Source organism: Lepisosteus platostomus, chromosome 3 (assembly GCF_059453375.1).
Source record: "Lepisosteus platostomus isolate fLepPlt1 chromosome 3, fLepPlt1.hap1, whole genome shotgun sequence".
NCBI lineage: Eukaryota > Metazoa > Chordata > Actinopteri > Semionotiformes > Lepisosteidae > Lepisosteus > Lepisosteus platostomus.
In genome coordinates, this window is record NC_142613.1 from 331,334 (window position 1) to 467,621 (window position 136,288).

At 51.1% G+C, this 136,288-nt stretch overlaps 9 protein-coding genes and 2 long non-coding RNA genes across 17 annotated transcripts in view; 6 read left to right on the forward strand and 5 right to left on the reverse strand.

Annotated features, from left to right (window-relative positions):
• Positions 1-1,865: 1,865 nt before the first annotated feature.
• On the forward strand, positions 1,866-7,225 carry LOC148673894 (butyrophilin subfamily 3 member A2-like). Its single transcript, XM_088627168.1, has 7 exons — positions 1,866-2,605; positions 3,125-3,230; positions 3,413-3,751; positions 4,504-4,785; positions 5,517-5,615; positions 6,196-6,222; positions 7,218-7,225. Exons 2-7 carry the CDS (start codon positions 3,161-3,163, stop codon positions 7,223-7,225), a joined length of 825 nt encoding a protein of 274 aa, XP_088483294.1. The 5' UTR covers positions 1,866-2,605; positions 3,125-3,160.
• A 15-nt stretch (positions 7,226-7,240) lies between these two features.
• On the forward strand, positions 7,241-9,479 carry LOC148673895 (uncharacterized). The gene is made up of 2 exons (XR_015932761.1): positions 7,241-8,284; positions 8,370-9,479. It is a non-coding gene; the product is annotated as an uncharacterized LOC148673895 (long non-coding RNA).
• A 1,321-nt stretch (positions 9,480-10,800) lies between these two features.
• Positions 10,801-12,486, forward strand: ndufb11 (NADH:ubiquinone oxidoreductase subunit B11). The gene is made up of 3 exons (XM_088623565.1): positions 10,801-11,030; positions 11,904-12,034; positions 12,247-12,486. The coding sequence occupies exons 1-3, from the start codon at positions 10,848-10,850 to the stop codon at positions 12,377-12,379; spliced, it is 447 nt and encodes a 148-aa protein (XP_088479691.1). The 5' UTR covers positions 10,801-10,847; the 3' UTR covers positions 12,380-12,486.
• A 3,076-nt stretch (positions 12,487-15,562) lies between these two features.
• rhoaa (ras homolog gene family, member Aa) lies at positions 15,563-27,426 on the forward strand. 2 transcript variants are annotated; one of them, XM_088623572.1, is made up of 5 exons: positions 15,563-15,682; positions 21,993-22,148; positions 22,795-22,915; positions 23,711-23,841; positions 24,426-27,426. In XM_088623572.1, exons 2-5 carry the CDS (start codon positions 21,993-21,995, stop codon positions 24,597-24,599), a joined length of 582 nt encoding a protein of 193 aa, XP_088479698.1. In that variant the 5' UTR covers positions 15,563-15,682; the 3' UTR covers positions 24,600-27,426. The 2 variants fall into 2 exon arrangements, with proteins under 2 accessions (XP_088479698.1, XP_088479699.1); XM_088623573.1 differs by lacking the exon at positions 15,563-15,682 and adding an exon at positions 18,833-18,857.
• On the reverse strand, positions 21,091-30,100 carry LOC148673898 (uncharacterized). 2 transcript variants are annotated; one of them, XR_015932881.1, is made up of 3 exons: positions 29,745-30,100; positions 22,224-22,623; positions 21,091-22,190 (listed from the first exon to the last, which is right to left on the reverse strand). It is a non-coding gene; the product is annotated as an uncharacterized LOC148673898 (long non-coding RNA). The 2 variants fall into 2 exon arrangements; XR_015932876.1 differs by having other exon boundaries at positions 21,091-22,623.
• rbm10 (RNA binding motif protein 10) lies at positions 29,253-48,453 on the forward strand. Of its 2 annotated transcripts, XM_088623566.1 has the most exons (23): positions 29,253-29,379; positions 30,101-30,174; positions 30,607-31,048; positions 31,233-31,436; positions 31,781-31,850; positions 34,046-34,119; positions 39,143-39,229; positions 39,788-39,848; positions 39,986-40,147; positions 40,509-40,669; positions 42,077-42,174; positions 42,315-42,402; positions 42,779-42,956; positions 43,542-43,657; positions 44,151-44,268; positions 44,625-44,716; positions 45,190-45,384; positions 46,104-46,253; positions 46,429-46,491; positions 46,782-46,973; positions 47,137-47,199; positions 47,534-47,622; positions 47,967-48,453. In XM_088623566.1, the coding sequence occupies exons 2-23, from the start codon at positions 30,158-30,160 to the stop codon at positions 48,055-48,057; spliced, it is 2,811 nt and encodes a 936-aa protein (XP_088479692.1). In that variant the 5' UTR covers positions 29,253-29,379; positions 30,101-30,157; the 3' UTR covers positions 48,058-48,453. The 2 variants fall into 2 exon arrangements, with proteins under 2 accessions (XP_088479692.1, XP_088479693.1); XM_088623567.1 differs by lacking the exon at positions 29,253-29,379 and having other exon boundaries at positions 30,440-31,048.
• Positions 48,454-48,802: 349 nt separating this feature from the next.
• tpk2 (thiamin pyrophosphokinase 2) lies at positions 48,803-54,149 on the reverse strand. The gene is made up of 8 exons (XM_088623571.1): positions 53,836-54,149; positions 52,788-53,026; positions 52,292-52,355; positions 51,786-51,916; positions 50,967-51,085; positions 50,225-50,357; positions 49,458-49,554; positions 48,803-49,075 (listed from the first exon to the last, which is right to left on the reverse strand). Exons 1-8 carry the CDS (start codon positions 53,909-53,911, stop codon positions 49,023-49,025), a joined length of 912 nt encoding a protein of 303 aa, XP_088479697.1. The 5' UTR covers positions 53,912-54,149; the 3' UTR covers positions 48,803-49,022.
• A 1,543-nt stretch (positions 54,150-55,692) lies between these two features.
• On the forward strand, positions 55,693-61,627 carry LOC148673901 (properdin-like). The gene is made up of 10 exons (XM_088623570.1): positions 55,693-55,852; positions 56,590-56,737; positions 56,822-56,988; positions 57,727-57,897; positions 58,142-58,339; positions 58,689-58,862; positions 59,216-59,407; positions 60,158-60,275; positions 60,692-60,837; positions 61,108-61,627. Exons 1-9 carry the CDS (start codon positions 55,804-55,806, stop codon positions 60,822-60,824), a joined length of 1,350 nt encoding a protein of 449 aa, XP_088479696.1. The 5' UTR covers positions 55,693-55,803; the 3' UTR covers positions 60,825-60,837; positions 61,108-61,627.
• Positions 61,400-77,317, reverse strand: arhgef3l (Rho guanine nucleotide exchange factor (GEF) 3, like). Of its 2 annotated transcripts, XM_088623568.1 has the most exons (13): positions 76,992-77,310; positions 75,513-75,570; positions 74,303-74,365; positions 70,249-70,296; positions 69,862-69,969; positions 69,225-69,389; positions 68,502-68,564; positions 67,091-67,187; positions 66,785-66,861; positions 66,343-66,600; positions 65,129-65,299; positions 64,436-64,625; positions 61,400-63,302 (listed from the first exon to the last, which is right to left on the reverse strand). In XM_088623568.1, the coding sequence occupies exons 1-13, from the start codon at positions 77,033-77,035 to the stop codon at positions 63,064-63,066; spliced, it is 1,581 nt and encodes a 526-aa protein (XP_088479694.1). In that variant the 5' UTR covers positions 77,036-77,310; the 3' UTR covers positions 61,400-63,063. The 2 variants fall into 2 exon arrangements, with proteins under 2 accessions (XP_088479694.1, XP_088479695.1); XM_088623569.1 differs by lacking the exon at positions 74,303-74,365 and having other exon boundaries at positions 76,992-77,317.
• A 1,010-nt stretch (positions 77,318-78,327) lies between these two features.
• Positions 78,328-99,828, reverse strand: uba1 (ubiquitin-like modifier activating enzyme 1). Of its 2 annotated transcripts, none has more exons than XM_088623576.1 (26): positions 99,664-99,828; positions 93,869-93,985; positions 93,463-93,521; positions 91,946-92,114; positions 91,458-91,592; positions 90,992-91,098; positions 90,382-90,472; positions 89,288-89,420; positions 88,887-88,984; positions 88,152-88,298; positions 87,195-87,371; positions 86,862-86,969; positions 86,479-86,559; positions 85,556-85,711; positions 85,205-85,370; positions 84,491-84,687; positions 84,207-84,271; positions 83,764-83,959; positions 83,089-83,163; positions 82,510-82,699; positions 82,220-82,308; positions 81,838-81,930; positions 81,231-81,422; positions 80,581-80,682; positions 80,223-80,323; positions 78,328-79,863 (listed from the first exon to the last, which is right to left on the reverse strand). In XM_088623576.1, exons 2-26 carry the CDS (start codon positions 93,983-93,985, stop codon positions 79,728-79,730), a joined length of 3,180 nt encoding a protein of 1,059 aa, XP_088479702.1. In that variant the 5' UTR covers positions 99,664-99,828; the 3' UTR covers positions 78,328-79,727. The 2 variants fall into 2 exon arrangements, with proteins under 2 accessions (XP_088479702.1, XP_088479700.1); XM_088623574.1 differs by lacking the exon at positions 99,664-99,828 and adding an exon at positions 95,352-95,581.
• Positions 99,829-101,697: 1,869 nt separating this feature from the next.
• LOC148673904 (caM kinase-like vesicle-associated protein) overlaps positions 101,698-136,288 on the reverse strand; it is a 39,737-nt gene continuing 5,146 nt past the window's right edge. For both annotated transcript variants that reach the window (XM_088623578.1, XM_088623577.1), the window contains exons 2-11: positions 114,876-114,982; positions 113,357-113,488; positions 112,746-112,820; positions 111,536-111,674; positions 110,311-110,431; positions 109,881-109,956; positions 108,982-109,118; positions 108,029-108,107; positions 107,180-107,267; positions 101,698-103,026 (exon numbers count right to left, since the gene is read on the reverse strand). In XM_088623578.1, coding sequence (XP_088479704.1) covers positions 101,950-103,026; positions 107,180-107,267; positions 108,029-108,107; positions 108,982-109,118; positions 109,881-109,956; positions 110,311-110,431; positions 111,536-111,674; positions 112,746-112,820; positions 113,357-113,488; positions 114,876-114,970 — 2,019 coding nt within the window. In that variant the 5' untranslated portion in view covers positions 114,971-114,982 and the 3' untranslated portion in view covers positions 101,698-101,949. The remainder of the gene's footprint in view (positions 103,027-107,179; positions 107,268-108,028; positions 108,108-108,981; positions 109,119-109,880; positions 109,957-110,310; positions 110,432-111,535; positions 111,675-112,745; positions 112,821-113,356; positions 113,489-114,875; positions 114,983-136,288) is intronic.

A 136,288-nucleotide genomic window follows, 5' to 3' on the forward strand; every position in this document is an offset into this window, starting at 1 on the left:
AGAGCTGGGGCCTGGTCAGGTCCCTGCTGCAGTGCTGACAGTCCCTGGGCCCAGCACCTCCTGCAGAGGAGAGGTGGCAGGGATCCATAATGACATCTAGAGAAAGACACAGACCGATAATAAAACAGTTGCCTGGATGTTCAAGTCTGAATGTTCTGAAACTGAGGTTATTTTCACTTAACACCCAAAGGACTCTAAATTCAGGGGTTTAATATGTAATTCAGAAGTGACTGTAATGGTCAGTTTGCTGCATGGTATTGGTCTTTAATATACAGCACACATGCAGCCCAGATGCAGGCAGATAAGTCTGGGAGAACAGAAGGTGGTTTGCATCAAACAGGGACAGGCAGCGAGCACCTGCTAGCGAAGTGCAGGCCGACACAGTCCAGAGTGATCCACAGTCCAGGGGTCAGAGCCTGTAAACACAGAAGAGCCACAAAGGGAAATCCACCCTAGAGCTGAGGGGAGAAAGTAGAGTCCATAAACAAAAAGACACATTGGAAGGCACAGGGGGAATATCACCCTGCAGCTCACAGCTGGCAGCTGGCAGCCCACTGGAGCCCAGCAGGTGTGAGCCTGGTCAGTACCTGGATAATAATAATAATAATAATAATAATAATAATAATAAACTTTATTTTATATAGCGCCTTTAAAGGTGGCTTCTCAAAGCGCTTTACAGGATGACAATAACAATAAATAAGAAGACTACAACAGTAAATAAGAAAATTTCACAAGACAGGACACAATTATAATTACAACAATACAACAATAACAATAGAGGAGACCGTGGAGGATGGTATTAATAAGAGCAGAGGGGTGAAGAATGGAACCAGTTAAGTAAAGGCTTTTCTGAAGAAGAAGGTTTTGAGTCTGGATTTGAAGGAGTTTAGAGAAGGTGACTCTCTAATATCCTTGGGCAAAGAGTTCCAGAGCTTGGGGGCATAGCAGGAGAAGGCCCTGTCGCCCATACAATGTAGATGGGATGGGAGACCTCCTGGGAAAAACTAAGGTTGCTGCTGGAAGAGGTGTTAGTGGGGCCAGCAGGGGGCGCTCACGCTGTGGTCAGTGTGGGCCCTAATGCCCCAGTATAGTGATGGGGACACTATACTGTAAAAAAGCGCCGTCCTTGGGATAAGACGTAAAACCGAGGTCCTGACTCTCTGTGGTCATTAAAAATCCCAGGGCATTTCTTGAAAGCAGTAGCATCCTGGCTAAATTTCCCCCTGGCTTTTACCCATCCTGGCCTCCTAATAATCCCTGTCTCTGAACTGGCTTCATCACTCTTCTCTTCCCCACTGAGAGCTGGTGTGTGGGGAGCGGACTGGCGCATCATCCAGGTGGGGCTTGGATGATGACTTGTAAAGCGCTTTGAATGGAGTGTCTAGAAAAGAGCTATATAAGTATAAGGAATTATTATTATTATTATTATTATTATTATTATTATTATTATTATTATTATTATTATTAATATGAGAAATGAAGTCAGGGAAGCATGGTCTAGAATACAGGAAGCAAACCCAGCAAGAACACAAAACAAAGCTGGAGGAGCTTCAAACTCTTTGGCAGAGTCCCCAGCACTGTCAGGTCATGGCTGAATTACTCTTGAACCACCTAAGGTGGGTGTGAAGGATAACAGGCTCCAGGCGGGTCAGGTCTCCTATCGAATTAATCACTACAGATACTCAGACTGCTGCTCATCCGTGGCAACAAGCATGACAGGACACCAGAGTAAATCTGCACCAGATATTTTGTTGTTTTATTATTAAGTTCCATTAAATGATGTCCCATTATGTGCACTATTTAAAAAACAAAGATGATGATGATGATGATGATGATGATTATTATTGTTGTTGTTGTTGTTGTTGTTGTTGTTGTTGTTACGCATACTGGTGGTTTACATTGGTCCAATTGAATATTCAGTGTGAAAGTTTAACCCCTTCCTGAGTCCTGAGGTTCTGTGCTGAGCCAGTCCGAAGAAGTCCGCCCCACTGAGACGGGCACTGTCTTGCAGTGTAGTGGGAGCCTAGCGATGGCTGTGAGAAAACATAAATCTGGGTCTGTCCTGTTCTAAAGCCCTGCAGTTCCCTCTGGCTCATGTTACATGTGTCTTAAAGGACTGTGACAGTCTTCTGCACTCCCTGGCTACTCTGACTGGTGAACACAGAAAAATACATCAATACAAATTAATTGTTAATCCATGTCAACAGAAAGCTCACATTCCCCATTTTTCTTTATGGTGTCAATCTGTTTTACTCAAAAAACATTATTTGAAGTTCTCTTCCAGCCCTCTCACATCCTGATCCTGACAAGCTGATCATGCTCCATCTACTTTAGGTCAAAGTCTGAGTCTGTGTGGTTTCATTTTCTTAGCATGGTATAAAAAAATTGTAAGACACCACAGTTCATGTGTTAACACTGATCATAAAGCCCAGAGGAGCTGAAGATAACAGGGGACAAAGTCCTGTTTACAAGGAGCAAGTGAAAGAACAGAGATTTGACATTGAGACAGGGGTGTATCCTGATGCAGCTGGGGACCTGGTTGTGTTTCGACCACCTGGAGGGATAAGACTGGAGAGGGGCATCTCTCGGGAGGCAGAGGATCTTTGTGAGTATCTGTTACGGATTGGCTCAGCAATCCGGCTCGGGTGTTATGTTAGACCCTGTGCGAAGCGGTAAGAGCTGGATGAAATGGAAGACATAGTTCGGGGAAAACACACAGGGGTTTCATAGTGCATCTCAATAACAGTGACAGGGCGAGTGCCGGTGAACAGGGGAACAAAGAGAGGCGTCCCAATCCGCACGGGTCCAGAGGAGGGTCAGGGCACAGTCCTTGAGTCCGATAGCGTGAGATCCATTCTGAAACGACTCAAGGTTAAAATCCCCGGGAAGGGGAAACAGGAACACGGGCAGTCCTGGGATCATGGGGCGAGGTCCCCCAGGCCCCGGGCTCAGGTCAGGCGATGTCAGGGAGGAGGCTGTGCCCTCAGGGCACTGGGAATAAATAGAGGATCACCAGCAATCACACAGAACTAATGACAGGAGTAGTGGAGTGCCCTCTAGGGGATGTACGGCGACCGTGGCAGTATCTCTCTGGAGGTGATCCAGTTTGTGTTCCACTCTGCAGACGAGCAGCCACGGATCTGCGCTGACCGGCACAGACATGCTGTGCACCCTGGGGAGAAGCCTCTCTGTGATTGTGGCTCTCCTGCAGGTGCGGGGGGCCAGCCCAGGTGAGAGGACAGGCTCGGAAAGAGCTTGCGCTTTTCTATCTTCCTTCTCTTTTTTTACTTTCCTCCTCCCCCTCTCTGCCATCCTCCAGCCCCCACTATCTCTTCTGGTAAAAATTTAAAACTGTCTCAGTTTGGTTGCATGACCATGGACGTCCAACTGTTCTGCTGTCTCCTGTCTCCAGGGTCCTTCACTGTCCAGGTTCCTGACAAGCCCCTGGTTGCCCAGCTGGGGTCTGACCTCATGCTGCCCTGCCACCTCTCTCCGGCCCGCAGCGCAGAGCCCCTGGAGGTGCGATGGGCGCGGAAGGAGAGGAACGAGGAGGTCCACCTGTACAGACACCGTACAGAGAGGCAGGGCAGGGCGTTCGAGGGCCGCGTGAGGCTGTTCAAAGACAGTCTGAAGCAAGGCAACGTCTCTCTGCTGATCAGGGACCTGCAAGTGTCTGACGAGGGACTGTACACCTGCTTTGTGGATTCAGGGTCTTACTACGACAGAGGAGAAGTGGAGGTGAAGATTTCCAGTGAGTATTCTCTCTGTCTCTGCAGTCCCTTCACCCAGTGCTATATTAAACACATCAAGCCACTCATGTTACAGAGCGCAGGCAGTCATCCTGTCCTCATGAAAGTTTCCATTGACAATTAGCATAATAATCCTGCTTTCCCACCCCTATAGTATACAGCAGTCCCTTCCGTTCCCATAGTTCCACTGTATTGTGCTTTTGTATCACAGGGAGGTTTGATTAGGGTTGTACAGGAAAGCTAGGAAAGCTTTTTATAATTCCTGCCCTTAATAATTTAAATGTTGATTGTATCATGGTGTTATTTGATAAAATGGTTTATTGTATTTCTGCTCTCCCAAAACCAAACCTAATGTCAAAAATTATAGTGCAGAATAAATCAAAGCTTAAATCCCCACCTGATTGCAAACTCCACTCCAGAGCCAACTGACGCCTGCTTTCCTCTGTTCTCACTGAGGCGCCTCCAGGCCCGGGCCTGGCGGGAGGCTGATTTACTCCAGATGCAAGGAGCTGTTTCTGTAGGTTTCCCCCAGATATTGCACAATCACAAACAGACCTGTGCCAATAACAGAAATAACGTGTTGGCCGAGGCTTGTCCACGGCTCTGGAAGACGCTCTGCAGTTCTCAGGCGTTGCCAAAAGCAGGTCCTGTCGCAGCAGACCAGCACAGACAGCAGAGCCTCCTGCAGAGCCTTGGCGTTTTGCTCTAGGGTGCCTTGACCCCCGTAATCTTGTGTTCTCTCTGGTCCCCTCAGTGACTGGCAGTGCCCCCCTGGTCTCTCTGGAAGGGCACGAGGGCGGGGGCATCAGGCTGTCCTGTCATTCTGAGGGGTGGTACCCCGCTCCAGAGGTGCTGTGGGCAGACGAGACAGGTGCCCCTGTGCCGAAGACCAGGGGCATCTTCACCCAGAGCAGGGAGGGGCTGTACTCTGTCAGCACACACCTGCTGCTGTCGGGGCAGGGGCAGGCCGAGGTCTCCTGTGTTCTGGAGTTTGGGGGCGACGGGAGGCAGATCCAGTCCAGGATCCACGTCAGCGGTCAGTTCCCACAGCGCCAGTTTCCCGCTGTCTCACCCAGCTGCCTGTCCAGGGCGAGTGGCGAGTGAGGATCTCAGTGCTCCAGCAGGGAGATCACACACGTTATTCTCCTCCTCAGTATCACACAGGGGATTCTTCTTCCCATACTTAACTTTCCAAACTCACCATGAACAAAGTCTGGTGCTCCTTTTAAAAGAAATCTTCCCTTAGCCTCTGTGTCTGTGGCACAGTCACTGTGTCCGCTGCTGTGCCAACTGAGCCCTTCCACAGAAACAGGAAGCAGCTTTGGTCGTTATTGCTATGTGTTTCATCAGAAATGATGAAAAAGAACTCCAAACAGTACATGTAAGGAAATGTATTTTTCAATATTTCTCTTTAAGGGCAGCTCATCTGCATTGACTTTTAGCTTGTTAGTGCCAGTGCTGTTCATCGTGTGACTTATTACTATTATTTATTTTGAAAAGTCAACACAGGGATCGCTGTGTGTTACAAGACAGTGAAGCTGGTACCAGTAGTGACGACAGCACAGTAACCTCAGCATGTTCCTCGTTACACTCGGTGCTAATTGCACAGCTGATCACGTTTCTCCAGGAACACTGTTTATGTCACAATATCAAAAGCGTTTCTATAGAGAAGAGCTGCGTCTTCGGGCATGGATTTGTCCACCTCTGTGGAACGAATTTGTCAGTTTGTAACCAGAGTTTAAACTATTTGAAATGTCTTGTTTCCAGGTGTTTTTTTCACACCAGCACAGCCCTGGTTCATATCTGCTGTAGTCCTCGTTGTCATCTTTCTCATTAGTTTCATATGCGTCATCATCCTGAAAAAAGGTAATTCCCCAAATAAAACACACAGGAGTTTTTAATTTGCTTCCACTCCATACTTCCCAGAGATGAATGTTTGTTTCTAATCTTCCAGCTCTAGCTGTCTGTGTGAAGGGGTGTTCTGCACAGGCTCTCATAGTCAGAGGGCTCCCCTGTTTTCTCAGTTTTTATTCCACCAAATACGCTCATAATTATTTTAATTACTCAGGTTTAGCAAGTCTTTAAATAAATGACTTTTTTAAACAAATGATTACTTTCTGAAAACAACTAGCGAACAAGTGACAACAGATACACAAACCATACACTGGGACCAGTGTCTGTCCAGGTGAGAGACTGAGTGCAGTACACTGTAGATCCAGCTGTCTCACGCTGTCAGTTCTGCTCTGAATCCAGCAAGAAAAGACCAAGATGGATCTCCATAAATCAAAACATCCTCCAGGTTTTCTGTAAGTTAACTTTTAAGGTACAAATTTCATATAGTGAATAGATTTTGTAATGTTATGTTTTTTGTTATGTGGAGTAGGAGAAAGACATGTTACCAGTGCTCTGACTACTTAACTCACAATAAAATGTTTCTTTTTTTCAGAGAACCTCAAGCTAGGAGAAGTCTTGGGTAAGTTGTCATTTCGCAAATTTCAAAAATCATTTTGGGGAAAATATCCATTGAACTGTAAGAAGAGGAAGAGATACTGCACCAAGGCAGGGAGACAGCAAGCATTAATAACAACATCCATAATAATAATAATAATAATAATAATAATAATAATAATAATAATAATAATAATAATAAAGGTGGGTAGCTGCGTCAGCATGTGTAGGCTGCAAAGGAACAAGTAAAAGGTTTATTCCATGCTGAAAAAAAGCAGGGGACAGAAAGAGAGGCCAATCAAGAGGTGTGAAGTCAGAATGGGTGCAGAGAGGTGTGAAATGAACCTTCCAATGAATGGAGAAAATTTAAAAGAACAGTAATCTGTCCTTAAGGGAAGGGAGAATAATTTTGGTTTCGGTGGTCTTTCTGATGTATGAGTTCGGAAAACCGTCTTTGAGAACACAGACGGAGAGATTAGAGTGGTCGTGGCCGTCAGAGGTGAAATGAGAAACAATGGGCTTGGAGAGATCTTTAATCTTCACAGCCCTGACGTGTTCTCTGAAGCGGTCTCCGAGTCTCCTTCCTGTTTCCCCAATGTAGATGGCTGGGCATTTACTGCAAGAGATACAGTAAATAAGGTTGCTGGAGGTACAAGATGCTGTCTGGGTGATCCGGAATTGTCCTGAGGGGCCTTGAATGAGTGTGGTGGTGGCTGTGTACTTGCAGGTGATACAGCGAGCTCTGTTGCAAGGGAAAGTGCCTGGTGTGGATGGTTGCTGAGGGCGGTCAAGGGAGCTGTGAACAAGGAGGTTACGCAGTTTAGGTGGTCGGCGATATGAGATGATAGGGCCATCAGAAAAGAGGGCCCCAATGGAGGGATCATCCTGTAGGATGGAAAAGTTCTGGTTAATGGTCCTGGGGATAGGAAGTGTGTTCTTATAATAATAATAATAATTATAATAATAATAATAATAATAATAATAATAATAATAATAATAATAATAATAATGAGGACACAGACACTTGACAAACACTGTTTCTGTTTGTGTTCCTGTACAGGTGCAGACGAAGGTCAGTGGTTTCAGTCTGGACAGGAGACACACTGCCTGGTGTCCATACATGGTCAAACTCAAGTACATTTCTGTGCCTTTCACAGCTACACAACAGCATGTGTAGAAATTAAAGAAGGTGGCTTTCAGGCATGCTGTCTTTGAGGGACGCTGTTGCGGTCAGGCTAATATTTTAAAATGAAACAGTAAAACAGTATTGCGCTTCTGTGTTTCACACTAATATTGTATTACATATGTCTCCATTTTACTGCCCTTGTCATGTGAAATAGATTAATTGAAACAGACTACCCTCATCCAGTGACATTAAAGAGACAGCCATCACCATGATACACAGTGGCAGATACACAGACAGCTCTTGTCAATGCAGACAATAACACAACAATAGATATTAGCCCAGGAAGTGAGGCGTCTGTATGTCACTCTGACAGAAAGCCCATTTGTGTTCTTGTCCACTGTGCAGCATTTATATCCAATATATACTGTTCATTCACTTCCCTTTGTTTTGATATTTTAATTCATGTATTAGAAGGAAAACAAAAAATCCCTCAAACAGCTGAGAATATGGTGAGAGTCTGGTGTAGGACTATATGTTAATATACGCCGGCACTGTCCTATATACTGCCTCACCAGAGCTTCCCGTTGCAGTGATACGATGCCTCAGTCCAGTGAAGAGGCTCCCAGCAGATTCCAGGAGATTCCAGGAGTGCCTCAGTATAATCACAGCAGACACTCTTTAAGTGCTTTATCAGCTCTTAACTCGTGGATTTAGAGAACGATCGGTCTCAAAATCTCCATCATCAGGTTGTTTTGTATCCCAATGGTGTGAATTAAAATGTCAAAACAGCTGGAATGATTCTGGCCATGATAACTCAGGAGAGCATGAGCTACAGCCAGCAGTCATTGACAACAGCAGTCAGAGTCACAGGCCGCTCTGCTAAACTCAACACATCCAGATTCCAACACCCCTGTCTCTGTCTGTGTTTCTACAGTCATAAAGAGTGCTCGACAGCATGGAGGTGAGTAACAACACAACATCTCTGAGCGCAGACCAGCACCATGTGTGTTGGATTGAAATTCATTATCTCTCTTTTCTCCTGAAAGCCGACATAATAATGGATAAGGAAACTAGTCACCCAAAGCTGCGAGTCTCTGAAGATGGAAAAAGAGTGCAGTACGATGAATCTCTGAACGACGTTCCCAACAATGAAAGAAGGTATAAATACTGGTCAGGGGTGCTGGGAACACAGGGATTTTCCAATGGGAAGCACTACTGGGAAGTCAATGTGGGCGAACTGGATCACTGGGATCTTGGGGTGGCCTATGAGACTGTGCGAAAGGATCTGATCGGAGACATTCAGCCCAACCATGGCTACATGAGCATCTGGTTTGTCTACAATGAGTACAGGGCTCTCGACACAACCAGGCCCCGAATCCAGACCAAGGGAACAGTTCACACAGTGGGCGTGTTCCTGGACTATAAGGGTGGAAAGGTCTCGTTCTATGACGTGGAAAACAAGCTTCACTTGTACACATTCAGTAAGAATTTCGAAGGGACACTGTACCCCTTCTTCAACCCTTGGGGGAACACTAAGCCTCTGACTATAACCAAGACAAGTGAACAAGCCCCAGAGCCCAACACCGGGCCTCCAGCCCCGGACGACAAACTAGAGGAAAATGCTTTATGACTGCTTGCAAACGATTTTAGTTTTTCTCAAACTCTTTGATGTTTTTTTTTTTATTAATGCAAGATAAAACATGGAAAATAAGATCTTTAAGCAGATTAATTCGTAACATACAAACATGCCAACAGACAAAAGTCTAATTGTAAAATGGAGGAAAGAAGACAAGGAAAAGGCAAACAGAGGTTTTATTTGTAGTGAAAAGAGGAAAGCAATGAGTTAATTAATAAAACTGTTGTTAATTGTACTTGTGTACTGTTTAACAGCAGACAGAGGTTTGGACAACGCCTCAGAGCCTCACGTCTGTGTTACTGTAAATCCAAATCACACAACAGAGCAGGAGTTAACCTCTCACCTCTGTAAACTAACCTGCTTACCCCTCTTGCAGGATGAGTCTGTGTCCAGATTCCTCTTAACCTTGAGTATTAATTAGCACAGCACACCTTCATCCTCTGAATGTACAGTGTTCATGAAGAGTTATGTTTTGTCCTAGTATTATCTTAAAATAAAACATGCATGTAAAGGAAAATAATGTTTATATCTCAATGAGAGTCTCTTTTGGCTGTGGAAATACAGTGCTGTGTCGTGTAGTGCTCATTTGCAATGTATGTGCCTGTTTTAACACTGAACTGCGGAACAAAACCAATTGCGTTGGCCTCTTTACACAACCAGGAAGCTCAGAAGCAACCCCTCCTGCCTGATTGGTAGTTAGCGCTTCACTGATCTGAGGATCTTATCCTGCTGTTATAAAGAATGGTGGGCATCAGCTTCAACCACATGGCCAGGCAGCTTGTTCCACACTCTTACAACCCTTTGTGTAAGGTGACACTCTTCCATGCAGTTTCCACCTGTGTCCTCTGGTTAATGTTACTCTGAGTTTCCATTCCTCTCTCTGTCTCATTCTCTCTTTCACCCTCTTCCCCCGTCTTTCACCCTCCGCCTCTCTCCTTCTCCCCCTCTCTCCCCTCTCACTCCTCCTCTCCCCCTTTCTTACTCCATCTCTGCAGTTCAGTTCTTTGCTTTCTGTGTAGACGTTCCACTGGGGTGCAGGCAAGGACAAATTAAATAGTAGCAGGAGTTGTTATGATGTTATAATTGCTGTTAAAATGTAATTGGGATTAATCATCTCTTTGAGTTCGTCTCTTTGTTGCTTTTCACCTTGAAGTGTGTTTCCCTCTGGTATCTTCTCTCTCTCTTTAATGTTATGATTGGTTTAGGTCCTAGTTTAGATCTCATTAGAATTATTTCAGGGCCATACACTATATGCTCCTCAGAAACAACAAACACTGCAGACTTATACAGCTCCACTAATTAGTCCACTCAGCATGTCCACTCCGGGGCCACCCTGGGTGCTCCTTTGCAAAACAGAGATTCTATCGTAGTAATTAACATCTTCATTATATCTAGTGCCTTTCATGACGGTGATAAATAGTTTATTTTAGATAGTTCATGCCAGATGATCTTGATACCCAAATCATATCTACTATTTATCGTAAAATAGTCGGTTGGCTGTTCGGCTTCAACCCCTATCAGTTCAAGAAACACAGAAAACTAAAATAATCAAAGAAAATCCAAGTTTAAAATGCTCTCAGTTAATCGGTGATACCGACTACCGGCTATACATGAACTCGTGATTACGAAGCAATGGTTTTATTTTTAAGAGCATTTAAATCTTGAATTTCCTTTTATTATTTATTTTCAATTTTTTTTTATTTTATAACATAGAGCGGCATCGTTCGTACACCAGTGCGACGCATTTCTCAGTATAATATGTTATCATTAACACATCGCATGCAGTCCCACTCCTCCCCTTTAATCCGCCGCTTTGCTGCCCTCCGACAGTAAACGCCATCGCTAGTTTCCGCTTCCAGGGCGAAGGGGTCGTGCGCTGAAGGGGAACATGGCCGCTCGGTTTCTGCGGATTTGGCCGACTTGGTCCCGGGTTCGGCTCGGCCCGGTGTCCGGGGCTCGCCTGGTGTCTCAGACTCGCTCCCCTGCCGCGGCCGAGTCCGCCACAGTGTCGGACCTGAAGCCGGCGGAGCACAAGGCTGTCAAATCCGCACCGGTCAGCATGTACGATAAGGTGAGTGTCGGACCCGGAGCAGCAGAACCGGGACAGACAGCGCAACACCAGCTGTAATCTGGTGAAGGTGCTCAGGCGCACTTATCAAGTGCAATATTTTCAGTGTTGTTTTAGTAAAGTGAACCATACACTTAAATATGTACGTTATTTTTCTCAAAAATGTAATGCTGTCATGTTGCAAGAAAAACAACACTTGTAAAGGTAATAGAAGTATAGTGTGCCGGAGGAGAGACGACGTTTAGATGACCCGAAGGCTTTAATGTTGTGCGTGTGTTCGCCGCGAGGTGCAGTGGGCTTCTCTGAAAGTCTTCTGAAGTCTCACGGTCTTAAAAATTATACTTCTGTGTTAATGTTGTAAACAAACAGCGGGAAGCTAATCAATCAAATATGGATCACAATCTTTTATTTCCTAACCTGTCATTGTCTTGTTGATTATAATGGTATTAAGAATTATCACCCCGATAATAAGATGGTCAGGCTGGGCTTCTAAAGTCACCTGTAGATTTGCCGAGTTGCATGACTCTAGATTTATCTTAATGTTGTTAATTTGTATTGTGCTACTGGAGAGGTCGGCGCTCTGGTTCCTGTGTGCTACACAGGCTCTGGTGCTGGTGCTGGGGTTCGAGTGTCCGGGAGTTCAGGGTGTCAGCAGACAGGGTTCTCTCCTGAGCCTGTGTGTCTGAACCCAGCACCCAGCACCCACCTGCCGACAGCAGGATCGCTCTGAAAGCCAGACATCGGTCAGCTGTAGTGATGAAGCTTGTGTTGAGCACTAGTGAAGTGTTCAGCGGCTGGTTGCTCGGACCGCTGTGGCGCGCCAGAGGTTCAGGAATGCTCACTCATGCTCCACCACCCTCTTCCTCCTCCGGACAGAACAAGGACTACCATGGCTTTCACAGCGACCCGCACGTCGACAAGTGGAACATGAGGGCCGCCTTCTTCTTCGGCATCTCCGTGGCCATCGTCATCGGCAGCGCCTTCATACACTACCTGCCCGATCACGGGTGAGATCTGCACGCAGGGGCTGTGGAGGCGGACGTGTGCTGTGTGTAGCCCTGCGGTGAGGGACTGTGTGTGGGGACGCTGCGGCTGTGCTTGGTGACTGGTGCTGTGTGTGTCTGGACTCCAACTGGGGACTGCGGAGACCCCACCTCGCTGCGGGGGGCCTAGTGCCCTGACTTAAACTGCTGACCTCTGACTCTCTCTCCTTGCTCAGGATGAGGCTGTGGGCTCGGCGGGAGGCGGAACGGGTGATCAAGCAGAGGGAGGCACAGGGGCTCCCCGTTATGGATGAGTACTACTATGACCCCAGCAAGATTGTACTGCCCCCAGTGGAGGAGGAGGATTAACTGCAGCCCTGGAGGTTGGCACTGAAGCTTCATGGGACATTTGGATGTTAAGAGTATGTTTAATGATTCTCTTGGATTCCTGTATAATAATAAAAAAATTAAACATCCCCACTTTTCATGTCTTGAATAATAAAGAGTGCTGTAAAGCAACATGTTGGCTTTTTGTTCCTATAAGAACTCAAGCCAAACCAACTCCTGCTGTAGTTTTCATTCCGTTTCATCCAACAAGGAGAGCATTAGAATTGCAAAGGAACAAGTAAAAGGTTTATTCCAGAGGCACAAGCAATAGGTTTATTCCATGCTGAAAAGAGTAGAAAGAAAACAATGTTTTGGCTGTGGAGCCTTCTTTGGGTGTGAGCTGAAGCATTTACTTCTCTTTTCAGCAGGGAATAAACCTTTTACTTGTTCCTTCTCAGCCTGCGCATACTGACGCAGCTCCCCACCTGAGCATTAGAGCTGCTTTCCTGCCTCCAGGGTCAAGCAGAGTGAGGAGGTCAGACCCCTATAAGCAACATGATTCCTCTAAAAGATTTGTCATTTCACTCAGTAGGCCTCTGCATCAACACAGAAAAGCTGCAAATTCTTGAAATGTTTATTTGAAGGTCATGTATTTAATAATAACAGCTGAAGTAAAACAGATATGAAGTGAGCTGAGCCTCCTGTTTCCCTGTTCCTGTGATCCTGGCGGAGTCCTGGGACCTGCGGGGTCCTCTTGGCTTCAGTGCTGTGGAGTGAAACCCGTCATTCAGTTCAACTCTAATTGAACAGCTTAGCATAAACATATTTATCCCAACTCCTACAAAAATGCAGATTTGTTTATTGTGTGTGTGAGGGGTGAAGGGAAATCCCAGGAAAGGAAGGGATCAGGATTAAATCCATGCACAACGAAGTCAGTTTCCATCAGTCACTACAAGTGAACTTCTGAAGCAACTAACTTTTGTCCAGACCTTTTCATTTGAACCTCTCCATCAGTTGGTCTGTTGTACACTATAATTAACTTCTCTTCTGCATGTCTGCATCACATTCTCTCACAAACTTTGAATCAACACTAGAGTGATACACAACACTGATTGATCGTGGTCAGTTATAAATGAGATCAATAATAATAAAGTCATGGAACACATGTGTAAACAGAGTGAAAGAGCTCTTTTGACCCTCAGTACGTACCTATCTGGCACCATACAGCTGGCAGGTAGGATCAGTGTAGGACAGTGCGGTGTATTAGAAGAGCCCCATGTTCAGCAGCCTGGCACCAGAGAGACGAGAAACAGTCCTGATTCCACCACTGCCCTGGACACACCTCCAGTCTCCCCCTGGGACAGTCCCTGGACACACCTATGGTCTCTCCCTGCCCTCGGACAGTCCCTTGACACACCCCTGGTCACACCCTGGGACAGTCCCCCTGGACACACCTCCAGTCTCTCCCTGGGACAGTCCCCCTGGACACACCTCTGGTCACACCCTGGGACAGTCCCACTGGACAGACCTCCAGTCTCTCCCTGGGACAGCCCCCCTGGACACACCTTTGGTCTCTCCCTGGGACAGTCCCCCTGGACACACCTCTGGTCTCTCCCTAGGACAGTCCCTCTTGACACACCTCTGGTCACACCCTGGGACAGCCCCCCTGGACACACCTTTGGTCTCTCCCTGGGACAGTCCCTCTGGACACACCTCTGGTCTCTCCCCCCAGACAGTCCCCTGGACACACCTCCGGTCACACCCTGGGACAGTCCCCTTGGACACACCTCTGGTCACTCCCCCCAGACAGTCCTTACTTGCAACCTTGGTGTCTCCTGGTTTTCATCTTTACTGAAACACGCTTTTCCTCAAATAATTTTCAGAGCTAAAAAGCTGCAGATTTCAAGTTAGGTTTTGTTTTGTTTCTTTCCTGCTTAACATGGGAGGACAGGAGCTCAGTGATAATTGAAATTGACTGTGACCCAAGTTTGTATAGGAAATAACTAATTTGGATACAATTTTCTCAAATAGTTAAGAAACTGAAGAGTAATTAGAGTCTGTATTAAAATTAATTTAATTTTAATATTTGCTAATTCTAAGTGCAAAACAAGAGAACAGAATAATTATGAATGAGAGGAGTTATTCTGCCCATCTAGTCTCTTGGCTATCTAGGCTGTTTGTAGTCAATAGATCCCAGGATCTCATCCAGCTGTGTCTTTAGATCAGATCAGATCACTTTATTAGACATATACAATTTCTTGTATTAGGAATTTGAATTTGATCCAGCTGATGGAGTAAGCATTCTAATACACTTGTTGTATATGGAAAATAAAGAAATCTTGAATTTGTCTTTTCACAAAGCCCAACTTGCTCTCCATGAGACACAGAGACAGGGAGAAAAGCTTGGGGTCAGAGCACAGGGTCAGCCATTTATACAGGACCCCTGGAGCAATTGGGGTTCAGGGCCTTGCTCAGGGAGTAGGATTCCTCTGCCGGCCACGCGATTTGAACCGTCACCCTTATAGCACAGGCGCAGATCCTTAGCCAATGAGCCACCACTCAGCCCAAAAACTGCTCATCCGATTTAGCTGCAGTTCAGATTCCACCAAGGTTTGAACTTGGATTGCTGGATTCAGAGTCTAGAGTGCTATTCATTACACCACAGAACCGATGGGTTAGCAGGTTACCAGGGTATTGGCTCCAACAACATGTCTGGGCAGCTTGTTTCACACCCTCACCACCCTTTGTGTACAGATCACCTAGTGGCCATTTCCCAAGTTGTTTTTTTATCAGGACTTGGTAATGGTGTCATGGTATTGTTTTTTAACTGAAAGTATATCAGACTCAGTCATGTCTATATTTGACATGACAAATCGAAGAAGCTTTGTGGATAATTGAAAATATGATTTTCCTGTTGTAGAATTAGGAAAAGTGCCACTGAAATGCCGTATAAACATGGTTTAATATCGCTGCCAGCAGCACGCAATGACAGCCGGCTCACCGTCTCCCTTATCTCTCGCCGAGACTCGCTGGATTCGGGTTCCGCCTTTTTCGCCCTCTTCCATTGGCCGCAAGAACTGCCAATATAGTCAACATTCGTCCCTGATTGGATCGTCGGATCGCTTTGCCGTCACACCTTTCGTCACTACAAAAAAGCAGAAAGGTGACCAAACACGCTTTGTGATTGGCTGATTGGGCGCAAATCCAGAAACCTGCGTGTGCGATTGGTGGAGCGCGGCGCCGGTAGGCGGGTAGCTCGGCGTGGCAGGGACGAAGGGGGCGGAGCGTGAGAGTCGGACAGGAAAAGAAAAAGGAAAGAGGAGAGTCAGAGACCGACAACAAACGGTAAAGTCTTTTTATTTTAACATGTTTAACTTGTTCAGAAGGGCGCACGCCGGGTCAGGGTGGTGTCTAGTATCGATGTGCGTCCGATTTTGAAAGAATATATAAGTAGGGGTTATCCAGTTCCTTGAGAAGCCCACAACAACAATAAAGACTCCGAGTTCGAGGAAAAAGAAAGTTGAATCGCGGAATGCGTGCTCCCTGGCCGGCTGTGCGGGCTCCTGCTCTCCGCGGGCCGTGAGCTGGCGGCCAGTAACCCAGCGCAGTCTGCGGGAAGGGCGGGCTGGCTGTGCGCTGCCGGGCGGGGGCCCAGCCGCGGGCCGGGCTGCGGGGCGCTGGGCCGGGGGAGGGCTCCGCTCTGGGGCTGCGCCGCGAACACAGATGCCGAGTCGCGGCTCGGTCCGCGGGGGGGGAGACTGTACCTCAGCCCGCAGCCGCCCTGAAGGGTCTCCGTCGAACCAGCGTCTCTGCCGGCGGAGGCGGTTTGGGCGGGGCGGCGCGTGCTCGGCGCTCGCGGGACCCCGGGCTCAGATCGCCCCGGGGGGGGGGGACAGGGGGGCGGGCGGCGGGGGGGCGTTAATACAGGACACGGAGCAGCTCTCGGGCTTAATACGATTACGCGATCGAGGGAGTTTTTTTTTCTCTGTAAGCTGGGAAGGATTCACCTTCCGGTCAGGCCCCACTTCCGCATCTGCACTTCCGGCTCCAGCCGGCCGGGTGTCTGCGCTCAAGAGCTCCGCCAGCTCCTGCCTCCGTGTGTGACACACACACACACACTCTACCCTGGTATTGTTGCGTGAAGGTGACCAGCACGCTGTTCCAACACAAGACCTTCGTCACGCGTATTCCCTTCCCTCTGATCCTTTAAGATCGTGTGTACTTTAATAACAGCTGATGCAGTTCTCAATTATTTTCAGTGTCCATAAAGAATAGCTACAGTTATTGATTTTAGACAGTTTGGTCTTTCAAATCACAACTGTGTGTATTGTGTGCTTCCATTCTCCAGTTCAGGAGAAGTTCAGATGTTTTAACCTGTCCCTGTACTGATCTTGCAGTATTTAACACTGCTGACCTTTAACCCTAATAATTGTCACTCCAAACTTTTTTTCTGAGGACAAAAGAGGAGCAGGAAGCTCAGAACAGGCCAGTTTTGATAAGAAACTCAGAAAAGATCTCATCCACAATAGGAACAAATTTAACAATGGGCGTGTTGTTTCACATGTTTATACGTTACCTGCTCAAAGCATAAGGAATAAAATGTAAGACCTCAAGTTTAATAGGGAACTATGGCTTTCTGAAAGTAACTGAAACTAAGGGAATGATAGTAATAATAATAATTGTTACACTTATATAGCGCTTTTCTGGACAATCCACTCAAAGCGCTTTACAGTTAATGGGGATCCCCTCCACCACCACCAGTGTGCAGCCCCACCTGGATGATGCGACGGCAGCCATAGTGCGCCAGAACCCTCACCCTCCTCTCAGTGGGGAGGAGAGCAGAGTAATGAAGCCAATTCGTAGAGGGGGATTATTAGGAGGCCATGATTGGTAAGGGCCGATGGGAAATTTGTCCAGGACACCGGGGTTACACCCCTACTCTTTTCGAGAAACGCCCTGATCAATGAGAGTCAGGACCTTGTTTTTTTACGTCTCATCCGAAGGACGGCGCCTGTTTACGGTATAGTGTCACTATACTGGGGCATTAGGACCCACGTGGACCGCAGGGTGAGCGCCCCCTGCTGGCCCCACTAACAGCTCTTCCAACAGCAACCTTTCCCAGGAGGTCTCCCATCCAGGTACTGACCAGGCTCACACCTGCTTAGCTTCAGTGGGTTGCCAGTTGTGAGTTGCAGGGTGATATGGCTGCTGGCAAAGGAAGATGATCACGGCAAATATAAAATTAAAGGATACCTTTGTTTAGAAAGGTGGGTTATAGTCTCGCCCTCTACACCTTCAGTATGAAAAATCTCAGGCTACAGAACAGATACGAGAGGGAACAGGGAGGGTGGGCTAAACGGGGAATTAGAAACGCTAGGGGCTAAACAACAGGCATGGACCATAGAGCGCTGTTTTCTACTCGTGGGTCAGGACAGGTCCGCAGTGTTGTGAGTTACCCCCTTCTCATGCAGAGAGCTGATGGGTTTCTGCCAGTGCAGAGGGAGCTGTTCTTGTGCGATTGCTGTCTGTTGGCATTAAAGGTGTAACGTTCTGACAGCGGAACTGCGTCCGGAGCAGCGTGAGGGGTGGGACTGTGCCGTGTGTTTCCCGGTGTGAGAGTGTGGTGCTGTGTCAGGCACGGGGGCGACTGCAGTCAGCCCCTGCTGTGCAACGCACGAGCAAGTCCAGTCAACGGTGGGGCAGGCGGGCGATGGCGAGAGTAAGAGGAACAAGTGCACAGCTCATGAATGTGAGGTCAAGCGAAGAGGAGAGGCTGGGCCAGCCCATGTTGCAGCGATGAATGAATTGGACGTCTTGCAGAGTAAAGGCCTGTTTTCCTGCTGTTTGTGTTGTAAATTCTGGTAACTGTATCGGCTGACATCAGTAGAAATGTTTTTCATCTTCGAGCCCTCCTAGTGTATTATGGAGCATGTCTTATTCTGTTCTTTTTAACTGAGATACAGCAGATGATTATTACAACTACATCATGGTGAACCTGTCATTCCAATTCTCATAGAAGTATTTGTGTTAATTTCTCAGTAAAGTGTGCCTTTGTAACTTTTGTCCTTTTCTCAGGATCCCTTACTAACATCTAAGAATGTTAAGATTGTTTTGAAAATCCTAATCACCATATTTATTGTAACATCCACAGCAATTCATTGTGTTGGCGGTTAAACACTGATATTACCAGGGGAAGCTGCTTGTAATCAGGAAATGTAGAAAAGGTGACCGTGTACTGGGAGAATTGTTTCATTATTTTCTCCTCAGCCCGGTTTGTAAAGGCCAGCATACTTGGGAAGATGCTCTTATTGATCTACTCTTTAGAGACAGCCAAAGCACTATTAAGGGAATAAACCTGATGGAACCATTGGGAGCTGAGACCACAACATAGAACATTTTCCTTTATTCTTTAATAAAGGTCAGGAACACGCCAGGTATTTCTACAGTAACAGGTCAGGAAAACGCCAGGTATTTCTACAGGAACAGGTCAGGAACACGCCAGGTATTCCTACACGAACAGGTCTGTAAAGCCCTTTTTGTTGCTGATGGAGCTCCATCAGTATTTGGTCATTGCTGCAGGTAGTTACATCGCTGTGCTCATTTGACACAGAGGCACCCCAGGGGCTAAGTGGCTCACAGCAAATCACTGAAGCCAAATGACTTTTTCCAGGTCGGTTTTAAGGAAAAGTGTTTTTCAATAATTAATCAAAAAAAGGACAATGTGGAATCCAGGAAATTATAGGCCAAGCATTCATACTTCTGTTAACAGGAGAGTCCTAGGAACGACAGTCAAATTAGAAGAGTGCTCAGTAAGAAGTGGCACTTGAAGAGGCGGCCGTTGTGGATTTAGAAGGTGAAGGCCTTAACATACTAAAGTTCTTTGAATAAATAGACAGATAATAACCATAAAACATCAAATATCCTGTCTTTGAGTTTCAATCTAAAAGTTGTAGGCGTCAAAGGTAAAGTTAGCACATGGATCAGAATGTGGTTAACAGGAAACAGCACATCATCTCCAGGGCGTACAATCTGGAGGGGTGTAGATATGGTCAGCTCAGCAGTCCCACTTGTAAACTACAGAGGAATTCGTTTAGGACCAAGGGCGTGAACTGTTTCTTTACACAGAGAGAACTGAGGATCTAGGATCGTCTTTTCAGTCAGATGTTTCGGGCCCAAACTCTGAATACTCTTTAGAATCAGCTTGATGAAATGTTAGTTTCACTCAGCTATTAAACACCCAAATGTGCAGGATGTGATAACTGTTCTTGTTCTGTTTGCAATTTTTCTTACACTCTAAATATGTCTGTATGACCACATTTCATATGCCTGAGTCAGCATTTTTGAAGAAAGCCTCTCTTTGTGAATTATATTCCTTGTCCCTTGAAGTAGAAGCTACTTCTTGGAGTCTCTGCTCCAAGTAAGACAACAGCTACTGTGTCTGACCTCTGCTGTACTTCGGTAAATCTGGAAGCTGTGTGAGTCTTTACATATACATTTCAGTTGCTGTGCTTGTCCAGTTTGCCATAAAAAATGCAGAGTAAAGTTTTCAGTCAAACCATTGACTACATAGTTACATAATCCATATTTCTTACCTTGATCTTGTAAAATTAAATTAAATAATGGAATGAAATAATTGGGGTTGTTTGGCTGCATTATATCGAGCTGTATTGAGAAGCCCAGCTGGTACAAGTTTAGCTAGTGATGTAATCTTGAACAGTGGATCCAGTGACAGGAAGTTACAAAGCACTTTTCTATGAACAAAACTGTTTATAATTGAATGTCTCAGTTGCTCTAAAGGAAAGACCCTCACTCAAACCTACATCAGGGAGGAAGCAGAGGAGATGATAGATAAATATGGGTTTTTGGAGACTGTTCTAGATTGCAGGTTAAGTTTGGGGCAAATATTCTGTTTTCCAAAAATGGCAAGAGGGTCTGTTTCTTAAGCAAAAATATTTTAAGGTGGATAATTCATTGCTGATCATGTTTCATCAGTCTTTTGTTGACTATGCTTCAACGTTTACCCTCATCTGCTGGTTTTTGAATTTGAATCTGGGGAGTAAGAACAAGCTGGGGAGTCTTGTCAAACTGTGTCAGAAAGTCACTGGTGCTGATCTAGACCCTGTCCCAGGTCTACCAGTTAGCAGTTGTGTGTAAAACATCTCCCATCCTAGAGGCCTTCACACATTTTGTTAATGAATTCCAATTACCCCCATCAGAACACCGATTTCCCCATTTAAAACCTGAGAGGTATAATTTTGCATTTATACCTCTGGCAATAAACATGCTTAACAAATGATTCGCTTGATCGTGGATATGTGTATTTTTATCTTTATGTTGTCTGCTGCTGTAAGACAAATTGCCCCTTGGGGATATTAAAGACTCTCTTTGTAATTTGTTAAGTTGTAAATTGTTTCTCAAAGTGAAAGTTCCATTGGCTTCCTTTTTGCATTGTACAAACACACTCAGTTCTCTTGCAGTATGCCTGCGAGTACGTTTGCTTGAGAAACGTTCTCCAGCTAGGAGGCTGTTTGCATTGCATTGTGCTTTATTCTGTTTGCGTCACATAACCACAGAAAACACTGAACAAGCCAGAAGGGCGCTGGCCTTCAGTGGCAACCTGTCACTGCAGAGGAGACGCTCAGTGACAGCTGGGGCACAATAACTGCACCCAAGCAGTAATACCAGACAAATGTCATGGTGCAAGTGTGTTGTCACTGAATCATTTGTAGGAAAACTAAACACTGAAATATCCTAGGGCTTTACTGAACATTTATTGGTAAGGCAAGCATGTTTTTATTAGATATTACAGTGAAAAAAATTTACAGTTACTGAACTAATTCATTTTAGTTTCACAATTACTCAAAAAATGTAAGACATCAAAAATGTTTTTAATCATCTAGGAAATGCTGCCTGCAAATGTCTCTCCTGTTAACATCTGTATAATGCGAACAGAATTCTTCACATTTTTTTGCGGAGGTTCATCTGAAGTCAGATGGTATTTAGATGCCTTGATCAACAACTGTTCAACATCACTTACCGGTGATTCTGGAAATGTTCTACATTTTGCTCCTTAAAACTAAATTGTTATTATTCATCATTTCTTGTTGCTAATGTTAGCTCAAATTATATTGTGCTTTAAAAATAATGCAGTGTGAGTGGTGTGGCACTGGGCAGCCCCAGCTTCTGTCCATTAATAAGTTAGCCCACGATTTATTTTTGATGTAGTGCTGTGTGCGTGGCATTACAGTGTGAATGTTTATCTGGCTGTGAGTGTATTGAGCTTGCTGGGCGTGTTTTTGTATGTTCATACAGATTTTATCAGAGTCTAAAACTCAACTGCTTGAGTGGAAAACTGAAAGATGAGGAAAGTGTTTGTGGTGTCACTTTCATGGTTTGACATTGGTTGCTGATCATTAACAAGCAAGAGGGAGTGCGTTTGCTAGTGAAGGTGGTCTGAGTTTGTTTGGTTGGAGCTAGATGCTGGTGCAGTAGCATTAGCATCAGAGGTTTCGTGTTATCGAACAGAACTGCACTTCAGTGTGCTGCAGATGTTTAAACCAGCCTTTTTGATGTTTCTGGGGTTCTGTGTGACTGTTTTCCTCTGAGGTTAGCAGTGCCCTTGCCAGTGTCCTGAACCCCTGCTTCTTTTTTGAAGATGGCTGCAATACGTAAGAAGTTGGTGATCGTGGGGGATGGAGCCTGTGGCAAGACCTGTCTTCTCATCGTCTTCAGTAAGGACCAGTTCCCTGAGGTCTACGTGCCTACTGTCTTTGAGAACTACGTAGCCGATATCGAGGTGGATGGCAAGCAGGTGAGTAACGGGTACCACCAGGCCCAGACCTCTGAACCGGGCCTCCTGCCTGCCAGCCGGAGCTCTGAACCGGGCCTCCTGACCGCCAGCCGGAGCTCTGAACTGGACCTCTGAACTGGACCTCCTGCTTGCGGGCGGGAGCTCTGAACTGGGCCGCCAGGCCGCCAGCCGGAGCTCTGAACCGGGCCTCCTGACCGCTAGCCGGAGCTCTGAACCGGGCCTCCTGCCTGCCGGCGGGAGCTCTGAACCGGGCCTCCTGCCTGCCGGCGGGAGCTCTGAACCGGGCCTCCTGCCTGCCGGCGGGAGCTCTGAACCGGGCCTCCTGCCTGCCGGCAGGAGCTCTGAACCGGGCCTCCTGGCCGCCGGCAGGAGCTCTGAACCGGGTCTCCTGGCCTCCTGTCTGCCAGGGGGAGCTCTGAACTGGACCTCCTTGGCCACCAGCGGGAGCTCTGAACCAGCCATCCACAACAGACCCCTAGAAACACAAAACATTATGATGTTCTTGAGATGCAGAAACGTAATTTAAGATTATGTTCCATAAGTTCCATGTTTCTAAAAGTGAGATAAAGAATTTTTCTCCACTACAACCAAGCGGTGTGTGTAGAAAGAGGGGGTTTTCAGTTGAATGGTGTTGCTGTTCTCACAGGTGGAGCTGGCACTGTGGGACACAGCTGGGCAAGAAGATTATGATCGTCTCAGGCCCCTGTCCTACCCTGACACTGATGTCATCCTCATGTGCTTTTCCATCGACAGCCCTGACAGCCTGGGTAAGTGAGGCCCTCCGTCTGCCTCAGAGCAGCAAGACGTCGCTCTCCCACTGCTGACCTGACGGAGCGTACAGAGAGCGGGGCTGTTAGCTCTGTCTCTGACATCTGAGATACAGAGCCAGTGTTAATATTCACTCTTGCTCATCAGTTTGAGTGGTTTCCACCCATCAGCTGACTGCCACTCGCAGAGCCTTTCTGACTAGATGGTCTCTGCAGGCTGGAGGTGATCGCTGCAGGGCCGTGCCCTGGCTGGACACTAGACCCTCGCAGGGCACGCTGGCGCGCAGTGTCAATCTAGAGACACCAGCCACCCTACCCAGCATGCCTTAGGGAGGTGGAAACAAACTGGGGCACCTGGAGAAATCCCTTACAGGCCTGGGGAACATGGGAACTCCACACAGAAGCTCCAGTCCACAACCCCGATCCAAGCTGTGAGGCAGCAAGGCTGGGATTTCACAATAATATAATTTACTTAGCAGAACAGACAGTGTGCGGTCTCCTGCAGCTCTCTCCAGGATGAGTAGTTTACTGTTGAAAAATGGATTGAAGTACGTTGCATTTAAATACAAAACCATTAAATTAACAAAAAGTCAGGTACTTAACTGAACAGAACTGAGCACATTGCAGATTAAGTGAAATGCTATTTAGGTGTTTGAAGAATGTGAAAGCCCTAGATGGCGATTCCTTAAGGTGTTTTGGAATTACGGCCTGTGTTCTTTTTTAAACTTCTTCACATTGTGTCTGCCATAGTTTAGCATTGTAGGCTCCTGTCTAACCGACTATGCTGTCTGACAGAAAATATACCTGAGAAGTGGACTCCCGAGGTGAAGCACTTCTGCCCCAACGTGCCCATCATCCTCGTGGGCAACAAGAAGGACTTGCGCAACGACGAGCACACGCGCCGCGAGCTGGCCAAGATGAAGCAGGTACGCTGTGCGCCATAGCTGTCAGTGCGCAGGGCCTGTGAGGGGCAGAGCACCTGCTTTCTGACATAGGAGGAGAAGCCATGCTTCCCAGCTGCAGCTAAGCTGAAGAATGCTCCACAGCCGAAACGCTGTGTCTCTTTTCTTGTCCTTTCAGCGTGGAATAAACCTTTACCTGTTCCTCTACAACTAATATCTGTCACAATCAGACTGGCTTTCCCACACTCGCCTTACTCTTCAGACTACACTGTAGCAATGACATGCAGGGAGAAATAGCAGCACAGGAAACCTGTTCATGATAGCGTACAAAGTCCAAGTCCAAAGGTGAAATAACAGCAAACAAAATTAAAATCTGCAGGTGGTACCGCTGACTGAAGTTCCTCAGAGTCGGTGCCGTTTCATGTTATGTTACCAGTGTGTTTTGTATTTGCTGTCAGTGTTCAGAATTCAGAATCACTAGTGTTTGTCTGAATGTCAGCTCTAAGAAAGGAAATGACTGGTGAAAACCGAACGTTGAACTTGACGGTGAGCGGGAGAAGTCGCGCAGACAGGGGTGCTGATCAGTCTCTTCCCTTTACCACCTCCAGGAGCCAGTGAAGCCAGAGGAGGGCAGAGACATGGCGAACCGCATCAACGCGTTCGGCTATCTGGAGTGCTCAGCCAAGACGAAGGACGGGGTGCGGGAGGTGTTCGAGATGGCCACCAGGGCGGCGCTGCAGGCCAAGAAGCGCGGGAAGAAGAACGCCTGCCTTTTATTATAGAGGAGAGGAAAAAGTGAAGAGGGAGAAAGAAAACCAGGCCAAGGAAAATGTACCAGCAAGAACCCCCTTCTGCCCCCCAGCTTCCTCCTCCATCGCTGTCCTGCCCCACTCCAGGTATGAGCTCATGCCTCCGCATCCGATCCTGCTCTAGCGCCAAACCAGAGGATCGTCTCTCCAGGAACAGCCTCCCTCTCCCAGATGGACAGTTGCCTTGGCTGATGAGAGGGGCTCCCTCACAGGCAGGCTGGACACAGAAGCAGTGGCTTGGTTTTCTTCAAAGGCTCGCCCTTAGTTTTAAACACTTGGCTTCAAAACAATTACATCTGCAGTGTTGTGTCATCGACAGAGAAAAGGTCCCCTGGAAACAAATGTCTATATAATGTTTTAAGTTTTGTTCCTCATGTCATCGTTTGTAGCCAAAATATTTTTGTGGCACTCATGGAAGTTGCTTACTGGGCTTTTCCTCAAAGCTGGCGACATGTCAGCTGCGCTCCAAGATACAGTGTTCCTGTTGCTAACGCAGCTGTTACTCTGGATAGGTATGGGGAAGAGGGCATTGTTTGAATGCTGTCTCTAGCGGCGGACTGGGTGACGAATGTTGTGCGAAACTGACAGGTGACGTCCCTTGGCAGTGTTAGTGGCAGAGGATGCTGTATCTTGAGTTGTGGATAAGTGTTTAAATTAACATTTCGCCATAAGTCCTCAGTCTTTTTTTCATCTGCAGTGTGGGACTAGTATTGTTTCGGTCATTACTGCCAGGGGCCCGCAGTGTAGACTGGTGGATCTGCATGTGCTCCTTGTTTCTGCCCCACTGTGTCTGTAGCACTGAAGCTCCTTCCTCATGGCATCTGCCTGCTCCTGTCGGGTTCAATTCCACAAATCTGTCTCATAGAAGCAGAGATACTGTTTTAAGAGCTTCAGCCACATGTAAAAATGACGACTATAAAGGATTTTGAACATTAACAGATGGGTTGTTAATAAGACTGAGTTTGTGTTGTTTAAAACTGGGGGTAACCCCCCTCTCCTCTTACCCACTGCTTCCCCTCCAAGCTGGGCAGGGCCTGCAACCAGTGCAACATCCTGGCATGAGGTGCCTGTCTGGCAGCCTGGTGTGAAGAAGCATAGCAGCGTATTTTAAAAGGACTCTTCGCAAACATTCCTGCCACCTCTGTCCTCCTTCACCACCTGTAGACCACTGCAGCAAGTTGTGACCTGCCGCTCTGTCAGGCTCCCTGTAGTCTGTAGCTTGTGAGCAGGCCCCACCCCTGGGTCTCGCCGTACACCGCGGCCCCTCGCTGGAGCGCGCCGAGCTGGTGTGTCAGCGGTTTCCGGAGGATCCTTCCTCACCATCTGTTCCATTGAATCGCCCCTCGGAGTCGTTCAAGTCAGTCTGAGCCACTGTCCCTGTAACCCCGGTGGGTTTGTGTTCTCGCTAATCCTTTGAAAGGGTCCCAGGATTGCATCTGGGATTTGAAAAGAGGGTTGAAAAAGGAAATAAGCTGGCGATTTTAATTCACGATTTAAACCCTGCCACAAAAAGATAAATGACACTGGACTCAGTCTGTAGCCCTGGGGTCACCCTCATTTCCTCCCAGAATATTGACAGTGATAGCTCTGTGTGAAAGGGCTGGGGGAGAGGGTTAATTGTTTGAGAATAGCAAATGATATGGGAATCTTGATAAAATCAGCCATGTGAACAGCGAAGGCAATAGGATCCCACTTGATAAACAGTAAAGGGGGCTGCATTGTCAGACTACAGAGGGTCATCCTGATGGAGATTCCAGTCTGGACAGTCTGGAGAGCTGGAAGACTGTGTCACACATTTGAGTTAAGTGTTGTGACTTGAATGACCTGTTTTACACATATTGTAAGACTTCTACCTAATGGGTGACTAGATATCCCTGCAGCAGTGGGTGAAAAACTGCGTACAGGTCCACAGTGCACAATGCATGAGCTTTTCAGCATGAAAGGAGGTGAGAGGGTTTTTCAACTGCCCATATCTATCTATATATATATGCATACAATATTACATATATATGTAATATTCTAGATTTTGGCTTTTTCCTTTTGGGACTGGATAAGATGTATTCACACCTGGTTTTGTTTTGCTTAGCCTACTTTCCTTTAAGGCCTTTGTGCTGACTGATGACGAGTTTCTGAGTACTGGTGAAAGCCAACACAGAACTTGGCAAATGTGCAGTTCAAACCCATCAGGATTGCAGTCGGCCTTTGTTAAGGAGTCTTTAAGGATTTCCAAAGAGGGGGGTTGACCTGCACATTTGCTCAGCGTCCTCCATTCGAAAATAAATGTCCTGTGTCCAAGTGATGGAGTCCACAGGGATGGAAGGTTAACTGAAAAATGCGGTGCTGAAACTTCTCACTGCGTTTCTTTGGGAATATGAAAACCTACCTAATTTATAAAGTCTGAAGTAAGTCAAGGTTTTTTAAACCGGTCCTGGTCACATTTTCCTGTCTGTGCTGGCCCAGGGGACGTGAAGGGGGCAAGTGTTCAGCTTCCTCTAGCTCTCACACGTACAAACCCTGCGCCTCCTTCCTTTTTTTCTGCTCTTGTACTGTATATTTAACCCTGTGTGGAATTCTACTGGCTTGTACTGTATCAGTAATACCCTCTTGCAATTCTAGAATCTTACCTTAAAAATGTAAAAAAGGAAAAACTAAATATTATATTAAAAGTACTTCTTTTTAAAATAAAGTCACGAGAGAAAAAGAATCTGCCGCATATAACTTTACCTTTTGTACAAATGCATCTTGGAATTTCCTCAGTCTGCTTTTAAAACTACTTTAAATAAAAATTGTTTTTAGGGTACTGAGTTTGTGCAGTGTCCTCTTTGATGCGCACTTGGACAGGGGCAGAAGACTGATCACAGTTATGGTCATGTCCTCCAGCAGCTCAAACACAGTTGCTCATGCTTGCACACACAGAGCTGAGATACACACTTGTTCAGTGACGCACGCCATGTGCATAAAGCTCAGATACACGCTTGTTCAGGGATGCACACTGCGTGTACAGAGCCGAGATACACGCTTGTTCAGGGATGCACACTACGTATACAGAGCCGAGATACACGCTTGTTCAGGGATGCACACTGCGTGTACAGAGCTCAGATACACGCTTGTACAGGGCGGCTGTTCCTTCACAGGCAATCACGCATCTGCGCAAATCATCCAAAGGTGTTTTTGCTTTAAAAAAATTTAAGCAAACAGTATGTCCAATTAAAATCAAGAGAACTGTCAACATTGTTTTTTTTCTAATTATCCAAAAGATCTGCTTTATTAATTAACAAATTTGTGTATTTTGTCTTTAATAGAAGGAAAACGTCAGCCAATGACTCTGCACAGAGAACAAAGTCTTGCAATTTCTATACGTTGCCAAACCAAACTGGTATAGAATTCCCTCAGTAATAACTCCATAACCCTGAATGAGAATGGGCCAGGAAACATTGAGACATTTTTCAGTTGACACAGGAAATACAATCTCTGGTGCACTTCCATTGTGATGCTCAAAACATATGTATCCCATTTGAGGATGTTAGCAATAGTACTGCTAGAATATTGAAAGACACCACACGTTGAAGACATTCAATCATTGCAGTGATTTCTAATTCCCTCACTGCTGGTGCAGAACAGCTGCTGGGTTTCGCCAAGGTGGGGATTCACTTGAGTGGCGAGTTAAGTGAGTCCACTAAATATGTGTAAAAATTAAATCTTCTGGGGGTTTGGGTTCCAGGAACAGGTTTTAGTTATTTTCAGTATGGAAACCACATCAAACATAAAAACAACGAAGTGCCATTCGGGGATCTATAACAAAGTTCTCCTTTAATTCACAGTCTACTATCACTCGAACAAGATGTAATCCTGTAGAACTCCACTCTTCAAACAAAACAGCTCCCTACACACACCACGAACCCTTGTGCTTCGCATATCCCCCCTCTTAAGAACCGCCCCTGCTGCTGCATTAAATACCAAACCTTAATTAAATAACTTGCTTCTTAAATGAACACTACAAATCCCAGTCCTACACTTGTAAAGTGCTTTGAGACACTGTGGGATGAAAATGCATTACAGATTTACATTGAACATGAGATGAATAATGGTATTAAGATCCCAACTCTAAAAGGTCACATCCGTTCAGGAGCCTGAAATTTACAGGAAGGACCGTGAACAGTGCAGAGTAGTGACTGCTGTCTTCGTCAACAGGTTTAACTAGCTCTACATTCTCTGCGTGCACTTTGTTCACTTCCAGGTTACTGCAGTACAAGCACTGGGTGCGCTTTATTTTTTTAGCCTGCCAGGCCAACTTTCCTCAGTCATACAGACCCGCATCAAGCCCTGCGCGCTGCGACATTGGCCTTCCTGTACAAGAAGACGGCTTCATCTCTAACCAATCAGAGGGCTCGAAAAAGCTGTCACGTAGAAGCAGAGCCAATCAATAACGAGAGGCGGACTTTCCTTTTCTTGGCCTATGGTGTCCGCGGAACTCTTAAAGGGAAATGTCAGATCCAATAGGAAAGCGGCGCTGTGGACGCCCCGCCTGAGAAAAATGTTGATTGATAAGGCTCTTACCCAATCATATGTTTTATAGGAATGGACCCAAAGTTTTTGGACCAATCAGCTGCAGCAGTCTGCCTATCAAGCTCCGCCCCGGTAGATGGCCATTTTGTTTTGGACGTAGAGCGAGACGGTTTTTCCAACATTTCTAAAAACATGTTTGTTTATTCATAACTTTAACCCTTGGCGTTTCGGAACAATCTTTCAGAAGGTATGATTTCTGTTCCTTTGACGAGATTTTTCATTCTAATCGGCTCTCCTTTTCGAGCAGCGAGTTAAAATAACGCTGTGTCTGGAGACCCCGGAGGTGCTGTTTACGCAGGTAGACGTTGGGCTCGTTTATAACTGACAAATCCCGTTAAAATGTTTTTTTTTAAACCGAAACCGCCGTATTCCTCATATCAACAAGCGCGACAGAATTGGTTAACGCTGTATTTCTGAATCGCAGCGAAAGAAATGATTCTAATGTCGGTAGTTCAGTGTTGTTCAGCGGTGTCAGTGTGTTGCAGCGCCATTGAAAGCGCCGATACTGTGGTCAGCACCTGTGTGCCGGGGCTCTGGACGCGTACACTTCACCTCGGGGGATCGATGGGATGTAGCTTCACCGACCGATTGACCGACTGTTTCTTCAGTAGCGTCTCTGCTTCTCATGGGCTGCCGGTTAGCTGCTGGGACCCAGGCGGCCCGGAGAGCTGCGCGGCCTCGGTTGTCCCCTCCTGTCGGTTACATGTCGTATAAACGAGCACGGCGTGGTCACGCCTCTTGAGCTCGGATCTGAAAGACTTGGCGGCGGGGGTGAGCTGGGTTGATTAGCCTGCAGGAGACGCGTGTGACCCGAGCCTCTAGCTCCCGGTGACAGAGGCAGACTCGTGTGTCCGGGTCTTCTGCAGGGCGTGGTGCTGGTCCAAATGACTCCTCTCTCTCCCCCTCAGGACAGCGAACCTGGTGCGGGGTGCCGAGCTGTCTGTGTGCCAGGTGGCCGGAGCGGGATGGACTACGAGAGGCGGTAAGATGATGAGGGTAACAGCTGCAAACACACCTGGAGGGACGCAGCGCAGGATTGGAAGGAAGTTCTGCCTGCACAGCCAGGGGCCCGGCTGTCTGCTCGTGTTATTAATGCCAGTGAGCAGTTAGAGAACTAACTGTGCTTCTTACTAGATTAGGCTTCGCCAAGGTCCTTAAGCAGAAGACTGATTGCATTATACAGCGCATAGAAGCCTGGGCTGGTGGTTAAAATAAAGAGTTTGCTCTCGTTATCGTCACGTCTGTAGCCAGGTCACTGTGATATCGCGTGCTGAGCTGGTGTCTGTGCGAAGAAGTCTTCTCTTCTGACTTGGAGACCAGCTGAACTGAAACCCGCCGGAGCGGCTCCCGTGGGCTCGGACCGGTCTCCGCCGCGCGGCCGCGCTCTCACCTGCTGCCTCTCCTGTGCCCGCAGGGGCGGGCGGGGGGACCGCCTGGGCCGCTACGGCAGCGACCTCCAGGACCACGACTACCGGGACATGGACTACCGGGCCTACGGGCGGGACGAGCCCACGGGCCTGGGCTTCGAGCCACTGGAGCAGGAGGAGCACCCCTTCCCCCGTGAGGACAGGGGGTTCCGCCGGGCCGAGGACTTCCAGCGCTTCCGCAGGGAGGAGCGCGCCCACGAGTGCGAGCTGCTCGGCAGCGAGTACGAGCCCTTCGAGCCCCAGGAGCGGCCCAGGGAGTACGAGCCTCGCAGGAGGGGCTTCCGGCCCTACGGCCGGCCGGGGGGCTCCGCGGCGGAGTACGGCACCTCGGAGCTGGAGGAGGAGAGCTACAGCGGCCCCCCTGCGCAGGAGGAGTATGACGAACTGCACCCCGAGGACCCGGAGTTTCAGGGCCCGGACGACCAGCAGGTGAGGTCTAGGTCCAGCGTTAACGCGGCACGGGCAGGTGACCAGGTCACCCTAGACGTTCAGCTCTTTCGCAGACTGCTGCAGCTGTTCTCGACGTGCGGCACGGGCTTCAAATGTAAGCTTAGCGACTGAAGTGCGAATGAATTAATTGTGAGCTTGTCGTGTGTAAATCTGTACCTGGCAGGAGTTCCCAGAGGCTGCCGTCTCCGGCCTGGCAGGGGGCCGGGGATCCGAGGGGTACCACGCCCGTGATGCTCTGGAGGAGTCGGCGGGCTTCCCTCCTGACCCGGACTTCCGGGACCAGGACTACCGCGCCGACTCGGGCGAGCAGAAAGCCAGCAACATCATCATGCTGAGGATGCTGCCTCCTGTCGCCACTGTCAACGAGGTAAGCAGCCCCGCGCTGTAGGACGTCTCTCCCCAGCAGCGCCGTCAGCAGGCAGTGTCTGGGGATGCAGATGTTGATTAAGTACCACAGAGGATCTGATTCTCCCTTTTTTCTTTTTCTTGTCTCTTGTTCTTTTCTCGTTCGTTTTTGAATTAGACACTGTAGTGTCCACCGCGAGGTGTATGTGATCTCTTTTTGGTCTCCGATTTGTTTCCATCTCCTCCCCTCTGGGGCTGGGATTTAAATACGAGGATTTAATTCTTTACAGTTTGATGTTAATAATGCTGTCCGTGTCTGGGGTCAGGATCTGCCTTCATCCCTCTGCCTCCCCTCTGTTGTTGCAGATCCGCTCCCAGCTGCAGGAGCAGGGCATCCAGCCCAGGGAGGTCCGGCTCATGAGGAACAAGGCATCAGGTGAGCCTGCACTCCACAGGGTCTCCCCTCCTCCCCCCGCCCTCTGCTTCCCCTCCTCCATTCTTTGTGCTGCTTTCCCCGGGAGGCTGGGCTGCCTCTGTCTGTACACCAAGCCACACGGGATCCGTCCCCAAGACGGGCCTGGTACACACCTCCCCACACACCCTCAGACAGCAGAGCACACAATCGCCCCCCAGCAAGGGCATAGGAGCTCTCCTCCCAGCAGGAGAGACCCCATCGTAAGTATGCCCGAGCACCTCGGTGTCTGTGTGGTCGCGGTGTTGCTGCAGTGTGTATCTCGCCCTGGTCTACAGAAGAAAGACCTTCCTCTCCACCGTCTCTGGGGGAGCCTGAGAAGTCAGTGATAGTTTCTATTGCATGTAGGTACAGAAGGCGGGGACTAAAAGAAGGACCAATTTCTTTAAACCATTCCGTTGAGATGCTTTAGCATTAGGAAACTCATCAGAATCAGCATAGTTTCGAAGCCTGATCTGCTCGTATCTTAAGTGGCTTTGCACGACTGTGTCTGGTCTGTTCTGAGACTGCATCTGTAGAAAATAATTTCTTGAACTGGCAGGTATTTCTGTTCCTACTGGTCACAGATTTCCAGTGGTGATCAAGGCAATGTGCTATAGAAAATGTATTTTTTTCCAGTTCTATTTGAAATACAAATCACAGAACTACAGCAAAACTCCAGTTCAGGATTCTCCCTCTGGCCGGCTTGTGTTGGTGCCTCCGGCTTGCAGGCTGTACAGTGACCTGTGCAGAATGGGCTGCGGGCACAGCGTGGTTATCTCCACATTAAAATCTTTCAGGATAAAAAGAAATCTGTCAATTTGAAAGTAAAACTTGGGATTTTTCATTGCTTTTATTTTGACATAACGAGGGAGAACTTGGAATTCGGACTGACGGTGGATTTTCCCTGTGATGGATTAAACTCAAGTCGGCTGTACTTCCTCTGTCTGTGACTGAGGCTGTGACTGTGTCAGACAAGCAGAGCTGTGGGTTAACAACGCAACATGAGGGATGCACACCTAGGCTTAGAGTAAGCTTATAACATGTCTACAACGCAAGGAGCAGGGAGAAGTTAAGTGTAAAAGAGGTTCCAGATGTGGAGTCTGTTTCACGTTTGTGTCCTCACATTAACCTCTTCCTGTTCCCATTCAACTCACACACTGGTGCAGCTCCTCTCTAACCTTGATGAAATAAGTTGCCCCCCCATGAATCCAACAGTCTCAAAGAGGAAATTGGTCCAGTTTAATGTCAAATCTCAGGCCAGTTTAGTCCCTTTCTTCTGGTTCTCAGACATCCTGACCAAAGCACTGATTCTGCAGAATCCGTGTCCACGAGCGCTGTGTGCAGAAGATTGGGCAGAAGTGTGCAAGAATGTAGAGTGTGGGTTTGCCTTTCTGTCTGTGTGTGCGAGTGAGTGGATTAAAGGAGAGGAATGAATTTATAAGGAAATGCATGTATGAGAAAGGAAAATTTAATTCACATTCTATTCCATCACAACAGAAGTCTTATTATCAGAGCTCAGAATGCAGATGGGGGTTTATTGAAAGCCTACATTGAAAACTCTGAGTTAGTTTAGAATTTACAGTAACCCAGTCTAGTTAATATCTGGGACAACAGGCAGTAGTGTTTGTGGAGGTTTAGAATGTAGAAACTAAAGTTGTTTTTTTTTACATTTGAGGCTTAGGGTGGTGAGGCCTGGTAGGAGATCCAGCCAGTTAACTGGTTCTGCCAACAAAAACTTTACCCTGAAAGGCTTCTAAAGCTAAACATGAGTGAGGAGATAACTGCAGCACAGCGCTGTGCTGATCAGAGCGAAATTGTCTGCCAAAGAAGGCATGTGGTAGCGCAGATAACGAAGAAGAATAACATACAGCAGAAGAAGTGAGAAAGTGAAATAATATAGTACACACAGACTCAGGTGCCCATCTCAGTTTCCGAAGAGAGCTTCCAGATTTAGCGGCCCAAGCTGTGTTGTTTTAAGTGCCATTCTGCCTGTAGTTGTTCCCTGGGTGCCCTGTGGCAGGTGGGGAGGGCAGCTTCTCCTGTGGATGCCTGTGCCCGTGTGTGTTCTGCGTGCCTGTCTGCCTGGGCTAGGGCGAGAGTGAGTGCGGACAGGGCAGGGCAGCATTGGCTCTGACACTAACACACTGCGTATCTGTATCTGAATGCTGTATCTCCAGGTCAGAGCCGAGGATTCGCCTTCGTCGAGTTTAATCACTTGCAGGACGCTGCGCGATGGATGGAGACCAATCAGGTCGCTTCTCACTGCTCACTACAAGTACCCCTCCTGCTCACGCTGAGCCCAGACAACATAACAGACCTGGGGGGGGTGCCGCTGGGCAGGGCAATGCCTGGGCCACACGGGGGGGCAGGGGGCGAGGTTCTGGGCGCTGCTGTCCAGCTGTCACACCTCATGCACAGCTACACTCCAGCACCACACCTCCGCTGCGCTGTGTGTGAACCCCAGGGTCCGGGGGCTGCTCTGTACTTAGAGGTATCAGTAATGGAGAAAAAGGTTTTGCGTCCTTGGAAATGTCTTGGAACAGTTATTACTGGGTTGGAGAGAAGAGGAGGCCATTAGATTGTCTTTGCACCTTAGGATTCCTCATATGTTTTTGATCTGTTGACTTCTTCAGGGATCACTGAAACCTCGGACGCTGATTATGTAGTTTGTTTAAACATCCAAAACTATTCTGAAGCAAAGCACTTTCAGAAAAAATTTATTTCTTTCCATTGTAAAACATTGGCACTTAATCCTCCTGCGTCTAGTTTCCTTGATGTTCTTGAGTAAGTCATTTGGGTGAACTTGATTCCTGTACGGAAGGCCCTGCTGGGGTCGAGATGCACTGTAGTACAGGTGATTTTTGGCTTCTTCCATGCCAGAATGGGAAGCACACTTGACTGCTGTGAGTGTAGAAACAGGTGTGCAGAGTCTCGCTGTAGCTGGTGCGTGCACGCTGTATGAGTGCCTTTTAGAGAACCTTACAGTCGTACTTATGTTTCTCCAGGTTATTTAAACTTTTTGGGGTCTTCATGCTGTTGTTGACTCCGGCCTGTTGCTGACACTCACTGGAGCTGCTGCATCACAGGTTGCTCTGTTTGCTGTCAGTCGTCAAAACAGAACACAGCTCTCCAGCCTGCGGGCAGATACAGTATACAGGTCCAGGGCAGCACTGCTCCATAGCTTGTGCAGAAAGGGAAAGCAGTGGTGTGGATCAGGCATTGTCCTCTTTGAACTAACCGGCAGGTGCACCCTTTCTCTAAACTATTTTAACTTAAACTGAAAAATCAAATAAATGTAAAAAACAGTTTTCATTTGATCACTGATCACATTTATCATTACCGCTCTTATGATGATGATGATGGGGAAAGAAAGGAACGTTCCCATTGAATGCCACAGAAATGAGTGTTTAAGGATAAGCCTGGTCCCTGCCTGCCCGTGTTCATGTTCATGTTTTTAGCCGATGGGGATATTTTCCAGATCCTTAGAATTTAGTAATCTGTTGTGCGACCTCTTTTACCCCAACCACCTTTCTCTTTTCCCGGGAGTCAAGCTCCTCGGACATGCAGGGTCAGATTTGTTGGTAGATGGAGCTGGTTCTGGGACAGCAAAGTAGTGACTATCCTGTGGCATCCTGCAGCATTAGAATAGGATGGTTATTTGGGGCGTTTTTTTCCCATCATCCACAGCCACTCCAGAGTCTTTCAAAACTTACATATGTTGTCATTTGTGAATTTTCACTTGGTAATTTACTCCTATATTACCAGCCCCATCTGTCACTCTCTATCACAAGGTAGGCCAGTAGAGGAGCAAGGATTGTAAATGAGATTGGAGAACAACAGTTTATCAGTATTTATTTACAGACCAACCTGCATATAAGTCTGCAGTTGAGGGTCTGTCCGTTTTGCACTGTGTGACAGTAGCAGGTGGTTGTTGGTTGGTTCGTATGAGCTTTGTGTTTGTGCTGCTGCTTGCTGTACTGAGGGGGTGCAAGTGCAGCAGATTCCTTGAGCGTGTTGGACGAAACAGTGACGAGGAGGAGGGTCTGATTCACCTGCTAATGGCGATAAGGAGTTACGCATGGCAGGAAATCGCCTCCCCTTCACTTGTGCATTACTGTCACCAAAAGAATTACTTTGAATGGAACAAAAGCAGTTTATCTTGCATTAATCTGTTTCTTGTCAGTGAGAATAAAAAAATATTGTGAACCCAAAGCTTTTGATAGACCCAAAATAAATACTGTATCCGTCTAGATATCTTGCAGGGTTTCAGAGAAAATCAAGATACCAACATACTTCATCCATCTGAAAGCATTCCACAGAACTGTGAACATGATGGAAAATGCTAAATGTATCCAAAACTGTATTCTTTTTTTTATATATATATAAAACTGCAAGGCATAATTTTTCCTGATCAGGTTAGAATATGCTTTGTTTCAAATGTGTGGAACCCTGTTCCAACTTGGGTGGCTGCATTTTTTCTGTAATATGTTTTAATAATTTAAAACGTCCAACAATTACTTCCTTGTTCTACAGCATGGCACTGTCCAGATTAGCACTAAACTGTTCCCCTTCCAGACACCTCATCCCCTGTAGTTCAGTCAGCACTTCACACAGCACTGCAGCCTCCTCCTGAAGGCATCTGGTCAGTCCCATTCAGCAGATGCTGATGCCTTGGGGGTTCAGTTATGTTGGGGCAGTAAAGGATTGTGTTTTTTTTTAAATCCATTATAACCTTCAACACATAGGATTCTTCTTACAAGTAAAATTCTGAGAAAAAAGTGGAAATAGCTTTGATGAGAGTCCCTCACAGTCTTCCATGTGAATATTTGCTGTTTAGCAACTCAAATTGCATACTACTTTTTAACTAAGATTAATTTAGCATAATAAAAGATTATGACTGTGGACGACAGGGACTCCTGCTGTATCCCTTTGGTAGGTTGTACTTTGGTTTAATCAATTCGGATATAGTTTGATTTCACCTCTTTTAAGTTTCATTCAGAAAATGTTTCTTAATAGTGTTCTTGAATTTAGCTGCTACCAGTTCTAGTCATGGGATGGCAATAAAACTTTGAGACTAAATGGATTTTTGACAATACTGTGAGACGGATGTTGCTTGATATTGTTCTCCATTTAAAAAGACATAAATGCACACAAATGACACTTCATCAGAGACTATTCTTTTTTTACTAACACCAGAGAAAAATAAACAATGTGCAGGTAACTGCCAAGATCTGAGTTATTGATCAGAGCAAAGAAGCTGAATGTGTAAATTTGTATAGGCAGTTTACCAGCCACAGAATGACAAAAGTACTGAGAAAGGCTTGTGGGTGCAACAGTCAAGTCTTGAAATGGTGCCTGATGGTGTGTGTAATGCCTCTGAGTGGCTGTGTGGAGATTGTTGGAGGGATCCACGTGCCCAGCTCTCAGTCCTGCACTCTGGGTGCTCTGCAGTCTGGACACCTCGGGGGTCCTCTCCTAGACCAGTCTGTGCGTTAGACATCCTTTCAGCACATTGGTGCTCCTGCTTGTGCTGCAGCGAGGTGGCGGGGTGCTTAGTGTCCGTTTGTGGTGTGTAGTGTCCTTGCAGAACTCTCGCCTCGCATGGCTCACCTCATTTCCCCGTCTAGCTCTTCTCCTGTGTCTTCCTTAACAGCACGGTTACTATTACAGCTGTTTCATCACCTGTTCCAATTGGATAAGGCAAGCATGTACCCACCGGCCACTCACAAACCTGTCCACTTGGGAAGGGCCTCTAGTGCTGCTGTCCTGGAAATTGCCGTCCAGTTCTGGGTCTGGGCGGTGCGGCCAGCTGGTGGGCAGAGGATTTGGTTCAAACTGAGCCTTGGTCTTGCTTTAACGCCAACATCCTCACTGGGTTTTTGATGCCCGGCTGACAGTGTTGCTGGAGCAACTGGGATACAGAAACAGCTGAGAGCCATTTTTGTGTGTGATCTAACTGTATAAAAACCTTGCTTGACATTTTTTAAGAAGTGCAGATGCTGACTCGGAGCAGGTAGTTTGTATTTTGAAACCGATGTGTGGATGCTGGCTGGGAGGCAGTGTTGTCAATGCCAGCAGCACTGGTGAAAGCCTGTTCTCAGGGTCCCTGAAGAGCAAGTTGTGGAGCCACATCTTTTAATGTGATAGATCAAAGAGTTGATTAACTGGTTAATATAATATAATATAATCTGATAACGAACCTAATAATAAATGTAAACCATTAATAGATAGGAAATGAGGAGACCCAGGAGTGCGGAAGGGTTGATGATGAGTGTGGCCTGTGTGGAGGGTTCTGCAAGCCGGACTCGTTGGTCAGGAATCTCTGTCAAGTTTTGAAAGGGGTGTGTGGCTGGGGGCTGGATAGGCAGCAAGGCTGCATGATAGCCTGGCGACGTTAGTGTTCGGTCAGATGGGAGAAAACAGCATGACATCGGTGGAATTGTGACTTTATCCAGGGAGTCACTTAAACTTGGAGCTCCTGCAGGCTGAAAAACATAGAAACATCTTTTTCAAAAAAGCCCTCTCGTGAATTTCACATCCTCAGTGAGGAGGAGTCATAGGAGTAGCAGAACAGCTCAAATGGATTGTGTTTCCTTGCTGCTGAGGTGCTCAAGGTGTATGGATAGTTTTTGGTTGAACAGGTCCTTTGCTGGGTGAAATGTGCTCTTATATTCCCTCAAATTGTAGGGTAGCTTCCTAAGACAGAGCAGTAACCAGGTGAAACCAGTTGGTTCTGTATTGATTGACATGGGGAGAGAACATTTCTAGTTCAGAAACTGCGGCTTCATGGATGTGTAGGAATGAGGTGTTGTGCATGTCTTAGCTGTAGGGATTATAATCGCAGCAGAGTATGTTGTTGCTCTCGAGGTGCACAGTCTTACTGTGGGGTGCCTGTCTAGGAGAGCAACTCTTGCTGCCCAGTGCTGGTCCACACCTTCTCCATGCGTGCGGTGTCAGGTTCAGCACAAGCCCCTTCTTCCACAAATGCGTGGGATTTGGGGGCAGTAGGAGCAGTTCGCCGCCCGTCCTGTTCAAGGAAAGGGGGGGCAGGGTTAGTCTTCTCCAGATTTTTCCCCTAGAAGGGGGGGGTTCAGGCCCCTGGTCCCATACAACCACACTCATGATTTCCATGGCAAACGGGCTGTTGTTTTTCCCGTCCCTGAAGCTGAAGGTTACATCTCTCTTTCTCTCAGTCTGTCTCTCTCTCTTGTCTGTGCGTGCGCCCGGCTGCCCTCCCCTGCCCTGCCTCATTCTCTGTGTGTTTGGCTTTGCAGAGGGTGCTCACGATCCTGGGCCAGAGGGTCTCGATGCACTACAGCGATCCCAAGCCCAGGGCGAATGAAGACTGGCTCTGCAACAAGGTACAGGGCAGTCTTGCTTTGCTTTTCGCTCACTTCACAAGGCCAGTGGTATCTCGAATGTTATTACGGTTAATGGAACTGTCTTTTCAACTTTTGAAAATCAAGATTTTTTTTTCTGCATGTGTCCTATAACTTTAGCTCACGTTTTAAATCTGTCAAAGCACTGAGTTTAATGGCAAAAACAATGTCAGTGACAGTCTACAGGCTACAGTGTGTGTTGGGATGTCCAGACTGGCCTACCCTGTGTATTTAGATGTCAGAATATTTTGTGCACGGAGACCTTTTCAACTTCACAATTTTTAAAAGGAATTTGAAATGTAGGCTTTTGAACCCTGTTCTTCAAAGCTGATCTCTGCTGTGATGTGGATTGTGGCCATGGCAACAAGTGTCTGCGATGGCTCGTTTCAGCTCCTCCATTGTCTTGATGCTTCACTGCTGTTAGAGTAATTGAGCTGAGAGGCGCCTACGTGCCACCCTGTCCACTGGGCCTTCCCACGGTGTGGCAGTCAGTGTGGTGATGGAGGTGCTTGACTGTCGTGTGTTTCCGTCTCTCTGCAGTGCGGCGTGCAGAACTTCAAGCGGCGAGAGAAGTGCTTCAAGTGCGGCGTGCCGAAGTCGGGTGCGTTGAGGAGTGGGCAAGAGGGCAAGATCCATGGGAAAGGGGAGGCTACAAGCGGAACAGCAGGAGAGCGCCGATGGGATGTGCTGCTCTTTGACTGATGCGTTTCTCTTTCCGCTCTTGCCTTCAATCCGCAGAAGCAGAGCTGAAGCTGCCCCTGGTCCGCAAAGACGTGCCCCTGGGCCATCTGAAGGAGTCCTCCCAGGGCTTACTGCCCCTGCCCACCCTGTATGCCCCTGCGGCCCCTGTCCTGCCCATTGCTGGGGTGCCTGCTCAGAGCGGAGAAGTAGCCAATGATAGTGAGTATCGCAGCAGCGTCCTCCCACTTCAAACTACTGCCACCCGGGTTGTGTGTGCTCCAGTGTGATCAGTGTATGTGTGAGCCTCCCTGCCCGATGTCTGAACCGATTTTTATGTATCATAAGCCTGCCTTGATAGGGCTGTCTGTTCAGCAGATCAGTAATGTACACACTTATCTGAAGGCAGGTATTACTGTTAATACCTGCAACTGGGAGCCTATCCAGGAAGGCCCAGATGTGACACCCGTTCAGCGCAGGACACCAGCCCACTGTGCCGTCTTCCAACAGATAGTTGTGTGGTGTTGTCTGTAAAACCCCTCCATAGGCCTGACAGCCAGCTTGTCCCTGTGTTTGTGTGCAGCTCTGATTCTGCGTAACCTGGGCCCTCACACCACGCTGGAGTCCATCCTGACAGCACTCTCACCCTTCGCCACTCTCTCGCCCTCCAACGTGCGGCTCATCAAGGACAAGCAGACACAGCTCAATCGCGGCTTCGCCTTCCTGCAGCTCTCCACCATTGTGGTGAGACCTGCCGCCTCTGCTTCTGGCCAGGAGTGGTGGGTGTGTGTGTGAGCGAGCGTGCGAGGGCGTGTGTGGGTGTGGTGAGCGTACGAGGGTGTGAGTGTGTGCACGCTTGTGAGTGTGAGTGCGAGGGTGTGAGCATGTGAGATCAGCATGTGGAATTTGCATAAGGGGACGCATTGAGAGTATTGTGGTTTATTTCCTTTTAAAATGTTCTAGATTTTACATAAAAATCTGGATGTTTTAATTTTGCATCTGTTGACTACAGGACCATATAATGACTGAGAATTTTGTGCTGTGTAGGACTGTTTTCTTCACACAGGAGTGTATCGGTCCTTTACAGAACTGTGTGTGCAGTAATATTTCCCACATTCTGCAGGAATCAAATATTATTCTTGCATTTGTTTGTTTTGTAATAGTGACTACATTAAGCAACAATATTACTGTGTCATAAAATAAGAAAATGTCCTTCAAAATCAGGTATTTTTTATTGTCATAAAACTAGTCTCTACTGAATGAAAATTTTACTATAGGACAACTAAGGAAAAATCCCACGCAAGTGTATATTGGACGAAAGCCAAGCAGTATGCTATCTTACTGTTCAAAGTTCAAATCCGTCTCCAAATAATATTTGTAAACGGGAAGTCTGGCAAGTTGTGAACTGTGGTGTGAAGACACTTCCAGAATTGTTAACTTGCATGCTTTTAAGTCCCCTTAATGGCAGTTTTATTTTTTTTTCCAAAAGGAAGTACTTGTTATTTTGGACTTCACTGCGTCGATCCCATTTTTACAGTCTTCTGTGTCGCACAAGCAGAGCTTGAGATACAGAAGGCAGCTATAGCTCCTGTACTGTACTTTTGTAGACAAAGGGCTTTTATCCAGATAGATTCATACACGTTTGTAGAACCGGGTGTTGTACTGGCACGATCCGAGTGCAACACGCTCACTCTTTTTTTACGAGCGTTTGATTAACACATTTTCATGTTAACACATTTTACAAATGAGTGTTCGTTTCTTGGTATGTGCAGTGAGAGCATGTGAAACTATGCACATATCCCTGTCGGTGTTCCCTGGCGGTGAATGTGGTCGTGTCTGTGCTGTATGGTTTGTTTCCTGCGGTGGTCACGTCATGCTTCAGGCATTCCTGTGGAGGGAAAGATGTTTTTCTATGAACCTCAGGTCCTCAGAGTGCGAATCGTCGCCTGTCTGTAGAGTAGCACCACTTCGTTTTCCTCTTTGTTGTTTCTCCTTCTTTCCTTCCTACTGTTTTTTTAAATAAATGAATATTTATGTGTTCTGTATATTTACCTTTACTGTTATTGACGTGTTATCTGTAGTTACATCTACAGTTCTGTGTAGTAGTAGCCTGGAGAGCCTGTCTTTACTGCTGTGTCATGTTGTTCACAGGAGGCATCTCAGCTGCTGCAGATCCTGCAGGCTCTCCAGCCGCCCCTCAACATCGATGGGAAGAGCATCGCCGTTGAGTTCGCCAAGGGCTCCAAGCGGTACGGTGCTCCGCCTTGGAGCCAACTTGACCCCATGGAGAGGCCTGTGGGACCGATGAGGGGAGGACATTGGACTCAGGCTGGTGTTGAGTGTGACTGTGAAGCCCCTGTGTGACAGTCGCTCTCTCTCTCTCTTCCAGCGACGTTTTTCTCACAGACAACAGCCGGGTCAGTGCTGCCACAGTGGCCAGTACAGCCATTGCAGCTGCTCAGTGGGCTGTAACTCAGGTAACTACAGCTGTACAGCGGGGGGGTCACTCAGGAAATGCAGCTGCTCAGTGGGGTCACTCAGTCAGCCTTGCTGATTGTTTCTGGCACTGGCCATCCTTGGAGAAAGACCATAAAACTACCACTAACATTCACTCGAAGAGAAGAGACTGGTTTGCTAGTAGCTTATAGATTCTACATTTCATTCAGATTTGTTGAAGGACCCCAGAATGTTTCCTTTCAGTCTCCCCCAACTCTGCGTAAAGCACATCATCTTTCAGACACGTTTTCCACATTTCCATTGTGTTCAGATTCTGCATCTTCTCGTGCAGGATGTGTCGTTTTGAGCAGCACAGATGTGCTGCTGAGGTCACTGATGTGGTTGATTCTCTTGCAGACAGCTCAGACGGCAGCAGCAGGTGCTCAGAGTGCCGATTACAGCCTGTACCAGCAGGGGGCAGTGTATGGGGAGACGCAGGAGTATTCACAAGCTTACGAGACGCAGAGCAATCCACATGGGAGCGGCACTGCTGCGGGCGCTGGGCTGATAGGGTCATACGTGGCCACAACTCAAGGTCAGTACCAGCAAATATGTACACTAGTGGGAAACGGAAAGAAACCTTTCTTTCCAGTGCATCTGGGGTTCGGAGCGCATCCTTGCCAGCACATTGAAGGATAAATTGGCACTTTTCCATTCACTTAGCTGACTGCTGCACCTCATGTACCACCACAGTGACCACAAAGTAGGTGCAGCCTTGCGCTGATAGAGACAGAGCCATTTTCACTTCCTGTGTGTCCCACAGAGCCTTGTCTGAGGAGTGACAGGTCCCCTCTCTGACTGGTGCTGTGTAGCTCTTTCTGAGAGCCCTGCAAGCTCACGGGTGCTCAGCAGATGGCAAGCCTGCTGTTGCACTACAGCTCAAAGGCACTGTGGCCAACCTGAGCCTGTCTGAGGAATCTTGCTGTCTGCTTGCCAGTGACAGAGCCCAGACTAGATCGATGATGTCTGGACTGATGGGCTGCACAGAGGATGTGACCATGTGCTGTGATTTGCCGTGCCACAGCATTTACCTGTATATATTTATGCGTGACTGCAAGTCCTTTTACATTACTTTTGCTGAATTTAATATTTGAATGTGTTTTCTGTCCCTCTGAGACAGCAGCGACAGTCTCTTCAGAGCCAGAGGTGCCTGGTGTGGATCCTGTACAGCTGCCCCAGACAACAGCAGCTCAGACGCCCATGGTGACCACAGAAGCCAGCACACAGTCGGCCCAGGTACCCACGCAGGACTGGCTCTCTGTCACCCACACAAAGGCTTGCAAGAGACTATAAAATACTTGCTCTGTGCTATAAACAGTATTAGGACATTGCAGTGGGATAATGTTTCCATTCCTTTTTCTAACCCCTTTGCCTGGTTCAGGGCTGTGGGGAAGCCAGACCCCATCCGGCAAGGGGGTAAGCCCTGGACAGGTTCCAGAGGGAAATACAATGTGTTGCTACAGGCCAGAATGCTCTGGTGTCAAGTCGGTGTTGCGGCAGGAAGCCGTGTCGCAGGGGTGTAATAGAGGACAGGCCCGGCTCTCGTGCGACTGAGGCTGGTGCGTCTGCCTGGCCCCGCAGGCCGCAGAGGCAGGGCAGCTCTGGCCACAGCGCTCGCTGGAAATCTGCCACTCTGTCTCTGTGTCGGGAGAAGAAGGGTGTCTGTTTGATTGGGGTTTTCAAGATTTGATTCTGTATGTATGAGAGGTTCTGTCGGTGACTCTCCCAGGCTGTCCAGTACACCCAGCCAGCCACAGCTCACAAGACGGAGATCATCGGCAAACCCCAGCCAGCCGCCAGCAGCCAGCCTGCCACCCCTGGCACTCCCCTCGAGTACCAGCAGTACCGTGAGTACCCCCCCCCCCCCCCCAGAGGGCCTGTTCCCTGTCCGGTTGGGGATACCTTGTGAAAAACAGTAGGCCATGTTTTTGTGAGGCAGCTGAAAAGCGTCTCTCCTGTCTTACTGCAGGATGCGTGTCCTTATTGCAGTTTTTAATTTCCTGCCACTAGGGGTTTTAAAAGGATAAAGAATGGTGCTCATTTTGAGAGATGCTCAGATATTGTGCTTCATGAGCTTTTGTATTCAGAATTTCATACACGTCATTCATTCAGTGGTCTTGCATGATTCCAGTAAGATTATTAATTCAATCAGGGACCAAATAAATCTGTGCACGCAAGCAATGGGGCATCTTTCTCATTCCAGCTGTTCCAGATGTGTCTACCTACCAGTACGATGAGACTTCAGGCTATTACTACGACCCCCTGACTGGTCTCTACTATGACCCCAACTCCCAGGTGCACCAATGTCCTCAAACTTTTAGGAGTTTGTTTGAAGTACGGCTATGTGTTGCTCTCCAGAAGAATTACATTAAAAACTGACAAAGGCACTGAGCAGACTGACCAGCCTTCCGATTCCAAGGGTCTTCTGGTTATTGATCTGACTCCTGGCCTTTTTGAACCCTTAATTGACCTAAAGGTTGCCTCCTCAAAGCTGAAAGTGAACTTGGTATATTTTATAACATTGCTTCTTGTTTATTTAAAAAGTTGTTCATTTGCCCATCTTTACTTTTGCAAAGTCAATTAGGACTCGGCTTTAATAAAACCATAAGCCAGAATTAAACGAGTGCTGCTCTAGGCCGTACCAGGGATGAATAGCTTAAACTGAGGGTCTCTGCTGTCCTTGTTCCTCTGCAGTAGAACTAGGGTCTCTGCTGTCCTTGTTCCTCTGCAGTATAACTGGGGTCTCTGCTGTCCTTGTTCCACTGCAGTATTACTTCAATGCCCACACTCAGCAGTACATGTACTGGGATGGTGAGCGCCGCACCTACATCCCTGCTGCCCAGCAGGGCTCTGAGGCCCAGCCTGCAGCCGCGTCCAGCGCCACTGTGCCCACACAGACTGCTGCCTGTAATGCGTCCACCAAGGAGAAGAAGGACAAACCCAAGACCAAGACTGCCCAGCAGGTACCTGCCCAGCAGGAGCAGCTGTGAAGGGAGGAACAGCCACTCCGGAGCTTCTTATAGCCTGAACTTTCATTTCTTAATCAGAAATCCTTAGAATATCCTTAGAATAGTTGATGATGAACTGGAAGAAAGGTCTGCAGAGTTGAGATGTGTGCTCCTGCTGTGCTACACTATAGTCTTACTCTCTGCAAATGCACCATGGCCGAGAGTATTGAAGTGTTTCTTCTGCATCACATGTGAAGCTTAATTTATTATATATGCCCATTTGAACATTATTCTGCTTTATTGAAACTAAAGTCAAATGAACGGGAGGCTGCAGTACAGAAATCAGTGAGGGACATCAGGTAACATCGGGCCCTGTGTCGCCATTTCTGTCTGGTCCTTTCACAACCAAATATTTTATCAGTTTATTTTATGGTACAGAGGTGTTTCTGTTATGTGTAATTATTTGTCAGAACGGAACTCCAGAGAATAGCCGTCTGTCTTAGTGTGGATATTGATGTTGAAGCCAATTTTTGTAACTGGGCATGTGTAGATCCATGGCTGCCCGGCTTGACCATGGCCACTCTCACAGCTGGACGGCGACCTGTTTCTGTACGTTCGGTCTGCAAGCGATGAACGAGTGAAGCCTCACAGGAACTGGGTCCAGGAGGCTGCAGGGAAGTGTAGGAACAAATTCCTGGCCCTCTGCTCACAGACACCTCTCTCCTCCTCCACAGATCGCCAAGGACATGGAGCGCTGGGCCAAGAGCCTGAACAAACAGAAGGAGAACTTCCGCTCCACGCTGATGCCCCTGAGCTCCTCCCGGGAGGACGAGAGGCGGGAGTCGGCCAGTGCGGACGCTGGCTACGCCATCCTAGAGAAGAAGGTACGCTCCTGCTGGAGACACGGGCTTGGAGGGATGGGGCTAGAGCTGTGGGTCTGTGTTTGAGGCCCTGCGGGTCAGTGGAGTTACCGCACAGAGCACCAGAGCTAGTCGTCAAAAGGACAAATTATTTCTTAACTGCTACATCTAGAGCACTGGCTCTGGCTTCCTCTTTCAGGGGACGCTGTCGGAACGCCCCCAGACATTGATGGATCAGCTGAAACGCAGTGAGGAAAGAGGGGTGAGTACTCCTGTGTTCTCTAACAGGGGGCGGTCTTGCCCCGTCTGAGGACTGTCCACCCATGATTGTTCGTACCCCTGACCTCACGGGGAGCAGAAAAAACAAATCGGCAACTTAATTAAGCTGCAGCTGCTGTTTGAAAGCAAACGCATGAATGTGCTTGAGCACACCCTGCCCAACCTTGCCGAGATCTGATGAAATAAGGCTTCAGGCTCGCAGAGCTGCTGCCTGGGTGTTCTGGGCTGCGTGAGCGCTATCAGCGTCCTTTTCTCGATTCCCCTGTGCTGCAGAAGAGCAGCCCGCCGCAGGGCCTGGTGGCTGCCTACAGCGGGGAGAGCGACAGCGAGGAGGAGGGGGAGAAGGGGGCGGATCGCGAGGAGCGGCTGACCGACTGGACCAAGCTGGCCTGCCTGCTCTGCAGGAGACAGTTTCCCAGCAAGGAGGCGCTGCTCCGGCACCAGCAGCTGTCCGAACTGCACAAGGTGAGGAGTAGGACCGCCGGTCCACCTGTCCCACCACTGCAGCACAGCCCACTCCCGATGGACCGGTCCAGCCGCATGATGGAGAATGATCCTGTCACAGAGGATACAGCACTGAGTCTCTGCGCTAGTTTCCTTCATGTCTTCTGACCAATTTCTGTTTCAGCAAAACCTGGATCAGAGGAAAGCCCGCATGACTGACCAGGAGGGAGCAGACCGAGAAGGAGAGGTTGGTGTTTGTGAGTTTGCCGTTAGACACACACTGGCGAAAAGCAGCCTGCTTCACAGATAAGTTGTCCTTACAGGAACAAGCACAATAGCATGTGATATTGTTTGTGTTGTAGTGAAATATGCAGTCATTTTGTTGTTTCATTTTGATTAGTTTGTGCACATTCTGCGATTTGGAATAAAACGACCCCTTTGTTCCCAACTGCGTGTCTTGCAGTTGCACTCTTGAAGGAGAGGAAAGAGACAAGAAAATCAGAATAGCGAACATGTCAATGCCTGAAGCTCTCGGTGCTCATTAAAATGTGGATCTGCAAGTGTTTTTCCTTTATTCTCAGCTGAGATACAGAGATCGAGCAGCAGAGCGGAGGGAGAAGATCGGGTTCCCAGAACAGTCCGATACCAAGAAGAGAAAGTACAGCTCCATGTAAGGCAGGCGACCCATGTAAGGGTCGTGTGGCGTTAATACCTTCTACATCACCCACTGCCACCCCTGCAGTACAGATCTATGTTAGAGTCCAGTTTAAAACTGTAAAGAAAAACATTCAAAGCATTGCTTCAAAGCATTGCTCCTGTCCAGGAAAACAAAAAAGAGCCTGTTCTGTGCTGCCTGTGTTGTCAGTTTATGGTTGTGCTCCTGTCCCATCTCATTCATGTTTTAAATCATTGCCAGTCATTAGCTAGCAGGACCCAAAGTTGAACAGCAGAGCTCCATTGTGCTTGTCAGTAAGAGTAAACAAAACCAGAATGTCTCCCTCTTCTCTCTCTCAGCGATGGGGTGGCGGGGAACAGCCTGGGCGCCCGGATGCTGCAGGGAGGGGTGAAGAGGAGCATGCTCGCCCGAAACATCCAGGTGGAGTGACAGGGAGAGAGGACCATGAGAGACTGAGCTTTCAGCCCAGCAGGGACCAGGAGGGGCCGCTGGCCGTCGTCCACACTCCTGTTTCACACCACCTTCAGAAGATATGGACTTGAGTGTTGGTCTGTCTTGTCACTGGTGCAGCTGTTGAGAAAATCGGCCCCTACACTGCAATACAAACTGGCATAAGTACTGGCTTTGAGTGGATCAGCGGACAACCCCTAGAGCCTCAAGGACACCTGTTTTTATGTGCCCCCAGGAGGGCTGTGCCAGGGGTGGGCTGCTGCCCACAGGCACACATTGTCCTCCCCGTGAAGCTCAGCAGAGGTGGGAGAAGTGCTGGCGCACTGTGCAGAGATGCAGCGTCTTTCACAAATTGATTAAAGGTGCTGAAGTGCATGGGGCAGTTTCGTCTTTTGTCACACTAATCTGGGAACAGATGAAGTATTTCCCTTCCCTTGTTTTATGAATTCATTCAGGTACACACTGAGCAGTTAGGGCTACAGCTTAGACTGACAAAATGGCTTTGTGGCTTGAAGCAAAAGCAGCTTCACCTGGATGGGAGTTTCAGTTGTTTGGATGAAGGGTATCCTATAAAGTTACAGCATAGGCAGCTCTAAGAGAAGAGATCTGTACCTTTGGGGGGGGGGGGGGGGAGTTTCTCATGTCAGGTGCCACTGTTAACAAAGACATCACTAGAGGTTTGCAGTTTTGAGCCCATACAGTGAAAGCCACTAGCAGCCAGCAGTGTGGAAACAAGGGTATTTTATCAAATTAAAGGATCAGCACTGGAGTGAAGCTACAGAGCTATACGGCTCAAAACAAACGAGCTCCAACAGTAACACTCCACTTTCCCTGCCCGCAGCTGAGAGACCCTGGCTCTCAAGTTTCCTCATCTGCAGAGGGAACGGACAGCAGGCAGCTGGTTCCAGCTCGCGGGGGGGTTCCTGGGCGCAGCCTTCTGCCAGTCAGGGTCCCAGTGGCCGGTGCAGCCCCACCACAAGCTCCTGATAGTAAGGCTCTGAAACAGAGAAGACCCGCAGAGAGCCACACACGTGTAACTCCATGCCTTCAGGGCCACGTGTTCCCCCATCTCTTCACGCCTCCTCTGATTTTCATTTATGAATAAATCAAATGTTTTTGAGTTTCAGGTTGAAAATTTACTGGAAAAATCTTCAACCCTTGTGAATTAGTCTTGTCCATTCTTGCCCCTTTTGCATTAAAATCCAGTAACTTGCTCCCCTTACAGTATCTTCCAATACAGAACAGCCTAAAACCTTTTCCAGTTTCTAGAACATCAAGCTGCACCTGAAACCTAAGATAACTCAAACAGCATGAAGGGTATTTCCCAATTTCGCTTTGTTTGCTTTGTGCACTCGTACAGGAGCTGACTGTATACATACCAGTGTCGGGGTGCAAGTAGGAGTGGCGTAGCAGGAAGTCCAGTACAACCATGGCGCTGTTGGGCTTGAACTCTGCACTGACCAGCACCTCCTTCACCTGCAGGTGTGAGAGAGGAGTTTCAGTGCACATCCTGCTAACGCTGGAGACTTGAGCTCCTCCTTCCCCCCATGATTTCCCATCTCCTGCCTAATGCTGTCCTCTCCAGAATATGATGTTACTGGGCCTGCGAGACAGGCATGTTTTCATTAATGCATATGCTGATACTAATTGGGAACATGATGATCACTGCAACACAAGGTGCAAATCTTGTTTTCAACATTCATTAAACCCACGTTAAGGTATAATGCGAGTCTCTAGATCATGCAGCTGCCTAGGGGACAGGCGTATTACATGCAACATAAAACATAATTGTTCCTGCAACAGACCAAAGTTATTTAGAATTCACATTGCAAATTAAAAAGGTTTAAATTTCTCCTGGTAAACAAGGAATGTCTGTCCCGGCTCTCTTCTCGAACCCCCAGCCCCATCTTGTCCCCGGCTCTCCTCTCGAACCTGCAGCCCTGTCCCCAAGGACAATGGTACTGCTGTCTGCCAGAGGAGCCCTGATTCTGCCAAGCACAAACCTGACACCAAGCCCTGGCTCTCAGGGGTTGTGGTTCTGATCCAAATGCTGTGGGAGCCGGCTGCACACACACCGTGTCGGACTGTGCTGTTCTGTGGCAGCTCTGGCAGCAGATGACTGATTGTGGTCTAATCAAGCTCTGACCTTGTCCATGGGCCACAGGTAGAATGCCTGCACCTCCCCATCTCCAATCTCTGGGGCGAAATCGTGGGGCACCTCTAGGTCAAACACAAACTGGCTCTCTGGGAAGACCCCCTCATCGTCCTCATACGTGTAGCTGAGGAGAGAAGCCAGAGGTCAGAGCTCACGCTGGGAGCAGGAATGCATATGCAGAGTTCACTCAGGACAACCCCTGCAGGGTTCTTCCCCCAGAAACCAAGACAGGCTGACAAATTTTCTTTCTAGCAATGTCTAACTTTCAGTCAAAATTGAAAGACTGCCTTCATTGTTACAAAGCACTTGTCATTAGCCAACACCTGTAATGCAGCAGAGTATAGCACAAGCACTACAAGGAAGCAAGAAAACGCACCATCAGAACAGGCCACAGTGCAATAATTCCTGTTCGATCTAAGTGGAGCAGTTAAAAAATTCACAGGCTACATATTGTTCAAACCACAGTCCTGCTTTTATTTTGGTACAAGAGAATAATCCCCTGGGTAGGGAATAAGCAATGATCATGGAAGCCCGCAGCATTCAAAATGCTTAAAATGAGTAGAAGTAGCAAGCAAACTAGCTGACAAAGTCCTAACTGCAGACTTCGGTCAGCTCCAGCAGGTATTGTACTGCAGGGATCTATTGCTTCAGGCTGAACTCCAGGCACTAACCCTGGTCAGAGCTCTGTACTCTGCAGCGGACTCTCAGTCTCTCACGCGTGCGGCTCGCTCACCTGACAGTGCTCACGGGCCGCGCCAGCTTTGCAATGCACTCTGGGATGCACGCCTCCTCCATGCACTCCTTCACCAGAGTCTCTGCGATGGTGGTCCGACAGGCCACCCCTCCGGCCACCTGTGTGGACAGCGGACACAATCACCCTCACAAGGTCAGACTGCATCCTCCAGCCGGGCTGAACTTCCCCCTTACCCAGAAAATCCCTGTAAGCTGCTTCCAGCTGGTAAAACTCCCTTAACGTGGAATTTTTGTTAACTGAAATAGAAGGTGCCTTTTCTCGCTTAGTGCTGCTGTTCAGAAACTGCAGACTTTTCGTTAGTCCACTTAATGACAAGGAGAGACCTTCAGTCTCCTGCTGACTGTGGCTCTTCTTCCTCCTTTAACAAAGCAACCAGATTCTAGAGCTGCTCTGAGTCTTTTCTCCACTGTTAACCTGCACCACTGGAGCAGCCAGCGCACAAACTCCGTACAGACAGGGAGAGCAATTGCCTTGCCACCTAAATAATGTCTAAATTAAAAATGAAACAAAATGCAAGAATATCAACCTGCAGTTCACATGATGGGCTGTGTTCTGCTCTAAACAATACCTATCAATTGCAAATGTGTTCAAGGGCACCCCTGAGAAAACGGGTGTCGGCACACACTCCTGCTGGTAGCTCTGACAGCGGTAAGGGAGCCTGACAGCTGGCCCGGCCCTTGAGCTCGGGGCTGCTGGGCCATCATGTCCTGCTGCTGCTGGGAGCAGAGGGGAGTCTGGAGGGAAAGAGTGCAGGAGGACAAGCTAGAGATGGGACATAGTTAAGGAAGGACTCTGCACCATGTTGTCCAGGAGTCCAGGGTAGGTGGGCTTGCTGAGGGACCTGCGCGCCACCCACATGGCCAGCTGCCCGTCCGCCTGGCGCGTGAACCCGTTAACATGGACGCCATAGCGCTTCACACCGAAAAGGCCTGTGGAGAGCAAGCACACATAGACAGCGGGTCATGTGACCAGGGCCCCCAAGACAGGCCAGACTTCTGCTCAGCTCCTGCAGCTGGGCTGGGGGTTGGGATGGTGTGAAACGTGTGGAACTCCTCCAGAGGCTGCAGAGAGCTCCCATTATCACCATAAAGGCATTTCTATAGCTCGGCCACCCAGGTCCCAGCGAGCTTGAGATACAGGAGCAGTGCCAGGAGCAGGAATTCAAGCACAGGAATGCGAGTGAAGAAGGGGGTTATGGGGGTCAGACTGTAAGACCAGAGTGGAGTTCAGCGTTTTCAGCCCTGCTCTTACAAGCAGCCCCGGGAGTCTGGGGTGTCAGGAGCAGATCGGGGTGCCAGACTTACTGGTAGCCGAGCGCTCCATCGCCAGGAGGGGCTGGTCACAGCATCGCGCCATCACCTCGTACTTCTGCAGAACAGAGAGCCGTCAGGGTAGGAGAAAGCCCGGCTGCCGTCCCTACGCACTCTCCCAGCACAACAAAACTGTAAGAGGTTTGCGAGCACTTCTGAGGAGCCCACGATAAACTGCGTCCTGGAAGTTTCCTTGATCCGAACACGGAGGGGTGGGGTCCCTGCCGCCTGACCTGAGGCTGGGCAGTGTGGTTAGGGGGGTTTGGGACAGTGGGGCTCTGGACAGCAGGGTTAATGGGGTTCGGGGCACTGGGGCGCAGGCCAGTAAGTTAAGTGAGGTTCAGGACGCAGGGCAGTGAGTTGAGTGGGGTTCGGGGCGCAGGGCAGTGAGTTGAGTGGGGTTCGGGACGCAGGGCAGTGAGTTGAGTGGGGTTCGGGGCCCAGGGCAGTGAGTTGAGTGGGGTTCGGGGCGCAGGGCAGTACGACTCACCTCCTCCCTCCAGCCCCTCAGGCAGCGAAACCTGTTCTCCTCCCGCAGGCAGCGCAAGACTGTGTCCACTGCTGCTGACCGCTCGGCGTAAGAGCCCAGGCTGGGGCTGAGCTCCACGCTGCCCCCCTGTGTCTGGAACACCTCCGAGAACCGGGCCAGCTCCTGCACCACCACAGGGGGCACCCAGCCCACCTGCTGCCCCGACACCACGAACGGGCAGCACTGAGCACGGCTGGATCCTGGGGAGAGGAGACAGAGTCCAGGGGCAGGGAGAGAGGAGAGAGCAGGAGAGCAGGAGAGGAGAGAGCAGGAGAGGAGAGAGCAGAAGAGGAGAGAGCAGGAGAGCGGAGAGCGGAGAGCGGAGAGCGGAGAGAGGAGAGAGGAGAGAAACGTTTTCCTAAAGTTTCCCCACACAAACTCTGCACATGGAGATCTGTAGAAACATCCTCCATGTGCACAGAAAAACACCTAACAACGCGTGAAGGGCCGAGTTAGACCGATACCCATTACTAATAAACACACAGAAGAGATACAGAATAAAGTATTGGCTACACCTGAAATCAGGGCTTAAAGCATATTGATCATTGGTCTTGTAAACATTAATCTTCTGATGTCCCTTTTAATGGCTCTTAGCATGTCACTGAGTGCTTGCCTGCCAATCTGATTCTTGCAACTTTCAATGTGTTTATGAATTGAACTTGCTTTATTTTTGTGCACGTAACCATTTGTAATATCTGTTGATCATATTTAACATTCAATGTGTCTTGAGATGGTATGTTTTACATCTGTTTTGTATTTCGCTTGCTGCCTGGTCAGTGAACTCCGCTCGTTAAAGCACAGCCTCGCTTGCACGAACTTTAACCATCTCATCCGAGTCCTGATGCCCAGCTCTGAGGCCCAAGTGCATCTGAACTGAGTCTTATCGACTGGAGTCTGTCCTGTTTGCAAGCCAGGGGGCCAATTCTGAGTCCCCTGGCGCCAGACATAATCACAGTCTATACCCACAGTGAATCCAAATACGAATCGAAAACTAGACGCGCCGCCTCACCTGGCAGGTAGAAGCTGTTCAGCCCCCGGAGGAGCCGGAGAGCTTTATCGGACCAGGACACGGGAGAGGCGGCCATCTGGGTTGCAGAGCCGGCGAGCGGGCAAGCGGAACCAGGCTGGTTAAGGGGGACCAGCAACTCTTCTGCCTCCGTCACCGCTGACCCGGCCTCTTCCCGTAGCTCTTGCTTTCTGCGCAAAACTAGGAAAAAGACTCTTTAAAGTAAAACGCATATACTCTTATCAACGTCTGAAAGTACAATTTTGCTGGAGAGTAGCTTTTTTTCTCAGTAACGATACGCCTGCGCTTGTTACTGAATTATTGAAATTAGTATTGAATTAGGAAGATTTCTCGGTCCACCTTAAACAGACCTCCTGTGATTGATAGGGAGTGTGTCCAGTCACCTGCTCCCTTCTGCTGGAATACCCGCCCCCTCCTCCGAGCAGCAGCACCAATCAGGACCGGGATAGTGACCCAGCTGATCTCATACAGGCGCACAGATTTCATCAACCTAATTGAGTCGCTACCTTACCGTCCGTCAGACTGATTTCACTACCTGTGCGAATCGCCGGCATTATTGCTAAATTTAGATTTTCATGTTAAAATATTTAAGCAATTTTAAATTTTAATAACCTTTTTATCATGACTGTTGAATCACAGTGTTTCCAAAGCAGCAACAACTAATTTACATGAACAAATGTGAAACTAGGCTGACCTGTTGCCGCAGGAAAGTGTGAGGGAAGAAAACAAGGTTACAAACACTCACAGTGTGAAAGAACTGAACCTTTCAAGTCTTGAACAGAGATGAAGACGAAGGGACCTGATACAGGTATTGAAGTTACAACAAGGCAACCCACTGCACGTCTTCAGAACAGAAACATGAACCAGAGATCACAAGGGCACTTACAGTTACGAATAGGAGGCACTTTCCTAAATGGGATGCAAGCAACAAGGACGTGTTGTTGATACCCCGACCTTCTCGAGGAACAGTGGGTGAGATCCCATGATCAAGTCATTGCTAATAGGATAGACTGGCATCAGCACCTCTCGTTTGTAACCTGTCTTGTTTCCCACTGCCCTGCGCTCTCACAATCGGTCTTCTGCGTGCAAAGGGGTATTAAAAGTGTTCCTGAATGCTGTCTGTTCATTACTGGTTTCTATCTCTTTCTCTGAACCTCCCTCTCAGCTCCTTTATCAGAATGTCTCCTCTGCTGTCCTGTAATAGGAAACAGATCGTGTTGATTTAGGGGCTGTCTGGCAGAAGAAAACCCCCCATTCTGGCTTTCTGACAGAAAGCAGCAGCCGGGATGTATCTGTTTTCTCTCTGCCTGGCCTGGCCTGTCCTGGCCTCCCCCGCTCGGGTCTGCACCAACAGGGCCCCCAGCGAAGGGTTCCCTGCGCACGCCGGCTCACTGGTCTGTGTGGACGAGGGCTCGGCAGCAGCCTTGTGTCCCCTGTCCTCGTGAGGGGAGCCCCTCTCCTGCTCCCCCAGGCCAGGCCTCGGCAGAGGAGGTCTCAGGTCTGAGGAGGCTACCTGGCCCATCTTGAAGGTGCAGATGCAGCTGGATAAGACCTGCAGGTCAGTCGGCTCCGAGCTGCCCGGCGCCAGCTCCCCCTGGAGCTTCAGTCAGATTCGGGGGAAGGAGGAGGGGGACATGGGATCATTCAAAGGGCTTCTGACTTGGGAGGAACACAGTGTTTGACCTCCCTGTAGTGCTTACGGGAACAGACATATTTATCCAGAATTCCAGGCAATTTGTTGTTTTTTTTATGGGGAAATTCCACAGAAAGTCCATGCTCCGTGGGGCCCAGGGAGGGGTGGGGGGCAGGAACATACAGGTCAGTATAAAGCGTGCGGGCTGAGACTCAGAAAGGGAGGTGTGTCAGCAGGGAAGGACAGAGACCGTTCAGCGCTGCTCCCAGAGAAGCATCCAGCAGCTCCTCCTGGACACAGAAGAACCGGAGCTGAAGATGTTGTTGCTCTTGGTGTGCGGTGTCCTGCTTGCAGTTCAACACTCAGGTTCGTAACATAGCTCTGTCGTGTAGTTTTCTCTTAACTCCCTGGGTCAGGTTGGACATTTCAATCTGAACTGTCTGTCTTGCTCCTTGACACACAGTGCCCCACCTTGCTCTGCTGGTCCCACAGGTCTTCTCCTCTTTCAGCTTGGCCTGGATTCCTCAGGTCAATAGCACAAGCTTTGAGTAGATAGTTTTTATTTCCTCTGTTAAAATATTTATGGCTCAAATAAGGACATTTTTTTACATTAATTGCAAGTATGTATGCAGAATTGTGAAAATTAATATTGTTGGTGTTAGGAGTTGTGCAGCATTGCTTGTGCTCCTGGACAGACAGGAGACATACAAGGATTCTTTCTTCTGACACAGGGACACAGGGCCTGTGATAGTGCTGTCAATGTTACTGAAACAATAGCAGCTGCTGCAGTAACGGGAGAACTCCGGACTGTAGGGTCTTGGGTTCGAATCCCAGCTGGGAAACTGGTGCTGAACCCTTGAGCGAGGTGAATTCTTCAGATCACTCCACTAAATGCTGTGGCATATAAATGTGTCTCAAGGTCATTAATGTAAAAGCAAATTTGTCCTTAGTTGACTGACAGCTGTCTGGGCCTGTGTTTAGTGTCTGACAGCTGTCTGGGCCTGTGTTCAGTGTCTGACGGCTGTCTGGGCCTGTGTTCAGTGTCTGACGGCTGTCTGGGCCCGTGCTCAGTGTCTGAGGAGGAGCTGGCCTGTGTGTTTCAGAAGCCACGCAGGTTGCGTGTTACAGCACGTTCAGTCAGGAGACGGGCAGCTGCTCTGGCCTCCTGGGGGACGGTGTGGATCAGGACGACTGCTGCCTCAACCCGCTCTACGGCTTCGACCGGGGCGACGGGAAGTGCAGGTCCTGCCGGTGAGCCCCTCTCTGGTCTAAACGTAAAGAGGAGGCCCTGCGCTCTGGGCGGCTCTGACTGGCTCCCCTTCCGCCCTCCTGCAGCCCAGCAGCCTGGAGCCCCTGGAGCCCCTGGTCCAAGTGCAGCGTGAGCTGCCTCGAGGGGGTGCGGCAGCGGCGCCGGCGCTGCGACGGCGTGGGGGAGTGCCCGGACCCGGAGGCGCAGGGGACCCTGCAGACAGCGCCCTGTGAGGAGCAGGCCTGCTGCCCAGGTACCCGCCCGGCTGCCGAGTGACTGGATGTGTCTCAACACGATGCTGCTGAATTCTCTGACTCTCTCCTTGATCTACAGGCTCAGGTCCTTCATCGCCATCTGTCCTGTGTGCAGGAAGAGACTAAAGTGGCCAAAACATCTGTGTGTGTGTGTGATCTTGTGTTTGCATGTGTATATGCACAGTATGTGATAGTTTGTATTATTGTGTGTTTGACTGGATGTGTGTGTGAGTGTGTGACAGCCAGATTGCCCTTCTGACTCTGGGTAAGCTTGGCGGTATAACAGTGACAGTGACTGTGACTGAGCACAACACCAGCGCTTGCGTTAGGCCAGAGGGCCTTGGCTATGAATGCTGTTGAATATTATCTTCCTTCTTTTGTAGGAGAGTTATAGAAATTTGTTGGCTTCCAAAAATTTCTCAGGGGAGCAATGATTTTAGTACAAAATGTCAATTATTTGGTGGACAATAGTTAGTTGACATTTGTAGATTCAATGTAAAAGAGGCTGGAGGAGTGAGAGAGGGCGCCTGGAGGCCTTCAGCTCCACCGTGAGTTCCTGCCTGGGACGTCCTGGCCTTGCAGGTGCCGCGTGAAAGAGCCCCGCTGCCCCGCTGCCCGTGACCCGTGATGGTCAGCCCAGCCTCACCGTCACCGGCGTCGCGCGGGGTGTGGGAGACCTCCAGCACTCCTCCGACAGGCAGTGCTCGCCTGCAGCCCTGACTCCCGTGTCCCCCCAGAGGCCGGGGGCTGGGCCGAATGGGCCCCATGGCAGCCGTGCTCGGTGACGTGCGAGAACGGGGTGAAGAAGAGACAGAGGAGCTGCTCTTCGCCGCCCCCTGCGTGCGGGGGCAGATGCGTCGGCCCGGACGACGAAACTGCTGCTTGCTTTACCCAGGTAGTTTGTCCAGGTACGTCCCCCTCCTCCAGCCCCTGGCTTTCTGTCTTGGGTCAGGGCTCAGCGAGCCAAGATTTCCAGTTTGCGCTCTGCAGTGGCCCTCTACCAGAACAGTGCTTGTGGGCTCCATTCGTTCAGCCAGAGCATCTGCAATACATCCTCCCCTGCATGCAAGAACCTTCTGTCCGTCTGGGCCGTGCTGCTGGCTCTCTGAAAGGTCTGATTGGCTCCTGTCTCTGTGTCTCTGTCTGTCCCAGTTCATGGAGGATGGTCTGCCTGGGGCTCCTGGTCAGGCTGTTCCAGCAACTGCCATGTCGAGGGCTCTGGAAGCTTCCCACTGCGCAAGCGTGTTCGAACCTGCACCCAGCCGCCCCCCTCCCAGGACCCCCCAGGGCACCTCTGCGAGGGCCAGGCGGTGGACGAGCAGCAGTGCACCAGCCTGCCGTTTTGCCCCGGTGAGCAGTAGGGTCCGCAGGGGCTCGGACACACAGGCGACACACTAGGACTAGGTCACGCGCCCCTTGGGAAAGCACTGCTGAAGAAGACGTGCGATTCCTGTCAGAGATGACAGTGTACCTCTCTAGTCGGGGGCCGTCAGCAGGGGTTTGGTGAGTCTCAGTTGAGCAGCCTGAGGCGGGAGGGTTGTTCCCAGCACCAAGCCTGCAGTAAGAGCCTCTACCTCATCTATAGCTCCTCCACTGTGCTGTGCAGGCCTTCCTGATTGTGAAAGAAAGCCCACATGTCTCTTCAGTCAGGCTGGCAGGAGTCTGTGCAGATGCTGCTGACCCTCTCTCCTCTCCGCAGTGGACGGGGGCTGGGGTGCCTGGAGCCCCCCTGGCCCCTGTTCTGTAACCTGTGGCCTGGGACTGATGCGGATGAGCCGGCAGTGTGACAGTCCTGCCCCCAGGCACCAGGGCCGACCCTGTGAGGGCAGTGACACCATCCAGTCCCTGTGCAACACCAGGACACACTGCCCAGGTGAGCAGGCACAGCAAACCACCTGTACAGTCACCACGCCTGTCCCTTCCTTTCTGTTAATCTGTCTGTCCCTCTCTCTCTGTTAATCTGTCTGTCTGCCTGTCCCCCTCTGTTAATCTGTCTGTCCCTCCCTCTCTGTTAAACTGTCTGTCTGCCTGTCCCTCTCTGTTGAACCGTCTGTCCCTCCCTCTCTGTTAATCTGACTGTCTGCCTGTCCCTCTCTGTTAATCTGACTGTCTGCCTGTCCCTCTCTGTTAATCTGACTGTCTTCCTCTCCCTCTGTGTTAATCTGTCTGTCTCCCCCTCTCTGCTCATCTCTTGTTTCCCTCACTCCCTGCTCCATACCACTCCAGTGGATGGCTTTTGGTCAGAGTGGGACCCCTGGGACAATTGCACCCGCTTTGGGCGTCCAAGCATCAATTGTAAGACCACTCCTGGGATTCAGAAACGGACCCGGACCTGCCTGTGGACTGACTTTGGTGGACAGGCCTGCCCCGGGGACTTCATCGAGACACGAAACTGCTTTGATGTTAGAAACTGCTTCTGTAAGCATTGTCTTCTTTCCTTCCTGTCCATCTGTGAGCAGAAGCCCCAGCTTTGTGAAGCTGGTCCCTCTACAAACAGCACAATGAAACCCCCCGTATTCGTTAGAGCTGCGTTTGTGCCATTAAAAGTAGAATTTGTGCTGCAAAAGGAGATATATGCTGAGATATAGCACCTTTTGGGGGGGAGAGGGTGATGTCATTCAGCCTCCCTACAATAGTGCAGGAGAACCTAATAGGTCTCACATTCGTTTGGGTCCGTTTGTAATGGCTAGTTCCTGAGATACAGCACCTTATTGTTTGGGGTATGACATCAGCCCTCCTACAACAGCCCAGGACAACCGAACCAGTCTCGTTTGTTTGTGCTGGTTTTTGTCAGTTTGTGCCTATCTTTATCTCTATCGATATATCTCCTGCGCCGTCTCTGGGGGGCTGAGAGACGTCACACCCTTGAAAAAAGAAGGCGCTCTGTCCCTCTGTAACACAAACTATTTTCAACAGCACAAATGAAGCACTAAGGAAAAGGGTGTTTCATTGTTTGTGCGGTTTGTTACAGGGAGACGTCAGTTAGCTGAAGTTTGCTTCTCTCTCTGCCTGTGTGACTCTGTTTTTGTTTCTGTGTGTGTCTGTGAGCACATCTGCTTTCTGTGTTTTTGGAAAATGTATTCAATTCTTAAACCACACGTGAGTTTAAAATGCAGATACCTCCTGAGAAGCACAGAGCATGAGGCCGGCTGTGGCGGTGTGTTTCAGTGAGAGGTGCGCACAGCTGGTCGGAGTGGAGCGAGTGGGGCCTGTGTGAGCCCAGCTGCGGAGCAGGCAGCCAGAAAACTCGGACCCGCAAGTGCCAGCCGGACTACTCCAGCTACCCGTGAGCAGGACGTGTGTGTGTGTGTGTGTGTGTGTGTGTGTGTGTGTGTGTGTGTGTGTGTGTGTGTCCTGTACCCCACTGCCCCTCCTCCCCCGAGAGCCCCTCAGTGCTCAGTGTTCTCATCCTGCACAGGCAGCACTGCCAGTTGTTAGGGCCTGCAGTATCGCCACCAGGGTCAATGAATGCCAGTGATACAATTAACACAACATGATTGATAAAACTTGAATAAATAAAACTGGAATTTGAGTTCCATTTGAATTCAATACTTATTCATTACAGGATTCCCAAAGCTCAACAACCGACACCAATTAACTGCAACAGATGAGTAATCTGGGAAAGTAGGGGCAGCTACAGTAAGTAACACAGGGTGTCAGCTCTCTCCATGTCTCCACTGTCTCATTCTCTACCTCACGCAGGAAGGAAGTGGGGTTAAAGAAGGAAGAGGCCTTTTTCTGGGGAACCCCTCGGATTCGCTGTGAAAAACTGGGTGATCAGACGGTGAAGGTGGAGCAGAAGGAGCCCTGTTATAACGTTCCAGATTGCGTGTAGCAGTGACCCCGAGGTACACCTCCACCCCCCGCCTCGGGCCGGTAGTGTGACATTCTCCGTGTTCTCCTCATGAAGCTGCTGCTACGCTCCTGGTTTGCAGTACTTCTGCCTGGCCAGTGGGGGGCTCCCTCACAGTGCCTTGAGCATGGCCAGTTTGGGTCTGTCTCATTTCTTGCTCCTTGAGTGCTGCCTGTCACCATGTAACACTAGGGGGCGGTATTCTTCTCCACAGGCAGATTACGCAATGATTTGACTGGATGTTTTTTTCTTCATTTCATTCTAGAAATGTTCTCTCGGCCTATGGAGGATTCTCTCAACCTCTGGAAGACTTGGATTTCTTACTGCATATTCTCCTTCAATATATCAGACATGTCTGGAAATATTAAGATCTTCAAACGGAGCGCCTGTAGATTGACGGAATGTACACATGTCTTTCCTTGCCTGCATCAAGGAAATAGTTTTGTTAATTGGAAAGAGAGCAAAAGTGATTTCACACCCACACAGGCCCTCTTATGGCCAGTGGCTCAAGACACGTCTCACCAGGGGCTGTGGGCAAAGACGCCAACAGAGACCAATTCATCTTTCACCATGAATTTAATGAACACCTAGTGCTAAATTAACATTCAATTTGCTTACAGGCACATCCACACAAATTTCAGTTTTCATGCAGGAGGTCTGCTGTGGAGAGAGGGAAGAGTCTGGTTGTCAAAATATCTGTAAATAAAATATACAAAAGCAACAGTACATAGCAGATGTATGTGATGAAATGTGTTGGAAACATCAATAAAAGCAAGTTAACACAAGTTCTTGGGAGAGCTCATTGGTGTTACACTGGCTTTACAGACAGTTTCACCTTGATTTGCACCACTGTAGCAGACCTGCAGACAGTAAAATACATTCATGAGATATTTAGCAGGACGGAGGTCAGCAGGTCAGCTTACTGCAACAGCAGACCCCTTGACCTGGCTGCAGGTCAGGAAGGACTTTCAAGCTAAACAGATCAGTGGGGGGGTGCGATGTTCATAAGTTTTTTCATGTTTTTGTGTTTGACAGTTAATTCTGATAAGAGAGTTTCAAGCATTTACAAGCAAGTCCACATGCGTGACACAGGGCTGCAGACTGGGAGCTCAGTCCAGGCATGGGGCGCTGGACCGCGGATCCGGAGCTCAGTCCCAGAATAGGGAGCTCAGTCCCGCTGGACTCACTGCCCCATAGAGAATAGAGGTGGAAGCCATTGGCAGACCAGTTAGCTTGTGTAGAGTCTGAAGGCACTCCTGTGCTGCACCGCTGGTGTTGGAAAAATGAATGAGCTGGTTTTTGTGAATTCTGGGAGCATATCAAAGAGCACAGGTCTCGTGCACCTGATGGCCCATCATCACTGCCCTGTCAGCAGGAGTTGACCACACTGCCACGCACAGAGCAATTATTTCAGCAATAACCGCTTGTCCAGTTCAGAGTCACAGTGGCCCAGAGCCTATTCCAGGAAGCACAGAGCACAAGGCAGGATACACCTGGACAGTACCTGGGACAAAAGCTATGAAACAACTAAGCCATTCATTCTGAAATCCTTAAAATTTCATTTTAATAGCTACTAGATCATTATAAAGATGTGATTGTTCCCCTTTCTCTCTGACCAGTCTAGGTGGTGGAATGAGGTAGTACTCTTTCTCCTGAACCTGATTAGTTCACACCACACTGTAAAAAAATGCATCTTTCTGAAACTCCTGGGAGAGCAATGCAAGGAAGAGATCAGATTCCCATCACAGCTGGATCCAGCCCAGGCTAAACACAGAGAAAAGCTAAATTGGCCTTTTTTAGTTTAGTGAGCTCCACCTGTTTGTGTTAATGGCACACAGCTGGTTTAGGAGTATTGAAATCCCATCAACACGGGTATCCCTGTGCTCCAGACGTACCATAAGAAGCCCACTGCATTTTAGAAGGAGGTCCAGTTTTCTTGCCCTGCTCATGGGACAACTGAAGCAGAAAGACCCAGGAGAATGCAGGTCTGCAGTTTTTTATTTTTAAAAAACTCTGTTTCTACTTCATTGTTTTTTTTTTTGCAAGTTTTTAAGCCCAGAATATCATGTGCTGTCCGTGGCTCTCCAGAGATGAGTCCTGGAGATTTCCTGGTGAAATTCCCAGTGATCCTGGTGATAAATCCCAGCAGACGCCCATGGGAGTCCCGTCACCCGCCAGGCGAGCTGCAGGGCCGAGGAAGTCTCCTGGGGATTGGCTGCTTCTACGTGTCCGTCATCTCCACGTCCCCGCCCCCCTTGTCATCGCAGTCTAAGCTGAGGTCAGCGATGTCCTCCAGCGAGCTGTCTGGCGCCGGGCCGGAGTCCTGCTGGTCTCGGAAGGACACGATGGCTTGGCGGATGCAGGACACCCACTGCTGCTTGTTGAAGGAGTCGTTGGCCTGCAGGCTGTGCGCTTGGCCCTTCGATCTGCCCTTGGAGCTGACGCGGAAGAAGTTCTTGGCTGAAAGAGAAACAGAGACAGGCAGCATCACAGCCGTGCAGCCGCTGGGCTCTCCGGTCCAGGACATTTTCAGAATCACGCAACATGGTTTAGAATTGTGCTTTTGCTATTTCTCTCTAGTTCAGCAAAATGTGTCAGATTTCCCTTTGGCAAAACCACAGCCCAGGACGGCCTGGGCAGTAATCGTCCTGTCTGTCGTTTAGAGCAGAAGAAGAAAAGCTTCCACCCAGATACCTCGGTTTTCTTTAATAAAAAGACTTTTCCACTTTACCAACTATCTAAGCTTAGAGCAAACATCACTGAAAATATGGAAATGTGAAACCTGACTTCAAACACAGTGCAACACAGCCCTGAGCTACCCCAATTCTCCACAGCCCTGCGCTACCTCGATTCTCCACAGCCCTGCGCTACCCCGATTCTCCACAGCCCTGCGCTACCCCGATTCTCCACAGCCCTGCGCTACCCCAATTCTCCACAGCCATGTGAGGGGAGAGCGAGAGGCGAGAGGAAGCTGGAAAGAGAGACAAGAGGGGAGAGAGAATAAAGGAGAGACAGAGAAGAAGGGCATAGAAACTGGGCGACACAGGACAGGCTGTGCTCCCACTGCCAGCGGGGAGACAGGTGCACTTCCTACTGCACTGCGACAACTACCCTGGGATTAGAGAAACATTCTTCCCCAACTTTACACTGCTAATCCCAGAATTCCCACATCTGCCAGAATGTGCAGAATAGGTCCCAATCCTACTGGGAGAGGGGGGGAGAAAACTCAGTTGAACTGGCCGCCCAGTGTGTGATCTCCTGTCGCAGGAACTGTAAGCCTGTCTTTCAATGATTGTGAAATTGAGTCTGTATCTATAATGTCAAATGTCTGTAGATTGTATATTAATGGTATTTGTTTTGCTTTGGCAACACTGATTTTAGTCATTGGTGAGAGAGGAGAGGAGAGACTCATTCAGCCCAGCAGCTGCAACATAGCCCTGGAGACCCCATTCCTCCACAGACGCCCCCAGAGTCTCTCGCAGACGCATCGGAGAGCCGGGGTAAGTGCGGCTGCGAAGTCCCGAGTTTCCGGTGGGCGCTGCAATGAGGACGGAGAAGCTCAGGGTTCGAGAGGCCCGGCCCTGCCGCTCTACCTCTCTCGTTGCCAGAGGCGAATGCCCCGCGGAACGAGCCGCCCACTCCGGCCTCGCCGTCGGGCAGGTCCTCCAGCACCAGGTCTCCGACGGGGATGGGCTGCCGGTACACCTGGAACTGCAGCACGTCGCTGTGGGAGACGGGCCGGGTCACCACCAGCACCAGCTCGAACAGGAAGACGTGGAGCTTCTGTGGGACAGACAGGCGTCACGACACACCCCACTCTCAGCCCCCCACCCACTGCAGGGGCCAGAGGCTGAGGAGGAGGAAGGAGGAGAGGAGGAGAGGAGGAGAGGCACACTGGGACGAGACAAGAGCCTCAGCCCTGCGTGTCATAGGGAGCTACAGCAGTGACAATAAAGACCATGGGAGGCAAAAACAAAGCCCACCAGCTCAGGAAGAGCTCTGCAGAAGCCGAGTTCGCTGAGGACAGCGGCCCCAGCAGCGCGTGTGGGAGCCCTCCCCCAAGCTCACCAAGTGTGGTGGTTTTTCCTGTTGGATGTTCTCTGTGTTTCTAGGAGCAGCCTCTCACACCGCTGCATTAACCCACAGTGGTCCTTCTGAGCCTGTCCACTACTGAAGCCCAGAAACCCACTTCACCAGGTTCTAAGGTGGCCAGTGTGTTAAGTGTCAGGTTTTGAGAAGCCTGGTGTGTGACAGGTTCTGACAGACCCAGTGGGTCAGGTTCTGACCTGGCCCTTGTTGCTCTTGAGGTCCCCGTGGCAGTAGAGGTAGCGGGACAGCTGGATCTCGGGAACGCGCTGCGTGTCCTCCAGGTAGTAGAGGCCCCGGCGGTAGAACTGACATTCGGCCTCTCCAGTCTTACTGTTCACCTGAGACACCACACGCTGGATGAGCTCCATCTGAGACAGGAGATAGCGGAGGGAGGAGACAGCAGACAGAGAGGGGAGCGAGGGGAGACGAGAGAGGAGACAGAGGAGAGGAGAGACAGAGTGGAACGTAGGGAGAGGAGAGACAAAGGGGAGAGGAGAGGAGACAGCAGACAGAGAGGGGAGAGAGGGGAGACAGAGGAGAGAGGAGAGAGAAGAGATGGGAGAGAAGACAGCAGACAGAGAAGGGAGCATAGGGAGAGGAGTGAGGGAAGAGAGGAGACAGGAGAGAGACATGAGAGGGGAGAGAGCAAATGGAGAGAGAACAATTTTGATGTTAATCGGATTTGTTTTGCTTTGGCAACACTGATTTTAGTCATTGGTCAAGCCAATAGAGCACCTTGAACTGAACTGAACAGAGAGAGAGAAGAATGGAGAGAGGAGAGGAGAGGAGAGACTCATTCAGCCCGGCAGCTAAAACACAGCCCTGGAGACCCCATTCCTCCACAGACACCCCCTACAGAGCCACAAGAGAAACCAGCTTCAGCTGCTTGCTCTGATCACACACAGGGACAGGATGTGCCACAAACAGAATGAAATCACAAATAATCTCAGACCAAACGAGATATGGAATAGAATGTCAGAATACAAAACCTTCATCCTCACACCAGTTAAAAGGAAGATGTAGCAGATAAACCTTTGTGTGCTTTTGAAAGGTCCTGCTGCACTGCCGCTCTGCACCTGAGCCCCTGAAACAGTGAGGTCGCCCAGGCCTCTGCAGTACCCACAACCATGTCAGTGCATCACGGGGGCTCCGGACTGAGTTTGTGTGTGCAGGTGTACGTGTGTGCATGTGTGCACATGTGCATGTGTGTGCGTGTACATGTGCATGTGTGTGTGTCCGTGTGCGTGCGTATGTGCATGTGTATGTATGCATGTGTGCGCGCACGCGTGTGTGTGTGCGTGTGTACATGTGTGCGCGTGTGTCTGCATGCGTGCACATGTGCCTGTGTGTGTGTGTACATGTCTTTGCACGTGTGTGTGTTTGCATGTGCGTGTGCCTCAGCGGGACTCACAGCCTCCTGCAGGTGCTGGTGGTCCGGGTGGTCGGGGGCCGTGCTCTTGAGGATCTCCCGCAGCAGCAGGGGGTACTTGACCAGCCGGCTGCGGGGCAGGTCCAGGAAGTTCCAGAGGTCCAGCCGGCGGCTGAAGGAGGACTCCTGACACAGGCGCAGGAACTCGTCCACCTTCCTGTCCTGCTTCTTGTGGTCCAGCAGGGCCTTGGCCGCCACCTGGTTGCAGCAGTAGGTGATGTAGGCCTCGAGGCAGGGGAACTGCGGCGAGAGGGGCGGCCCGGTCAGACACAAGTACTGTGAACACATGCAGGTTCAGTCTGTGTGTGTGCTGTTCTGTGTCTGTGTGGGTTGTTCTCTTCTGTGTGTGTGTGTGTGTGTGTGTGTGTGTGTGTGTGTGTGTGTGTGGTGCAGAAAGGAAATAGTCTCCCTTTTATCTGCTCACCCAGTTCATCAGAGTGGGTCCCACTTCCGCAACACAATTCTTTGTCCCTCGCAGGTTCTCTAACTGGTTCAGCAGATCTGCAGGTGAAGTGGTGAGAAGACCCCATTACTGGTGCCAGCAAACACAGCCCTTCAGCGCGGTCGTGTATCTGGGCTAGACCACGTTTCAGCTTTCAGTTGTTAAGATACACAGGTGAAGCAAATTCTGATGCTTCAGAGGTAGTCACCAGCGAGCACAAGCTGTTTGTGAAACTATAGGCCCTCCGGGGCTGAGGCACAGCACCCCTGCAGCTGAACAGCTCCATACCTTCGTGCAGAGGGATGAGGGAGTCCAGCGTCCCGAAGATCTGTCCCAGCTCGCTCTCGGTCATGATGTCCAGCTTGAGCATGGGCTCATAGTACGCCTGTGGGGAGCAGAAGAGCTGTGAGACGGGGGGGCTGGAACTTTCTGCAGGAACAAGATGGAAGCATGTCCATCTGCTGTAGAGAAGTCATTGCACTCTCGCACTGCAGCAGTACTTGTATTTGACACATAGAGTGGTGGGAGTGTGGAACAGCCTTACCAGCCATGTTGTTAAAGCCGATACCCTGGCTTCTGATACCCTGAGATCTTTGAACCGATTATCTACTAACAATTGGGTCGATTGGGCTAGCTGGGCCGAATGGCTGCTCTCTTCTGTAACCTTTCTCATGTTCTTATTCTTTATGAAGAGACTTAATAAGTACAGCATGGAGCTGCATTCAAAACAACCCAGAGCTGACGTATATGGCTAATCAGTTACAGGTGACATGCAGGAGTGGTTTGGTGTAATGTTCTGTGCCTGTGGTGTAAGGTAGAAGGAAACTCTGAAGAGCCCAGCTGTAATGGCCCCTTGTAGACCTCAAACTGCAACGCGGTTCATTCTTAATTCATGCTGTTTCAACCACTGGCAGGGAATTAGGTGATAAAAAAAATCAAACATCTAAGACCACCATATTTCCAATACCAAAAGCACCTAACCTTTGAACCTAACAAATTTAATAAACATGTTGGCAACAGTGTTTAACAGCGGGCAGACACATACTCTTCCTTCTCACACACCAGCTCACCTGATGTCCTTCACATTAGGAGTCAGGAAGCTCAATTCAGCTGGGAATTCTTTCCTGAAATGACTCTTAATGACCCTTTTGGCAACCACTCAGATAGTGGCTCCTTTATTGCTTAATCCCGTGAGTTTCCCTGTTGTGGAAGAGCTCGGCAATCCTGGTGGTTCGGGAGTGAATGAGGTCTTCCAGTGGAACAGCACAGCTGGGGATGCTGTAGAGCGTCTATTGACTAGCAGACTATTATAATTGTTTCTCGCACAGCCTTGGAGTTATAGCTAGTTAATACACTCCAGAGTATGAACACTGAGAATCATACTATCAACCTGCAGTCTAAGGTACTGTCAGAGCAGTGTCAACTGTAAAGATCTTTCAATATTAAGAATGATGTAGAAACCCAAAACTGCAGTGCAATGTTGTCTTCCACAGTAATAGTCCGTAACTGGCCAATGGCTGATGTCCAGATTCTCACTCGCCCTGCAGGTCAGCCTCTCTGGCCATGCTGGCAGGTCACTGTGTTACACTAACTGACCAGTAGTTCAGGAGCCCCTCAGCGACACAGACTGGTGGCAGACAGCAGGCAGAGCCTTGTGATGTGACAGGCAGAGGTGAAAGTTTGCAGCAGATTCACAAACCTTCTTTGCCAAATTGAGGTCTTCAATGAGCTGCTTCTCTCCTTGTGTCAGTTCAAATATTACCTGCAAAACATCGAAAAGTGTGGACATTTCTTTGTCTGAGAAAGTGTCTGGAAGAGAGGACTGTTCATCACTTTCTTAGTAAAACTTCCCCAGTGATTTCACTCGCTTGGTCTCTTTAAATGACTGCTAACTCTGAAACCACAGGAAGGACAACCAAGCTGTAAACAGAACTGCGATCAGTCAGGAGAAAACTGCTAATCAGGAGAGCTCAGGCTTGACTCGGCAGCACTGCAGGGTGACAGGGTACTGCAGACAGGCTGCTGTTGCTCGTCACAGGGTGGTCTGGAGTCTACTGCTGGGTGTCTCAGTGGGGGCTGCACACTGGTGATGACGCAGGGAAGTCTGCTTTAACTTTAAAACGCTGTGAGTGGAGTGTCTGAAAATCATGGAAAAATTAAGAATCACTTTTACTCTGCTGTCTCTCCTCTTGTACCCCAGTGCAATTAAATCACCTGGTGGTACTGTGCCTGTTCTCCTTCCTGTCCCTGAGCCGGCCTGGGATTCACATGGATCACCTGTCTGCCTGCTCTCCTGCTCTCCTTCCTGTCCCTGCTCCGGCCTGGGATTCACACGGATCACCTGTCTGTTCTGTCAGCCCGCTCTCCTGTGCCCGGGTTGTGAACTTAGGCGCCGAGCAGGCGGAGCGAGGAAGAGACGCACCTCCTGCCGTTTGATCTCCTTGGCGGGGAGCTCCTCGGAGATGCTCTCCACCGTCTCGCTCCACAGCTGGCTGTTGCGGCGCCTGGGCAGCGAGGCGGCCTTCTGCCGGTGGCGCAGGGGGGCGGGGGGCAGCGGTCGGGCCTCCGTCTTGAAGCTGATCGACCGCTGGGGCAGAGAGGACAGACACAGTAACGGCTCTGATAGGAACAGAGTCCGGCCGAGTCGACAACAGGCCTCCGCAGAGGCAGCACCAGCGGAGAAGAGGCAGAGGTGTCGTAGTGCTCAGGGCTGGCGGCTCCCCGGCACCCGATGGAGCTCTCTGGACAGCAGCCGTGCCCAGGGACAGGAGAGTGCCCGCTCATAAAATCCCAAGCCATAAGTCTGACGTCTACTACATGTCAGGTTATTGACACAATAACTGGAACTGTCAGAGGAGCACCTGTTTGGAAATAAAGTCCTAGATGATAGCCAGCATGGGTTTCGAAATGATAGGACTTGCTAAAAGAAATAACTGGATAAGATCCCAAATACCGAGCGACTTAAAACGGGCTGGATTGTCCAAACAGCCTCCTCTCGTCTGTAACGGCTCCTGCGACTCAGCAGAGAGATCCCCTGCTGCTCCAGGAGTCGTACTCACCTGGATGGACTGGCCGATGCGTTTGAGCGAGGTGGACTTGACTGGACCCATGAAGCTGGCCAGACCAGCCCCCTTGGACACAGGTTTGACCCTCTTGTTACTGGGCTCCTGGAAGACCAACAGAGAGCAAGAGGCGGGATCAGACAGCTCTCTCACTGCAGGACGGGGTATCTTCCCCTCAGCTGTCTGCCTTTCATGGGATCTTTAGCTCATATGATCTGAATATTTTTCTCCTTTGAATGAACTGTCTCTTGTAGACACATTCAACTGCTTCCACACAATATCGTGAATCAAAAGTTAATTTGTGTGCACATTACAAGTTGTACTAAAAGATTTCTAAGCTGCTCTAGGGAGCTGTCTCCCAGGGGGGGACAGACAGATACTCACCTCCCCGTCTTTGACTGGCCCAGCGTTAGCAGCAACATCGTCCACATCCTGGGAAAGAAGAGTCAGAATGAGTGTCCAGCCACGTCAGTCTGTCACCTTGACTCCCTGTGAGCTGGAGCTGCCGCCTGGGCTCTTCCCAAAGTAAACACCGGACTCCAGACTGGGAGAGACTGACGTCAGCTCCAGAGTTGCTTAAAACAGTTTAAATCACAGAACGTTACTTTGGTTTCATAATTACAGCCACTTTCTCTTCTTTTTGAAGAATACACTTGTATTGTATCTGTTTCTTTCCCTGGGGAGAGCTGAGGAGCACGCACAGGCCAGCCGTGCAGACAGCAGAGCTCAGTGTCCTAACCCGCTCACAGCCAGGAGGAGACGCAGCTCTCCTGCACGGTCTGAGCCGGGAACTCAACCTGCTGAGACTCTCAGGAGCCCCTGGCTGGGCTGGAGGCAGTGGAAGTCACAGTGCTCGCTGCTGAGGGCCGAGTGTTCATTTCTAATTAGACCAGACGAAAGGATTTGAACCCCTTGCTCCTCCTGTCATTGACAGCCAGGGTCGGTGAAGAGCTGCCCCCCTGGTGTGTTGATGGGTGAGGTGGAGACTGTGTGGAGGCTAGGCAGTGCTTTGCTTTAGAGGACAGAACAGTCCATTTAAAACAAAGCAAAAAGCACCGCTGGAGAAGGCAGTCAGCCAGCCAGAGGCACTGAAGTCCAAGACTTCGCCTGTGGCTCCTGGAGGCACTAAATCCCTTCTACAGGCAGCACATCCGGTCAGCTCAGCACTTGAACACCAAATCACAGACAGCTTCTGGCCGACCAAGAGGGCCAGACTGACCAGCTCCGTGTATGAACTCTTTTCTTCACTTATTTAAGCCTCTTGGTTCGAGAGACTTGAGCAACATAAATGCAAATACAGCTGCTGGCAGCTGTGCTCACTTTCACTGCTCACTGATCCGTATTACCATGCAGGTTGCTGGACTGCACAAGATAAAACAAAAAAACTTTCCTTATTCCACTCTGTTCATAACACTGTGCATTCTTCTACATTTGTGTTCATTTTAAGTACTTCAGGGCTGGGAGATGAGCCTGTGAATTCTGCTCAGAGTCAGAAAGAGTCAGAGCTGTCATAACTGTAGCTGAATTTCACATCCTGCTGTGCACAGAGCTCAGCCTTTTGCATAAGACAGTGTGTTTGTGTGTAGGGAGGGGGCAGGGCGAAACACTGAACTTAAAAGGGGTTTTGCAACACAGTATAAAGCCAGTGCTGCCTGTTTAGAGTACGGAGTCGTGTCAGGGCTGTGTGTCTCAGAGCCGGGGGGGCAGTGAGGGACAGGGCTGTGTGTCTCAGAGCCGGGGGGGCAGTGAGGGACGGGGCTGTGTGTCTCGGAGCCGGGGGTCAGTGAGGGACGGGGCTGTGTGTCTCGGAGCCGGGGGTCAGTGAGGGACGGGGCTGTGTGTCTCGGAGCCGGGGGGTCAGTGAGGGACGGGGCTGTGTGTCTCGGAGCCGGGGGTCAGTGAGGGACGGGGCTGTGTGTCTCGGAGCCGGGGGTCAGTGAGGGACGGGGCTGTGTGTCTCGGAGCCGGGGGTCAGTGAGGGACGGGGCTGTGTGTCTCGGAGCCGGGGGTCAGTGAGGGACGGGGCTGTGTGTCTCGGAGCCGGGGGGTCAGTGAGGGACGGGGCTGTGTGTCTCGGAGCCGGGGGGTCAGTGAGGGACGGGGCTGTGTGTCTCGGAGCCGGGGGGTCAGTGAGGGACGGGGCTGTGTGTCTCGGAGCCGGGGGTCAGTGAGGGACGGGGCTGTGTGTCTCGGAGCCGGGGGTCAGTGAGGGACGGGGCTGTGTGTCTCGGAGCCGGGGGTCAGTGAGGGACGGGGCTGTGTGTCTCGGAGCCGGGGGTCAGTGAGGGACGGGGCTGTGTGTCTCGGAGCCGGGGGGGCAGTGAGGGACGGGGCTGTGTGTCTCGGAGCCGGGGGGGCAGTGAGGGACGGGGCTGTGTGTCTCGGAGCCGGGGGGGCAGTGAGGGACGGGGCTGTGTGTCTCGGAGCCGGGGGGGCAGTGAGGGACGGGGCTGTGTGTCTCGGAGCCGGGGGTCATGTCAGTGATGACGCCACACTAATTCTCAGTCAAATCCTACCATGACAGAGCTATAGCTTTAAACACAGGCCAAGCCCTGTTTTGTATATTTCCATTGAGAGCTGGAGGGAGTAACTTTGAGACCCTAAATTACACAATGTGCCTACAGATCAGTCCCGGGCTGCGAGGGGAGCAGGGGTGCAGGACTGTACCCAGGGTTCTGCTGAGTATGTTGGCATTGTGTGAGATTTCAGTAAGCTTCCTCCACCTCGCTCTGCTGCCTTCCTGTGCTGCCCACCTGATCTTTCAGACCATATTTAGCTCCGCCATCTCCGCGGGCTGGGCCTGACTGCTCTGCTGGGAGTGTGGTTTGCTGTTTCCGCTGAGGCAGCAGAGCAGAGCAGAGCACAACTCTCACAGAGACACAACTTCCAGAAGACACACACAGCTCTTAAACGTCAGACCTTCCTTATGGAGGAAGCTGAAGCTCATATAGTGCTATGTGTCCTGCTGCAGGTCTTTGATATCTGGGCAAATGTGTCCTCGGGCTCGCAGCTCAATAGCCCTGTTCCAGTCAGAGCTGCAAACCCACAGGACCGGGAAGAAGGTGGGAGAAGGACGGAAAAGAGGGTGACACAGGCGTCAGTGCAGCTCGTCAGCCGTGTATGAGGTGCCCCACAGCCCCACAGCTATGCAGCCCGGAAGTGAAGCTGATAAGACGTGGGTGTGTTTGCATGTTCAAGTGCATCTCGCATAGAGAGCTGCTCTGCTTCAAACAGACTCAAGAGCCAGAGGAGAGGGAAATGGCAGAGTGTGAGGAAAGGTCCTAGTGGGGTTAAGAGCACTGCAAGACACCTGTTCGCTTCCCCACAGCACAGTCTGAACAACAGGAAATAGAGCAGAGCACCTGTGGAACGTGATAAAATCACAAGATGTGCAGATAAAGAGCTCAGTGAATAGAGATTCTAACAGCTCAGGAGTTCAAACTGCTGGGTTTTTCCCAGCCGTTTTCTCTGCCAACTTCACCAACCTTAACAGGGATATTTCTGTTTCCATTCTTAGGACTTTCAACCCGTGAATCTTGCAGGTCTAGGACACTATCCCAGAATGACATTGTTTACAGTTCGGGAGAGTGTGGGGTGAACAGACAGCAAGCTGGGTGATGAACCAGTCCAGTCCACCTGCTTTCCCCTCGGGTGCTGAGTCCCACTGAACTTCTGGACCTGTCTTTGGGTCTGTTGGCTTCAGCTTATTCCCCAGTATTGATGGTCTGCTGTATTGTAGCAACAATGGCTTAGTGGCCTGAGTCTGATACTGATCTTCTGTTTTATCTGGACAGTGTTGGACAGCTACTGGAAATTGTGATCTTGGTGTTGGCTAATAGCTTCATGTCAGCAGGTCTCTGATGCCAAACCAGAGTTCGAACAGTGCTGGCTGCACAGAGCTTGTCTGTCGCCAGGTCCCATGAAGAAACGACCGTCACATTCCGCTGTCGTGTCTGCAGCACCGGAGAGCTGTGACCCTGTGTGTGTCCACTGCAGGGACTCTGTCTCATGTTCCTGTGGGGTACCAGGCGGCTATCGTGCACTGGTCAGGCCTTCTGCTTTGTCAAAGTCTTGCGGCACCATGTCTTTATAGTGATGCTAGTTAATCAGATCATGCGCTCAACCTGGCCTTTTCACTCGGAGATGAAAGGTGCTATATGAAAGAGCTGGGTTACAAGCACATGAAGGGTTAAGGAAGAAGCAGAGAGCTCAGATGCAGTGAGAACAGAAGACACTGGGATCCTCCAGAAGCACAGCTGAAAATCCCAGATAGAATTTGCCCTTTAAAATGCCTTTGCTGGCTCATTCTACTGCGATTTACACAGTGCTCAACCCAGAGATGTGTCTCCTGCGTTTCTGTGTTTGGGCTTTGGGGTAGGGTGTTTAAAAAGTGCTAGGGGGACAGCAGGACAGCCACTTAGATGCTGAAAGACGTCACCTTGTCTTCAAGGACTCTTGTGACAGCCTCTGTCTCACTGACTGTCCCCTGCTTCCGTTTCTTCTGCAAATACAAAACAACATCTATAAACCTCCTTCCTCCAGAGGCTTGGCTGGCAGAGAGTCCTATACCGAAGCAGATAAACTCTCATGACATCACAGCTGGTAAACAGATGATTCAAGACCCTCTCCAAGCTGTGAATGTACTGTACCCAGTGGATTATCATCTTTTTGAACCTATTAAACTGAGGGCTTAGAGCAGACCTGGTCAGTCTCTGGTTCGAGACTTAGTTACCAGTCCATGTCACTGTAGTGAATTCCCTGAGCCCATCTGGGAAACGGCCTGACAGGACATTCCTGAGCCAAGAACAATAGACACCTGAAGTTCATGGAAATGATCCCCAGTTTGGAAAAAGCACCTGATTACTGTCCAGCCACTCGAAACTGCAGGGTACTGCCCTGCATGTCCCATGAGGCCGCAGTGCCCTGCGCAGGCCTGGAGCCACTGCATCCTTCCTGTCCTGGCGTCTCTCAGGGTGCTACATGGGGTTCCTGGGACCCTCTCTCAGGGACTGGCTGAGGGCAGCCCATACCTGCGCGCGGGACATTCATGTCCTGTGCTTGGCTACAGCCTGGCTGGGCTATGAGCTCTTCCTATAGGTGGGGGGTGACCCTGGTCATGACCCGGGGGAACAACATTCAATCCACTGATGTCAGATCTCTGCATGTGGCAGCCGACAGCTTAACCCACCAACCCTCCCCTGGACCAGCCTGACCGTCTTTTCTGAGGAACCGCTCAGAAGATGCTTGTGCTCAACCCAAGCCCAACTGTTTTCACTGGGCATTTTAAAAAGTAAACGTGGGAGGACTCTTAAAGTTCTGATCTGTGCCTTAGAAGGAAATGTCAAAGAGAAGCTCATACAAAATGTTTTCAAGAACATAAGATTCCTAATTAAGAGTCCAGAGGGACTAGAAGAGCCTAGAGCCCTGTGACTGGGCTGTCAGTTTAATCCTAATGGAATCTCTGGGGTTTCTTTCTGTATTGGTGATCAGAACATTTACAGCTACATTCATACTAATCAAGTTACACAGCACTAGCACAGTAGTAGAGTAATGTGAAAATCTGTTTTTCTCATTAAGGCAGATCAAGCTTAGGATTTAACATTCAAGTTAGCAAATAAATGCTGTATCACACCAGTAACAGGTCTTACCCCAGAAATGTCAGAAATGGTTCCACACGTGAACAGCCTTTCCCTTTGAACTGGAGACCTAGAGCAGAAAAAAGCCCTGTTATTCCAGTCCTCTCCACACTCAAAGCAGCAGAATCACCCGGGACAACAACAGCACACATTTACTGGACTCAGAGCTGGCTCGGGGGTGTGCTCCTGCAATGGCAGCACAACACCAGCACTCTCTCAGACACACTGTCTCACAGCGAGACGGTTTCAGCTCAAGGCCAGAACACAGAGAGCCAAGACCACACAGCACAGTTCACCGTGTTTGAAGAGGAGAGTGGCGGCACTGTAGCTGATATTATCAACACAGGAAACTGGTACATTGTGATACAAAGCGCTCTGCAGACTCTTTAATCATGCTGGCAAGGGAAGACTTTGTGTAGTTCAAGATATTGTGACATAGTTTTGTTTGCTTCACTCCTCATGGATGCTGAATGCAGAGAAATGCAATGTTACAGTGTCGGGGCGTCTACACCCCCTGGAGCTGTGGCAGCCACCTTTGGGGTTTCCTGCTCTTTTAGAAGGTTTCAAACCACCCTGTATGCTTCTCAGAGAGGAGAAGGGATGCTTGACTGTCAGCAGTAACAATCGCTGATGATATTTAATAAGGGAGTAAGGAAGGGTAATGCAGAGAACAGTCCTGTTTAAGTATTAAACAGCATTTGTCAAAGATCCTCTCACAGGCAGGTCTGTGTCTGTCAGTCATATTCATGATAATCTGAGAGGGACTCTGAAGTTCCACTTTCACTGTGCAAATCGTCTCAGTTCTAAGAGGCGTGGATTCTAAAGCTTGCAGGGCTGATCGAGGGCCAATGCACGTTTCTATACTGTTAAACTCTGCCTGTGGTCACCAGCTGTCAGAGTTTCACAACAAAGCCTCAGTGAGAGGAGTGAGCTCTGAATTCCTCCAATCCGCCATGAAAGATGCCCGTGAAGAATTCAGTGCCAGTTCACCCATTCACACCGATACACTCCCTCTGGGGAGGTCTGCGCCCCTGGCATCCGCACCTTGAGTCATTGACAAGCACAGCAGCCTCCTCAGGAAGAAACCGAGCACGTCCGGTCTTAGTCTCTTGAACATGAGTCTTCCGTCTCCTCCTTCTCGGCGCAGCTCAGTGTGAAGGTGGCGGGACAGACTTCTGGGAGCGCGTCTCCCTCAAGGGACAGGGCAGCAATGGCGCCTGTGGCTGCCGAGCTGGCAGGGAGCAAGGAGGCACTGGCCCATCTCTCCAGCGCCTGCCAGCTCAGAGCTGCAGAGTAGCCCAGATCAGTATGGTAGGAGGAGAACTTGTGGGCTGAATTCTGCGGGTTGGTTTGGATTTCTGTGTGACACACACAGGCCAGGAAGTCACTGGCCGCCAGTCAGTCCGAATTCTGTTCAGGTTCTCTTGAAAGGACTTGGCCAGCAGGGCTGGGAAAGACCCACGGAGCCGGCGGGGGACGGATCAGACTCACCAGGAAGACGGCGACTCCGCTTCGCTCTCCTCTCTCTCCATCATCTCTCCCTTGCTCACCGCATCCCGAGCACCATTGCTATGGCAACCGGCCTCCCAAAAGGCTGCAAACAGCGCGACCCCTCCCAAGCTGACCGTTGCCAAAACAGCCCCTCTCGGCCTCCCAGTTCAGGACTCCGGCGGGGAGAGGGTGGCCAGCAAGTCAAACCCTGACACAGCGGCTCGGCTTCTCGTCACCTTTAACTACCTCCCTCCCTCTCTCACGGGCCGACCACATCCTCTGCAAGCAGCTCTCCAGGCTGCGAGGAGCCTCAAGTGGCTTCCTGTTCTCGTCGACTCAGAGCGGAAGACAAAAACAAGGCGACTGTCTGTGTGTCGCGTGAGCTGGCCGGGACACAAACTGCTTCACCTAGATGTTTCCACCACCTGCAGGGCTCTCGGTGCTGTAATTAATAATTTGTAATTAATGATTAGATGCCACGGTGCCGGAGAGTGTCACTCCTGGCAGTTGTCTGGTGGCGTGACTCCAACCACGCCAGGTGTGGTGCCACCCCAGCAGCGGGCACAGCCTGGATCGCTTTATCCTTCAGGATTGATCCAGTGTGAAACGGATGCAGCTGCATTAAGTCACAGCAACAGATGGTCAACGAGTGGTTGTTAATTGAGCTTGCAAACAGATCTGCACGCAGACGGGGAGGACTGCGCTGCAGTGCAACTTCATGCCAGCAGCCCCTTCAGAGGGCTTCCGGGAGACAGCAGCCCCACCTGCTGGAGAAACAGAGCTGTGGCACCAGACCATGTGTCCTCCAGCACCTTGCCAGAGCAGTGCGAGTCCAGGACTAGTGGCCAGGATTTTCTGCTACAGCAGAAAGTCAGGTAGAACTCCCTGGCACTACTGAACGCCCAGGCCAGAGTCTACGAAGAGAGGCCTCACAGCTACATATCGATTACCAATTAATGTTGAGGCAGCGATTCTCATGCTCACATGCTCATTCAAAGCTATGCTGTCCAGAACTGTTTTGTGTGAAAGAAAAAACACGAGCTCTGATGGGCTCAATGACCTGCTGTCCTCCTAAAGGTCTACAATAATCTAGTCTTTTGGCCCCACCTTCACAGACCAGAATTAATAGGTGGCAAAGGACTGCACAGGCCAACACTCGGGGACAGAAGGCAAGGCTGGAATGTGGGACATGGCAGATCTCACACACTACTGATATGGAAAATCTCGGCACAGGAACTCTTGGATTCAGTAATGCACCACATCAGAAGGGCACCTCCGACCCTCTGAGGCACAGAACCTTTCAGCATTGAGAGGAATAATGAAACACACAAGCAGGTTCTTTTACAACTTTATTAACTCTCACACTAAGTGCTCCCATTACAGAATACTCTTCACCTTATTCACTGTAACATATCTGGAGTTTAAACAAAGTAGAAAGAATAAAAGGTCAAGTCTACAAGGTGTGTCAGAGTTCTGACCAATAAAACAAAAAAAATGTAATAATGTGCGAGCGCCCATCCCTTCACCGAAACAACCAATCACAGGAAAGGAATATTCACAAACCGTACCACCGCCCAATCGCAGGAGTGGGGAGGGGCCTGCCGACAGGTGCACAGGTGCGCTTGCTGTCACAAGCCACACTTGTGAGCTTTAACTGCATCAATAAATTAAAGTGGTAAAATACTCCGGAAACCTAATAAAGCTTTGGGAAGGAAGTGGATTGCAGCAATCCCTTCATCTGAAAAAACAAAAACAGGATGAAGTTTAACTTCAGATATAATTTTACTTGTGAGAGCAGAGCAGCCTGTTTAAAAGGACATTTTTCAATCCCTCCACATCCGTAGGGGAAAATTCCTGTCTGCTTCAATGATTCCCGTGAATTTCCAAGCAGTGCAACTAAGGTGCAAAACATTTGGCGAAGTGGTATGTGGGTTGACTGTGGGTTTTAAATACGCAAGCTGCTGTCCAACAGGGCAGACAGTGGGCCAGTAAGAGCAGAGAGAGCAGTGATGCTCCCTCCAGTGGCTACAGAGTCAAACAGCAGCCACTGCAGCCTCTGCAACCATGACTGAGAGCCTGGTCTTTTCAGAGAACTGGGTTTTCCAAAGCTAAATGCACAACAGGGCACAAGCTTGATAGTGCTTCTCCATGCATGCAGAATCCAAGCAAACATCTAGGTATTTAGCAAAAAACACAAAAACTGGAGCCGAGAATGGTTTTAATAGGAGGCAAGAGTTCAGAAGTTTAAAGGTTTAGAAGGGAGTGTAAAAGGCCTAGCGTTGCAATCCCTTGTCTCCACGTACAGCCCAGGCTGCTCTCTGGAACTCTGTGAGTCAGCCCTGGCCTCTGGGAGTGCTGAAAGCCAAGCACTGTCTGCAGGTCAACCCAGCGCTTAGTCTAAAACGCCCCAGGGGAATTCGGTCCTAGCCAACATGCTATCTTTTCTCCTAGGGTTTCACAGAATGGTAGTTAGAACTATCTCCTTAATTCTGAGGTTATGACTCCACAATATACATATATAAGGAGTTGAACCTGTTAAAACAACCCCGCTGTAACAACTCCAAGGTTGGTAAAATTAGATCAGTTTTCCCCACCCCTTCCCCAAATGTGCCACACCTACATTGCACCAGCTCCTTCCCACAGCCTTGAGTAACTGGTATCGACTCCTCCCACTTCTCAGTGAATGGTGTTCACCCCCCCCCCGCCCCTGCCCCTGCCCTGGCCCCGCCCCCGGGCTCAGCGAATGGTGTAGCGGACGTAGGGCACTTCCACGTCCTCATCCGTGTCATCGTTGCAGCACAGCTCGAACACCAGCGCCTTCACGTGCTTCCCCAGCTTTTTCTTGGACACCTTGGTCACGATCTCCGTCATTCTGCACAGACAAGACAGCCCTTCACACGCCTGAAGTGGCAAACCCATTCTCTCCGCAGTCGACACTTTTGCCTACAGCACCATGTTTTAAATACATTGATGGATTTCCATTAGTTTCAATACAAACCATGATCAGAACTCCAGATATTAATACCCATAGACTCCAATTCTGTGGCTTCAATACTTCAATAGTTAGCAAGCAAGGAGGAGAATCCATCTGCATGAGCCCGGTACCGCCCCACCCCAGCAAACAGGCCCACAGGCCCGCAAACACACGAGCCCGGTACCGGCCGGCCCCAGCAGACAGGCCCACAGGCCCGGTACCACCCCACCCCGGCAGACAGGCCCACAGGTACTCACGACAGGTCCAGGCGCTCCTTCAGTTTGGCTGCAGGCATGAAGAAGGAGTAGAGCATGGACACGCCCTGTGACAGCATGGTGATCTCCAGCTTGTGCTCGTTCTGCAGGGAGACAGGGGAATGTGTCACGTTTCTACATGACAGTGAATTTGAAACCTGCAGAATTACACATTACAATGTTATCAACACAGCCGACATGAGCTCAGCAAAGCCTTCATACAGAACAGCTGTCTGTAGTGGGCACACTTCCTGGCTGCTACAGTATCCAGGACATTTCCTACAGGGGGCTGAAGCAGAGCAGCACTCTTCCACCCAGCAGACTTCAAGTCATGACCAGCAGCAGCACAGCACTGCCGTACCTTGAAGTAGTCCAGGAACTGTCTGAGGGTCATCTCCTCCCCGCTGGGCTGGGCTCCCTTCACCTCGAAGCGGTCCCACAACGTCCATTCCTTCTCATAGTACTGCAGAGGACACAAGCAACAGGCCAGTCCTTCAGTTTGAACAATGAACCTCTCCTCCGAGACCCTGCTCGGGCTGAGCCATCTGCTTCATGAACTGCCACTGAAGGCTCAGAGCTGAGCAGGGCAGGCACACAGACCTACAGACTTTCCCACGCGAGTATACAGCATCAGACTCACGCACAGCAGGACTGTCCCGTCCGCAGGGGCTGGAGAATCAGATTTTCAGCAACGTGAAACTAGGAGAGTGCAATCAGGCAGGTCACAGCAGCTAATGTCAAACGGCACTCGTTTCCACCGTCACTGTGGATTCACTCGGCTGGTTTCCCCAGACCCCTGCTAGGAACCCTGGGCATAAACTTGTGGGAGGATCCAAAATTCACAGACAAAACAAAAGAGCTGCCATCTGGGCCTAAAGCATCAGCCTTTAACTGGTTTGAACGGCTAAATATCTCCGACTGACCTGGCCATTGAGCTACAGCTGAAAAGGACACAGACGGCCTGGGTGGGGCTCTGAGCCCCTTGAGCACCTCTGTGCAGGAGGCACTCACCTTGTGCGTGGGTGCAGCTATGGGCTCGGAGAAGGCGAAGAAGGGCAGCGCCAGGTTCATGAAGCCGTTCTTGTACGATTCCAGCTTCTTGTGTCCCTGGACGATCTTCAAGAGCTCCAGGCACACCAGTCCCACCACTGCTGCTGTAGTGGTGGCGATGGCTGGGATGATCTTCCCTGCAATCAGCTTGCTCTGAGTGGAGAGAAGGGACGGAGCACTGTGAGGGAGGGGCATGCAACCAGGTCCCTCCCAGTAGAGGGGCAAAGAGCAGTTCAAGGCCAAGCACACCAGTGCTCACCCAAGCTCAGCAGCAGCCACACAACTGTACTGCCGCCTGGGGTACAACAACCTAGATTTAACTTGGCAAGTCTGAGCTGTAGTGCTTAAGCTAAGATCTGAAAGGGCCTTTACTTGCTCAGCCCACTAGAGAAGTCTTTCTTCTATTGTTAATAATCAACCATCAACTACACTGTTAGTAACACTTCAGCTTAAATTCATTACAGACATAACCATCTGCCTCAGTGTGTCCAGAACAACAGTAAGTGAATATCCCTGTTGCAGATACAGGGAGCCAGTAGCTCCCAGTGCAGACTTTATTCTCGTCTACCTTGTGTCTGTCGGCGGGAGGAATGTCATAGTTCTCTGCTCTCAGGTTTGAAGCAGCTACAATAAAGTCCATGTGGAAATTGGTGTCATCATCCTGTAAGACAGAACATTATATCATTAGTGTTCTGGATAGAAGGAGGTCTTTTCCTGTCCAATTTCTGAACACACAAATACTGAACACAGAAAGTTAACAAGGAAGCAGCCAGGAGAATTGCTCACTGCAGCAGGCTGGAGTTCTAGTATGGTTACACTGGAGAACTAAGGTGCTTGTTTTGAAGCAGGAGGTTTAAAAGGCAATTGAGAAAAAAGGTCTCTGCTTTGTCATCATGTGTTCAACAGGCATTCATCAAGCCGCCCTCAGCGGTCAGGAAAGAGCGCTGTACCTTCTCAAATTCAATGGCACACAGCTTAAACCCGGACAGGCTGTCTGTGCCGGGAAGCAACGACTTCAGCTCCTCCAGTCTGGAATCATCTGGAAGAAAACCCCGAGAAGAGCTCAGTCCCAGCGCAGATCACGCCGCCACACCCCGCGGAGCCCCATTTCATTAGGTGCCTTTGTGGAGGAACTGCTTCTTCCAAAACAGTTTGAACTGTCTATTGACCCTACAGGTCTGACACTGCTCGTGACACCCCGACACAGTGACAGCGACCCCTCTCCCGCCAGGCGACTCACCGACGGAGGCGTTGGCGCTCTGCAGCTCCTGATCGGACACGTGGATCTTGACGCCTGACTTGGGGGTGAACTCGGGGACCTTGACGGAGTCCAGGATGCGCACCACGGCTGGCCTGTCCCTGGAGCCCTGCAGGCCGTACGTGTGGGCGAACAGGTTGGCCGCTGCGAGGATGTAGTCCATGTGCAGGTCCTGCGACACAGGGCAGCGAGGGGCATCAGCCGCGGTCTGGCTCAAACTGCCCGACGGACCGGCCAAGATTCACCATCCGCCAGATTTTTACTGACACCCTTTAAAGTGCTCATTCACGCAAGAGGAATTTCAACACATCTGACGGAGGAAACCGTTTCGGGCGAAGGCAGACAACCAGCAGCCCCTGTGTGTGACTGGGTGAGCTCACTGTCAAAAACAACAGCTCTCCAGAGAGGGGCCAGTCAGACCACAGCCGCTGTGAGAGATAGCTAAGGCTCTCCCAGTGCACCCCAGTGGGGTTCTGATCCCCTTGTTAGACAGCTGTTTCTGTGCACAGAGCATGCAGACTCCCTCGTGAGCGGCGCCCGTGTGGCAGCATGGGTACGTACGTTGTTGGGGTCGAACGCTAAGGGATGAGGGCACCTCTTGGGACCAGACCAGAAAGGCGCTCCAGAGCTGGTGAGCTGAGGAGAGAGAGGGCGAGACACAGTTTTAAGCACACAGAAAACCCTCAATAGTGAAAGTTATCAGGACCTTTCCAGGACAGCAGACAATCAGATTTATATAAATTCCTCTTGATTCCCCAATACCACCCAGTTCCCCTTTCACAACAATTTTAATTGAATACAATGTTACCAGCATCCTGTAAAGACCCTGCCCAGCAGTTGTCCCACACTGCTAGGTGACAGTCTCTCCCACAGTGGACAGAGGCATGATTCAAGCGCTCCGAATCCTGAAGGGCAGTGAAAGCGCACAACTTGACCCCCGGCAATGAACAAGCACCAAAGCGAAGGGAAGGTTCAAGTCCGAGAACAGGAGCCCTTTCTTTCCCCCAGGACTCCGGACACAGGCGCCTGGCCCAGGCCGCCCAGCTGCGTCCCTGGGCCCCTTCCAGGCACAGCAAATCCCCACCAGCAGCTACACCAGGGAGATGAGGCGTCGGCCTGCTCCGACACCCCGCACAGCAGACCCACGAAGGGGGTCCGACAGGCCGTGGAAAAGCAGCGGGGCCGTGGAGGGCGTTTCCCCCGGCACGGCTCGCGGCGGAGCGCGCGGCGCCACACCTGCTCCGGGGGGAAGTTGTGCAGCAGCTGGCGGATGTTGTTGCTGTACTGGCACTGCCAGTGGTTCCGTGCCCAGGCCACGCAGTCCTCCCAGGACCGGGGGCAGTCCGTCACCAGGCTCTTGTACACAGCCTCCAGCACCTCCAGCGGCTGCGCGCCCGGCAGCTTCAGGGTACGCTCCATGAACTTGGGGTCCCTGCGGGGCACAGAGTGAACAGAGTGGCTCACGCCTGGGGGCTCGGCACGGTCGCTCGGACCCAAGGTCTCACCGCCCCGTGCATTTAACACTGCAAACACACACACTGCTCATCAGCAGCTGCAGACAAGAGGATAGGCCGGACTCCGACACGCGGCGACGAACGACTGGATCCTTCAGAGAGAATTCTGCTTCAAATAACATGACCCCAAGCGGTAAAAACAAGGCTTTTCACAGGGAGACTCACGTGAGGTACTGCGTGGCGTTCTCCGCTGGCTGCTTGAAGAGCCCTTCAAATTCGTCACGAGCCCACTGACAGAGAGAGAGAGAGAGCCAGAGTGAGACCCAGCCTGAGCCACTTCAAATCGCCAGCTGAGCGCCCCCTGCTGTGGCTTACAGGTGCTCCAGAGTAAACAGGTTTGTGCAGCAGTGCTGGTCACTATACCCGCGGACACCTCGCCATCATGCACCTGTGAAGCGGAGCAGTGCAGGTGTGCAGCACACAGGCCGGAGCAGCCGGGCACGACTGACCTGCAGCGTGTGCTCGATGGCGTTGGGGAAGTTCTTGAGGGTGCAGATGGGGATGGACTTCTCAGGCGGGTCCTGGCTGGAGCTGTAGGACTCTGTGAGGAAGGGGATGACCACCTGCACATTGCCCTTGGTGCCCAGCGTCCCAGACTCCAGCAGGGGCTTCCTGTAGTACACACAGCGCCGGTCCATGTACATCCCTGCAGACACGACAAGCACACACATCACCTGCCAGCCATGCACACGGGGCACGACACTAAGACTGGATTAGTGCAGAAATCACACCCACACTATCAGAATACCTTAATGCTTCCCTACAGCAGACGGCAGCCCCAGCACTTCCACTTGGCTCTGACTAGCAGCAATTCACTCAACTGGCCATTATTTACGTGACTGAACATGTGAAGATCATTCCAATTAAGAAATCTGGCAAAAGAAAACTTAGAACAGGGCTCCTTTCAGCCGTCATTGGCCCACCCAGACCTTGAGTGAAAGGATCTCGTCCAGAACCTTCTTGAAAACAGTCAGGGTATCGGCTTTAACAAGCATTTGGATGAAACGGTTTCTGACAGCCATGAACAGCACTGCTTGCCTGGAGACCAGGAACTTCCCGATTCCTCCTGGACGGGACGCCGGTTCTGCACGTTACTGGCAGCCAGTGCTCAAGAACAACAGTCAACTTGCCAAAGGGCCGGCTGTCCTCCCAGCGGGACTCACGTGCATCCACGTTGTCCAGCGCGTTGGCCACTCCGTGCAGCCCCTCAAAGAAGTCGTCATCGTAGATCTTCTCGGTGTCGGGCCCCACTCGGTTCTGATGGCCCGTGATCCGCACTGCTGGGTTCATCTGCTTCACTGCAGCGGCTGCAGTCTCCGACTTCATTTTCTGCACAGACGGAAAACAGGCACGTCTGACCTGCACTGCCGGCTCCCACTACCTGCCCTCGCCACACTCTCTCGCCAGGGTGCACGAGGCTCCATGTGTGTGCTGCGCTGGCACGCGAGTGTGTATGGGGAAGGGTACAGCATGTCTGAATATGTGCAGGCCACACAGAACATAAGAATCCTCACCGTGACATCCCAGGGTCTGAAGAGGAACTGTCTGTTGAGGTTGGACTTCTCTATGGTGTCCATGTCCGTCACTATGATCTCCCCACCCTCCCCACTCGCCAGACCAATCATGGCAAAGTTCTTCAGCAGCTCACAGCCGATGGCACCAGCTCCCACCTGCACAGCAGGAGAGGGCGTCAGTGACTCCAGCCAGGGGCTGTGCCTCATGCTCTCCCCACTCAGAACTGAGAAAACACGCAGCAATACACACAAGTGTCTTCATCCCTCAACAGAATCTACATGAAAATACTTTCAATGCGTGTTAAATTGTAACTATAAACACAAGGAAACCCGGGTGCATGTCACTAGAAAACCCTTGGTCAATAAATCATATCCAAATTTGTAAAAGATGTTCTAATGATGTGCTTTTTGGAGTGCTACTAATCCTGTGTAGTCCTTCTGTAAGTTACTGGTGGCAAAGAAAGATGTTAGCATGAAAGGGCAGCTGATTTTTATTTAGTGCGACTACATCAAGAACTCAAGAATGTTCTTTCCAGCCCCAGGTCGCACACCAGCTCCCAGGTGAGACACCTCCATACCTGGCACAGAGGACAGGGCCCCTGCTCTGAGCTCGGCGCAGTCAGTACTGGAGCTAATCCCACATTTCACTGAATCCCTGTGACTTGTGAATATGAGAAGTGGACATAACTGAGCATGAGGACATAGCACATCAAAAAGGTCAACTGTTATAGTGCGGAACCGTAACAATAAACCAAGAGCAAGTTTAATTGCTTGTACTAAGCACTAACATAAGTGCCTCACTCCCACAGCTACCTACCTTTCAAGTGAAGGTGAATGACTTTCTGTAGTGAACAGTGCGAGTGGGAGAACAGACTTAACCCTGTACAGTTACTCAGACACAAAACATGGCAACTGCTTCTTACCAGGAAGTATCTCTGCTTGGCCAATTTCTCCTGCATCTTGGACCCAAAAACAGCAATCTGTCCGTCGTACCGGCAGTTCCTCTGAGAACAACAGCAACACGACTTTTCAAATCCAGGTGCAGGAATGGGACACACAGCCTCATGACAAAGGCAAGAGCTTGACAGTAAACAGACTCAAGAGATGGAAAGTGAACTAGTAGACGAGCTTCAGAGATCGTCTATGTGGGTATTTTGTGCTCTAGTGGGAGGACAGCTGACAAACAGAATAAACCTGTGAAGAGACCACAGTGAGAGAAGAGCGAATTCTGCTGCTCCAGAAAGAGAATGAGAAGAGTAACTTGACTGGAAAGTGGCGTGACGTGCAGGGTGGGAGGGTGACTCACAGGTGCACACTCTTCCTCTGTCAGCAGAGCCCCCTCTGTCTCCGACAGGCACTCCAGGGCGTCGAAATACAGCCACTGCATGATGGGCATGAACTTCCCTGTGCAGGCCTGTGGGACAGCGGGACAGCACCAGGCTGAGGGTAAGCACTCACGACACCTTAGCACTGCAAAGATGCACAACAGCCTAACAGTTCTGGTCAAAAGTCATCTTGTAAGCTTCAGCTAGCGTACACCACTGTCAGACAGGACAGCAGGCCTGTTCGCGCACAAGCTCACGAGAGCACGCCTCTGCTGCTCCGGGTCCGAGAGCAGACCGGCACATGCGACACTGACCTTCATGACCTCCTGAGCGGCCAGCCCCCCAATGAAGGCATTGACGGGCGCGAGGTCCCCGGCGGCCACGTACGCCATCTTCCGCAGCACCCCCTCGTCCAGCTGCTCCTGCTTGGCACAGCCTGACAGCCCGGCGTTCAGGGTCCGGGCCAGAGCGACCAGCTCGTCCGCGTCCGCCTGAGGGGAGGAGGAAGGACACGGAGCTGAGTGCCTGAGAAACGCCAGCCCTGCGCTGGTCTCGTCCTCCCGAAACAAAGCAGAGCCAAGACTCGTCTAGGATTCCTGAGGGGAGGAGCATGTCAGCACTGAAGCAGAAAGACAAACACTGAGGCCAAGCGCAACACCATCCGAAACTGGGTTCATCTGCGCCAGGAAAGAAATCAAGGACACCAGACCAGGCTCACTATTCAAAACAAGACACTTGTGCGTCATTATGATGAAAAGAAACAAGAGTGTCCCTTCACTGGCTTTCTGGGCACGCTCATGGCATGAGAGCTGCCGATACCCCCACACCACGGACGATTTCTGAAGGCATCTCAGAAGGCAAGGCAGTCTGGGCAAATATATATTCTTGTAGTATGATGAGAGGAACATGCATGGTCTTTATTTCTGAATAAATGAAACATCTGTTCAGAAATAAAGACCTTGCAAGTTCTGTTCTTTCAATCAAACATACAGGACTGATATTATATAACTGGCTTCATCACTGTTCTCCTCCCCACTGAGAGCTGGTGTGTGGGGAGCGGACTGGAGCATCATCCAGGTGGGGCTGCACACTGTTGGTGGAGGGGAGCCCCCATTACCTGTAAAGAGCTCTGAGTGGAGTGTCCAGAACAGCGCTATATTCGTGTAATCAATTATTATTACATCTCTGGGGAAAACGACACTATCAGCAGTTCAGGTCAAATGTTGATGCCAACCGCAGCACAGCCCAGAGCCTGCAGGGGGCACTGTTACCTGGCTCCAGGGCTTTGGCAACCGGCCATGTTTCTTCTCGAAGTGATGTAGGGCCTGGTAGCACACGTGCAGCTGGCCTGGGCGATCAAACTTGGCAAAGTCTGTCATCAGGAACTCGGGCTCCGCCATGGCAGCAGACAGCGATTTCTGTGAGAGAGGAGAGTCGGTCACACCCAGGACGAAAGACCAGAAGAGTCCCGAACAGAGAGAACTATCAGGGGACCTGAAGAGCACTGAAACTCAGCTTTCTCGGTTGAAGGACTTGAAACCCAGCAGCAGAGCTTGACCCGGTGACAGAAAAGCAAGTGAAGGCCAAGTGCCTTAAACACGGGAGAAGAGGGGGCATTGTGGGAATGCTCATCACGCCACCCAGCCACATGCTCACGGCAGCATCTGCATTAATTAGCAACTGCCAACACAACGAGCTGGATGAGAGACCTCCGTGTTTAAAGGCCAGGTTTGCTGGTGACATTACTTCCAAATCCTGAGTCATTTTTCAGGCACGTGTTGGTTTTACAGCTGCATCATAATTTTGTGATTTTATTCCTTCATTATTTGAGAGGCTTTGCTTCAGATACAATCAAAGATCTAAAGTATCTGAACTAATTTATTTCCATCTGTGAACATCTCTTTATCAGCCTGGGTGAAAAAGGATATTAATAAACCATGTGTGGTTTGAAGGCCTCTGGGCTGTGCTGTGTTACAGACAGAGGAAACGAGGGTGAAAGGACTCACAAAGCTGATCTTCTTGGGCACCTTGACCTGGGAGACGATCCCACCTCTGACGTAGTCTGAGAAGGAGCTGGTGTCGCAGATGCTGAAGGTGTAGGGACCTGCCAAACAACACATTCCTTTACAGCCAGCTGGATAAACAGGAGACTCCCAGGCTGCCGTAGCTTGCATCTGCTATCATTACGACAGTAATTCAACTTGCCCAATTCAAGAATTCCAAGCACACAAACTATTCCTGGCCTGATCTCCGACTTGTGCAAAGAATCCTTTCTGCAGACATGTGAGTGAGGGTTGGAGCCGATCTGGGGTCTGCATGCAGGACGCTGACGGGACATGTCGACCCCCTGCAGTTGCACACGCAGAGGCCGGAGACCCCCGCACTGCGAGCCGGGGGGCTTCCTTACCCAGCACCTTGATCTCCACTGGCTGGCAGCCGTTGAGCTCTGTCATGCCCTGGACCTCAGTGAAGGTCACATAGTCCCCGGTCTCGAACCCGTGCCTCGCCTCGTCCAAGCACGTCACCACCCCCGCGCTATCCTGTCAAAGGGCACAGAGGGGCAGGGGCTTTAAAGGTGGGCCCAGCAGACACTGAGGCGGGATCTCAGCCCTGCACACTCACAATCCCCCTTCGGAGGACTCAAACTTCAAACACAATTCTGCATTTAATTATTACAACAGCTGAAAACGGACTGTGGGGAGGAATTCCTCTGCTACCTCATCAGGTGAATTGCCAGCTATTGTTTCTTCTTCAGAGCAGAGTCACAGCTATGCTGCAATCTGAACTGTTCACCATGTCAGCTGTTAAAAATCCTCCCCCCCAGAAAGCACCACAAAACTGTGCTTCAGGGACACATCCACAGCAGGACACAGAGGTGGCAGTATTAGGTGTTAGAGGGTTGTTCAATTTACAGAGTACAATTTTTCTATCAAAGTTTAAATAACCACAACAGGAGCAACAGTAATGTGAGCCTGTGTAAGAAGAGGCACAGGCAGCCAGACACTAGCTCCTGGAGCCCAGGGGACAATCTCACCACAAGCACCTGGCCCTTCAGTGCCCAACAGCACAGCAGCCTGCTTCGCACCGAGCCACTGAAATAAATCCAGCTGCCACAGCTGGGGACTCCACAGTGTGTGGATATCTGCGGAGCCATCCCGAATTCTGTTTTTAGGTCTCATGTTTTGTTACCCTCGCTCTGAGACAATGTGGCTACTCAAGCCAACTATGAGGAAACGAGTTTATGGTCTTTTGATCATGGATCAGGTGCTGTTTTTGTATTTGAAATTTAAATGAGCTACAAGCAGAGATGCATTGTATTCACCCCGATCCGCTCAGAGTTCACTCCTGCTTTTCCCCAATCTTCATCAAATCCCAGATGAACAAGACTTGACAGCAGACCTGTCAGGAGCGCGGAAAAGACGGATCCCACTGCCCAGCGTCAGTGTCAGCCTGGCCCAGGCAGCACCAGTGTCAAACAGCACACCTGGCACAGACTCTTACCTTTGTTATCATGGAGATCATGGCACTGAGAGGCTGCTCTCCGTTGTTGTCAAACACCATCATCTCCTCCCCAAAGTCACAGAACAGCTGGCTGATGGGTAGAGAGACAGGGTATTAGGAGCAAAGTCTACCCTAAAGGATGCAATGAACAAAACTAGTACAGACTAACAATCTTAACCACTGGACTAACGGCAACTCAACTTTCAAAACACAAAACTCCAACCTGGGCTTAGAGCCGAGAAGCTGAGAACCCAGTTTGTCACTGATCAGCACAGTGCCAGATTGACACAGCTGGTAGTCACGGGTGCAGAGCCAGTGCCAGTTTAAGGAAGTATAATCGCACTATTTTCTACCTTTGTTTCAACAGCATTGCTGTTATTGGCCAGACCAGACCCACATGGAGCATGTATTACAGCCTGGCGTTTTATTCTGAGCCTGAGGTCAGCAGCAGAGCCCAGTCCTTCACACCAGTGAGAACCAGGCTGTATGGCGAGCAGTGCCAGTGTGAAAAGGCCACTAGATGCCAATGTGACAAAACCCAGCGCTTGTAGAGTCATAGTGGGAGGGTGGCGGGCGAAACCGGCGCGCACGCTGCCTACTGATGGCTCACCCGAAGAGGCCGCGGGTGTCGGCGATGATCAGCTTGATGCCCTTGCTGTGGCAGAACCCCCCGATGCGCAGCTGCTCCTCGAGGCTGGAGTTGGTCAGGACCACCACCTGCAGCACAGGGGACGAGCGTTAACGCGCGCCTCCGCAGGACGGACGGCAGGAAACAGGCCCACGCTACACCAGGGCTGTAACCCATCCTGCTGCCGACGGTCAGGGACAGGGGAACAAAGACTGGCGACTGAACGAGGCGCGAAGCGAGGGTCTGGGGGAGCTCTCGTCTCCTCCGTGAGCGGAGCGAGCCAGTCCTTACGGATGTGCTCCCGGGTGAGCTCCACTCAGCCACACCTCCACGTGCACGGGAAGTGAAAAGGAAATGAAAACCAGCTTTGCCTCCCGATAATGTAGAAAAAGCCACATTGGTTAACAGGGTGCAGATGGGTGTTGCGGGTTCGAGCAGGAGCAGGGACCTGGAACTGCGTGAGGTAGTCCTCGGACAGCGTGCCAGTGTAGGCGCTCACGGGGACGTAGCTGTTGAGCTCTGCCAGGCGCGGCTGGCTGGTCTCGGCCCGGTTCTTGCCCAGGTCTTCCTCGCGCAGGTAGAACTGCAGCCCCAGGGAAAGAGAAAGAGAAACAGGATTTGATCACAGCGCCGTGCCAGGCCTGAGGATCTGTCCAACAGCGACGCTTGGCGGGTCAGCCTGCTCCGATCCGCAGACTTTACCCGTGTGTCCTAGTGACGCACCGCAGCCCCTGAGAACCTGCTCCCGGCCTTGACCGCACCCTGCCGAGCCCACAGGCCAGAGGCCTGGATTCCATCGCCCGCTATGTCTGGCTATAGCCAGTCGTGCTCGTGGTGAAAGAGTGCACTGAAGTTCCTCCCATCCTGCTTCAATTAATTCATTCAGTTCACGAGACCATAGCTCCCCGGCCCGAGCGCTCGGAAATGGCGCCTGACCTGCGAGGACAGGTCCCTCCACTCGGCGTTCCCGGAGTCGTGCACGGTCACGCTCTTCACGCCGCCCAGGATCACGTTCTTGGCGATCTCCACGCCCAGCCCCCGCATCCCCGAGATCAGCACGTTGGAGGCCTGCATGCGCTTCATGGCCTCGTGGCCCAGCACGTACCTGCAGAGACAAGCCCGTTCAGCACCCCGGCACTCGGAGCCACACTGGGGGGTACAGAGCGAGCACCACGCAGCGGCGCAGGACAGAGCAGACACCACAGAGGGGTACGGATACAGGACAGAGCGCACAGGGGCACAGGGGTACGGGACAGAGCAGACGCTGCACAGGGGTACGGGACAGAGCAGACGCTGCACAGGGGTACGGGACAGAGCAGACGCTGCACAGGGGTACGGGACAGAGCAGACGCTGCACAGGGGTACGGGACAGAGCAGACGCTGCACAGGGGTACGGGACAGAGCAGACGCTGCACAGGGGTACGGGACAGAGCAGACACCACAGAGGGGTACAGATACAGGACAGAGCGCACAGGGGCACAGGGGTACAGGACAGAGCAGACGCTGCACAGGGGTATGGGACAGAGCGGGAGCTGTGCAGGCAGGACTCTTTATTACACAAAGGGTAGTGGGAGTTGGGAACAAGCACCAGTAATGTTGCCGATATCGAGACCCTGGAATTCATCGAGAGGTAGATCCTGGGATTAATCAGCTGTCCCGCTGACTGGCCTAGTCCCCCCTGTATGCAGGGTAACACTGGTTTGATGGGCTCTCCAGGTTAATTATACATATGTAACAGCAACATATTCTTATTTACAAAACCGCTAAAGAAGCCATAAATGAAAAACAAACCAAGTGGTCACGGTTTGTATCGTGTGACAAGGAGGCCCCTGAGCTGTAGAGCGCTGACAGCTCTGGAGCCAGAGGGCAGCTTTAACACTGAGGAGTGACGGGATGCCCGAGCACCTGCTGCCAACTAGAAGACTCAATCAAAGCCTCAATATGGGCCCGACAGTGCTGCTGGGAACAGTGCGTGCACACTGAGCATCACAGAACAGGCGCAGCACTGCAGGGACAGGGACCGACGCCATCGGGACAGGGGACCACGAGCACACGAGCGCATCAAACAGCCCTCCAGTTCACCTGCCTGCCACTAAACATCCACACACTCCCTACTGGCACAGCCAGCGGGGAAACAAGACCGCACACCCCAGAACAGCCCAGCCCAGCGGGAAACATCACCGCACGCCCCCAAAACAAAAGAATGACACCGCTGACAGGTAACTGCCAGAAAGACAGAAAAAATGTTAATTATACAGAAGCAAAGATACAACGGTTTCTGCAACCACAGCACATAAAGTGAGAACAAGGTGGGCGAGAATCCTGGGTCAGAGGGACACTTGCTAACGACTCAAGACGAGCTCGAGGGAGCTCTACCAGCTGGACACTGCCCGAAGAGCGCCCCCCGGGGGCGGGGCTGTGGAGAGTACAGGAGTACAGAGGAAGACACTCACAGCTGACGGGAGTACAGCCCTTCGTCAATCTCGGCCTCGTTGCCATTCTTAGCCATGCCCTGCAAACAGAGGGAGAGGAGCGTCAAAGCGCACAGCCAGCGGCCCAGGTCTCAGCTCTGGCTGCTCAGTTAGTGTTCTGGTCTCCCCGAGGTTCGGAGGCTACCTGGAGCACCCCTCAGCTCACTGCGTAGTCGTACCCCACACTCACCCGCTTCCTCCTGTCCCCCCACCGCGGAGTGTGGGGCAGGTGTGCCAGTCCGGGGGGGGCAGGTGTGCCAGTCCGGGGGGGGGGGGGGGGGGCAGGTCAGTGGGGGGCAGGTCAGTGTGGGGCAGGTGTGCCAGTCCGGGGGGGCAGGTCAGTGGGGGGCAGGTGTGCCAGTGGACGCAGCCCTGTCAGGACACTCACGTTGGCAGGGTTGTGGGACAGTTCAGTTCTCACAGAGTTGGCGGAGGAGCAGTGAGATCCCGTCTTCGTCTCTGGTCCTGACACGCGACGCTTCTTGGACAGCGGCGAGCTGGACATCTGCCAGGAGAGAGAGAAGCTTATTGAGTCTCTGACTCCTTCTCCAGGAACCCAGCATTGCACCTCCACTGGGCTGAACAGGACACTGTACACTGAGCACTGCTGAAAGGGTCACAAATGGCAACTCAAGGTCCCCCCTGGTGCAGACTGACACGCTGCCCTCTGAGCAGCTCGGACAGATCCCGAGAGACCTTCAGCACTGGACAGGTCCCAGCATTCCCTTCACTCAGCAGATGACAATCCAGCACAGGACAGGCAAGTCCAGTGTAAAAGCCTGTCCAGACAGCCCCTGGGACCACAACTCCAGCATTACAGACGGCTACAAGCACAACCAGGGTGTGGACAGACTCGAGCCACGCAGACCGGACAGTCCCGGTCCAGCCCAGCGCCGTGGACTCCAGCTTGTCTGTGTCAGACAGCACGGCCCTCCGATTCTGGCAACAAACACACAGCGCCTCGGTTTCATCTCACCACACACATCTCCCAAAACCTTTCAACCTCGGACCGGCCCGCTGCCCCCCTGAGGGAGTCCAGCCCCAAAGGGCCAGGAGCCGGCAGGAGCTCTGCTGCAGTACCGCTGCTCTTCCGGAACACCAGGGACCTGACCCGCAGGTCCCACGCGTGACTCTGCTGCAGACTCCAGCAGCTCAAGCACACAGCCAGGATCAGCACCAGCTCCTCTCATTCCGGCCCGGCACGGGTATTGGATTGGAGTCTAATCAAGTGATCAATAAAGCCAGCGGACTCCCCGAGCAGCAGCTCCAGCGGGGTCCCCCTCCGATCACACCGGGCACCTGGGGCTGGAGCACCGGCCTCCGCCGAGCCGCAGGTCTTCCGGCCCCGTCCGGGCACAAATAAAAAACGCTGATTCATTCAAAACTACCGGAGGCGAGTCGTCACTGTTGCGGGCGCTGCCGGCACCACCAGGTCCGCGTCCGGCTCAGCCGGGCCGAGCCGAGCCCAGCCCAGCCCAGCCGCCGGATGCCCGGCCCCGGAACCACGCCGGTCTGACAGAAGACCCGCGCCACGACCGGGGCCACCTGGCGCTGCCCGTCTGCGCTCGGAATCACGCCCAGCCTCCCACTGTGCCTGGGACCGGGACCAGGCCGCGGTCCGGACGGGCAGTCGGGACGGGAGCGCCGCTCGCGAGGCGCGCGGAGCCGGGGCCGAAACCGAAACCTCCCCGCTCGCGCCCCCGGAGGCCCCGTCCGCCGCCGGAAACGCGCCGCGGCCCCGCCGAGCCCCGGGAGCGCCGAGCCGGGCCTACGGGCAGCGCACCGGCGAAAGAGCTCCGACTGCAGCCCAGGCGGAGTGCGGCTCCGCTCGCACCCTGCCGGCGCTCGGGCTGGTCGCGGCCCTTCCTCACCAATATTCCTTCTCGGTCTCCGCTTCAGCTGCTGCAAACCGCTCAGCGAGGCCTGTCTTCTGGGGAGCTACGAGGAGGAGGAGGAGGAGGCGGAGAAGGAGGAAGCGGAGCCGTGCTCGGCGGCGGACAGGGAAGTGTCGAGTCACTCTGCTCTCCGGTCTAGCTAAGGACTTTCTTACTGCAACCGGGAACAAAACCAAAATGGCAGCTCTGGGTCCAGGGGCCGGGTCGCCCGTATTATCCAGCAGCGGGGCGGCGTCGGGGGCTGCGAGCCGCTCATTCGCCCGGGCGCCATGTTTATGCAAACAGGCGCTGAATTATTCATGAGCAGCCGGGCCATGAATACTGGAGCGGGGCTCTCCGGCGAGGAGCTGGGAGCGCAGAGCACAGGTCGCCCTGACCGCCGGTCAGCCAGGCCAGCTGAGCCCCGGCCCCCCCGTCCACACAGAAACTAAGCCCTGCGCCTTCTGCCGCGGAGAGCAGAGCAGGGTCCTGTGCCGAGCGACAGCCCCCGGTCTCACACTGAACCAGCCACTGGGAGCAGGGCCGCTGATCCCAGTCTGCATCACTGCCAGCAGCACAGCGGAGCTCCAGCAAGCAGCCTTCTCTCTGACTGGTTTAACAGTTTGCAACATCTTTTCACATTTCTCATTCTTTCACTCTGGGAAAGGTTTTTTTTTTTTTTACAGTTAATAAACTGTGATTTAGATACGCAAGAAATATCAATAAATTGGGGAAGACAGGAAAGCTCAGAAGGGAAATAACTATTCTATCAAAAAAAGGATTTCTGAGGAACTACAATGAGACCGGCAGACAGGAAACTCACCGTCATCGCCTGCTCCACAGATGAGCCAGCCAAGATAAAGACAACTACTCTGCAGCGCACATCGGCTGAACAGCACAGCTACAGAGCAGACTGGAGTGGCACAAAGCCACTGGTGAAACATCACGCACTGAGCTCTCATCTCCTCAGAGACCCGACAGTTTCTCACTGGTGGGGCACAAGGAACACAGCACCTCACTGCCACGGTTTTCAATGTCTCTGATCCAAATCAAGTCGTAGTCAAAAAGGCCCACGCACAGTGTCCAGTCCGGTCCTGGTGGGGTCGGTGTGTCAGCAGTGTGGCCAGTCCGGTCCTGGTGGGGTCAGTGTCTCAGCAGTGTGGCCAGTCCGGTCCTGGTGGGGTCAGTGTGTCAGCAGTGTGGCCAGTCCGGTCCTGGTGGGGTCGGTCTGTCAGCAGTGTGGCCAGTCCGGTCCTGGTGGGGTCAGTGTCTCAGCAGTGTGGCCAGTCCGGTCCTGGTGGGGTCAGTGTGTCAGCAGTGTGGCCAGTCCGGTCCTGGTGGGGTCAGTGTGTCAGCAGTGTGGCCAGTCCGGTCCTGGTGGGGTCAGTGTGTCAGCAGTGTGGCCAGTCCGGTCCTGGTGGGGTCGGTGTGTCAGCAGTGTGGCCAGTCCGGTCCTGGTGGGGTCAGTGTCTCAGCAGTGTGGCCAGTCCGGTCCTGGTGGGGTCAGTGTGTCAGCAGTGTGGCCAGTCCGGTCCTGGTGGGGTCAGTGTGTCAGCAGTGTGTCCAGTCCGGTCCTGGTGGGGTCGGTGTGTCAGCAGTGTGGCCAGTCCGGTCCTGGTGGGGTCAGTGTCTCAGCAGTGTGGCCAGTCCGGTCCTGGTGGGGTCGGTCTGTCAGCAGTGTGGCCAGTCCGGTCCTGGTGGGGTCGGTTCTCATTCCAAGCCAGCTGGTTACTAGACCTACTGGACCAATGTGACAGATTCTCCCAGCTGTTCTTTAAAGGGACCTGCAGACACACTGACCGGCCCCTCAGGACCAGGACTGGACACCCCTGGAGCAGGTACACTGACCGGCCCCTCAGGACCAGGACTGGACACCCCTGGAGCAGGCACACTGACCGGCCCCTCAGGACCAGGACTGGACACCCCTGGAGCAGGCACACTGACCGGCTCCTCAGGACCAGGACTGGACACCCCTGGAGACTCACCCCCCAGAGCCCGCAGGGGAGGTGTCAGGCTGCTGGATGCCTTATGTTGCCAGTTGGGATGAAGCCCAGCCAGGAGCTCCGCTGGGATCCTCAGGGCCGTCTCTTCACTCAGTAAGTGACCGGGCCCACCTGGCCCATCTCATTAATAAATGGTTCCAAGTCCATTACAGTAGGAGAAGGCACTCTCCAGCAGTTTGGCAAGATGTCCCAAGCGTGTCGGTGTAAATATACCGTCCACAGTCTTTAGCCAGAAACAGTGTGACCCAGAACTCCACTGAGTAACCACAGATATGGTCATCAACAACACAGTCATCAATCACAGGGTGACACCCTTCCTCAACCCCAACATCATCATCATCATCATCTCACTCCCCCTGGGGCCCTGAAACAGTCATGTAGAACCGGCTCGGTGGAGCCAGCGAGCCCCGGACCGGGCTGCTCTCATACCGCTGCCCCTCTCCTGGACTCGGCGTGCTGTTTCTGTTCATCAGCAGGTCAAGACAGCCAGCAGCAGAGCCCACAGAACACAAACACCAGGACCAGCGACTGTAACCCCGACAGACCCGGTCCTCCTAACTGCACTGCTATTCAACTACACCAGGGACTGAGCTGCATGTCACTCGCCGTACACAAACAATCAAATTCACTGATCAGGTTCTGTCTTGCTGCCCACAATCACGGCCACAGGCTGATGTCCAAAAGCTCTGTCTGAACCACTCTGAACACGTCCCACTGGTGAGGGCTGAGGCCTTGGGGAGGGAGGCAGTGTGGGCTAGTGGATAGAGCTGAGGGATTGGGAGAGAGAGAGGGAGGCAGTGTGAGCTAGTGGCTAGAGCTGAGGCACTGGGAGAGAGAGAGAGAGAGGCAGTGTGGGCTAGTGGTTAGAGCTGAGGCACTGGGAGAGAGAGAGAGAGGGAGGCAGTGTGGGCTAGTGGTTAGAGCTGAGGCACTGGGAGAGAGAGAGAGGGAGGCAGTATGGGCTAGTGGTTAGAGCTGAGGCACTGGGAGAGAGAGAGAGGGAGGCAGTGTGGGCTAGTGGTTAGAGCTGAGGCACTGGGACAGAGAGAGGGAGGCAGTGTGGGCTAGTGGTTAGAGCTGAGGCACTGGGAGAGAGAGAGAGGGAGGCAGTGTGGGCTAGTGGTTAGAGCTGAGGCACTGGGAGAGAGAGAGAGGGAGGCAGTGTGGGCTAGTGGTTAGAGCTGAGGCACTGGGACAGAGAGAGGGAGGCAGTGTGGGCTAGTGGTTAGAACTGAGGCACTGGGGGAAAGAGAGACAGAGGGAGGCAGTGTGGGCTAGTGGTTAGAGCCGAGGCACTGGGGGAGAGAGAGGGAGGCAGTGTGGGCTAGTGGTTAGAGCCGAGGCACTGGGAGAGAGAGAGGGAGGCAGTGTGGGCTAGTGGTTAGAGCTGAGGCACTGGGACAGAGAGAGGGAGGCAGTGTGGGCTAGTGGTTAGAACTGAGGCACTGGGGGAAAGAGAGACAGAGGGAGGCAGTGTGGGCTAGTGGTTAGAGCCGAGGCACTGGGAGAGAGAGAGGGAGGCAGTGTGGGCTAGTGGTTAGAGCCGAAGCACTGGGAGGGAGAGAGGCAGTGTGGGCTAGTGGTTAGAGCTGAGGCACTGGGAGAGAGAGAGGGAGGGAGACAGTGTGGGCTAGTGGTTAGAGCTGAGGTACAGTGCGTTTAGAGAGGATGAAGGGAAAAGAGTATGTTGACGCACTTGAGCAGGGAGCTGCGTCGCCCCTCCTGCACGAGAACCCGTAGCGAGAGGCACGTCATGACAGCCCACGTCCACTCGTGGGGAGCCCAGCCACCCGGGAAAACACTGCACCCGTGGAGCAGGGACCGCGACCTCGGGCAGCACAAACAAAGCAGACGTGGGCTGCAAGTCTGCGGGCTGGCGCTCAGATCCGCCGTGCAGACCGGGAACCGCTACACAACAATGAAAGGCCCAGCCGGGCGCCTCCCCCCGGCTCGGACCCCTCTCCCTGCGGCCTGGGGCTCGCCCGGCCCCGGCTGGGACGCCGGCTCCCTCCCCGGCCCCTGCCCCGGCCCCCTCGGCCCGGACACTGCCCGCCGCACAGGTGGCCGGGCGCCGGGGTGGCGAGCAGCTCCGAAACTTGGGCAGCAACTTGAGCTCCATCCTCGGCTCCGGCAGCAGGCAGCACCGGGTCGGGCAGGAACACCCAGTGCACAAATAACACCCTCAGCCCTTCGCCCTCACTCCCCGCGCTCCCCATCCCCCCTCGCCCCCAAACCTGCCAGCACGGTTCAGCTTTGTCTTCCCGGCCCCCGGCCCGGGGTCCAACGCGAGCAGGCGTCGCACTCACCACATCCGATCTTGCTAAGACCTGCTCCTCGGTGTTTAAAATCGAAAGGGCGAGCAGACAGAGAGAACCCCCCGTGGGAGCTGACGGCGAAGGCGGGAGCTCGGTGGCTTCTCACACGGGAAGAGACAGGCGGCTCGCCGGTTCCCAGCAGCGCAGCGAGAATAAAGCAACATGTGCGGACAGAGGGGCTCCGACGGGGGGCCGCGCCACCATCTTGAGATGGGGGAGAAACAGAGAAAAATACATTTACGCACGACGGCGTACAAGACTCACATTGTACGGAATCAAAGACTTTAACACAGTCTTAAAGTTTAGTGACTTTCTGTGTATTTCTCCATAATACTGGTGGGAGCTCTAAAATTATTTACACAACTAGGACTCTCGCCCCCCCTTCTGTTCGCATGGCTTGGGTCCTCCCGGTCCGAGCGCTGCCGCGCAGGCTGCTGGGAGTTGTAGTCCGGCTCTGCTGCCCGGCGGCGAGGCGGTCTGTTGGTGCCGACGGTCATGTTGAAGCGCAGATTTGAAATGTGAGGTAACGGTTTCAGAATGTCAGCGTGGAGGGTCCAGGCGGAGGCACGCGGTCCTGCCGGCCAGCACACGCGAACCGCCTCAGACACGAGCTCCCGCGCACCTTGGCTAATAGCGCAAATTAGTTGCATGAGTGTGCAGCTATGTCACCCTGCAACTCACACCTGGGAGCCCACTGGAGCCCAGCAGGTCAGTACCTGGATGGGAGACCTCCTGGGACAAACTCCTGCTGCTGGAAGAGGTGTTAGTGGGGCCAGCAGGGGGCGCTCACCCTGCGGTCTGAGTGGGTCCTAATGCCCCAGTATAGTGATGGGGACACTATACTATAAAAAGGTGCCATTCTTCAGATAAGACATAAAACTGAGGTCCTAACTCTCTGTGGTCATTAAAAATCCCAAGTGTTTCTCAAAAAGAGTAGGGGTGTTACCCTGGTGTCCTGGACAAATTTCCCATTGGCCCTCACCAATCATGGCCTCCTAATAATCCCCATCTCTGAACTGGCTTCATCACACTTACATAGCACATCTCTGGACACTCAACTCAAAGCGCTTTACAGGTAATGGGGATCCCCTCCACCCCCACCTGGATGATGTGACAGCAGCCAGAGTGCACCAGTACACTCCCCACACACCAGCTATCGGTGATGAGCAGAGCAGAGTGATGAAGCCAGTTCAGAGATGGCCTTTTTACAGTATAGTGTCCCCATCACTATAGTGGAGCATTAGGGCCCACACTGACCTCAGGGTGAGCGCCCCCTGCTGGCCCCACTAACACCTCTTCCAGCAGCAACCTTAGTTTTCCCAGGAGGTCTCCCATCCAGGTACTGACCAGGCTCACACCTGCTGGGCTCCAGTAGGCTCCCAGTTCTGAGCTGCAGGGTGATATGGCTGCTGAGAGGCTGCAGGAACAGAGTCTCTTTAGTCTGAAGTAAGTGTCCTACTCTGACAGGCTGGAGGGACTGAGTCTCTTTAGTCTGAAGGGACTGTCCCACACTGAGAGGCTACAGGAACTGAGTCTCTTTAGTCTGAACGGAGTGTCCCACACTGGCTGTGCAGGAAAGTGCATAGCCAGGCGTTACTGTAAATAATCCAGCGTGTTTTCCTCTGCCTTTACTGTATCGGGATCAGCGAGTGTGTGCGATCGGACTTCTGTGGCGTCAGTACTCTGCACAAGAGGTGCTTCCTCACCTGTCCTTCAGAAGACTGCTGTCGGCCTAGTCACTGCTGGCACCCCGAGTCCCACCTGCCTGAGTGCTGGGGGACCCACCCTTTCAGCTGACTGACAGGCCCCCGGTCTCTCCTCTGTCCACACAGGGAAATGGGACAGGCTGGGGCAGAGCCTGAGCCTGGAGCTGGGTGTCCACTGGGACAGAAACCGGGGTGCGTGGGGTCAGAGGTGAGCAGCTCCAGCCCGGAGACTGACCTGCGCTGGCCAGCGGGATTCATCTGGCCGGCGGACAGCGACGCAGACACGCACACAGACAGGAAGGGAAGACTGTCACAGCGCTTTGCTTGAGAGTTTTATTGAAAGAACTGCTGACAGATGCAAAAAATTGTCAGAGAACAGGTGTGCCGCTGGGGTGGGAGAGAACACAGCGGAGCGCAGAGGGGCATGCTGGGCCGCCGGGCGGGAGAGGCACAGGGAGGGGCAGGAACACCTTCAGAAGGGCAAACACAAAACAGGAGACAGAGAAGAAAAATAGTGTATCCGTATATCGCCATGAGTGGCATTTCCCAGAGTGCTTCCCTGTGTGCTGGATCACAAGCCTCTCTGCGACTGGCCGGGTCCCGCCTCACCCTCCGGCTGCTCTCCTGGCTCCGGCTCCGGCGGGGGGGGTGGGGGGGCTGCGCAGGGCGGGATGGTGAGGTGGGGGAAGGGGGGCAGGCTGGGGCGCGTGGCGGGGGCCAGGGGGGCGCGTGCTGGGGAGGGCCGGTCGCTGATTTGCTCCAGCAGGGAAGGCATGTCGCCCTCGATCTTCTCCAGCACTGCGGCCATCTGCTTCTCGATCTGCTCGATCACGCTGTCCATGTGCCAGTCGCCGGCGGCCTCGCGCTGCCCCTGGACGGGCACGGTCTTCCGGTGCGCCACGCCCGGGGAGCCCCTGGCCGCGCCGGGGTCCCTGCGTCCGGGGCTCCCGTCCTGGGGCTCCCTTGCGCCCCTCCTCTCCGCCACGGCCTCGGGCAGCTGTGTCTGGCACCAGCTCTCCGCCGCGCCGGCTCTCCTCCCACCCCCGCCGGCGCCCCGGTCCCCCTTCTCCGGCCGGAGCCCGGGCGTGTCCCCGGCCCCTCCCCCCGCGGCCCCCCGGCGCGCTGCCGGCCCCCCGGCCCTCGTCTCCGGGTCCGCCGGGGAGGCGGCGTCGTCCGCAGAGCGGTGCAGGACAGCTGCCATCTTGCGCCTGTTGGGGGTGTCCGGGGGGCACCCCGACCTCGTCTCCCCGGGGCTGGCCGGGTGCTCCAGTACGATCACCTTGGTGCCGCGGTCTGGGACCCTCCTGGTCTCGACGCGGGGCGAAGGGGGGGGCTTGTCGGGGGGCGCTCTGGGCTTGTCCGGCCCCAGGCTGGCCGCCGGCGTCCCCGCGCTGTCGCTGGCCGCCCCCCCCTCTGGCTGCAGCCCAAGATCGCCTGCAGGAAGGGGGTCCGTGGTGGAGGTCGGGGAGACCCCCACCGACAGGCTGCTGGGAATCCCGGCCTGCTCCGGCCGGCTCTCCACCGTCACCTTGTGGGAAACACTCATGGACGTGCGGGGGGTGACGGGCAGGCGCGCCCCCCCCTCGCCCCCGCTGCCGGCCTCGGGGGCGCGCAGGCGCTGCATGAAGGTGGTCACTCGGATGGCCTTCTGTGGGGACAACAGGCAGGTTACAGGACCACCTCGCCGCCTGGGGACAGCCAGCTGAGGCCCCAGAACAGCCTGGCTTAAAAGCCACAGCCATTGTCTTAACGACCTCCTCAGAATACATTTCAGCTGCTCAATCCCCAGATTAATTGCTTGAAGCGAGCATGTCCAGGAGGACACAATTGCTCGCTTTGTGGCCAGGGCCCCTGCAGAGCTCAGCTGGATTTCAGGCTGTCAGTGCCGGCCAGTTCTGAGCAGGAGGTCCAGTTGACCCGGACGTCTATACAGACACGTACTGGTCGGACACAGTAGTCTGGTCCTAATGTACTGGCCAGCATTGCAATTCATTAACCAGATGGAGCAGGAAGACAGGTCCTGACAAATCCGACACGTGTTAGTAGGTGAACATTACTAAGACTGAGCATGTTGTGGTTAAAGGGTGATCTCCTACTTTTCTAAATGACGTTAAGGCACAATGTCATACAGTGTTGGACTTCGATGGGCAGAGACAAGGAAGCTGCAAAGAAACCACCTGAACAGCAAAGCTGAAGCTGCTCCACCACAAGAGGATTCGTCCAGACCTTCTCCTGCCCTGCAGAGGAGTGCAGCTGTGACCACATCTGGCCAGGACACCAGCCTGCGCCAGGTGACACCGGCCACCCGCCCACACCCTCCTCTGGGCAGGCACGGCCCAGCTGCCCTCTGCAGAGCGGAGGGGCCAAAGAGACTGTCTGATCAGGGGAACACTTTTCTCTCAGTGCCCCCACTGCTGGCTGGAGTGACAACGTGCTGAACTGGCAGCTCCCGGCACTGTTAGTATGGGACCTCTGACTGTGGCCGTAGAGACACGGCTCATGGTCAGAGAGCAGCTCAGCCTCCATTGGCCCAGAGTCACTCCAGCGATCAAGCAGGTAATCAGCGTGGAGCTCCAGACTGCGGGAGGCTGGGCTGGGCTGGACCGTGGCGCCGATGCCCTGCTCGGGTGACTGGCCACTCTGCGGACATAATGGATGCGATGAACCTCATTGGTCTTCAAAGAGAAGTCCAGCCAGCCTCTGGGGGAATGACTAGGAACTCGGAACATGTGCTTGAGATTCCTGTGTGGCTCCCCAGCTTTGAATGCATGTGCAAGAATATCTGCGTGTGAGTGTTTGTGTGTTTGTTTGTCTGTTGTGTCTGTGAGTGTTTTTGTGTCCGTTTGTCTGTTGTGACTGTGAGTGTTTGTGTATCTGTGTGTGTGTTTTCATGTGTCTGTGTGACTGTGAGTGTTTGTGTATCTGTGTGTGTGTTTTCATGTGTCTGTGTGACTGTGAGTGTTCGTGTGTCTGTCTTTGTGTGTGAGTGTCCGTGTGTCTGTGTGGGATTGCTCATGTGTCTGTCTCTCTGTCTGTGAGTGTTCGTGTGTCTGTGTGTGTGCAGATGTACCCCCTGTCTACAGATTCTCCAGTCAACATCTCTGAGTTTTCAAAAATGCTCCAGGGCTCTCTCTGTCTTTCAAGACCAAAAGGAAGAGATACTGATACACAATGCAGACTCATTATGTATCCCAAGTATGTTTCCCTTCACAAACACATGGAGACCCCATTAGATGTGTTGGAGAGCAGGGATGAAGCAGGACACTTTTTTCAGTTTTCCATCAGCTGTGGAGAGGGGAGCTCTACTGTCTTTATCCATCACTGCTGGTGACCAGAAGGGTCTCCTCCCGGCTCTGTGCTCCTTGTCTGGGTGACTCGTCCCTTCGCTGAGGTCATCACTGCTGTACCTGCCGAGCACAACTCTCTGCACTTGCCTGCACTGTCGCTGCAGGAGGTGTCACCTCCCAACACTCAGCAAACCCTCTGACAGCATTAATCCTCAGGCCTGAAGCCACGTGTGCATTTAATTCAGAGGTGATCTGCAGGGTCTGGAACTCACTCTTAAATATCAACATCCTGCATAATCAATATGTTGATTAACAATTAACAGTTGATTGGTTTAAATTGCATCTGAGAAACAAAATAAAAACTGGTTTCTTTACAGTTACATAATCTGTAAGTGGGCTGCTGTACATTTGTTTAGCTGATTCTAAATACTGTAATCTAAAGAGTACATATGCAGTATTTTACTGCACATTCTGATTGAAAGGTGTAACAGCTTTATTTGAAGAAATATCCTTCCAGCCAAAAGCCAAAAGCCAAAAGCCAAAAAAGCCCTTCTCTGGTTTTCTCATAAGAGAGAGCAGAGACACCTGAGGACACACTCTCTGCTGTCTGAGAGCAGAGACACCTGAGGACACACCTGTCTACTGTCTGAGAGAGTAGAGACACCTGAGGACACACCTGTCTGTGGACTGAGAGCAGAGACACCTGAGGACACACCTGTCTGCTGTCTGAGAGAACAGAGACACCTGAGGACACACCTGTCTGCTGTCTGAGAGAACAGAGACACCTGAGGACACACCTGTCTGCTGTCAGAGAGCGGAGACACCTGAGGACACACCTGTCTGTGGACTGAGAGCAGGTACAACAGCAACAGTTGCTGCCCTCATTTTTGTGTCCCCCATCCTGCTGAGGAAAGCTGTATGAAACTGAGAGGGAAGAAAGTGTCTCACTGCACCCCTGCTTCCAGGCAATAAGGCACAATACCTTCAGCTCCTGGGTTTCAGGCCAGTGAGGAAGAAAACAGTGGTTAATAATCAGACGGTTCAGCTTTGTGAAAGAGACTCCAGGCAGTCAGACTCTCAGGACTGGGAGCTTTCAGCTGTGGCTTCCCAGGCCTGAGAAGACTGAGCAGCTCAGTCACAAGTCAGCACGAGGTCACAAGTACCAACGCAGACATCAGGACAGAAGCTGCATCCCGCATTGTTAAAAACAGCTAGTTTGAACCGAAGCTTCTTTTCCTCGCCATGCTGTCTGAGGCTGAACGTTTGCTGTTTGGATGCGACCACACAGTCAGTCATGTAAGAATGTGGGTGACCAATAATTCTAAAAATTGTATTTCCTATTGGCAGGGAAAGGGAGGACTTGAACATATTAATGCCGGCTCTCTGCTGGGCTTGTCTGAGCGTAACCCTGTTGGAGGGCAAGACGAGGAGGCCGCGGACAGGACGGGTATTGTGTAGCAGAGAGGTGCTGGGCCAGGCCCTGGGCTGGCCGGCCGTCTCGGGAGCAGGGGGTCGTGTGCTCCCAACACTTTCCCGATCTATCTAGCAGAGCCACCCTCCCAGCACTCCGCCGGACAATGCAGCTTCTGCTCCGTTCATCCGTGTGTTGGGTGCTGCGTACCGCAGGCTGCTTGTTTGTGCCTGCTCCGTGCTGTGCCTGGTCCTGTGCTGCACGTGTGTCCTCTCTGTGTCAAGGCTGTCTGTCTTGTCCTGACCGGCAGGCTGCCTCTCCGCAGGCCAGGCTGTGTTTACTGTGCTGCACCAGCATGGACACAGGGGGCACTGGGCTGGGAAACTGTCCAGGACCCAGGGACTGTGAGGCACAGGTGCGTACGTGTTTCAGTTTGCCTGCCGCTCGCCACGGAAACTACACTTTTAGCACTGGAAGAAGAATCGGGTTCACACCAGTGCTGATGAGCGCCCCAGTGACTTATTTCTGAATACAGATGGTAATTGTTTGGACTTAAGGTGAAAAAAAACTAAAGGGGAAAATAAGCGTTTATTACTTTTACTTGAGTTGTTTTAGTACTGAAGAGATCATTACTAAAAACATCTTTGTCAGTTTGTCCGGACCCCCCAACGCTGGTGCAGAACCAGGGGAGGGTGACATCACCAAGGGCCTGGACCGGACCGGACCGGGCCAGAGGTGCTGTGCGGTGCTGCAGAACAGCTCAGCGGGCAAAAGATGGTCAGGGAGCCGAGCCGCACACCCCGCCTGCGATTCCGAACGCAGCTGGAATATGAATAGAGGCTCAGCTGTGGACCTGATGTCACAGATGCACTGTGGTGTTAAATACAGGTTTCTGTCCTGTACTGCTGTGAGGATTGACTTGAGAACTGTAATGGCTTTGAAAAAAGTATGGAAATGCCAGTGTGCTACTGCTGCCCCTGCCCCAGAGGACTCTCTGTCCTGCAGCTGCTGGAGACAGCACAGCCCGGCTCAGCTCTGCTCCCTCCAGCCGCAGGGCCTGGGCAGTGCCGTGTGCCGAGCGCAGAGCCCCGCCCGTCTCTTACCCTCCACTTCGCCTTGGCGAAGTTCTTCTCGAACTGGGCACAGACGCCATCCTTCAGGTTCTTCTCCGACGCCCCGTTGCCAGCGATCCTGCCAGGGGGAAAGACAGTGTGAAAATGGGAGAGGGCGTGTCTGTGTGTGAGTCGGCACTGCTGCCCTCTGGGCCTGCCTGCTGACCTCTGGGCCTGTCTGCTGACCTCTGGGCCTGCCTGCTGACCTCTGGGCCTGTCTGCTGCTATCTGGGCCTGTCTGCTGACCTCTGGGCCTGCCTGCTGACCTCTGGGCCTGCCCTCCTCAGCTCCTGTGAGGGGTCAGGTCACTTCTCTTGCCTAAAACTTGTCCCCTGCCAGTGACTTTATTAGGGGACTATGAAATAATCTGTTGATGTTACTGACTGGAAATGAGTCTGGTACAACACTGTTTTTCCCTATGAAAACACAGCACCCTGGCTAATTCACTTCAAATGTGCACACATCCTGAACAGCAGCACACAGGTGGCTCCAGGTGAAGACTGCACTCCAACCCTCACCCTGCTGCACCTGCTTCCCGCTTGCGAGTGGTTAGGGGTGTCCTTTGACAGAGCCCAAGACCTCTGGCACAGGACACCTTGGGCTTGGGCACATGTGACTAAGGTGTTCTCTGATGTGATGGTTTAGTGATGAGCTAAATTTCCATCAATGTTCAGGCATGACGTCATTTGCGAGCAGGTCAGACTGCAGCTACAAAGCCTCTTTGCTGAAGGAGATCACAGTGGCAGAACCCGGACTCGCTCTGGGGGCGCTCCGGTCCGCACTGGGCTGTGTGAGGCTGGCGCAGTACGTCCCTCCCTCTCGGAGCGGGACGGTTCTCACCACTCATGCCAGAGGGCGTCCTGGGCTGTTATTCTCAGCATGGGATCCACTTCCATCAGACGGCAGACCAGCTCCTTAGCTGTGAGAGAGACCAGAGGCGTTAAAGACACACCTGCCCAGGTGGGAGCCTAGCCATCCTGTTCTGAATCTTGCTCTGGGACACAGAGGAAACACTGTCCACAGGCGATTTCACTGCAGTTCCTCCTTTTTGCACAACAGTACCGATCCTCACAGATCCTCAGTGTCCCATCAAGCCAGGCTGGACGGAGGTCCAGGATAATTCCTGGACATAAACAAACTGACCAAAGGAACTCAAGCTCCTCAGTGTTGAACAGAAAAGATGAGAGATACATCTGAAGGTTATTGACAGACATTTACCAAAGGGATCACTTTAAAATGAGCTTTTAAACAAGGGTCTGAGGACTGAAGCAGGCACAGGTGAGTGAAGGACTAAAGACACATGAGCACAAAAACATCAGAGCAGTTACAACCGAGAGCCCGGCGGCCCGTTCTGGCCTGCTGGGTATGTCATAGCTAATGAACCCCAAGATCTCACCAGCTGTTGCTTTAAAGAACCCAGGACACAGCTTCAACAAAATAGCCAGCTGCTTGTTTCACACTCCCACCACCCTTTGAGTGAAGACGTGCCTCCTGTTCTCAGTTTTAAATGCAACCCCTCTGACCGTGTTTCACTGTTCATTCTTGTTCCTTCTGGAGACGCCAGCTGGCCTGGCTGTGTCAGTGTCTGGGGCTCCCAAATACCGTACCTGCATCAGTAGAGCAGCTGGCCAGGCCAGAAGGAGGTCTTGACACACAGGAAAGAGAGTGTGAAACAAAGGACCCAGATCGACAGTTTATCTGAGCTCTGCGGTTGTTTAACACGGTGCTCAGGGCACCTCAGCAGGAAGTCTGCTCCCTCCCTCTCCCTTCCCCCTGGTGGCCAGACACGGTACCTGCAGGGGAAATCTCGTCCCAGTAGGGGGAGTCGAACTCGAATTCCCCCGACACGATTCGGCAGAAGATGATTCGGTTGTGCAGGTCTGTGTTCTCCTCCTCTGTTTCGTCATAGAAGGGGGGGTTGCCCGAGAGCCTGCGAGAGAGACACCCCTCAGGACCTGTCCACCCCTCCCCACTGACACCAGCAGCTCCTGCTCCCGGACCGGAGCTCATGGGAGCAGCTCAGGCCCCGGAACGATTGCTGGAAAGAGCGGAGAGGGTGGGGGAAACCTATCGAGGGTGCACAAGCGCAACGTGCATTTCCTTCCCCCTCTGCCCTGCTCCCTGCGCTGTTCCTGCAACAGGCAGATTAGACCAGAGTCTTCCTCAGCGGAACAGTGAGCTGAGATGACATGAACCCGGGATAAACAAGACCCAGGGTTCGACATCAGCTCTTAAACATCACATTCCAAAGCCCCAGCTGGAGACTCTCCTGCAAATCATCACTTTTTACTGAGAATACATGATCCTGCCTTATCCATCCAAGAAAAACAGCCAAGAATTACCCCCGAAAACTGGTTCAGTAAAAACAATTGCTGATTCTAAATAAAAAAAAACAATCCTAATTTCAGTCATCTATTGGTGCACCAGAGCTGCACAGCACTGACCTGGACACCCCAGCTAAGGGAATCTCATCTGAGACTGACGGTGTGAACTTATTACTCAATTTGACCCTCTGCGTGTCTTCATGTCTCCTCACATAAAGCTCTTGTGAGTAAAATAAAAAACAGAACTGTGTTAAACAGGAGACAGGAGGATGCTCCGGTGTCGGTTGTTCTCTTGACAGCGAGGAAGCCCATATTCAGAACGCGGTGGGAGTGAAACACAGTTCACAGCGCCCCCTGCTGGCACTCACAGGATGTACATGATGACTCCGACTGCCCAGCAGTCCACTGGCCGGCCGTACCGATGTCGGGCCACCACCTCTGGAGCTGGGGGTGAAGCGGAGGAGGGGAGAGATTGAACCCTTAGGTCTCATCGTTTAGAAATCTCCCACTCTTGAGAATTATCTGCACTTCTTGAACCGGTTTTAATTAAAATGTAAGCTCAAAATACACTGTACAATAACTCTACATACTGTAAGTTATGTTTAAATAAAGAATATCGAAAAGAAAACATCTCCACAACAGATCCCTCTCTTCCGTCTTGTACTGTATGTAAAAAGCCTTTACATAAGTCAGTGCGTGAACTGTTACTGTTGCTACAGCTACACCTGATACTACAGATACGTCTACTGCTACTACAGCTACAGCTCCTACTCACAGGAAAACCGCGCAGGCACGTACCCAGGTACTCGGGAGTCCCGCAGGGCTCGGTGATAGAGCCGTTCTCAAACCGCGAAAGGTAAAAATCGCGCAGGACCACTTTGTTGTGGTTGTTCTGGTTGTAGTACATCAGATTCTCCAGCTGGGGGGGACAAAGGAACACGAAAGACTTTCCTATCGCCGCAGGTTTCGATAACAGGCGTTTTAATTTCTTTTTACACATGCTGCTAGGGACTTCTCTGTAATATCTGCAATTTAGTATTTAATTAGTTTTCATGCAAATAAAGGTTTGGTTTATGGTAATAATATGAATCTTTTCTTCTGTTTTATGCTTCGTAGCTTCAAAGGCAAAGCTGGGGAATTTAGCAAAGAGATAACCTGATCAGAGAGCAGACAGACAGGCTGTAAAAACAGACAGACCCCTGATCAGAGAGCAGACAGACAGGCTCAGAGAGCAGGGAGACAGGCTGTAAAAACAGACACCTGATCAGAGAGCAGACAGACAGGCTATAAAAACAGACAAACACCTGATCAGAGAGCAGACAGACAGGCTGTAAAAACAGACACCTGATCAGAGAGCAGACAGACAGGCTATAAAAACAGACAAACACCTGATCAGAGAGCAGACAGACAGGCTGTAAAAACAGACACCTGATCAGAGAGCAGACAGACAGGCTATAAAAACAGACAAACACCTGATCAGAGAGCAGACAGACAGGCTGTAAAAACAGACAGACACCCGATCAGAGAGCAGACAGACAGGCTGTAAAAACAGACAAACACCTGATCAGAGAGCAGACAGAGAGGCTGTAAAAACAGACACCTGATCAGAGAGCAGACAGACAGGCTATAAAAACAGACAAACACCTGATCAGAGAGCAGACAGACAGGCTGTAAAAACAGACACCTGATCAGAGAGCAGACAGACAGGCTATAAAAACAGACAAACACCTGATCAGAGAGCAGACAGACAGGCTGTAAAAACAGACACCTGATCAGAGAGCAGACAGACAGGCTGTAAAAACAGACACCTGATCAGAGAGCAGACAGACAGGCTGTAAAAACAGACAGACACCCGATCAGAGAGCAGACAGACAGGCTGTAAAAACAGACACCTGATCAGAGAGCAGACAGACAGGCTATAAAAACAGACAAACACCTGATCAGAGAGCAGACAGACAGGCTGTAAAAACAGACAGACACCCGATCAGAGAGCAGACAGAGAGGCTGTGAGGGCAGACAGCACCTTGAGGTTCCTGTGCACAATGTTGAGGGAGTGCAGGTAGGCCACAGCTTCTAGCACCTGTCTAATGACATTAGAGGCGTCTCTCTCTGTGTAGTTGCCCTGGTCCAGGATCCAGTCAAACACATCTCCCCCAGTAGCTCTGAAACACACAGTGCAGATCTGCTCCCCACATGTTTCTAACAGAAAACACAACTACTAATCTTACACTATCACCATTACACTATCAGTATTACACCATCACCATCACACTACCACTATGACACTATTTAGATAGGTCTGCAGTTAGGGCGACTGAATGTCTCGAAGCTCAAAGCAGGACAAGTGTTTCTCACTTTCCAAACATGGGGAAATGGGTGAAAGAGGTTATTGGGTCCAGTGAGTGTGAGTGTGAGTGAGTGAGAGTGTGTCAGTGTGTGTGAGTGAGTGAATGTGAGTTTGAATGTGAGTGGAGAGTCTTATAATAATAATAATTGCTTACACTTATATAGCGCTTTTCTGGACACTCCACTCAAAGCGCTTTACAGGTAATGGGGATCCCCTCCTCCACCACCAGTGTGCAGCCCCACTTGGATGATGCGACGGCAGCCACAGTGCGCCAGAACGCTCCCCACACACCAGCTCTCAGTGGGGAGGAGAGCAGAGTAATGTAGCCAATTCATAGATTGGGATTATTAGGAGGCCATGATTGGTAAGGGCCAATGGGAAATGTGGCCAGGACGCCGGGGTTACACCCCTACTCTTTTCAAGAAATGCCCTTGGATTTTTAATGACCACAGAGAGTCAGGACCTCGGTTTTACATGTCATCCGAAGGATGGCGCCTGTTTACAGTATAGTGTCCCCGTCACTATACTGGGGCAATAGGACCCACATGGACCTCTACTGGCCCCACTAACACCTCTTCCAGCAGCAACCTTTGTTTTTCCCAGGAGGTCTCCCATCCAGGTACTGACCAGGCTTAAACCTGCTGGGCTTCAGTGGGTTGCCAGCTGTGAGTTGCAGAGTGATCTGAATGAATGAAGGAACAGAAGCCCAGTCTCTGTTGTGTGTGAGAGCAACCGTGCAGCACGATGGGATACCAGCCCTACCTGTGGAGCACCTAAAGCTCTTCTTCAAATTTCTGAATATTAGCTGCCTCTCTATTATTTCTTAATGCAAACTTGTAGCTCTTACAGGAGAGCAGAGAGATGAGGGTTCAGAGTGCCCACTCACAGTTCCTGGATGATGTAGTATTCTTTCCTGGTCTCAAAGGTGTCGATGAGCTGCAGGATATTGGGGTGATTGACCCTGAAAGACAGACAGAGCAGCTTCACTGCCTGGCCAGAGCTACCCAGTGGAGACCCACAGCAATGGGCAAGACTGGACAGACAGCTTTCAAACCCAGTTTAACCACCTTCTAACCCACAGCACTGCCTCCGCAGTCCCTCCACACTGGGGCGCTGGCAGGGCGCTCATACCCACTGGCCCACACTACTGCTCCCCCTGCCCTGGCCACCCATGATACTGTCTGCTGTCTCAGCACTGACCAGGCAGAGCCTCCTGACCTCCTGGCAGCTAAGCAGGTCAGGCTCAGTGTGCAGGGCACTGAGCTCAGGAACAGGCTCGGTGTGCAGGGCACTGAGCTCAGGAACAGGCTCGGTGTGCAGAGGGCACTGTGCTCAGGAACAGGCTCAGTCTGCAGGGCACTGTGCTCTGGAGCAGGGTCAGTGTGCAGAGGGCACTGTGCTCAGGACCAGGCCCAGTGTGCAGAGGGCACTGTGGCACTGCACACTGCTTCTGACGTGCCCTGCTTTGGATAACGAGAAGCCTTAAACTCCTCTTACATTTTCAGGATCATGATCTCGTTCTTGGCTGCCTTGCGCACTTTTTTTCCATCCTTCTTGAGGAACTTCTTACAGATGAACACCTTGTCGGTCTGCCTCTCCTTGGCCAAGCACAGCTCACAGAACTCCTTCCTGTGGAGGGAAGAGACCGCAGGCTCAGCATGGAATGAGCTGAGGGATCCATCCATCTCAAGAGCTGTTTTATCCCATCTCTCTCCTAAAATAAATTCTGAACTGTTGGTTATTCTTCTTTTCCAACCAACAGTGCAAAATTCACCAGAAGTTCACCCACCCTGCTCAGCTGCACCATTCTGAATTGTGCCAGCCAGGCAGAGCTCAGAACCTGAAATGACTGCGACTCCCAGTACCCAGTACGCAATTCCCCTGCCTGCGTTAGAGGGGCTTGTTTCTGTCTCCAGGGGTTTGTCAAACTAATCTGACAAAACTGTGAGTTCGAGTGGAACAGTTCTGAGCCCCCAGAGAGCACTGGGAGTCCGTGTAGCGGCTCAGCCTCTCCCAACAAGGATAAGACTGCAGACTGCATGTTCCCTGGCAATTAGGCAGCCAAATCTCCCAGAGCCCAGAGAATCACGCTGCCGCCTCAGAGGAGCAGGGAAGAAAATAATAGGAAAATTCAGCTGCTCTAAACCAAGGAAAATCAAAGTTAATTTGTGTTTTTATTTTTACTGAACAGTCTTTTAATTGATTTTAAGCCCATTCAGTTCCTCCCTTTAATCTTGTGAGAAAGCCGTGAACCGCAGCCAAGCTCCATTGTCTGGAATAACTGCGTGGACACAATCCAGGTGCTAACAAGGTCGCTGAGCCTGTGCTGCACAAAGCACTAGATGAAGCAGCTTCAGTGTTTTATTCAGTCTTAGAGGTTTAACTCAAGGGAGTCTCAGGAGAGAAAGTCTGGTGCCATTTAAAGTAAAACACGAGGCTCAAAGCACAAAACCTCATTGCAGTTTACTGGAAGGCACTGAAGGAAGAGGCTCTGGAAAGCATGAACCCAGAAGACAAAGAGGGTCTCGAACGGTGCTGAGGTCCTGCACGTGCTAGCAGTGTGCCTGGTGTGTGCTACAGACAGGAGGACCTGAGAGAGCAGGGCTGGGACTCTTAGGGAGCCTGGTGTCCACCTGGGGTCTCAGTGACACAGCTGGTCTAATTCGTTACTATAGAGCCTAATTGTAACACTTCTAACCAGACTCCCAGGAGTTTTGTTGGTACCTGTATGTAGAACAAGGGAATTGCTTGAGTTACATTATACATTATGTATATTTAACATAGAAAATACCCAGCACACAGAGAGCCCCCTGCTTTCCAATGGCAAAACACAGGCCCAGAACTGTGACCAGCAGAACTGCAGCTCTGGGCCTCCAGTGTGTTCAGGTGTTGTGTTGTGATCTGGGCCCATGTGCAATGGCAGCAGGACGAACAGTTAATAAACCTCCAGGCAGACAGCCCAGTCTGAGAAGGTCGCACATCTGTAAAGCTTGTGATTGGTGGTTTTCATACTCACGCCCTCAGGATCTGCCCGATCTCGTACTTGTCGGTGATCTCCGATAGGCTGTTGTAGGTCCGCCCATCTCGGATGGCCAGGCATCCAAATGGCATGACGGCACACACCTGAAAGACAGGGGGCACCCAGACAGGGCGAGAGACGGTCACACGCAGGGCCTGAGTCCTGGCTATGCTGTCAGACCTCTAGTCCCTCACAGGAGACAGCATTGCAGCTGTAGAGCACAGCACTGAGCCGAACGGCCCAGTCTGGACCGCAGCCCGTGAGCCCGATCCGCACAGGTCTGCACAAGCCCTTCTGGTGTCAGCCTGTGTGCAGTGCACACGGCCAGGCACACTTCATTCCATTCAATAAAAATACTTCCCAAAGAAAACTCTGGATTGAATTCTCTTTCCATCTGACAGCTAATCTCCCTGCTTTCTATAATCCCTGCACTCTAATCTTGCTCATCACATAAATGAGTCTGGGATATAAATAGGGCAGGACAGACACGTGGAGAAAGGCGGAAGCCATCCCACAAGGCAGCGCTCCACGAGCTTCGATAAGCAACTCCTTCTCCACACTCCTCTCGCTGTGAAGCCTCAAGACTCTCCCTGCTCCATCGACCTGCAGGCCCTGAGCAGAAGAGACACTCTGCTCATTTGCCCTTCACTCTCTCAGCTCATTGAAACGCAGACACACCTGGTCTTGGACTCCGCCTTATGGGTGTTATACAACACTGTAGGGTTTTTATTTACAACTCAAAAAACAAAATCCTGGCTCAGCGCATTGCTAGTCATGTTGCAAACTGAATGCAGTTGTACAATAAACTCCGTTGAGGGTCAGATCTCTCGGGAATTCTCCTGTTCTCATCCCAGGCTCTCCAGGGTGAGAAATGACAGCTGAGCCACACAAGCTCTGCCCTCGCTCTGACACAGGAGACGGTGGTCGGTGGCGGCTCTGGTGGAGAGAACACAGTCTCACGGGTCCTGGCAGCAGGAGCCAGGCTTGGCACTGCCTGCCGGACACTGCCCGCTGCAGAGGGCTCCCGGAGCCATGTGCTGGGCACCCCCCCGCCACGCCCCCTCCTGGCGTGACAAGGCTGTACCCCGGCCAGAGCAGTGAGCACAGCGCCGTCCCCTCGTCAGCTCACGGCGAGTGCTAATGGGCCTGATCGATGGCTGATGGCCGCGCGATATTGACGACTTTTTAATGGTCTGGGGGCTGCAGGCGGCCTGCTCCTGCAGCACAGCTGAGATCATTAGTGCCTGTAATAGATTGATTGTCCTCATCTTTTTCACCTCTCCCCCCCCTTCTCCTTTCTTCCTCTCCGACCTCTGACCTCCACAGACTCCCTGACTCCGCTCTGTCTTTAATCACGGACCGTCTTCAGCTTCTGTCCTGCAGGCCACGGCTCTCTCGCTCCTTTCTGTTGGGCTCTCGCTTGCGAATCACTAAGCAACCAGATCCCTTTGCTCTGTTGTCTGCCGTCCGCCAAAAGAAAATAAAAGAGCTCACACTGACAGCTATTATCAATACCACCGCTGTACTGCAGTTAATACACAGCTACTGCTGCAGCGGATACTGTTTCTGCTGATCTCAGACCTGTGATGAGCGCTGTCCCCTGTGTAACCCCAGGGCTGGCTGATCTGGGAGCCTAGGCAAGATCTCAGAAAGGGGTCCCTCCAGGTCAGGCTTTTCGCATCCACTACTATTATCAGATCTCAACACTAACTGGATAACTTTAATTAACCAGCTTTGAAGAACTCATAATAAATCACTTACAAACAACAACAAGAAGCAGAACTTTTACAAGGATAACATGTACTTTAACACTGAAACTAATGAAAAGGAATATTAATAACAATAAATAATGATAAACAGGATCTCTGTTACTTCAAAATTATAACAAATCATAACCTACAGATTACTGCTTTGAAACCTTTGCAGAAAGGAGTTGTAGAAATAAATACACAATTAAGTAAGAAATATGTGCTCTCAGTAACAAGAGTGGTGGTCCGATCAGTAACGCTGAGAAGACAGGAAGGTTTTATAAAAAAAACATTCTATTAATCAATGTGCCTAGATTTTGGGAAGGCAAAATCATCGATTTCATCTTCATACGATAGCAGTCGACTCACTGTGTGATTGATGCTCATGATGGCCAGTCCAGGGCTCACCTCAGGTGTGGGTTAACTTGAGCTCTGAAAACTCCTCTCTGCTCCTGCTGCTGTGACTGGGAGAGAGACTGCAATCCGAGGGCTGCAGGATGGGGTCACAATACCCCCCATTTAATGAAATATAGGAGAAACCAGATGGTTACAGATATGCGCTGAACATTATTTTGTACTTCAGGTGGGTAGCTGCGTCAGCATGCGTAGGCTGCAAAGGAACAAGTAATAGGTTTATTCCATGCTGAAAAAAAGAAGAAAGAGAACACAACGTTTCGGCCGTGGAGCCTTCTTCAGGTGTGAGAGAGACAGGGCAGTAGGCAAAGGTAAAGTAGCGGGAGAAACTTTTTCCAAGCCCATTGTTTCTCATTTCACCTCTGACGGCCACGACCACTCTAATCTCTCCGTCTGTGTTCTCAAAGACGGTTTTCCGAACTCGTACATCAGAAAGACCACCGAAACTAAAATTATTCTGCAGTTAGGATCACACATTCTTCCTTCCCTTAACGACAGATTACTGTTCTTTTAAATTTTCTCCATTCATTGGAAGTTTCATTTCACACCTCTCTGCACCCATTCTGACTTCACACCTCTTGATTGGCCTCTCTTTCTGTCCCCTGCTCCCGCCTCTCACTCCTCCTCCCTCCCAACCTTTGTTCTCCCGCTACTTTACCTTTGCCTACTGCCCCGTCTCTCTCACACCTGAAGAAGGCTCCACGGCCGAAACGTTGTGTTCTCTTTCTTCTTTTTTTCAGCATGGAATAAACCTATTACTTATTATTTTGTACTGTTCCTTCACTTTCACCCTTTTGTTTGGCCGGGCAGCGATCCACACGGCTTGTGTACGACTGATGTAAATGCGAACCACTTCTAGTGAGACACCTCCAGTAGGCTACGTGTGCAGCAGCTTGTCTGCCGCTCTCTAGTTAAATGGATCCGACTCCATATATCTGTAGAAATCGCTGATCCCACTCGCCTTTTCTGCGCTTCGGAAACATCACGCGCTCGATTCTGACTGGTCACTTTTGGACTGGGATTCCATTAGGATGATCCACAGCAGAAACAGAAAGAGCCGCTGGAGGGAATTTTTCGCTCACATTTGAACGTGCTGATTAAAAACATGCTGTGCTGCACATTGGGGGGCCCCTGGTGGCCTCGGGGCCCTGGGCAGTCGCCTACTTCTCCTGTGCTCAGGGCCGGCCTGTGAAACCCAGACCCCCTGCTTCACCAAGTGTCCCCTTTTGGAGAAGCCTGCTCAGCCCCAAACCCCAGTCCTTCACAGAGTCCTGAGTCCCCAGAACATCTTCAGCTTCTCGTCTCCCGAGGAACAACGCGTCAGTCCTCTCGAGTTCTCCACGTCTATTCCCTGAGGGCACGGAAACTTCACCTCACTCCCGGGACCCCTGGCACACTCAGCTGGGCTCGTCTTGCACAGCCAGACTTCCCTGCCCCAGGAGATACACGTTCCCCTTCTCTCCTGGGACCTACAGGCAGATTCCAACTAGAAACACTGCTAATCTACCACATCAGAGAGACCACGGAGAAGCACGTTAATCCAGGGATACTTCACTAGTTTTTCAATTGCTTACATTCAATCTGGATCCATCTGTCTTTACTAATCTCATGCCTAATGAAATCCTTGCAAGTCTACATCATCTAGTTCAGGCTGGAGAAGTTGGAAAGAGACTCAGGACTGCAGGCTGGCTGCTGTCAAAGGACAGGAGTTGAATAAACACTCCCATGCTGTCTAACCTCTCTGCAATTCAGGAATAATATGTCACTCTCCCTTCCTGAACTGAACTGAATTTAGACACAGCCCCTCGCCCTCTGCACCTGACCGCTGTTACAGCGACTGCTGCTGTTTGTGAGGAATGTCCCAGTTCAGCACAGGGCCAATCAGCTGAATCCTGTCCATTCAGTCAATCAAGGCAATCAGTGCAGCCCAGCTGGTGCGGGGGTTGTGGGTTCACCTGCTTGGCCATCTTCCAGCGACCTGATTGCTCCCCTGAGACACAGGGACATGTTACAGCACCAGGTCAGCCTGCCAGAGCCCAGGGAAGTGTGTGAACTGCTGGGCTTCACCTCCCTGTTTATCTGCTTGACTTTATTGCTAATTAGGGGCAGCCTCTGTCTCAGTTAATAACCTATGTGTGATCTCTGGCCATAGCTCTGCTGACTGCACAAGGAATCTGAAGTCAGATTCCTGACTTCAGCTGAAGGTCCGTTGACTCGTCCAGGAAAACACTCTCCTCGGAGCTTAGGGATGGTGGATGAGAGCCAATTATCTTTTCCCGGGATGTGGAGCTTTTGTGCCCTCAGTCTGTCTGCAGAGTGGGGAGGCTGTCAGTCTGGGACTTTGCCAGTGTGGCCATCTCAGACCTGAAGATCAACTCGATTCTGTAGTGCAGCAAGGGAGCACTGATGTGGAGATCAGCGTGTGCGTGTGCATGTGCATGTGCCTGTGGTGTGTGCAAGTGTGCACATGTTTTAAAGAGTGTGTGGTGTTTGCATGTCTGTGTGTGCACGTGGGTTTGTGTGCAGGAGTCTTTCTCCCCAGTGGCTGCAGTGTGTGGGCCAGAGGCAGGTGTGAATTATAACCAGCTGTTATTATTAATGGGTGTCTATGGGAATAAATAATGGCCCATTCCTGAATTATTAAAAAGAAAGAATGATGAAGTTCTAAGAACATTTTGTTTTAGTCACAAAATCCAGAAGGCATGCTTTGTAGCAACGGTGAGAAAGGTAGTATATTTCTCTGGGAGACAGGACTGCAAATGGTTTTGACAGGGAACAGTTCATCCTGCCTTGTGGGCTTGTATTTATGACACCAGCGGCAGTGAGGGGGCCAGAGAAAGTGAGAAAGGAAACAGCAGACATCTGATTGCCTTTTCATCTCCAAAGCTCAGCGATCTCACTGCTAATTTAACTCTGAGAGAATATTACCATGCTGCAATGGGGACAGCACAGACAGATCTCTGAGTGAGAGTCAATGAGTTCCCCAGTCCTATACTGTATAATCCCACACACTGTTCCCCAATCCTTCACTCTTTAATAACACACACTGTTCCCCAATCCTACACTCTATAATCCCACACTGTTCCACAATCCTACACTCTATAATGCCACACACTGTTCCCCAGTCCTACACTCTATAATCCCACTGTTACCCAATCCTACACTCTATAATCCCACACTGTTCCCCAGTGCTACACTGAAGAGCAGTGGTCCTAAGTAAAGATCCCTGAGGTACTCCACTAATTACATCACCTGAACTGGAGCATTTACCCCTCTGTGTGTATCCATGGATTCCTGTCCATTAATCACTTCTTTCTTGGATTGCATGCAGTACAATGAATGCCTACCTGCTGAAGATTGAGAATTAATCTTTAATGAGGAACTCAAAACTCAAAAACCTCCTAAGAATTTAAATATGTCTAAATATTGTATGCCTGTTTTCTGTTGTTTGTAATTGAAAGACCTCTTACAGATTAACCAGATTTCATTGGCCAGGTGTTTGCCTCGTCCTGAAAGTCTTTCCACTTGTCCTGACCTGATCCAGCTACAGGAGTGACATCACCCCCCTCCAGACAGTCTAAAGCTCTGTGGCAGCAGGAGACCTGATAAGATAAGATAAGATGGTCACCTGGCCTGGTGGAGTTCTCCACTGACCGGGGGCGGGGGTGGGGTGTAAGTGCTCAGAGCCCGCCAGGGGTGGGGGCAGTTCATCACTCTGCCTGACCCCCTCAGCCCTCAGGAACACTGTACCTGTGACAGGGCTCTAACAGAGCCACTGGCTCTCTGTGTCTGAGAGCTGCAGAAGGGCTCACACAAGCCCCTTTGGGGAAATGGGCTGCTAAAGGAATTATCCCAGTGAAACGGCAGGGAACTCCTGCACGGTCTGCACTGAGACAACCGGGGAATCTTAGACGAGCTCCACCAGGCCGCAGAACTGACCAGTGCTGGGGGTCAGCTGGGGGTCATCTCCTGTCACCCCACTCTCATTATTTACAAGGGCCATTTCCCAGCTTGGCTTGTTGGTACATCTCCTGCAGAAAGCAGAAGGAGGAGGTAAGAAACGTCATGATCCTTTTAATATTTTCCTGTTTTTGCACAGGATCAATCATTTAAACCCAGGAAATAAAAGTGCCCCAAGAAAAACAAGGAGCATTTGAAAATCCTGGAGACTGCAGGCCGCTACTGAACAGGCATCGTTCCTACCACCTGAATGACTAGTGAGCCGCACACCTGCACATCCCCGACTGCAGCAGCTCCAGCTCCATCAGGAGGCAAACTGCGCCATGAGATCACTCCTGCCCCAGCTCGCCTACACTGGCTTCCCGTCACATTCTAGATTCTCGCTTCCGACTCCTCCACACTATCAGGGCCGAATCGCCCCCTCGTGCGCCTTGTCTCTTTACAGGCAGCCCTGCTGTATCACCATGAACGCACCTCAAAAAGCCAGAAATACCGCACTGACCCCACTGATCCTGAAGCCCCTAATGAACACAGCCTGGTTTCGTTCAAGAGCAGGCAGGATGACATCCTGGGACAAATAAAGTGCTAACTACATAACGAGCTAGATGGTTCCTCTCATTTGTGACCCCTGATCGAGTGTGAAGCACTGCTGCATGATGCACAAGGCCGAGCTACAAGGTACGGATGTGTTGGCATCAGATCCATTTTGTGCCCTGTATTTTGTCACACTTACAGCAGTAAGAAGGATCAGGTCGAATCCTGTTGGAGCTGCTCGTTGTTTTATTCTAGCAAGGCTCAGTGCCGTCCGCTTGTACTACACCTTTGCTGTCACCCCATTATAATCTGACTGTGGACACAAGTGTCTGTGAAATAAATGAGAACGGAATGACGTACGATCAAGCTGATCGCTGCTCCAACACAGCGAACGGAAGGCTGTCAAACGCCACCCAGCCTTGGCCCTGTCCCCTGGAGCCAGACAAGCCCAGCACCCAGGCAAACGCCCCAAAGATACCCAGGGCTGGGCCGACACGGGCTGCTTATCTGGGTCACTCCCACGGTAAGGGGCTGCTGCAGCCTATTAGACTTTCAAATGAATGCAGCTGTTCCTATAGGAGGAGCGGGTCTCATTAAAACGCTTCCTTAGGCAGTCTGACTGCATTGTTCACCGACAGACTCCGACTGCGAGCCAGGCAGAACGGCACGGCCTGCCCGCTGCTCTGTGTGCCCGTCTGGGTGGCCGAGCTCCAGCACACAGTCCCGTCCCCTCTACCTGAGACTGCAGCAGCCCTAAACCACCTCCATATCTTCCATAAATCCTGAATAACCGACAATGACAAAATCAGGTCAAATTATGTTCCAAACTGCTTTAAACTGGGGGTGTAGTCACTACACTCAGTACACCGCATTCTGCCTGCTTTCTTAAAATAAAGACACTCAGTCAGCAAGCAAGCATCTCAAACGGAGCTGCAGGACTGGAGAAAGGCTGATACAGGATAACGCTGTGTCTGTTCTGAAAGGCGCTCCGCCGCGCCGCAGGGAGAGGACGTGGTCAGGAGCGCCCCCGCTCCGGTCTGACCCCTGGGGCACAGATCACCAGGCGACTGGCCTGAATTGTGTTCATATTTTCAAACATCACTTGTCCAGTGCGAATAAACAAGCAGGAGTAAATGCTCGGCATAGGAAACACTACTAAGGAGGAGCCCTTCTCATTTCTCTCCAGTTGCTCATGAAAGCAGAGCAAATGACTGAATTCTGTCTCCTCCAGCAACACGTCTATATAGCTGTTAAACACTGAGACATGCCTGGCCAGAGCAGGGCGTGGAGGCTGTGGGATCGAGGGAACAACATGTCAGCTACGGCGCCTACCCAGCTCACAGCCCGCCTTCAGAACTTCCTGCTTCCTGAAGAGAGCCCGCCCCCAGGCAGGCATCCCAACTTTGAAAAATTGATTGCGGGGGGTTCGTCTCTCAGCGGGGTCGTCCCCCTTGAACAAAAACACAGCTATATAATTTAATAATTTGCTGATAGATACTATTATATATATGCAGTACACTATAGATACTATAACTCCCCAGTCCAGTTTAATAATCTTTTTTCTTTACAAACGTTCGTTTGTAAAGAGATGCGGCTTGTTCAGCGGATTGGAGCAGATTTTCAGAGGGCTCAAGGTCACAGCAGTCTGTATCAATGAATTATGTGATTTTGCAAGACATCCGATTCACAAGAGTTTCGTGTGCGAGCTGACCTCTGAATTCTGTCTTTATGTGACACAGTGCTGAATGCCCTTCCCACGTCACTCTTGGAATTTGGTAACAAATATTTATTGTTTTATAACAATATTGCACTGATCATGCTCCGTGAGACCTGACCAAGCTAATAACTAGCAGCTCCGTTATCTAACAGCTCGCTAAACTCACCTCGACACGTCTTTTGCAATCATTTCAACCACCGCCGGCTATGGTAAAATCGCTGTTGCAGACGGTGCAGCGAGCTCATGTAACACTGTGTTTTACAGGTATAAGGCAAGGGGAAACCTTCGTGTGGTCTGGTGAAAAATGGGTTTTGTATTTTTTCGTCTTTGGTTGCTCCACCATGTCGTTGTGTCACACGAGCGTGCAGACAGAGACGTCCCGTACAGCGAACTGCGGTCCGGGAATGGTTCCCCCCCGTGAAAAAAAATCGTGAATATATCATGAAATAAATCGCTGATGATTTTTCGGACCGGGGGGGTTGCCGACAGAAAAATTTGGGAGCGGGGGTCGGTTTCCGGGAGATTAGGGATCACTGGCGGGAGTCAGGGAGGAGACGCTAAATTTCTGGGAGATCGGGATGTCTGCCCAGGTAACGGTGGAACACCACTGCCTGAATCCAGGAGAATGCTGGGAGTGGATTAAATCCTTCAAATCTTTCCACCCCTCAGAGAACTGAATGTTTGCATCACCACCCTGTCTAGGCTGTGTCTGCCTCTGGATCTGACCCGCGATTGGAGTAACACGCCTGTGGTTTTCTCTGCACTCTTAGTCTCCTGACAGTTTCTAATCCCTGCTGCTGTCAGTACAGCGCTGTGGACTGGCCCCGTCTTCAGCAGGTCTGGGACATGAAACAGGGGCTACAGCTGATTGCTGAGCTAACCTCACACCTGAGGACAGGCCAGCACAGCACAGGAACACCGAGAAGCCAAACAGCTCTCTTCTCCGTCTTCCCGGAGAGCTCACAGGGCATGCCAGGTGGCATGGCTTTGAACCCGGAGCGACGGGGTTCCCCTGTGCGGAACGGCAGCTCTAGACTCGGAGGCCATGAGGAGAGAGCTCACAGACATTCACAGACGCCATCTGCTCTGTACAAGGCTCACCCTTGCTCCCTGTACGGCAATGTACTTTGAAAAAAGCCCTGCTCAGGATAAATATGCCATAAATCTCAGGAGCCCTGGCTAATTAAGGTTTGTATAACGAATCAATAGTGGGCTGCCACTCATTATCTTGACAAAACAGCCTGGAGGGCCGAGCGCAGGGCAGCTCTGTGCTAGGGAGTGAGGGAGTGCTGGCAGGGTAATGAGTTCCTGTGGGTGTCTGAGTGGTGCCAGGCAGCACTGGAGCAGCCTGTGCTGGTGCTGCTGCCCTGTCCAGCGCCCCCTGCTCCGGGCATGGCCAGCTGGCAGTGTGCGGCTGTACTCCGGCAGCAGGGCCCTCGCTCGCCATGCTCCACATGCAGCGAGCAGCACGGGCAGAAGGCAGTCAGACCACTTCCACTGGGCCAGCGGGGCAGCAGCGGGTCAGCAGGGCACTGAGAGGCCCCAGGATCCCTGCGCAGGGCTGGAGACTGGAGGCGCTTCCTGGCGGCTGTCTGGACCAGAACGATGGGATTCTGGAATGGACTGGCTATGGCGGAGCTGAACAAGCAGGACATTTGGAGCGATTCCTGTGTTCTGTTATTCTGACAGCCCCTACCTGTGCCGTCTTTCCCCCTGGCTGCCTGCACAGAGAAAGGCACTGCCTGTGCATGCACACTCCTGCAGCTGTGCAGAACAATAACCCATCGGCAATAAAAGCCACTTCCAAGCCTGATTGCTTTAGATCTCCAGTGTCATGTGTTCTCATGAAACCATTTGAATTCACTACGAGCTGCTCCCCCTCATCCCCCCCTCTCCCAGGTTAATTCTCTATATTAAGTTATCAATCTCGCTGACAGACTCTGCAAGGGAACCATTGCCATAATTTAAATCTATAGTACTTTTGCAGATCCGGCCTTACAAATTCCGGAGAAAGAACAGACATCAGTGAGGGATAGTCTAGGCGTTGCACAACACCAACAGGCCTTTCCCACAACTCACCCCAGGATAGGGAGCCTCCACTGGGACACCCAGGAATAATAAGGCCCCAGAGAGGTCTCCCAGGCTGGACGATGGTGAGTTTGTCAGCAAGGCTCTTAGAATCTACGTCAAAAGGCAAGGAAAGCCAGTCTAGGAGAGCAATAGCAGCTAATAATGTGAATTTATGGTGGTGGCTGTGTGTGTCTGTGTGCCTGCCCTCGGGGAGCTCATTAAGATGGTGTCAGGGAGGCGCGTACAATTAGAGAGATACAGAGCGAGAAAGAAGCAGGATCGAGATGCTTGGAGAAGAGGAGGGGGTGACTCATCTGTAAACTGGCAGGGGACTTCACAGCAGCTGGCAGCTTGCCACCCTGTACCCCAGCTGGCAGGGGTGAGTAGAGTTTGGAGATTCTGTGCAGAAAGGGCAGATTGTGAACAGATCAATGGTCAATATGGCCTTTTCAAAGATCTGACATGTGGTCCTATTCTGATTTTCTTGGAAAGGAAATGTTAAAAGTTTAAAGAATGCAAATTGTACCAGAAACAAAAGTTTTTCTTAGATGATACTTTCAAGACTATCAAAGCCTATGCATCTCTTTATTTGCGCTGTCCCTGGTCATACAGTGTGTTTCTGGCTGCTGAAGCGCCAATGAACCAGCAAGACAGTCAGACGGGTGTTTAAATCAGAAACATTTTCATTTCCTTTCCTTGCACTGTGCCTTGATGAAAGATCCAAATCAAATCTTTATTCTGGCATTCTGAAGATCTCTCCTCTCTGTTCAAATTCAAATGTTTTAATATTTTATTAAGAACTAAACAACCCAGCATTAAAACAAACTAGAGATTCTGTTCCAACGCCTGGTGTGAAAGAGGTGAGGAGCAAAGGGGACACTGTCACCGGTTCAGGGGCGCTGTGTGGACACGGCCCCGTCAGGGGACTCACTGGAGCCTGTGGGCCCGGCAGTCCTGGACAGGACCAGCTGTTGATGCCCTAACCCAGCCAAGACAAAGTGGCCACAAAGTGGAACTGAGCAGGCGGGATTCAAGACCTAGAGCAGCAGTGTGTATCCCAGGAATGCAGTGCTTTGAATTGACCAGACAGGAGGAACTCGAAACCAACGGCAGCCTTTGCTGCTCGGAATTGTGGGAAATGTACTTATTAGAGCTGCGCCGCCTGACTTCTCTCTAATTCACAGCAGCTGGATCAGTCGCTGGGGGCACTCATTTTGCAATGTGGGCCTGTGAGAAGTAAACAAATCGCTTATTATAATAAGGATGAATGTGATTATTGCTTCTGAGCTTTATAGGACTCTTGCACGGGGCTTGTATACACCTCCTGCTCATTTTCCCATAATTCAATCCCACAGCACTGGTTGTTAGCAGTGGAGGAGACACACACCCCAGTGTGTTTGACTGCTCTCAACCTCTGCAGAACTAGGGCTGCGATCCAGGAAAGGATGCCAGTGGGAGTCCAGTTCAGTGTTGAAATGGGAGCAGATCCCCCAGGCTCAGAGACAGCATGACAAGAGTTAAATATTCCAGTCCTCTCCAATGCACTTCTGTCCCTCTGGCATTACTAAGATGGGAACAGAGTTGGTGTCACACTGCATTATCCCTTCACCTCTGGAGCCTATAAGTATACTGAGATATCCCAAAATTGTTTGGTGGTGCTGTGGTTCGTCAAATACATATATTGAGTCTATGAACTGAAAGCCCAGTGCTGATGCAGAGCTTGACAGCCTGTGGGACTCGCCCAGCGCTGCACACTGAACATTTCCTAATGCTGGACCTCCAGAGTCCCCTGCATCACCACTGAGCCAAGAAGGTTAATACAGCATCGGTATATCCCAGCTTCCTGCACGCTGTTTCGATGCAGACAGGCCATCAGCCCTTTTGTAAAGAGCTGATCTTGCAGTCTATTGATCACCAGAGCACTTATGAACACTCAGGCACACATTTCCTGTCACCAGTGCTTGGTACTGACAAGCTTGTCATGGAGCAGAGGGCATCCTTGAGATCTGCAGGACAGTCCAAGGCTGTTAGGCTCATCCCTGCAGGGACGGTCTTGTCTGGATCTGCAGGAAGTCACAGAATTAGTTTCACCATCTCCAGACCTTCAGAAAAGTTAAAACTAAAACCCGCAGAATTTTTGCTTCAGCTAGACAGCTGTAGCCATGGACTAATCATCGCTCACAGACAGACCGGCCTGTCATCATGGTCAGGCACACAACTAATCTCGGCTATCATGAACTTCTGAGCTCACTTGGCAGTTCTACGTACATGTATTATTTTCCACATTCCTGTGCGCTGTAGTTTAATGATATGTTAGATGCAGTGTTGCGCTGTAAATAAATGTGTATGAACACCTACATATTTACACAGTGGTAGCAGTTGCCGAGTGAATTGCAGGGTGATGTGCAGATGTCTAATTGACTGACCCAGCCTGATTAGAACAACAGACAGTCTCTGTGTACGATGGCCAGGATAGTGCCTGATCTGCACCCACATAGCTGCCCATCTGAGCCCAGTCCAGGCCAAGTGGAAGTCAGCTGAGTGTGAAGGACGAGCTCTGCTCAGACTCCCAGTTCTGCTCTGTTTACCTGCCTGTACCCTGGAGCCTTTCCAAGAATCATGGGAATTTTATTCAAGCATGGATCTGCTGCCTCCCTGCCCAACTCACACCATCACACCTTCTCTCTCCTGTTACTCAGGGATATTTTTAATGCTCTTGCTAGAAAGCAAAGACCTCCCATCAGCCATTTCTGGACCCTGACTCTGAGTTTGATCAATTCAGGACTGTGTGACCCCCTGCCCATTTCAGTGGGAGACATGACAGCAACATGGGCAGTCCTGGCAGGGGACAGTGGCCCCTCTGCTGAATAGAGAAAAAATCAGCAAAAAATAAGAAAAACTTATTTACTTAAGGAAATAATGATCACTCCCTCTTCTTCATTTTGTCTCTGGAATGTCATTCCAGTGTTTCATGAGAAACACACCAAAATCTGTTTTACAAAGCATTTTTAAATAATCATATATAAGCATTAATCATAACTATTACCCATTTAGTAGATGCTTTTTTGTACAGTGACTTCTAAAGAGACGTGGGTGAGCGATGTGTCAAACACAGCTTCTGCAGAGTCTTTGACAGCAGGACCACAATTTGACATCTTGCACAATGAACAGAGCTCCAGGAGCTCTGGAAACACACCAGGAGTCAGGAGAGCTGGAGCTCCAGGAGGTCTGGAAACACACCAGGAGTCAGGAGAGCTGGAGCTCCAGGAGGTCTGCAGACACACCAGGAGTCAGGAGAGCTGGAGCTCCAGGAGGTCTGCAGACACACCAGGAGTCAGGAGAGCTGGAGCTCCAGGAGGTCTGCAGACACACCAGGAGTCAGGAGAGCTGGAGCTCCAGGAGGTCTGCAGACACACCAGGAGTCAGGAGAGCTGGAGGTCCAGGAGGTCTGGAGACACACGAGGAGTCAGGAACAGATCTGGAGCTCCAGGAGGTCTGGAGACACACGAGGAGTCAGTAGCAGATCTCCACTGTGAGTAACATATTCCATTCAGTTTCCCAGTGATTTTTTGTTCTGGATCCACAAAATTAAATATTGTTTCATATAAGAGTGCCTCTCTATTTCTCTTTCATCCAGCGCAGCCTCCCTGTGCTGAGTTTCCTGTGTTTACCAGGTTCTGGCCAATTGCCAAAACAGAACATTCCAGAACGTCCCCCATTGTAGAGACAATGAGCAGCAAGGCAGTACACAGAGCACGGTGATGGGGAAACACACTACAGTCTGTTAAAACTGTTGTACAAAAACATGATCTATCCATCTCGCCTTCAGAGGTATATAAGCAAGTTGTGTCACCCTTATTGTCCAACTGCTGAGAGGATTGAGAAGCCTCCTGTTGTCTGTAACATTTCATGTGTTTTCTGCACACCAATGAAATTATTATTACTATTATTTTTACCTGAACACCCTGGCATTCACATACACAGAGCTGACACTGATCACCTGAACTCCTGAACTCACCCTCCTGAACACACACAGCACTGGCACTGATCACCTGAACTCCTGAATTCACCCTCCTGAACTCACCCTGGTACTCACACACACAGTGCTGGCACTGATCACCTGAACTCACCCTGATGCTCTCTCACACACAGTAGTGCATGATCGTGTGTGTGTAAGTTGTGTGAGTGAGTACATGCGCATTTGCCTTCTGATCTGAAGTAGGTCAGCTCTGGTCCTCAGAGACTGGGATTGCGGATGAGCGTCATATAACAGGAATTACAGCTGCTGTCGACCTAAATCTCTCCCATCTGACCCTCTCACACGCTCTCTCAAACACACACACATGCTGCTGATGTTTGGCCAGATGCTCCCTGTCCATGGCTTCTCTGAGTTTGCCTTCTAGCTCTTTCTCTCTAATAATTCACTGTTTCTTTCCTTTCACTTGACTTCCCTCTCTCAGTCTCTATCTCTGTCTTCTCTCTCTCTTCATCTCTCAGGCTCTGTGTCTCCCTCTCTCCTCTCTGCTTGTTCTTTTCCTGGTATCCGTTGATCTCTTCTTTCAATGTCACTCTGTCTCTTCTCCTCTCCTGCTATCTCATCCCAACCCCCGCCTCTCCCGTCGCTATCCTGCCCCATATTCCCCTCTCTGTGACGGCGTCTCTCTGTTCTCACACTCCACCTCTCCTCTCTCAGTCTCCTCTCGCTCCCCGAGTCTCTTCGTCTCCCCTGTGTCTTCACTCAGCTCTTTCGCTTCTCTCCTCCTCTCCTCCTCTCGCATCGGGGCAGAAGAATGGTCACAAGCACCGGGAGGCCCTTCAGCTCCCCCAGCAGCCCGTGACAGTCACACAGAGATCACGTCTGGAAGAATCCAGGTATTGGCTTCAATAACATGGCTGGGCTGCTACAACACCTCCTCACAGGATCACTGAAAATTCAGCATTTAAAAGAACGTCGTTTCTCCAAGCACTTCTTCCTGTCAGCCTTTCTTCTTCTGTCTTTGACTCGCTCTGTAAATCCTTCTTCCACCGTTGTCTTCCTCTCCCCTCTATCGTCTCTCTCTGCAGCTCCCTGTCTCTCGCTGTCTTTGTCCTTCCTCTCCCTCCTCCTCTGCCTCTGTTTGCTCCGCGGGTCTACTGGCCAGACAAGCGGGAGTCAGGAAAGAAAATGAGCTGGAAGTGATTAGCAGATCTCTATAGTCAACAGATTAGGCCATTAGTCTGAGAACAGAGGCAGTGTTTAACACAGCCTGCGAGCTGCCTCTGTCCTTTAATGAGAGATCATCTCTCCTTGGACCCTGGAGCACACAGAAGTCATCTACAGGGATAACCACTGTCAGATCTCACAGGCTTCAGCCACCTCCAGGGTGGCCAGTGAATTGTGACTGGGCCCTGCCTGCTGGATTCACTTACACAGTGCCTGCTGCTCGCCTGCCACACACAGCCAGAGACTTCGGAATGAAAAACAGCGCTTACAGATGCTGACAAGGAGAAGCTTCTTGCACTACTCACAGTGCCCTGATACAAGGCTCTGTAGAAGGGTACAGGGTTTAGTGGGCTCAGCTACAGGACCTGCACTGAAACTCATAAACCTCACAGGAGCCTAACCCCCTCAGGCTGAGCCTGCAGCCTGGTCAATAAGGCACTCAGTCATGGACCAGCCAGAGACACTTGAAATACAAGTACACACTACAGACATGTTTATGGAAAAACCATCTTAATAAGTGACTGGGGCTTGCTGTTGTGGGTGTTTCTTTCTGATTACATGACTCCCTTTAAGAGTGACTCACTTTGTTGACCATATACAATTTCTTGCATTAGGAATTCGTCTTTTCGCATACCCCAGCTTGCACTCCATGAGACAGACAGATACAAACAGGGAGAGAAGCTGGGGGTCAGAGCGCAGGGTCAGCCATTGTACGGCGCCCCTGGAGCAGCTGGGGTTAAGGGCCTTGCTCAGGGGCCCAGCGGAGTAGGATTCCTCTGCCGGCCACGGGATACAAACCGGAAACCTTCCAGCCGCAGGCGCAGATCCTGAGCCCCAGAGCCACCTCACCGCCCCATTTAACCTTACTTTTGGGGTAATTTGTTTGCACAGAAGATCGCAGGGACAGTTACAATTGAGAGGAGCCATTCGGATCACCTGACCTGTTTTCAAGCTAATTGACTCAGGGATTTCATCCAGCTGTTTCTTGACAGAAGCCAGATTATTGGAAAAATTGCATACACTCCCTCGACCCTTTGTGCAGAAAAGTGCCTGCCGTTCTTGGTTTTACATGCATTTCTACGTAAAAGGGGCTTGTTTGATCATTCAAAACAAAAATAATAACTTTGTCTGACCGTGATGGAGCCTATTCACTGGACTGGGAGTTCTGGAGATTTTCCGCAGGTGTTTGTAAGACATTGAGCAACAGCATGATCAGAGGGCGATCATCTGCTGCTGCAGAAGAGTAGAGAACCTGGCTTGTGAGCAGGAGTCCTGAAATACTCGCAGACTGAGTCCCAAGCCGGGAGAGAAGTGAGCAAATTCTCCCGCTCGTGTCCACTTCGACGCCTGTCACACTCCTGCTGAGACACAGCTCCGGACAGGAGCACAGGCTGACTCCTTGCTATCGCCAGGTGGCTCTGATCCTCAGGGATGGGCTTTCTCTACGCTGGGGAAATCTATCCCAGTGACTACACTGGGTGCATGTGCCACAGCCTGCCCTGCTGAGAACAGCAGGGGCCCCGGAGGAGGCTAATCAGAACAGCAGCTCCCACCGGCAGGCTGGGAGCAGAGCCAGCCAGCTCCTCCCTGGCCTCCAGGGACACATTTCTACAGTAAGGACGAGTAATCCAGTTAAACGCTCACAGGCTCACAAGATCACAGGTGGTCTGACTCCCCTCATGAGCACTGTCCTGTGGTCCTGTCCCAGCGCGAGTGTCCAGCTGTTCCTGTTCTGTACAGCTGGAGCACATCTGCAGCCACACTGTGCTCGAGCTCCGCGGAGAAGAGTTTGAAAAACAGGGATGAGCTTCTTCCAGGAGACCGAATGCTTAACTGCTGCTGAGCAATTACGCAGAGGAAGACAAAGAGTGAGGGAGAGAGACAGAACGCCAGGGGAGAGGGAGCAGTTTCAAACAAGGTGGGAGAGACGGCAGAGGAACGGGGATGGAGAGACGGGGGAGGGGTGGGGGGCAGGGGAGGGAAAGATGATGAGAAGTGTGAGGGAGAGAGTTTAAATATTCACAGTGAGAGAGACTTCTGAAGTGCTTTCCCTGGAGAATGGCATAATTGATGGATTCTACTTGTAGCTGCCAAAATTACCATCTCCCTTCAAGCAGGAGTTATGATCAACTGCGATTTTCCCTGTTATTGCGTTTCTTACTCATCGCAAATCAGATCCTGTGAGCGGGGCTGCTCTGTCTGATCCGGCTCCGGCCTGGTGAGCAGGGAAGTGCTGATGTCAGTTCTCCCCTCTGCACGTGTTACAACCCACCGGTAGCACTGAGGACCGGAGGCACATGTTCAACCTGCTAAAGGCAGAATGAGCTGTCTTTCCTCTACTGTGCTTTTCAGTCCATAATGTGTTTTTTTTTGCGTTCTAATCAATGTTAGAGAAAAAGATCTAATCCTACTCAGTGCACAGAGGGGAAGAGAATCCTGTCTAATCTTCCTCTCTGGAAAGCACGCAGCTTGATCCAACTCAGGCTGTACCAGAGAAGCTCCAGTCCTGACCAGCGCTGACGCACACAGCCTTCCTCCTGCTGCCTGTCTGAGCGCACACTTCCTCATCAGTGCCCTACCGCAGACAAGCAGGAAGGCAGGAGCTCTCAAATGGCAAATAAGACATTTTAAAGAATAAAGCTAGCGTGGATCGAATCGCAATAATGAATGAATGGGGTTCCCAAACCAACAGATTACAAAACCAGCCACAAACTATGTATCCCACTCTAGTCAGTCAAATGCTATTTCAACATAGACCTGTGCTGTGAGGCCTGGCTCTTGGCCTGTGTGGGCACTCGTGTAGCGCCCTGACTACACCCTAGCACCCTGACTGAGACTAAGTCAAAACATTAGTCTCAGCGGTGCTTCATACAGACACAGAACAATAAAAGAGAACACAAGGTAAACCAAGCAGGGTATGGCCTCTGTTAGTGCCAGCCAGGATCTTCCTGCCAGTCCGCCAGGACTCCCCAGCGCTGCTGCTGTGATCACGCCCCCTAGTGAGCGCAGGCTGTTCCACGCTGCTTCCCTGTATATTCAGTAAGGCGCAATCTATAACGCTCTCTTTTCTAAAACACTCAAGTCTTGATTTAAATACTTGAAGCCATATGGCGCTTATGAGCTTAATTTACATTCTTGATTTATAGCCCTGTTTCCTGGATGATTGCACTGTGGTCCTGTACTTTAACAGTGCCCCCTGCTGGCCCAGCTGTGTAAGGACCACTGAGCCGGTGCTCAGCAAGAAACCTGAAGAAAAGGAGTTTGACTTAATCACTTTGTTTACTGACTCATCTTGCTCAACAAGTTCATGGTCTTGCTTTTCAAGAAAACTCAACAAAGTGAAATAAAACCAGAAAACTATGTCAGAGTTCAATAATGCTCCCACAGTTTCATGTGTGCACGCCAATGTCCATCACTGGCTCATGGGACTCAGTGTGTTTGCCTGACTAGGGGTCTTGCCTTTGTCTTGCTGCCTTGAGGGATTTACATGAAAGGCACTATATTCTATATCCACACATTTCATGATACAGGTAACATAATAAGACAGCTAACTTTATGAGCACCCTCTATATAAATATAAAATATTCTTTAGATCATTTAGGAGCGCCACTAGAGTCTGTCAGGCTACGCCTGTGCTGTGGTAGAATCTCCCAGTGCTCGGGAAGATGGGCTGAGTGGCTGCTGTCCTTGTACGGCTCTTATCAAAATTCCTCTTTAACAGATCTCTCACACTGCTCCTTCTGCCTGCTGCCAAACAAAACCTTCCTCCCCATCCTCCCAACTTCCATCCCACTGCTCTTCCCTCTGCTTCCCTTTGTGAGCAGCCCCGTGCCCGGCCTATAAATAAACCTGCTGGCTATTTCCAGCGCTCCGCAGGGACGCAGGCGTGAGAGCGAGGGAGGAGGAGGCTGGTGCCCGGCCCGGGGCTGCCGAGGAGAGCACAGCGCAGTGGGGAGGGTCTCCGGGACGGAGGGACAGAGGCGGGGAGGGACCTGTTGCGCTGAGAGATCCAGCAGCCTGTTCCCCCTGCAGAGAGGGAGGGGGTGGGAGCTGATCAGAGCTCTGGGCTAACGCGCATGAGCGGGCACAGCCATCCGGGACCACTCCCTGGGCCAGCTGCAGAATTTAAAGCATCCCAGACCGCTCTCCAGAGCACTGACACCGAGCGCCAGCCAGAGTCTGCGGGCAGGGGGGGCAGGGCAGACGTCTTTATTTATTCATGCCTTCAGATTGCAGCCGTGTTTATGTGGCTGAATAATTGATGCCGGAGCCGGCTCTATGTGCATGAAAGTGGTCGGTCTTTTGCCAGGTCAAGCAGACAGGAGAGCCTGAGAGGCCCTGGCAGCATGTGACTGAGAGCCAGACAAGCTCAGGACGAGCCCTACGGCCTGGGCCCAGCCTCGTCAGGCTCTGATCCAGTGCTGGGAGGCCCTTTCTTCAGGTGGCACAGACTGGCCACCTTGGACTTACTGGCACCACATGTCCTAGAGCAGATCTGTCTTCCTCAGGGGAAGCTCTGGCTGATAATATACAAGCGACAGTCATGAAGGCATCAGGGGTGCAGGACAGTGAACCTTTCAGATGTGCAGCACATTGAGAAGTACAAAACTGACTGATGGTGCAGGTTAAATGTGGTTGTAAGGCTGTGCAACAAGTACATGTGAGAAATGAAGCAGGATCCCAGATTGCCATGTTTCTATGAGCTTTTGCCAGGAGTGTCTTAAGCCTAGAGGGCGTCCTCAGCTCTTGTGTGTGATTTCTGTCTTCCAGGCCCTGGACGTGGCTCTGAGATCTGCTCCCTCCTTCCTCCAGTGTCTAGTCCCCACCAGGGCCCAGCTGCTGGGGATCTAACCACAGCTCCACTGTCTGTCCTGCTCCTGCACCGGCCGCACTGCTGCTGCACACAACACACAACACACAACACACACTGCTACACAACCAGTCCAGAGAGGCCGGTGGAGATCAGCGGCTGAGAAGGCAGGATGGGTTACTGGTAGCTGGAAACATTTTTCCCTATCAGATGAAGATGTATAATAATCACATTATTTTGTACAGTACCTTCAAAAGCAACCACCTCAAAGTGCTTTTTATACATTTCCATCCATATCAGTAAAGGCACAATAAGAGCCTAATAAACTGGCCAGTCTGTCAGGATGCTCAACATTAAATTAACGGCAACTGGCATGAAACATCAGTGAATTATTGCGGAGTTAATTACTGCTGGCTGGAAGAGACTTCAGTACGTTTCCGGCACACAGCAGCCTCATAAATATACATACCTCCCTCACCACACTCTGCACACCGCAGTGTGGAGCTATATTTATAGTGGGTTCCTATAGGAATAGATGGAGTCTATATATATATGAACTTCAGAAGTCTCTCACAAGCTTGCCTACTTGTGCTGCCCCCACTCCTTGCATAACGTGGAGCACTGGTGTGGCTGTGAGGAGCTGGCACCCTCTCCTGGAGGCCCTCAGCACCCTGGGGCCTGAGCCCTGAGCCCCAGGCAGGGCCATCCTCAGGGTCCCCCCTCTGCTAGCCTGCACTATAGCGCCTCCTGCTGGAGGTCTGACTGCGCTGCGCCCCAGGGCCCTGGGTCAGCAGTGACTGCGTGAGAGAGGGGCTGCAGCTGAGCTGCACCTGGGGCTCCTCTGTGCAGCACATTCGTGGGGCTCTCGGAGAGCACCCACAGTCCCCCCTCGGAAATATTCACACACAGGGCTCCTGAAGAACACGTGTGTGTTTTCCACGCTTTGTAAACATC

What these genes read in the sequence shown, in the direction of transcription:
- arhgef3l (XM_088623568.1), bottom strand. Translation starts at nt 77,035, where the DNA reads ATGATGGAGAGAGAGGAGAGCGAAGCGGAGTCGCCGTCTTCCTG. An exon ending in AGGAGATCAAACGGCAGGAG is followed by an intron (nt 68,565 to 69,224) that starts GTGCGTCTCTTC and finishes GATGTTTTGCAG; the next exon opens with GTAATATTTGAACTGACACA. An exon ending in GACCCACTCTGATGAACTGG is followed by an intron (nt 66,601 to 66,784) that starts GTGAGCAGATAA and finishes CTCTCGCCGCAG; the next exon opens with TTCCCCTGCCTCGAGGCCTA.
- rbm10 (XM_088623566.1), top strand. An exon ending in AGGGCCCGGACGACCAGCAG is followed by an intron (nt 31,049 to 31,232) that starts GTGAGGTCTAGG and finishes TGTACCTGGCAG; the next exon opens with GAGTTCCCAGAGGCTGCCGT. An exon ending in CCAGCACACAGTCGGCCCAG is followed by an intron (nt 43,658 to 44,150) that starts GTACCCACGCAG and finishes TGACTCTCCCAG; the next exon opens with GCTGTCCAGTACACCCAGCC.
- uba1 (XM_088623576.1), bottom strand. Translation starts at nt 93,985, where the DNA reads ATGTCCAGCTCGCCGCTGTCCAAGAAGCGTCGCGTGTCAGGACCAGAG. An exon ending in TGTCCCACAACCCTGCCAAC is followed by an intron (nt 93,522 to 93,868) that starts GTGAGTGTCCTG and finishes CTCTGTTTGCAG; the next exon opens with GGCATGGCTAAGAATGGCAA. An exon ending in GGGCTGTACTCCCGTCAGCT is followed by an intron (nt 92,115 to 93,462) that starts GTGAGTGTCTTC and finishes TTGTCTCTGCAG; the next exon opens with GTACGTGCTGGGCCACGAGG.
- rhoaa (XM_088623572.1), top strand. Translation starts at nt 21,993, where the DNA reads ATGGCTGCAATACGTAAGAAGTTGGTGATCGTGGGGGATGGAGCCTGT. An exon ending in TCGAGGTGGATGGCAAGCAG is followed by an intron (nt 22,149 to 22,794) that starts GTGAGTAACGGG and finishes CTGTTCTCACAG; the next exon opens with GTGGAGCTGGCACTGTGGGA. An exon ending in AGCTGGCCAAGATGAAGCAG is followed by an intron (nt 23,842 to 24,425) that starts GTACGCTGTGCG and finishes TACCACCTCCAG; the next exon opens with GAGCCAGTGAAGCCAGAGGA.
- ndufb11 (XM_088623565.1), top strand. Translation starts at nt 10,848, where the DNA reads ATGGCCGCTCGGTTTCTGCGGATTTGGCCGACTTGGTCCCGGGTTCGG. An exon ending in CGGTCAGCATGTACGATAAG is followed by an intron (nt 11,031 to 11,903) that starts GTGAGTGTCGGA and finishes TCCTCCGGACAG; the next exon opens with AACAAGGACTACCATGGCTT. An exon ending in CACTACCTGCCCGATCACGG is followed by an intron (nt 12,035 to 12,246) that starts GTGAGATCTGCA and finishes CTCCTTGCTCAG; the next exon opens with GATGAGGCTGTGGGCTCGGC.
- LOC148673894 (XM_088627168.1), top strand. Translation starts at nt 3,161, where the DNA reads ATGCTGTGCACCCTGGGGAGAAGCCTCTCTGTGATTGTGGCTCTCCTG. An exon ending in GTCCAGGATCCACGTCAGCG is followed by an intron (nt 4,786 to 5,516) that starts GTCAGTTCCCAC and finishes TCTTGTTTCCAG; the next exon opens with GTGTTTTTTTCACACCAGCA. An exon ending in CGTCATCATCCTGAAAAAAG is followed by an intron (nt 5,616 to 6,195) that starts GTAATTCCCCAA and finishes TCTTTTTTTCAG; the next exon opens with AGAACCTCAAGCTAGGAGAA.
- LOC148673901 (XM_088623570.1), top strand. Translation starts at nt 55,804, where the DNA reads ATGTTGTTGCTCTTGGTGTGCGGTGTCCTGCTTGCAGTTCAACACTCA. An exon ending in CAGCCTGCCGTTTTGCCCCG is followed by an intron (nt 58,340 to 58,688) that starts GTGAGCAGTAGG and finishes TCCTCTCCGCAG; the next exon opens with TGGACGGGGGCTGGGGTGCC. An exon ending in CACCAGGACACACTGCCCAG is followed by an intron (nt 58,863 to 59,215) that starts GTGAGCAGGCAC and finishes ATACCACTCCAG; the next exon opens with TGGATGGCTTTTGGTCAGAG.
- tpk2 (XM_088623571.1), bottom strand. Translation starts at nt 53,911, where the DNA reads ATGGCCGCCTCTCCCGTGTCCTGGTCCGATAAAGCTCTCCGGCTCCTC. An exon ending in TGAGGGGCTGGAGGGAGGAG is followed by an intron (nt 52,356 to 52,787) that starts GTGAGTCGTACT and finishes TCTGTTCTGCAG; the next exon opens with AAGTACGAGGTGATGGCGCG. An exon ending in CGGCCCGTGAGCACTGTCAG is followed by an intron (nt 50,358 to 50,966) that starts GTGAGCGAGCCG and finishes TTCTCTCCTCAG; the next exon opens with CTACACGTATGAGGACGATG.